At 35.9% G+C, this 144,179-nt stretch overlaps 3 protein-coding genes across 5 annotated transcripts in view; all 3 read right to left on the bottom strand.

The window, feature by feature from the left end:
* LOC306875372 (rho guanine nucleotide exchange factor 18-like) overlaps positions 1–26,886 on the bottom strand; it is a 50,996-nt gene extending 24,110 nt beyond the window's left edge. For both annotated transcript variants that reach the window (XM_079425881.1, XM_079425882.1), the window contains exons 1-12: positions 26,744–26,886; positions 21,955–22,076; positions 20,770–21,221; positions 20,459–20,609; positions 20,042–20,168; positions 19,703–19,754; positions 18,881–18,925; positions 17,851–17,928; positions 17,285–17,396; positions 16,055–16,268; positions 7,889–7,953; positions 7,645–7,699 (exon numbers count right to left, since the gene is read on the bottom strand). In XM_079425881.1, the coding sequence (XP_079282007.1) occupies positions 7,645–7,699; positions 7,889–7,953; positions 16,055–16,268; positions 17,285–17,396; positions 17,851–17,928; positions 18,881–18,925; positions 19,703–19,754; positions 20,042–20,168; positions 20,459–20,609; positions 20,770–20,945 (1,075 nt within the window). In that variant the 5' untranslated portion in view covers positions 20,946–21,221; positions 21,955–22,076; positions 26,744–26,886. The remainder of the gene's footprint in view (positions 1–7,644; positions 7,700–7,888; positions 7,954–16,054; positions 16,269–17,284; positions 17,397–17,850; positions 17,929–18,880; positions 18,926–19,702; positions 19,755–20,041; positions 20,169–20,458; positions 20,610–20,769; positions 21,222–21,954; positions 22,077–26,743) is intronic.
* A 6,221-nt stretch (positions 26,887–33,107) lies between these two features.
* Positions 33,108–117,115, bottom strand: insrb (insulin receptor b). The gene is made up of 21 exons (XM_079426003.1): positions 115,965–117,115; positions 90,123–90,671; positions 51,475–51,796; positions 47,131–47,270; positions 45,506–45,650; positions 45,222–45,430; positions 45,014–45,140; positions 43,665–43,915; positions 40,740–40,907; positions 40,456–40,654; positions 38,362–38,639; positions 38,133–38,281; positions 37,642–37,798; positions 37,474–37,567; positions 37,326–37,393; positions 36,889–37,118; positions 36,700–36,810; positions 36,293–36,452; positions 36,064–36,193; positions 35,608–35,742; positions 33,108–34,363 (listed from the first exon to the last, which is right to left on the bottom strand). Exons 1-21 carry the CDS (start codon positions 116,041–116,043, stop codon positions 34,009–34,011), a joined length of 4,056 nt encoding a protein of 1,351 aa, XP_079282129.1. The 5' UTR covers positions 116,044–117,115; the 3' UTR covers positions 33,108–34,008.
* Positions 117,116–123,137: 6,022 nt separating this feature from the next.
* use1 (unconventional SNARE in the ER 1 homolog) lies at positions 123,138–126,892 on the bottom strand. Of its 2 annotated transcripts, XM_079426260.1 has the most exons (8): positions 126,766–126,872; positions 126,443–126,492; positions 126,160–126,238; positions 125,922–126,074; positions 125,729–125,744; positions 125,624–125,654; positions 125,379–125,541; positions 123,138–124,201 (listed from the first exon to the last, which is right to left on the bottom strand). In XM_079426260.1, exons 1-8 carry the CDS (start codon positions 126,865–126,867, stop codon positions 124,019–124,021), a joined length of 777 nt encoding a protein of 258 aa, XP_079282386.1. In that variant the 5' UTR covers positions 126,868–126,872; the 3' UTR covers positions 123,138–124,018. The 2 variants fall into 2 exon arrangements, with proteins under 2 accessions (XP_079282386.1, XP_079282387.1); XM_079426261.1 differs by lacking the exon at positions 125,729–125,744 and having other exon boundaries at positions 125,990–126,074; positions 126,766–126,892.
* Positions 126,893–144,179: the final 17,287 nt, after the last annotated feature.

Here is a 144,179-nt window from a genome sequence, read left to right as displayed (position 1 = left end):
TAATCAATGCATGCTGATTAACCTTTATCATAGTTTATAGTTATTTGGTAACGAAAGTGTTCAACATTCAACTCGTTCTTTTTCATCGGTATTATTTGTGATTTAAATTTTGTGAACAGGAATTCCTTTTTTCGTGCACTTTCACTTTCAAATTTGCGATCTTGGTGTCACATTTTACAAGAAAAGATAATTGTCTGTTTTGCTTACATCTATACAGACTAAAACAAAAGATCGATTCATTGTTATTCTTAATTAAAAAGCACAACAACAACAATAAAACAGTACGTTGACAATGACAAACTAGCTTACATAACATTTACTAACAAAAACGAATAAGACGAGGCATAGGACAGGACACATCACATGCTGTCTTATATACCGAGTATATTACAGAATGTTTAGCAAACTCTGAGGAAGCAAATAAATTATTATTATTTTTTTTTAATTAAGGAAAGCCTCCATAGCATAACGTGAGGTAAACAGCAAAGATAACAAGCTTCTCAAAACGAAAACAAAAAGAAAAGTAAAACTAAACTGGCTGTCACTGACAGGACTTGCATGTTTTTTCTACAAGAACACCAGCATGTTCACCTTCTCTGGTTTAAGAAGCGGTCTTTTACTTTAGTTTGAAAACAAAATCCTCCATTGCGCTCGGTCCACGACACGCACCTTTGCACTCGTGCTGACGCAGAGTATAAACCAGGCTCTACCCTCGAAGCGCTCGCGCTGAAAGCACCTCTCTTCACGTGATCAGTGAAATCTGACTCCTGCTATAATGTGCTGCGGCTGGCAGCGCGCGCTGTATGAAGCAGACGCTTTGGAGCAGCGCAGACCATGCACAGATGCGAGCACGTCAAATTTTAACTCGCAAAAAATTCTCATTTTGGTCGCAGTCTAGAGCCCTGTCATGTTAAATTTAATCTTCCTATTACAACAATAAAAAACATTTTATTTATAAAAAGCTTTAGCAGCAACACTAATATTAGCAGTAAGCAAAATAAACATAGAATGTCTAATGTTTTCAAATGGAGAAAATAAATAAAGGACACGAGTCATATCAACTTCATTTTTAACTACAGTTTTAGTAGGTTTATAAGCTGTTTAATAGGCTAAAGAGTGAAGAATAATTCACTGGATAATGTTAATTCACGGAATAATATTCTCTGAAATATTGGAATATAACAACGATTGTATTTTATTGCATTTTATTGGCATGCTCTAAATTATGCTGCTGACAGCGTGGTTTATCTATGCATCTGCACAGAACTATAGGCTACTCAAACTGCGATCGATTGCAGAGAATTTCCATAGAGTTGTATTAATTTAGATGTTTATAAACAAAATAATGGTTCTATAGTAAGTGTTAATACAATTTAGGGTGCTTCAAAAAAGTGAATCTTGTTAAAAGTTACATGCAGTGGCCGTGCTGAGCATTGAGCATCAACCGCTGAGTGAACTGTAATATGAAAGCGGCTTCACGAGACTAATGATGAGCATATAGACAACAGAGAGAGAATTCAATTCAGTGCTTTTATTTCCAACATGCGCTGATTCATGGCTGTGTTATTTAATTCAGGCAAAGTTATATCTTTATAGGGACAGGGCTTGACAGAGTATCTTATTTATCATATTTCTTAGAGCCAAGTTGCATAAACTGTATATCAGGCATTTATGTAATACATCTAATTTGTGCATTAATGACTGTAATATTAAATAGTTTACTAACTACAGCAAATCAAGTACCTGCACGCCGTTGTTGTTGTCTCGTCTCCCCTCAGATGCGCTGCAATTGCGATCCTCTCAAAACGGCCACAAGATGGCGATGTTTATCGGTGAATCCGATATTACAAAACTGATATCCGATTATGGAAAAATTCTTAAATATCGGGAAAATATCGGCAAATCGATATATCGGTCGATCTCTAGTTAATTCTGACTAAAATAAGACTAAAATGCTCCGACTTTTAGTTGACTGAAACTTGACTAGACTAAAAAGAGTATGAACGTGACTAAAACTAATAAAAACTCAAATTAAAACAGGCCGCCAAAAACAACACTACACTTAATACGCTCTCTCACAAACAAAATATTTGGGAAATTCAGTTTACTAAATTGATTTGTTCGAGTGAATACTTCAAACGAGCCAATTCAAAAATGATTCACTAGCTTAAAAATGATTCACTGACTCAAAAATGCAAAAAACGATTTACCAATTCAACAACGATTCACTAATCCAAATATGATTTAGCCTTTCAAAAATGATTCACAAATTCATTTGACTCCCAATCCTGATGCCTGTGACAATTTACACTTAAATTACAATTTTATAGCATAAATAAATGTAAAACAATATGCTTTTTTCTTAAATATTTTAATTTATCATTCATTACCAAGTCTTCTGGATTTGTTGGTGATATTTAGTGTAAATAACTTGTTTTAATTGCTATGAAAACAATTCAGATAACATGATTTGAAATCACAGTGTCCCCTTAAATAAATGAATGCCCCATTAAACAAATCCAATATTAACCCCCGTTACCTTGTAGCGTTTTTCAACAGCGACTTGACTTCACACAGGGGCGTAGATTACGCGGGGGACGTGTCCCCCCCACTTTTTATAAAAAGTAAATTCGTCCCCGGATTTTTCATCGGACAGTTGTGTTCTCGACAAGTTGAGGTTTTAGTGGAGCAATGTATATAAATGCAGAATTATTTAAAATTCAAAGAGATAATTTATACATGACGTTTACGTTTCCATGGCAATCAGTCACTCAGTTTGTGACGTCACGACATGCCCAGGCTCGCGCCCGCGGTCCCGCGCTGTATCCATCATTCATTAGAGGTCGAGATGAGTTCAAAGCGGCAAGAAACTCTTCACTCCTTTTTTACGAAGAGGTCAAGAAGCGTAAGTTGGCATGTGGGATCCGAATAGTGTTGCACAATGTTGAGTTACTCTGCCTATTGCTCTTGCTGAATAATTAGCAAGTTTTGATGTTCATTATATGGAGAAATAAAAAGCTGCCTGGACAAACATGCACTTATTTATTTTCAGTGTATTTTTCCATAACTCTTTTGTAACGTCTTTTATTTTAACACGTATGCATGTTATCAGAACCCTTCAAATAAGAATAAAGATCATGTTGAACTGAGATTTTATAGCGTTTGCAGCATTGTGACATGTTTAACTCTGCCAATACCCTCCATGATGTATTTCAATCAAGTCTGCAAGCACTGATCTGATACAGGATCGATCTTCATTTAGGGGTGCTCTGTCATTATTGCACTAATTTTACGTTTTTATGTGTTGTCAAGAATGAACAAGAAACAGTCAGCCTAGGTTTATTAGAGCAGAATCAGGACGACACGCAAGAAATACAAACTTCACAACCGTATTTTTGTATTTCCGTATTTTTGTACGGTTGTATTTCGCAAGAAATACAACCTGGATTTTATGTTTCTAAATGAAACATGGTTAGAAGACAGCTGCAGTGCAACAGTCCTTAATGAAACAGCCCCTCCTAACTTTAATTTTATAAGTGTCTGCAGGACTGTTAGGAGAGGTGGAGGTGTAGCTGCTCTGTTTAAAGATGTTTATCAGTGCAAGCAAATGTCATTTGGTCAGTATTTGTCTTTTGAACACCTAGGTATTGTGCTGAAAGGTGCTCCACGCACCCTGTTTATCATTATTTACAGGCCTCCAAAATATTCTCCAGCCTTTGTTGATGAGTTCACTGAACTGTTATCAATGATTTCCTTAGAGTTTGACTGTTTTGCTATTGCAGGGGATTTTAATATTCACATAGATAATGCAGAAATCAAAACTACAAAAGAAATTATAACTATTTTAAACACTTTTGACCTGAGTCAGCATGTGCACGGACCCACACACAATCGTGGACACACTCTAGATTTACTCATCAGTAGAGGTCTAAACATTTCATCCATTGTAATTAAGGATGTAGCACTATCTGATCACTTCTGTATTTTCTTTGATATATTGATCTCAGTCACCACTGAATCTAGATCTGTCTCTATCAGTAAGAGATGCATTAATGAGAACACAAGTGCGCTATTTATGAAGGCAATATCATTAACACCAAGCATTTCTGCAGACCCTGTTGATCTTCTCCTGGAGTCATTTAACTCAAAAATTAAGAATGTTATTGATGATATTGCCCCGATAAAGGTCAGCAAGAAGACGGGGAAACAGAAATCAATTTGGAGAAAATCAACAGCAGTTCAGAGCATGAAAAGACAATGCAGAAAAGCGGAGCGGATGTGGCGGAAGACGAAACTTGAAGTTCACTATAGCATCTATAAAGACAGCCTTCATGCTTTCAATGTGGAACTAGCCACAGCTAGACAGACTTTCTTTTCAAACCATATAAACAGTAACTTAAACAACACTCACACTCTTTTTGCGACTGTTGAGAGACTGACAAACCCCCCCAAGTCAGATTCCCAGTGAAATGCTCTCCGACAGCAAATGCAATGAGTTTGCTTCCTTCTTTTCTTTAATATCAGAAAGGCGATTGGCACATCCTCAAGTTATGCAGAGGTCACACAGATTCGACCGCAATTTCAAAAAGAAGTGACTATGTGTGTTTTAAAAAAAAATTTATAACAAAATTTTGGAAGAAATAGTACAGCACCTTAAATCTTCAACCTGCTATCTTGACACACTTCCCACATCCTTTTTCAAAAATGTGCTTAACTGTTTAGAAGCTGATCTCTTAGACTCACTTCTTTCTGGGACTTTTCCAAACTCCCTTAAAACTGCAGTTGTTAAACCCTTTCTGAAAAAGCGCAATCTTGATAACACCATGTTGAGCAACTATAGACCCATATCAAATCTTCCTTTCATAGGTAAGATTATTGAAAAGGTAGTTTTTAATCAGCTGAACAACTACTTAAATTCAAATGGATATCTGGACAATTTTCAATCTGGTTTCCGAGCACATCACAGCATAGAGACAGCACTCATTAAGATAATAAATTATATTCGCCTCAATTCTGATTCTGGCAAAATATCAGTGCTGGTACTACTAGATCTTAGTGCTGCGTTTGACACTGTCGATCATAACATACTCTTAGAGAGACTGGAAAACTGGGTCGGGCTTTCTGGGATGGCACTCAAATGGTTCAGATCATACTTAGAAGGGAGAGGTTATTATGTGAGTATAGGAGAGCATACGTCTAAGTGGACGGCCATGACATGTGGAGTCCCACAAGGCTCAATTCTTGCACCGCTCTTGTTTAGCCTGTATATGCTCCCACTAAGTCAGATAATGATGAAGAACCAAATTGCCTATCACAGCTATGCTGATGATACCCAGATTTACCTAGCCTTATCTCCAAATGACTACAGCCCCATTGACTCCCTCTGCCAATGCATTGATGAAATTAACAGTTGGATGTGCCAGAACTTTCTTCAGTTAAACAAGGAGAAAACTGAAAACAAAGATGAAGTTCTCAAGGTGAATGCATACCTTGACTCTAGGGTCAAACAACTAAAAATCAAGTCAAGAATCTTGGCGTGATTCTGGAGACAGACCTTAGTTTCAGTAGTCATGTCAAAGCAGTAACTAAATCAGCATACTATCATCTCAAAAACATTGCAAGAATTAGATGTTTTGTTTCCAGTCAAGACTTGGAGAAACTTGTTCATGCCTTTATCACCAGCAGGGTGGATTACTGTAATGGTCTCCTCACCGGCCTTCCCAAGAAGACCATTAGACAGCTGCAGCTCATCCAGAATGCTGCTGCCAGGATTCTGACTAGAACCAGAAAATCTGAGCATATCACACCAGTCCTCAGGTCCTTACACTGGCTTCCAGTTACATTTAGGATTGATTTTAAAGTACTTTTACTTGTTTATAAGTCACTCAATGGCCCAGGACCTAAATATATTGCTGATATGCTCACTGAATATAAACCGAACAGACCACTCAGATCATTAGGATCGAGTCAGTTAGAAATACCAAGGGTTCACACAAAACAAGGGGAGTCTGCTTTTAGCTATTATGCGGCCTGCAGTTGGAACCAGCTTCCAGAAGAGATCAGATGTGCTAAAACATTAGCCACATTTAAATCAAGACTCAAAACTCATCTGTTTAACTGCATTTGAATGAGCACTGTGCTATATGTCCGAACTGACTGCAATGAATTTTATGTATAATCATTTTCTTTAAATTCATTTTAAATCAATTTCTATATCATCTTAAATTTCCTTGTTTTTATTATTTTTATTTCCATGTTTTTATTGATTTTTAATGTCTATTTCACTTTCTTTTATGTAAAGCACTTTGAATTACCACTGTGTATGAAATGTGCGCAATAAATAAACTTGCCTTGCCTTGCCTTCACAGCTGAGAAGAACTGATAGTGTTTTTTAACACCTGGCTGGTTTTACATTGTATAAAATATATTAATACACAATCGTTTGTAGGATTATATATGGACCAATCATAGAAAACACATAATTAGTCAAATATAGAAGAATAAAAAATAACATTAGTATGATGAACAACTTCTCAGCTATCATTTTTAACTACAGTATGTAATTATTAGCTTGCATATTGGTTCTTTATTAGTATTTAAGCACATATTAATTCTGTATTCTTCATGACCATTCTGCATCCCATAATCCTAAACTTAACAACTACAACGACTACCTTACAAGCTATTAATAAGCAGTAAATAAAGAGATTATTGAAGTAAAAGTCATAGTTAATAGTGAATGTGTTCCCCATTCTAAAGTGTTAAAAAATAATTTAGGATACAAATGATTGGTTATTGTCCAGCAGTGTATTTAATGTGTTATTTTCTTCTGTATGTCACTATTCCCTGTATGCACATGTTTCAAACACTACTTTATTTGCTGTAGACAGAGGCAAAAGTGAATTCAGAGATGAGAGTGAATGAGGCAGAGAGTTTCAGTGAGGCTTCAGAGGTAAAGATTATTTACAGCATTGTCTATGATAAGATACTTCTTTTAACATAGACTAATCAGACTAATGTATAATAGAACAGAACAGAATAAAGGAGTATGTGAATGTGCAAGTATCCATTACTGTGTGCCATGTACTCTACATACAACACACACAAAATACAATCTGAAATATGTCAACAATAGTACCCTTATAAGGACATCTTTGTAACTTATACTCAAAAAGGTGCATATTAGTGCATTAGAGTACCAATATGTACCGTAATGTACAACTATGAAACTTTTTGGGGTAAATAAGGTACAAAGATGTGCTTTTAAGGGTACTGTCCCAGTGACAAGCTGTTGTATTTCTTTCTTTTTCTTTTTTCTATCTTTCTTTCCTTCTATTTTATAATCATATATAATAATATAATCATAAAGCATATTAAGCAAAAAGGTATGATTAAAAATAAAACCTGTCAATTAGACAAGGGTTAACTGAAAACAAAACAACAACAAAAAAACAGGTATAACACTAGACATTCCGTCCCCCCCACTTTTGAAATGATGGCTACGCCCCTGACTTCACATACAAACATTTACTACAAAATTGTTTCACAAAGTCTTCGGCATCAACATGAGTAAACAAACTCTGATCATCTAATCAATGAACATCAAACACAACACACAAAAAATAAGTCGCTAAAACTGCTTACCTTGACTACGCGACTGAGCTGCAGCGTTTGATGTCCTCTGCGTCGAGTCTTTTGTCTGCGAATAACAAACATGTTTTTACAAACACAGTGACCAGCTTAGTTTATCATTTACAACAAAGCGCACCCTGCCACTCCTTTGAACAAAGATCAACACTTTTATTGTCTGTAAGAACATAATTCGTCTGATTCAAACAAACAGAGTGAAGTCTGTTCCACTAAAAGTCTAAATGTGAACGAATCTTACCTTGTTATTGCTGCTACACTCGGGCAGCAGGTTCTTGCAGCTCTTGTGGACGTTGACAGCGCAGTCTAATGTCCAAACACAGATCACAGCGGTGGCGAGAGGGAAAGGTTAGTGCTTTCCTTATCAAAACCAGTTTATCAGACTGTCCTGTAAACTGAATTTACATGTGAAGGGGAGGACTTGAAGAACAGGGGCGGCTGTCATAACATACTAACTACGGGACAGTTATGTTTCACAATGCGGCTTTCATTGTAAAAGAATATCAAAGAAGTAACAGTTGAAACACACTAATCAATCTGGGAGATATTTGTATTTAAAAAAAGCATAGTCGGATATGAAACGTTTTTCTCCATAACGTTGTTTTTGTTTTTTTTGCCAGCAAGCCAACTATCTGTGCAGGTTTATCGGGGGTAAAGAGCTTCAGAAGTGCTCATTATCCATTCAAAAGACCTCTGGTGCATCCCTGCGGGCCATTTTCCACTTTTCACCCCACAAAGTGAACAATTCCATCCATTTAGCTATGAACCTAAATAGAAACACAGCAAACTGAGGCTCTGATCAATGCCTGCTGCTTCACAGGACCTCCAGAGCAGAAAACACTGATAAACTTCATGTTATACAACATACCTTTAAGATACTTTATTCCATAGAAACATAAAAACGGACAAATTTGTGACATAAAATCCAATAGTCCGTGACTACTGGCTTTGATGACGTTTGCATGAAATGCTAGCATGAATGTTGAATTTCCAGTAGACATATTCATTTAAATATACTTTAATTCTTTCTCATCCAGTTTGCAAGGTATTTTTTTTTTTATCCAATACAATGCTCTAAAAAATTAAAATGTCCCTTCGGTTTATACTAACTGCTAGCATCTAGCCATAGCACGCTGCTTGGATAATTACTCAACAACCAAATAACAATCATTCATACTCGCGTAAGAAAAGTGTAGATTAATTAAAAAGCTCAAAACAAGGATGGAAATAAATTTGATCACTGCATTATTTAGATCATTAAACAACTCAGCATAAACCGTAGCATGAATAATAATAATTATAAAAAAATATATATATATTTGTTATTAAAATATTCATAATTCATTAATTAAATAGTTCATAAGTTGTTATTAATAAATAAATAATTCATAAGTCTTGTTTGTATAAAGAAGTTCTTGAATCAAAAATGTAAATAAATAAATACAGATAAATAATAATAATAATATAATAATAAATACAAACTAAATAAATAAAATACAGAGGTTAAAAAAAAATTAACTGAACCTCTTTTATCCATATAATTTAACGGATATAAACATAGCATTAATTATATTAGATAATACTATTTTTATATTAGAATATTAATAATGTACACAAATTAAAGGGTTAGTTCACACTTTAATACAAATAAAACAGAAGTAAATAAAAAACTATATCCATTCTCCATATCAGACATAAATATGGCATTAATTATATAAGCTTTATATAAGCTAAAAATATTATTATAGTAGAATTATTATATTTGAATATTCATAATGCATAATATTATTTAAAAAAAAAACAGAAGTAAAAACACTTCAATCTAACAGTTATCAGACACAAATGACCTAGTACTAATCATAAAATCGCCATATCAGTTATCAGACATAAACATGGCCTTAATTAGTTTAGATAATAATGTTATATTGGAATATTAATAATGCACACAAATGAATACAAATAAAACAGAATAAAAAAAAAAAACTATTCTCAATATCAGTTATCAGACACAAAAATGATCTATTAACAATCATTAAATTTAGTCGTAGTTGATCTCTATTCTTTAATAATCATCATGTTAATAAATAATTAAAAAATAATTATATACATATATATATATATATATCTATATTTCTTTTTTATTATTATTATTTTTTTTTTTTTTTCAAATTTAAAATCTTTAAAAAATGCTCTTTTTAAAATGTTTGAGAACCATAAATAATATATTATAAAATAAAACTAGCGGATCACATTTAAATAAGTTCAAGTAAACCCTTCAAATGTATCCAGTCCAGACCAGCATAAACTGTAAGAGGCAGAATTCCAAAATCCCATTTGTTTTAGCAGTTCAGCAAGCCTCTGTAATTCTTAGTCAGTAATAAACGGAAATAAAACACCTCTGCCTGTGACCAACATTAAGGAAGTCAAGAGACAGGCTGTGTTCAAAGCACATTTAGCTCAACGTCAAGATCAAACAAACGTCTAATGACTTTCTGGAACGTCAGATACAGCTGAATACGGAACAGGAACTAGAAAGTCGCTCGACAAGGATCATTAATAATCCTGTTATCACATCACATGGTCCACCCGCTGGAATGTGAACGTGAACCGAACGCAGGGTGTTAGGTATTTATCTCCCGCTCTGAGCCTGGGTCATTAAAGCACAGCTCCAGAGGAGCCGACGGGACGGTGTACCTGACCGCGCTCAGGCATGCGGAGGAGGAGAATCTGGACAAATGCAATTAACAGCATGTGACCATCCAGTTTAGGACAGCTCCATCAGGACAGGAGGATCTCAAACTCCACAATTCCTCCATAAACAGACCAAAAGTGCTTAGAAACGTCAACAAAACCACAAGAATTACACGGTCAACAGCAAGGAAACAAACTCTTCAGTATTAAATGAGTCATATTTGTTGTTTCCAGCTTCTGTATCACAAAATAACAATTTTCAGAACAATGCAAGACTGAATTAACCATTGATAAGATAGGATGAAATATTCAACACCTTGCTGTATTTAAACAAATTTAATGTTTAATCAACACCAAAATATTCTAATTAAATGTATAATTTTGTCAAACTTCTTATATTTATTTAGGCAAGCATCACTATTACTATTCCACTTTAGTAATTAGTTTACTTTTTTTTTTTTTTCAGATTTCAAAACAAATTTTTGGATTTTTTTTCCAGATTTGCATAAAAAATGGAATAAATAATGACAATAATTTTAAATATTCATGTCTATTGATATACTATAATAATAATTTTCTTAAAATCAGTTCTACATCTCTGTTAATTGCAGGAAACATTATCTGCATTGTAAATAAAAACTTAAATAATACAATAATTAAATAATATACTTAATATAATACAATATAACAATAAAATAATGAAAGTTTCATGAAAACTATAATGTAATGTTATATATTAATATATAATTCATTATTATTTTAAATAAAAATAAATGTAAATAAATAAAAATATAAAATAAATGCATTATTTTTGTGCAGTAACAAAACTAATTATTTAACTGTTTATTTATTTATTCTTTTTTTACTTTCGTCTTTACTTTTTTTACAATAACAATTATACTATGACAACAGACAGATGCATTGTGATTATTTTAATTATTATGCACTGCAAAATAGATAACAATAAACATTTTTCATGAACTGTTGTGTAATATAATATATCTTATTTTTATAGTCTAAATTATATTTTTAATAATACAATGAAAAATAAATGTATTATAAGCAAATTTATTGCTAAATCAGGAGCAAAATATATTTAAACAAATGCTACAACTTTATATTTCATCACTATTACTATTCACTTTTACTACTTTTTTATTTACTTATTGTTTTAGGTTTAAACATACTTTTATAACCTACTAGACTTACAGTTTTGTCTGGTGGACAATAAAACTAGCAAACAACAAGAGACAACACTGAGAACACCCTAGCAACCACATAACAACCAGCCAGAACACCCTAGCAACCACATAACAACCAGCCAGAACACCCTAGCAACCACATAACAACCAGCCAGAACACCCTAGCAACCACATAACAACTGCCAGAACACCTTAGCAACTCATTCTGGTGGCAACTTGACGTAATTATTGATCAGCTGGGTCTTACATTGTAATGTTTACATGTTAAATATTTGTGCTACTCAGTGTATTGCAATTAGCGAAATGAACGACTATGATAAATAAATGAAGGTGTGTGATAAATAAACCGTCTGTGAGTGTGACTGAAGTCCTGCATAACACTGACCTGGTTGACTAGCCAATGAAACCCAAAACAATGGCCAGCTGACCTCTGAGCCAGCAACTGAGCCAACCTTCAGTTATTTGAACGCAACTGTCAGTCATAAAGTTAAAAAGAGCCACCTGTAGCTGACCATTAACCTCCACGACGTAAAAGAGCCGCCGTTTGTAGAGAGTTTGAAGGTGTTTTAGCGGCTCAGTGTTTATTAGCTTTGTTAGCAAACACCTGTTGCTCTGAACAAACTCACCGCTTATGATGCCGTTGACGCGCGTTACGAGCTCACCATCTCAAACATCACTCTGGTTTCTATAACAGCCACTCAAAAACACACAACAAATCACCTGGCAACCTAAAAAAAAAAAAAAAAAAAAGCAGCGCCAATCGCGATTGCTGGATGTAGATGGACTGTCCCAGCTCCGCGCCGCGCGGGATTGTGGGACTGGAGGCGCATTCCACAGGCTGTGAGTCCCACATTTAAAGCGACAGGCGCGAATTTGGAGTGGGTTGGATGTTTTTGTGAGTCAATAAATAATAAAATAAATTATATATACATATATATATATATATATATTACAACATAACTAAATTTAATTTATATATACAAAATTTAAAGTAAGACTCAATATCCATATAAGGGTCACATTTATTTTACACACCAAAAATAAACAGTTTACAAAATCAAAACAAATAACAAAAACAAAAATATATTTTTAGATGTATTATATATATATATATATATATATATATATATATATATAATACATCTAAAAATATATTTTATAACTATAATAATATCTATTATTATAATATCTTCTATACATCTTCATATATTTTTATATAATCATGAATGAGAATCTGTTCACCCGTCCATCATTTTATCCATTCATTCACAAAAAGAAAACTGTAAAAAAGGGGAAAATATATACAAAGGAATTGTTTGTTTGTGTGTAACCAACGAATGAATGAATAAATAAACAAACAAACAAATAAATAAATGTGATCCATGCAGGATTTTTGGAATTTACTTTCCAGAATATATATATATTTATATATATCAACATGCATATATTTTCACATTTTTCCATGAATCATGATACTGGATAAGATTTTAAAAACAAGTTTCAGTTTAGTTTCAATAGTTTAAAAAAATACATATCTATTCAGCTCATTTTAGCAATTCACCAATGTAGATAAGTATAAAAAAATATAATTTTTTTATACTTATCTACATTGGTGAATAAAACTAACAAACAACAAGAGACAACACTGAGAACACCCTAGCAACCACACCCTAGCAACCATATATATATATATTTATTTTATTATAATTTTTTTTTTAAACAGAAATAGTTTTTTGGTGTGTAAAATAAATGTGACCCTTATATGGATATTGAGTCTTACTTTATATTTTTTTATGTTGTAATATAAATATTTAATACACCAATATAGATCACTAAATTATGGGGGGGGGGAGGGGGAGTATTAAAAATAAATAAATATATAATTTTTATTTAAGTGTAAGCAAACAAACAAACACATAAATGAACAAACAAACAAATAAACAACAAAGGTTTTTGGGATTTTCTTAAAGATATTTTATTTTTTCTGTTATATATAGTATATATATATATATATATATATATATATATATATATATAGATATAAAAATTGCGAAATATACATAATAGCTGCTATACGTTTCCACTGTTATAACGTCCATCAGAAGTCAGTTGATGGCATATGATGGCGCATTAGTGGTCTAGTGTAATATTTCAAGGTCACACCAGTGATTACTTTATGTCTCCTGTAATAAACTGAACTGGTGAATGATCATGACTGGTTAAAGAGAGAATTCCTCCTCTGAAGCCTGAAGTCTAAGGAAATACATCAGCATGACTTGTTTAATAAGCAGTGCCATGCAAGGAGTCATATATATAATATTTATATATATATATACAAATATAGTCGCCGCTAAATGGCTTTAAATTTACAGCTTGGACTTGATGAGTGTGCTTTTGTAACTCTGAATAAATGCATGAGTCACTCTTGAGACACGCAGTGTTGGGGAGTAACTAGTTACATGCAACAGAATTACGTAATTTAATTACAAAATAAAAGTAACTGTAATCAGTCACAGTTACTGAGAAAAAATATGTAATTAAATTACAGTTATTTATGAAAATGTTAAGGATTACAAAGGGGGTTGTATCTGATTTTTTTCACACACACTCCCATATACCGATTTCATTGATTTGATAACTGCAAATCGCAACCATCTGAAATAAAAGTTTTTGTTTATATAATTTGTGTGTGTGTGCTGTGTATATTTATTACGTATATATTAAGACACACACATACAGTATATATTTCGAAAATATTTACATATATTTATATATATTTTTATATATTTATATTTTTATATCATATATTTACATATAAATATATACATGCATGTGTGTGTACTTATATATACATAATAAATATACACAGTACACACACATATATATATATATAATTATAATTTTATATTTTTATAAATTTTAAATATTTGATTATATTATATATTAACACTGATTTTTATGAAATACAAATGAAACACTGATTCAAAGAATACAAATTAAGCTAGAAATAAGCAAAAATGAATGTCTATCTTTTGAGTTAATGTACTCTAAATGAATGTACTCTAAAAAAATCAAATTTTAAAGTTGTTATTTGAAAGAATAGAATATGAGGGGATTTCCCACAGCATTAAGGGCCTTAAAGTAACGGAGCATAACAAACAAATGAACTACAGCAACACTTTTGTTTCTCCTTTTCTGTAAAGTCTCGCACCCAGCCGACATTGACAAAGCACTGCATATAAAAAGAAGGTTTCCTAAAATAGGGAAATAAATAGTCAACAAATGAACTCATAGTTTCTAAATAAGCATCTTCAGGGACTTACTGAGACAACTTGTGACTTGACTTGAAGTGACACTAATGGTAAACTCCAATGTAGTGCTGAATAAATACTTTAACAAATAAACAAGCAAATCTAAATAAATAAACCGATAAATATATAAACATATATTTTATATATGTTTATACATATAAACATAACATATTTTTCTTAATATATACATGCATGTGTTTGTATTTATATATACTAGTGCTGTCGAACCATTAATCTCATCCAAAATAAAAGTTTTTGTTTACATAATATATGTGTGTGTACTGTATATATATATTTCAGAAAAATGTTATGTTTATATATTAAATATATTTATATATAATTTAAATGATATGAATATAAATATATACATGTAAATAAATGTACATATTTTCAAAATATATACTGTATGTGTGTATATTTATATTTACATAAAAAATTGACAAAGTATACACATTTATTATGTAAACAAAAACGTTTATTTTGGATGCAATTAATCGTGATTAATCGCTTGACAGCACTAATATATACATAATAAATATACACAGTATGTAAACAAAAACTTTTATTATGGATGGGATAAATCGCGATTGATCGTTTGACAGCACTAATTAGAAATAAAAAATAAAAAATAAACAATTCTAATAACGACCATCTGAATTTTGGGTGAACTGTCCCTTTAAGTCTCAAGTGTGTGCTCTTGTAAACTCCCTCAGTCACTAGAACCCTGATAAAATCAAACTAGCTCATCTGTACGCAGACCCGCAGTTCCCCGCAGAGCAAAGCAGGTTGCAAAACAGCCAAAGCTCGAGCTACGCTGTGTCACGTGACAGTTTGAGTCAGTGGGTCAATCGCCTGATGGTTTATCACAGATCACAATCTAGAGCAGGGGTCACCAAGTTCAGTCCTGGAGGGCCGGTGTCCTGCAGAGTTTAGCTCCAACCCTAATAAACACACCTGAACCTGCTAATCAAGGTCTTATACTTGAAACTTCCAGGCAGGTGTGTTGAGGCAAGTTGGAGCTAAACTATGCAGGACACCGGCCCTCCAGGACCAAGTTTGATGACCTCTGATCTAGAGAAACCCCATGAAAGATGCAAGAGCCCCGTGAAAACTGCGAGCAGCGTGGGGTTGAATGTGACATGCGCTGTGGTGGAAGCGGAGCGCCGCGTGGAGCAGGTGTGTTTGTGGTCGTGTGTTACTCACTCAAACACTGCAGGCCATGCTTCCTCTGCAGGGTCTTGCTGCACAGTGAACATGTCGCCCAGGTGGAGAACGAGCCAGGCACGAGCTGGTGGCCGCTCACACTACGCCGCCGCACTTTCTCACGCTCGCGCATCTCTTTCTCTTTCTCTTTCTCTTTGTCCTTCTCTCTCTCTCTGCTTTTCTCTTTCTGCTGCTCTTTGTCTCTGGGCTTACCCTGAAAACAGAGGAATCAAGAGACGTGTAGCGTTACCTTGTGACAGTTAGCAAAAATACAGAAAAAAACTATTTTACAAAACAGGTCCAGGTTGTATTTCACCTAAAAGTAAAGTTAAAAAAACAAACAAACAAACAAATAAATAAATAAAATTATATATAATTTTGTAGATATATATAATTCTCTGTATAATTAGATTTTATTTACAAAAATAATAAAAATAAATAAATTTTTATTAAATATGAATTGCGACTGGATAAATTTAGGGATATAATTTATGGTTTTTCTTTATTATTATTATTATCATGAAAAAGTCACTTTTCCAACAAATCTATTAATTCGATCAATACTGTGATGCAAAATAAATAAACTACTGCTGTCAAACAATTAATCGCGATTAATCGCATGTAAAATAAAGGTTTTTGTTTACATCAAATTATTATTACTATGATGAAAAAATGAATAAATAAATATATGTAATATATATTATTATTATTATTATTTTTAACATTTAATTTAATTATAGGGAAGAGTGAGGATTTAAAATGGATTTAAACTTTTTTATTATCCATTTCCCAGCAAATGTACTTTTTTGTGTGCATTTCATAAATATTTTACTCTTGTTTTGCAGAACTAATATAGGAAAAGCATATAAATAAGTCCTAAAAATAGACTAACCCTAACATTTTACAATATATCAGCTATATAACCAAAATAATTAGATATATCTGCATCAGCTGATCAGTGTTTTAAAAAAAAAAATTGATTAATTAACTTATTGTGTGTTTTATTTTTTAAAATACAGTATACAATTGGAACATTGTCTAGTTCAAAGATCAGGTCAGAACTTCCCCAATTGTCTGCATGGGTGAGTTCAGTGTCTCTCTACATTCAAGAAAAGGAGGAAGTTGCAGAGACGCAGAAGTTGCTGCGAAGTTCAACAGAAATGGACATTATTTTTATTTTTCACATGGTCCGAGCGAGCATGAGTGATGACAGCATGTGTGTGTAACTACTTTGTCTTTGTTGAAGGATCCGGTCATGCGGTTCTTCAGTGAGCTCAGAGTCCGCTTGACTTTGGTGCCTTTTTCCGGACGCTCTGGTCTTTCCTCCTCTTCCTCATCATTACTACAAAAACCAACATCAAACCAATTTAAAATTCAAAAGATTTCCAGAGAACAAGAGTATATCCAAGTGATTATTATATGTGACCCTGAAGCACAAAACCAGTCTTAAGTCGCTGGGGTATATTTGTAGCAGTAGCCAAAAATACATTGTATGGGTCAAAATTATCCTTTTTTTTTATGCCAAAAATCATTAGGATATTAAGTAAAGATCATGTTCCATGAAGCTATTTTGTACATTTCTTACCGTAATATGCATTGATAAGAACTTCATTTGGACAACTTTAAAGGCGATTTTCTCAGTTTTTAGATTTTTTTGCACCCTCAGATTCCAGATTTTCATATAGTTGTATCTCGGCCAAATATTGTCCGAGATGTTGTATAAATTTGACATTTAATACTGGTTTTGTGGTCCAGGGTCACATATAAAGAACAGCATAAAAAGGTCAATGACTTACTCAATGGCGAGAAACTCGTACCACGTGAAATTCCCTGCCACCACCTTTCTTTCTGTGCTTGAAGTTCTGCATTTAGCTCTGAGGAAAATCCAAGATAATCACGATCAGATTAGAATAAATTCAGTATAAGACTCTCCACTTGCAATTTATGTATGCTTACTACATAATTATGCTGGATATGTTCAGAATGGCAAACTAGCATACTAGCCTAATTGTTTTTACAGTATGCAGTATCTGGATAATGTACTACTTTGCCAAATTTCATAGACCTTTCATACTACCGATTGATTCTAAAATGCATTTTTACCTCTTTACTGCATACTTGACCTATCTGATTGAACTAGCAAAAGTTTTAATGCAATTTAAAATAATAATACAAAAACTTTCAGCAAAAAACATTTAAAAAGTACACGCAACATGTTGAGGTGATGTGACAATGTGCATACTACTGCTTAAACATAATATGTTGTATACATTAGTACATAGTGCTCAGTATGCAGTATGCAGCATGCTAGTATCCATTTTTATGTCCGGAACCGAATACTACCATACTATTCTGCAGTATGCAAATGTTCTGCAACCCACAATGCAACATGCTTGAATAAACCTTCCATTTTTAACATCTATTGTCTCTCTAGTGTACAAGAGAGTATACTACTTTTTAATGTAGCTACTAAAGGAAGTATGCACTCTAGTTTTCCATTCCGAACATACCCTCTTGCTAGTCTGCTGTTGGAAGCGTCAGTTACTGTGCAGACTGCTTCATGACCTTGTTAAAAGCACACTCTAGTTTCTCATGCAGGTTTTGAGGTTAAACAAGGACGTCCTAACCAGGAAAAGCCCCACCAGGTTTAAAAATACAGGTAGAATGGAAGATAAAATGCGACATAAACATACACAAACATACACAACATGTTCCAGACAGCCAAGTGACAAACAATGCTTTCTATTTCAGGCCTGCAAACCAAACGTGGGCCACTCTATTAGTCTGTAGGAGGGCATGATAGGCTCCTTCACACTATTTACTTACCCATGATACTGCTTAAGCTCCTGCAGAACGTTCTGTACCATCAGCCTGAGACAAACAAGACACTCAGGCTAAGTATTTGTAGCAGCGGCAGAGTACACAGTTGGCCGCAGTCCAAATAAAACCATCAGTACAAAATCTACTGCCTAGCTTACACATACAGGGGCAAACCACACCCACGGTGGGATACAATCAAATCACCAGTGTTTTATAGACAAAAAGCTTTTTTTAGATTAGTTCATCTATTCTAGATTTTTCCCTTTAGTTCCTGTCTATTAGCTTTTTAGGCTAAGCTATATGCTAGCATGCTATGAAAGTCGATCAATTAAAATTTAGGTCTCTTTCAAGAAAACGGACCTAAAATCTTGATGACATCATCCTGCACTACATGGCTTTCTAGAATGAGAATGCCCCTCCCCCAATACTAGCTGCAGCTAAATTGCAAATAGCAAGTGCGATTTAGCTAACAGCTATTGGCTAATTAAGAAAAGGAAGAAGTCTTTCGATATCTCCCACCCTGCAACAGTAAATACATCAATAGGACTGAAATCTATGCTTGTCTATGTTTGTTATTAGAATAATTAACATATACTCATTTTGAGGAGTAATAGTTTTATGCAAATAAAACAGGACCCCGAACCAGCTATTTGGTCTCACTAATCCACCTATATGCTAAATACATTCTAGGAAGCCATCATGGAAGCACCTTGATCGTCTTGACAGATTCCAAGGTCCTTCAGTAATCCTTCAGAATTATGTAACTTTACTGACTCAAAATAACCTTGCCATGGTGCTCTTAAACAAAACAAAGATGTGAAAACTTACACATGACTCCGTTCTTCCACTGACTGCCGCCCCTCTTCCGACTCCTGCTCTTCTGGAATTCCAAAGCAACACAAGTCAGGATTACATGTATTCTGTTGTTCTTTGCAAAAAATTCAGTTTCTGGGTTTTTGAAAGTACCAGAACATGGTTTGTTTCTAGAACTACCGAATAAAGAAGGTCTCCTTGGAAGACTTTAAATGGTAAAATGTGTTTTGCTGCTTTTGATCCAAGAATTCCTCCTGACAGAATTAGTATTGGATTTATCTGATTGCTTCTGACCTAGAGCCCATGTGAACCTGACTGGAGTTTTCTGCCTAATTGGAGAATCATTTCACTTACCTCCAGCCTCTCTGGCAGCCTGCTTAGAAGTCTCCAGTATGCGGGAGACTCTGTCAGCTTGGGAATTTTCATCAGTTACGAGGATCTCAGATCTGGAATATACTGTTTTTGCTGGTGTGGTTGGCTTCTGTCGTTAAAACCAAGTCATGGGAAAACATTATCAACACGGCATTAGTGAGTTACGGCATAGGAAGCCAATCCCGGGCCTTGAGGGCTACCTTCTGGCTAGAATTCCACTCCAACACACCTGTCTGTTATTTTCAAGTAATATTTTACACTTTGATTTGCTGTTTCAAGTTTGTTTAATTAGGGTTGGAGTTCAACTCTGCAGTATGGCAGCCCTCCAGGAGCAGGAGTATGGTTTATAGAGTCTTGTTCTGGTCATACTAAGACAGAGATTGCAATAATGACAGTTACTGGTGTTTGGGAGCTTTCACTTTCCACAGTGCCGGTGGTTTCTTCCACTGAGCTTTCGGAGAAGGAGGAAGATGGTAGATGGGGACTTTTGCCCAAACAGTGGACTTCTCTTTCCCCATCACTGTCAATGCCATTAGTGTCTAGACTGAACCTACACAACATAACCATACAATGTTTACATACACACATACATCAGTGTGACTCTGTTACCAGACAGAATTCATGCACTGCTCAAAGAGTTTCTAACATCACAGTTAGTTATGGCAATGACATTTATTTTTATTTGGGACCACTAAAAAAGTGAGTCTTACCTTCTTCCCAGGTCAATCGGTGACACTGGCACTTCCCAGCTGTGTCTACGTGATGTGGACATGGATCTAACCAATATAGGAAAGTTATCCGTGTCCGAGTCCTCATCTTGATCGGATTCTGGATAATCCTGGAATTCCTTCTCTTCTGTGTTTCTGATAGCAACCAAGCGATCCATAGCTTCCCCTCCAGTGGAAATCACAGTGTCGTCTATCTGGAAAAGTTGATGGCTGTTGTACTCTGTGGAATTCTGCCTAGATCCACTTTCTGGTGTGGATGTAGGAGGTACCAAAGGAGCAGAAACAGGTGCAGTTAAAACCAGAAGTCGTGTGTCTGGTGGTTCAGTAGATCCGAGTTGCAGGTCTCTGAAGTATTCTGAATCTCTCAGAGAAGAGCAGAGGTCTAAAAGGTCCTCCTCACTGCTGCACTCGTTGCTCTCAGTCAAGAAATTTCTCTGAATGCAAAAAACCCCCATAGACAGCTGATTTATCAAAACAAAAGGGTCACATGACACATGAGTAATAATGTGAAGTCTAAGTAAGTCTCACGCTAGTGTCATTCATGGACTGAAAGAGGATGCAATAAACTTCTTGTGTGATGCAAGAGCCACTGGCTAAGCACATAGTCATCGAGCAGACAAATCTATCCAGTACAGTACACCAGGAGTCACCAGACTCGGTCCTGGAGGGCCGGGGTCCTGCAGAGTTTAGCGCCAACCCTACACACCTGAACCTGCTAATCAAGGTATTACTAGGTATACTTTAAACTTCCAGGCAGGTGTGTTGAGGCAAGTTGGAGCTAAACTCTGCAGGACACCGGCCCTCCAGGACCGAGTTTGGTAATCCCTGCAGTACACCGTCAAGGACAATCCCAATAGAGGAACCAGTGGTACAGTGCCTTGATCAAGGTCTTGAGATATTACACAACTATTTTAAATTCATTTTCAGTTTGTTCCTCACACAAAGCTATGATACAAGAAGTTATATGGACTGATTTTGCCGAGTTCCATATATTCCTAGGTCAACATCCTTGACGGTTCTAGAACAACATTCCTGGCAAGCAATCAGTTTGAGGGTTTAGGGCTAATGTTGGGGCTTCGTTTAGGACTCGATTATGACCTTGAGCATCCTTCTTCTCAAACAATCATTCACCCTAGTTTAAGAGTAAGGTTATGGTTAGGGTCTTACCTTGTCCTCAGGTGAACTGCTAAAGAAAACGTCTTCAGGGATGGAGGTAGGGGACAAGGATGAGGAGGAGCTGGGTGATGAGACCGGGGCTTGAAGTTGAGAGCATGGTTTGCAATCAGAGGCTGAAACACAAAATGATCCACCATGAATTTATCTAGGAATATTATGCACAATTGACCTTTCAGTAAGCCCCGCCCCCCTTAGTTACTGTTGCTCCCTCGGACAAGTTGCTCACTGTCTTACAATGACAGCTGCAGTGTGAAAACCTTGTCCCACAATGTTTTTGCACAATTTTGGACACAGAAGGCCACCAAATGGGAATTAAATATTTCGTGGAGGCATTTATAAAATATTTAAAAATAATTATGGTGGGTAACTCGAAGCGAGGGTTTACAGATCACAACGTAAGCCTCACATTACGGTCGGCCATCACAATTGTGGATGACAACATGCAGGATCAACACTGTTCATGTATCGCAGGGTACGATTAAATTAATGTACATTTAACCAGTTTAATATGGAGAGGCACTGAAATGTAGACCTTCGTTTATGTGTTTTGACCTACACTGTACAAGATGTGAGAATAGTCCGCTATATAGGTTTGTACATTAGCATGGACTCACTAACTTTAACCTTAGCTAGTTTTAGCCAGAGATACCTTGCTGAAGCACAAGATAACTTTAACGTTCTGCTTGAGCAGATGAAAATTTTAACTTATTGAGTGTATGACAACCAGAAAGTTTTTGTCCTCATTTGGATTGGGGTTGAATGCTTAGGGACATTTTGCTCTGTTTTGTTTGGATTCAGGAAATGTAATAAAATAAATTATATTGCTTATCCTCTCAGGATACCTGGAATCAGTGTTACAAGTACCACAGGCACATCGTTTTTACATTTTTTGTAGCATAATCACCATCAAACCGATGAGAGCTTCAGATCTTACAATGTTTCTCTATGGCGCTGAAACCTAAAGATGCCCGAGTTCTGCTCCCCGTGCAACTGATACTCGACTGCCATTGGCTGGTCTCCGTTCGAGGGGAGGGGCTTAGCGATAGATCAATTGTGAACTCTTGATCTAAGACCTGAAGTGTTGCTTTTGGTCAGGTGCCTTGTCAAACATATTGTTGCTGTGGACCAGACAAAACAAATTAGGAGTGGTGTGACATTTTGGATATCTAATTACATCATATCTATTGAGTTTATTCCTGTGACCTAGCAATAACAGAGATACGGGTCTGGAGAGCCAGTATGATGATGCACCCTAAATAAAATACTCTAAATAGCTACTGCCAGAATTTATCAGTGACTTCCATTAACTTCGGCATATTACATCAACACACAGCTGGAGTCAGTTGAAGCAGGAAACGTTTCCCTGTAAACAGATCTTAATCTGATGTAAGATGGAAGCACTAGTTTACAGAAGCAAAACTTTGGGTTGTGTTTGATAGGGGTAAATAATGGCCTCCAGCCTGATGCTATAGGAGAACCCAAGGTTCTTCAGAAAGCCATCTAAGTACTTACGCTTCAAAAGAACCAAGAAATGCTTGTCGTTTCCTCTACCTGGAACCAATTCGCCGACCTGAAGAACATATGAACCTGACAATAAACTTGTTTCATCTCCAAAAGAACCATATAACCAACTGTAGAACCCCAAAAGAACCATTTCAGAACCTGTATTTTTAAAAATGTAGACTCTATGTTCTCCATCTTTTGAGATTTGCAAAAGTTGCCATCAACTCTCAAGAACCGTCCTTTGGAGTTAAATTAAGACCCACCGGTATTGCAGTATTGCTTAAATGACCTTTAGAAAACTCAGAGTACCTGAGTGACTAGGTGATTATGACAATAATATATAGACTATGACAAAACCCAGACACCAAAGTCCAATCCAGAACCATTCTCCTTCGCTGACCGCCTGTCCTTAAACGATGGACGAATGAACTGTACATAAAACATAAACTGTACTTTTTGGCGTAAATCATCTCGGCCCCAGACAAATGATAGAGTCTGAGAGCAGTGAGGTTGTTTGTATCCGAATTAGACAAGTGATATGTAAACTATAAGAGCGCCATGATGCTTGTCATGTTCAAATATCCTTTTATGGCTGCTGCTTCTTACCATATGCTCCAACATAAATACTTAAAGGGGCCTCCGAGCTTTTACAAGGGTTACTGTAGGTCTACCGCAGAAAACATTAGTTTTTTCATACACTCTGAAGTTGGCACACACACACTATTAAGATGCAAAGTTTTATTTTGGTCTAAGTAAAAGGAAACAGGCTCGAAATAGCCTAAACCGTGCCATGCACTTGAGGAGCCGAATCCCTGGAGGAAGTTAAAGATTTGCCAATTGCAATTTGCAGAATTATGTTATGTGAGTCTTGAGCTTTTCCAAGAGGATTACAGGGGCAACCCTAAAGCTGTAAAGCAATTCAGAGCTCCATCAGAGAAGGTAATCTCTGAAAATGCACGCAATATTTGGAGCTTCTTTAACAGATGCTTTTAAAAACAACTCAAGTACATTAATTGTGACTTCTGCTGTGATCAATCTATAAATCTATCTATAATACATCTGTTATTTATAATAGACATACAACTAAATTAATGAGAGAAAGATGGGGAATAGGATCAGGAAATGTCAGAAGCTCAATGTTTTAGAGCAAATGTGCTAATGGCTAAATACTAAAAGCACACGTTTTTTATCTTGTTTTTTCTTTAAAGAATAGTAGAGGAAAGAGAGGAAATGACATAGGATCAGGAAATTGCACATCAGAATCAAACTTACATCACTTGTTTAAACACCATGTTTCAGAGTATAACACTCTAACCGCCAGGGTTCAGTATTTAAATACATATCCAAAATTCCTTTTTGGAATCTGGTGGTTTCCAGTTATTCTGTCTTTTATCTAAAAAAAAAAAAACAGTAATTACATAATCGCACACTACTGTTAAGTGTGAAAATGTGTTTTTGTATGTGCTAACAGATAGTCTGGTCATGAGAGCTGCATGCACAAGCTCATTCTATCAGCAGTGTGACCAGACCTCTTGAACACCGGTGGTCTGACAGACCGCAACTGCATGTACCATAACATCAGTGCCACTCTCAACCACAAGCAAACAAAACACCTCTTCACCTATTTATAGTTTAAGATGGAAAAGGTGGGAAAAACTATTCCAGAAACACATGGCCAATTCAGAAAGCCAAAATAAAATACTCAACATTCTTTAAGAGCTGAAATATTCTACTGAGAAACGTATATAATAAATGTTTATCATAATATATAAGTACATTTATATATAAAATAAAAAAGTACCAAAATATTACGTTACTGCCATTTATTTAATATATATATTAGGTTAGAGGTGCACAGAAAACTGTAAAAAAGAAAAGATGCTTGAGTTCCAGAAAGACGCAATCATAGCCCTCTACCTCTTTTGAAGGACCATCGTTTCATCCATGAGAACGAGGGCCAGGAGTTGTGGAGAGGTGCATCTGCCATGTGGACGGTGTGAGTTTCTCCCAGAGGAGTTAGTGAACGAGATATCAGGAAACTAGAGTCCCACAGCTAGGGATTATCTAACATATGATTCAAAGTCAAGAGGCAAAGCGGTGGGAGCTCACAGTGAGAGAGAGTGTGTGTGAGAGAGAGAGAGAGAGAGAGAGAGAGAGAGAGAGAGAGAGAGAGAGAGAGAGAGAGGGAGAGAGAGGGAGGGAGAGGGAGGGAGGGAGAGTTAAAATAGAAAAAAGGAAGCACCGTGTTTTGTTGCTAACATCATCAAGGCCACTTATCTTTTAAGACTCCTCCCTTCAATAACCTGCCATATAGAGATACTTTTCACCTCCTATCAATCCCTAATAATTGCGCTATATAATTTTTTAGTTACGCTTTGTTTTAAGGTGTAGGTGCTAGTTTAATTATACAAATAAGTGCTGACTAATATTACTTAACTACAGTACATGTATTACTAAGTTTAGGGTTGACTTTTTGTAATTTTGCATAATTTACTGTTATTACTAAAGCAAGTACATGCAACATGTAACTGTCACATTAAAATAAACTGTTAGTTATTTGAAATATCTCAGATTATGTCAATAAAATGTAAAACTGTTGATTTTAAGTGTGGCTCAAACACCCAATTACTTTTGGGGCTAACATACTGTATAAACCATGTTATTACGTTACTGACATTCATGCAACCACCATAGTATTTCTGTCAAAAATATCCTGGTATTCTTGGAAGTAGCATTTACTATTGTACATGGTATTATACCATCTCATGCCCCAAAAATCACAGTAAAACTATGGTATGTTTTGCAAGATGTACTACAATGAAATGTATAACGGTGTGCGTGATCTGGTGTATAATAGTGGAAGTGGAAAACAACATCTGTGAAGAGCAAAAACAAGCGTTATAACGGTTGCTCTTGAAAAACAACAGGTTTAAGAAGACACAACCAACACCAAGTATGATTTTCTACACTTAGTCATTGAGTTGCACCACAGTGAACTGCATTTCTGCTTAGGCAGTTCCTTAAACTGGTGAAGCAATAATGGCTGAAAGCACCAGTGAAAATCCATCAAGTAGAGCTCAAGTTGGGTTCTCATAGCCCAAAACACCCAACCTTCATTCAAAACTCAAGATTAAACACATTCAAGTTTGCATGATAGCTTACCTGGAGCTGCTTAAGATAATGCCTTACCAAAACAATGGCACATATTCAGTTCAATTCATCCAAAGTTAGCATTTTTAATGTGTATTAACTAAAACAAACTGTTTTACGTACTCACCCCAATCCAGAAGTACAAACAACAATCCACAGCTAACAAAAACGTCCGCCTCTGAATCTAACACACGACTTTCTGCCAGCTGAAGCAGCTGAAAAGAGCAGAGTGCTGCGTTAACCACAGCCTAAAACACACAACACTGCTACGACTTCCTCTTCTGACTGACACTCAGTGAAAACACATGGCCTTTACACGAACACACACACATACGAGGCCCTTCTTTCAGAGGTGGCACGACCAAAACGTGTCGATGGTGGACGTTTTCACTCAAACTGTAGAAAAAACCCCCAGCCTTTTTGTGCATATGACTGCTTACTTCCCACACTAATGAGTGCACTTGTTCAGGGGTTTGGAGGAGATGAGCAGAAACGCTGGTGGTTAACGTGGTGAACAAACCCCTTCGAAGAGCTTGTTTTGCTTAAACTACTAGAGATAAAAACGTGCCATTTCCTGGAATCTAACTGTACTATTGCACTTATGACAACCCAATGTAGAGAAATTGTGAGTCTCTACATAATTGAATTTTTTTTATGGTTTTAAAAAACATATTATAACATTTACATTATTAATACGTTATTAAAATCAAGTTAATAGACCTGAGCTGACTTGAACTGCAAATGATTTAAAAAAAAAATTGTATTAGCCTATATTAACAATGGTTAATAAACACTGGAGCAAATATATTGATCTTTCTTTAACAAAAGCGTTACTGTTTAATACGATAAACAGGAAAATTCTGTAATTTCTCTGAAAATCATCAACATTTCCACCAGTGTCATTTTTACAACATTTCAGATCGTATCTTCTGATATGGAAACGATGATGGAAATGGCATTTTATGATTGCACAAACAAAAGGGCCGATTTCTTTGTCTTTCTAATGCTAATTTTAAAGCCTTGCATCCCAAATGCACACAATTAAAGAATCTTTTCAGTGTTAATTCAACAAAATTACAGTTTGATTGGAAATGACACTATCAAAATATTGCCCACAAATTCTATGTACTTAGTTTTTTCTTCATCATCTCCAGCCATTTACCGATGCGCTGTCTTCAATACACTGGGGGTGGGGGGGATTTTTTTGTGGAAATTTTTTTAAATGAAGGCAAAAATTAGGAACTCTTAATTAGTAATTTTTATAACAGATTTTCATAGTTTCAGATGTAAGTATAGAGTATACAGAAAATCTATTCATTAAAGGCATCTCAGAACTTTCCAAAATATTTTAATATAAAATATTTACGTTTTAGAAGGAAAAGTGCTTTTTGTTTGAGATATTCATATTGTATCTAAATTTCGAATAAAATCGACAAGTATTTCTCGATCTGTGGTGCAAGAAAATAAAACATTTCTAATAACTTTACAATGTTTTTAAATAACAGCTAAAAACTTTAACTAAATGACTTTTAAATCATTTCCTCACCTGTATGTCTTTTGATGAATTTCTGTTTTCTTTGGAAAATTAAATGTCAATTTTTTATATTAGTTGTTCTTTTCCATTTAAGGACTGTTGCCTTTCTCACTCTTCAACATGTACAAATAAAACCATTTATTATCTTGGGAACAGACACAACGGCAAGTAATTTTCCCCAAATAATTTTTAATTCATAAATTTCATATAAACAGTTAATCGTTGAATAATTTACACACAGCAAGATTAATTTTCATTCCATTCCAACATTTACTGTACATGTCACTGCTTGGCTTTTCTTGAAAAACTAAAACTGTCTATTCATACTAGTTAATCATGGCACAGTTTGATCCTGGTCTGATGGATTTGTTGGTTTGTTTAAATAAGAGACGGTGATTTCCACACGCAACGTAAATGGCACAAATTCAACCATCGAGGGGAAAGTTTCGATGGGAAAGTGTGTGTTGGTGATTAAATAACATTTTCTACAACAGCTGTGGGGATCATCTATGTGCACAGAGGAAAAGCAAAACAGAAAAACAAAACAAAACAGCAGGGATAAACGAAACAAACAAAATGATCAAACGTTCAACTTAACAGAAAATTGTACAGGACAACAGTTGAAAAAAAAATACACAAGGGCACTGATTATTTAATGTTGAAACAGGCCGGACAACCTGAAACATGTCCATCATATACAAGACCCCAAAATGTCAGATTTACATAAGAAATAAACATTTAACAAATAATAATAATAATAAAAAAAAAAAATTTAATTGATGCTGTATCTGGGGCTGACGTGATGCTTTTTTTAATCAAAGTTGTTCTCTGTAACCTATGGAAGCTCGTTTCCATTTAAAAAACAAGAACAAACACTTTATCAACTCAAATATCAACTCACATTGCAAGATATAAATTCTCAATTCTAAGGAAAAAATTCAGAACTACGAGATATAAATTCAGAATTCTGACTTTTTTTTGGAAATTCCGATTTATATCTCACAATTTTTACTTTTCTCTCTGAATTCTAAGTTCATGCCTCAATTCTTTTGATTGTATATCTTTATAATTTGTAATTTGTATTTCGTAATTCTGACTTCTCAATTCTGAATTTTGTCTCACAATTGGGAGTTTATAATGCTACAAATTGTTTTTTTCAACAGATTGTGGAATTTTTTCCTCAGATTTGCGAGTTTACATCTCAAAAATGTACTTCTCAAAATTGCGAGTATATATATCTATCTATCTAACAATTCCGATTTGTTTTTCTCAGAATTGAGAGTTTATATCGGAGAATCTCAGAAATGTGATAAAAAAAAAATAAAAAACGTAAATTAAAAAAAAAAAAATTTGTGGGGTAAACAAGCTTCCATAGTAACCTGTTTGGGTAAGTTCTCAATCATTTCAGATGTCAACTATACCTTTATTTTTGCGTGATTGTAGCTTATAATAAAGTCTGCAGTGGTCTTTTCCAGTTTTTCACATTGAAAAACAATTGTTTATTCAAACGGTCACCTTTATGAACGTAGAGGAATTGTCTGTATCGTACAAAGAAAAGGGTAACAATTTACAAATACAAAATGCTGACAAAGGATATGCAATTATTTCTTGGATGGCAAACAAGTAGTTGTACATGAAAAGGAAAAAAATAAAATAAAATTCAAATAACAATGCAACGTCATACAAATAACATCATTGTAGGCCAAACCTCCGAACGGTTCGTCATCCGATCAGTTTGGAGAGTAAAATCGATGTCGTTTATATATCTGAATCACAGTGTAATGCCATGAACAAAAGACATCACACTTTTATCGAAAAGAAATCTATATACATTGATACGTTAATTCCGTAATGTACATGAATAGTAAAAGTTTACAGTCAAAAAAGTAATTGAATTTTCCCTCCCTATTTTGACTAAAAAAATAGAAATTAATATCTCTAAGTGTAATACTTTTTCCTTTTAAAAACAATAAAATACATACAATGCCTTGCGCTCAACCTGCTCTGCTTTTCTAGCTTGCTGTAGAAAACCGCATTTGGGTTTTTGTTACTAGGTTATTTAAGGTCATTTATCAAAATTATATTCTCTCAATTTAGACTATTATACTGGGAGCTGCCGAAGTTGTTGTTTGGGTAACAGTGAATCAATCGTACGACGTTGGGCGGTTTGTCAAGCGCACAAAGCAAGCCTTCGCATATCCAAGAAGAGACAAGTTCAGCTCAATTAAAAATAAAAGAATATCATTCACATATACCAATACAGTAAAACCGAGCCAAGCATTGAGCCAAAGATGTGCTAACCTGTAGAGAAATCTGTACAATAGGCTCCAGTATTTTGAGGAAGTTGGGTGAAAAACAATCCGGTCCAGGGAGTTTGTTGGCCAGGTTTGGCTTGGAGGATACTTAGGTTTGTGCAAGGCACTACGGATCCACCAGGGACGCTCAATTTATTCCCCGAAACACATTGGAGAGGCAACGAAAGATGCAAAATACTTTAGAGATGCACGACTGGCACCCAAAGGCATCGTTTTTGCAGTTGTCCATCCATTTTTTCCGTACGATTAAGCGAGCAGTGGATAAAATTGATGTTCCTCCGATAAACAAAACCCAACGCTCACATCTCCCTGAGGAAAATAAAACGTTTCTATGGCACATAGGATTGTCCGCAAGAGTATTTATGAACACGTGTAAGGAGAGGCAGGTGAAGTCTGTGTTTACTATAAACTATGGCATTGATAGAAATTTTCACAGTAGAAAACACATGGAACAAAAAGAGACATTGACAAATCATTTGGTGCAAACAAACCAAAAAAACAAAAAACAGTGAACAAGATTTTGTAGGTGAAACTACTTAACTCGGGGCATCAGAAAGTTTGTTCGATAAGATACTGCAGTGAGCGAAGAAAAGCCGTTTCACCTAGTGAATGACAGATGGTTGTATGCCCACTGTAACTACATAGCCAATAATAAAAAAAAAAAAACATTCGCAAAATGTTTTGTGGGCGTTTTTGCGCAACAAACTGTGATTCAGTAGTCTCTCCGGAAGTGACTTGAAAGGTTAAATTGAGCTTAAAATCACAGAAAACTAAAATGTTTGCGAATTGACAAGTGGCTTTACGAAAAATGTTTTATTATTCAAATAAGTGCTTCATGTAATAGACAAAGAAATAAAACTGTATAATACCTCATTCAGATTAGCAGAGCCAAGCAATGTACCGTAAATAAAAAAAAACAGTTTTTCCCGCCCACTTAAGGTTAGTGATACTCTTTCTCGTTTGGATAAACTTTCGTTTTATCTAATTTTTCACAACTACACTGCTCTGCGGATTTCAAACGAGTCGAAAGAAAGACATCACCCGTTAAAGTGAATCTTTGGGTTCTAAGCTTTCTCTAAAATGAAAATCAAATAAAAGGGAACAAGGGAAGTGATCCGTAATCATAATTGCGAGAGAGAACCTCTAGTGGCCGAATTTGGGATTGCAGACATGGTTTTTGCTGCCCCGAAACAAGCCTGTTAAAGAAATTCAAACAACTAAAGAGATGCACTTGGCTCTAAAACATTTCTAACAACATACTGAGGTAGACTGTGTCCAAACAACCAACAGAAAGACATTAGCGCTAATAAACCAACTGCGTTCGTGACCTCGCCAGCTCTTACTCTTTAAACAAACAATAAACAACTAAAAGACTAGTTTTACCCGCCTTAGAGTATTGTAATAAAAGCTAGCAGGGATTTACATAATTATGAGGATCATAAAATAAATAAAATATCAATATTTGCCTTTTCAAAGATATGATAACCATGTTATATTTAGGGAAAAAAGTCTGCTCATTGCTACAGGAAAAAATATTTTCTTTGTAATAGTGTAAGAAAAGCTACAAGCAAATTTGATTTCTTCGATTCTGCTATGTACATTTAAAATTAAGCCAATGGGACCAAGAAAGGGAACATTTACGGTAAAAGGCTATGGTGTAAAAAAAAAAAAAAAAAAGAGCAAGGTGAGGAAAAAAACAAAACATGAAATGGCAAAAACGCTTACTAAAGCTTACGTGTGAATTTCAGCCTCGTTCTGTCGTTCCCTCCCAAACTACCCACAAATAAATATACATACACACAAATATACACGCACACACAGAAACTGTGCACATTTTTGATGATGACAAGCAAGATCCAGTAAAAGCGCCATCTCTCTTGCCTCTGGTGATTGGAGAAGGCACAAAATTGAGGAATTGAGCATCTGCCTACGAAGCGGTCTGCTTTTTTCTTTAAAAGATTATTTGGGAAAAAGCGGCGTCATTCTGACAGAGAGGGAAGTTTACTTTCCCTGTGGTCTTCTAAGACTTCCCTTTCTCAGAACTAGAGCGTAAACATCGTTATTATGCGAAGCCGTGCAAGAACTACACTCACTTTTGATACTTTAACAGGTACCAGAGCCTGATCGGGGATAAAATACAGGAATGTTTTAATGATCCAATTCAAATATTACCAGGTCGAATATTTCTGCTGTCGAAAAACAAAAAACCTAGAATCCCTCGGTAAAGCATATCTTTCACAATAACATCCTAAATCCACCTGAAAAATAAGGTAAATAGTAAATCGAGCCAAAAACAACCTCTCATATCCCACAGAAAAAAAAAAACGAAAAAAAACGCTCCGAAACATTCCCAAAACATTCTCGACAACAGCTTTGGAATCCCAAAAATGTCATTCAGGAACATCCTACAATTTATGAAAGAAAATTTTAATGTTTATTCCCTTGAATTGAGCAATTAAATATGTGTTTTTAAACAACAACAATAATAATAATAATAATATTTAATCATTATTATTATTATTATTATTATTCCGAAATGAAATCACTTGAATTTAGGCCAAACCAAAAACGCTCTCCCCGTTATACGCTGGAACATCACTGTTTGTCAACTTGCACGTTAATTAATGCGATGTTTTTTTTTTGGTTAGACATAAAAAACAGCTCATAAAAAGAGACAGTTGCAAAAAATATTGTATAAGCAAAGCTGATGAAGACATTAGAAAAAGACATTAGAATTATGTACAAAAGTTCACAACATCTGAACTCAGTATTTTAAAAATATAATCAAATACCCACTATATATCAGAGCAGCAGCTATTGGTCAGTCTGAGGAACCTCTTTTATCCAATTCACTGTCCCAAGTGTTAAATATCCTTCAGCCGGTAAAAAGGATACAGGAGTAAAAAGCTCAGAGAAAAAAATTAAAGCAAATAAATTAAACCTCATTCACCAGAACACCGTGAGAATATCTGTGAATTCAGGAATTCTCCAGGACAAAATAAGTCATTCCTCTACAATAAGTTTGTTCTAAAAGAATATAAGCCATCCCATAGTTCCTCACCGCAAAGTCATTGTTTTAAAGAAATTAACACAAGCATTGATAGACACTTCTCTTTTTATAGGCCACTTAATAAAAGGCCACTATCTTAAAAGATTTCCACTAAAAAAAACTAAACAAAAAAATAGAGAAAGAGAGAGGAAATAAGCATCCAAGGGAGAAGGAAGTGGACTTTGAGGTGACGTAGCTGAAGCAGCTTTTCTGGTTGATTTAGTCATGTTCACAGTTTGCTTTTCTCCACCGCCCAACCAAACTGTCTAGGAAACTTGGCAAAAGTGTCAGAAAGCGAATGGTGCGTCGGATGATGGGCGAAATAACGTCCGTTTTCGTTGTAACCATACTAGTGTAGCCGTGAGATGGAAACAACAACAACAACGACAACAACAACAACAAAAAAAGACCTGAGATCTGTTTCTTTAAGGGCCTCTGCAAAAATAACGCATTTAAAAACTTTTCTTAAAAAACAAAAAAACAAAAAGCAAATGTTAGGACGAACTAGATCTGGGTAGAGACAGAATTCGGCCGTTTTTCTTTCCACCGTTCATATGCGTATAGGGCACGTGCTCCTCGTAATTGCCCCGTAGGCCCACCGGGGGGCCGTTGTCTCTACAGAGGCTCTCCTCGCGTTGGGAATAGGATGCGGGGTCCAGTGGTATGCTCTCCATGTTCTCGAAGTCCATGTCAAACTCCTCGCTCTCAGGAGGTTTGTTCTCCTCGCTGTAGAAGAAGGAGACCTCTTGGAAAGTAGGATGCAGGTCCTCCTTGATCATCTCGATGATCTCGAGGAAGGTGGGCCGCATCTTTGGGTTGTACTGCCAACACATCTGCATGAGGTTGTGCCTGAGTAAAGAGTTAGAGCGAGAGAAGACAATCTTAAACCACCTAAACCTCACTCTCCATGATGGGTACAGAAACATGTTTTTTTTTCAATTATTAGACTGTTACATTTAATCAATAAATTCAATTAGAATAATAAGATACTGTTATAAGAAGCTGCATCTTAAGCGGCAATATATCATATCCTGATATGTTGTGAGGAACTGCTGTGGGGCATGGACTCTTTTTGGGTTCTTTTTAGGACTGCTGCTCTCTCTCTCCCTGTCAGTGTCCTCATCTGATGTCATGCTTTTTTTTTTTTTTTTTTTTTAGCTGCAAGGCATGAACACGCACACACTTTTCTGTCACCGAGCACATAACTTTACACTACTTTGCCAACTTAAATGCCTGGTGAATAGGCAAACTAGCTTGAAAATTATGTAGTGTTAGGATAACGTTATTCATGTTAAATATTTCCCAAAGGCCTGCACTCAATCACATACTACAGCTGCACGATTCTGGATAAATTGAAAACAGAGATCACGATTCTCCCACGAAACAAAATAATGTGCGACAAAATATCATTGCTGCAGTCTATTTAAAAGTGTTCAATTTGAACGAATTATTAAACATTTAAATTAATATGTATTTATAATATATTTAGTTCATATTAAAATTATGAAAAAGTGGTTTGAATGAATGATTTAATGTCTCACTCATAAATACTTCACTTGTTTCTTTACACACACACACACACACACAGTACACTTGTTTTTGATACTGGATGCCAACAAGGAACGTCAACAGCAAAACTTAACTTATGCAACCAAGAATGGACTGACATGCTTTCTTGCTGAAAATATCAGGATACATTGCGTTTTGGCTAGTGATGCACTAAATTTCACAAACTAGAAATATTTGGTTGAAAAGGCAAAAAATAATGTCATTTTCACTTTCAGCCGAAATTGTTTTGGAGACCGAAATCATTAACTAAAATAATGCTAAATAACTTTACTACTTCTGGTTTATCATCTAAAAACACTGAATAGCATGTTTTCAATTACCTAAATTTAATTATAATTTTTTAAAAAGTTTATTTTTACCTAAATGAAAACCTTAATTATTCACTAAATTTGGATACTGGAAACCAAAAAGGGACATCGACAGGTTTCTTAACTTGCTAAGCCAGCCACACTTACTTGGTCAACCAGCTACAAACGATGGTCTAATATGGTCTTAGAAAGGTTTCTCTCTACATCGGTACTTACATTCTTTCTGGACAGTTCTCCGGTCTGTCCAGGTAGCCTCCGTCCATAACAAACTTGAGCACTTGCTCGTTGGACAGTCCCTGGTAAGGCTGCTCGGCAAGCGTGCTGATCTCCCATAATACCACTCCGAAAGACCTGAGAGTCAACAAAAAATTTTTATTACAGCACTGCCAGCTCATTAGTATTTATAACCCAAGAATGTCCAATCCTGCTCTTAGAGGGCCAGTGTCAACCAGCTTCAATACAGTTGCTTGGAAGTTTATAATAATCCTGAAAACCTTGATTAGCTGGTTCACTTGTGTTTAACTCTGCAAGATAACGGCCCTCCAAGAACAGGATTGGACACCCAAAAGGACTAGCAAAGCACTTCTTGACTAGCTTCTTATAGGGGATCTGAATGTTCTTCTAGACACCTGGTTAGCAAAAAATTACAAAGAAACTCCAAGATATACCCACCAGCAGTCTGAGTGAGCGGTAAAAACGCCATCTTTTAGGGACTCTGGCGCCATCCATCTAACAGGCAATAAGCCCTTTCCGCCCTTGCGATAGTAATCCGTCTCGTAGATGTCTCGCGTCATACCGAAATCTGCAACAAAAAAACAAAAATTTGTTTTCATGATGAAAGATTTTTCATCCTTCTAATCCTGAGTTTCACACTAAATATGCTTGATTCTGGTCTTCTTACCTCCAATTTTCACAGTGAAATCTTCACCCACCATGCAGTTTCTGGCAGCAAGGTCTCTGTGGACGAACTTCTTAGCGTTGAGGTACGCCATGCCATCTGCTATCTCAGCTGACATCTGGATCATCTCCTTCAGGGTTGGCGGTGGACGACCTGGGTTATTCTGTTAAAAAAACCCCATTGAAATCAATGGTCACAGCTACAGGCTACTGCTAATGATTGTGATGTTTCATAGACTCATACAGCCCTTGAAGATGAAGGGAAACTGGAATATTTAGCATCAAATGACAGCATTTGGTCCATTTTACTGTTATGACATTCTCAAGAGAGGTGCAATGAAATTGGGGGCTCGTCCGGGATACAACGAATGGGGATCGGGCTCATTCTACATCAGGAATATGAAGACTTACCTCAGAATCAGGTCTCAGGCTACGTAGGTAGCTTTTCAGATCACCATGTGTCATCAGTTCCATGACGACCAATGACGGTTGCCCCTTAGATACCACACCGAGCAAGCGGACCTAGACAAACATGTTGAACATTTAGACAAGGTTGTTTTTGCCTTGATTATTTTGGTTCTCCAGGTTATCCACACTCACCACGTGATGGCAGCTAAAGGCTTTCATGACCGAAGCCTCGTTGAGGAACTCAATCCTCTCGCGCAGGCTCGCCGACTCGTTGACAGTTTTAACGGCCACTCGCGTATCCGGTTCCCCCTTTACAATGTCTTTAGCGATGCCTTCGTAAACCATTCCAAATGATCCTTGACCGAGCTCTCTCAAAACGTTGATCTTCTCCCGAGGCACCTCCCATTCGTCTGGGATGTACACTACAAACACACAAATTCTAATTTTCAAATGTACTAATTATTTATTTTTTGCCTTTCAAATAAGAAAAATTCAAATTGAAAGCTATAAAATAAAACAAAAAGAGTAAATATTTGCACATCTTCAAGGGCTGTATTGATGATGACATTAGTTCACAATCTTTCATTATTAATTAAATTAAGTGGATTACATCTAAAATTATATCTTACCATCATTTGCACTAATATATTCTGGGTTCGAGGAAGCAATCAGTGGACCAGTCGGTCCTTCAGTTTGTCTGAGGGAAAAGATATTTAGAAATAAGAGCATTGTCTAGATAATAAATAAGGACTTTATTTAAAAGTGTCAAACACATACTTCTTCTTAAGGACAATGAAGACTGCACTGGCCAGAAACAGCAGCACAATGAAGCAGATAAGCGGGCCGATGATGACTTTCATGTTCATATCCTCTGTAAAACATGCACATTAGAGACCATAGAGGCCAAAATAACAGTAAAAAAGTAATAAATACAGTGAAGCTTACTGTCTTGAAGAAAGAAGTATGCAGGCTCCGTCCAGGAGCCATTGCTGGCCAGCGAAGTGGCTCGTATTCTCACACTGTAATTCCCAGGATGCCCTACTCGTAATCGATAGCCGTTAATTTTTTCATAAGTGATTCTGGACACACAGATTTGATCCTCCTGAAGAAAAAATAAAGGAAAATATATACTCCTTCTTGAACAAATAAATTTACAAATACTTTAAAATATGTACATTTTACATTAAGTATTAAATATATTTTACATTTTTAAATATCTAAAAATATTTATTAATATATTTTCAAAAAATTACTAAATATTTAATTATTGTATACGTTTCGGTCTATTTTTTAATATCTAAAAATATAAATGTTTAAATATATAAAAAATATTTATTCAACAACATTTAGATAAAATACTGAAAAAAATGATAATATTAAAGCTAAAATATACACATTGATATGTGTGAATTTCTTATAATGAACTGAACACCTACATAGTTATCGGACATCCTCACGTATTTGATTTCATACAGTATGATCATGCCATTTGGTGCTTTTGGCTCCTGCCATTTGATGTAGACAAATTCCGGTTCATCAGGAAAAAATTCGTGAGTCACATGCCCAACGATTTTGTCAGCTTTTACTAAGAACACAAATGGAAGACGACACATTAGAATGTGAATCCAAACCAAAACAATAGAAAAGAGTGGTGTGGCCTCTTACGTTCGGGCAGGGTGCGGGCGTTGACGTATGTTGGCATGCTGCAGCGGTTCAGATCTGTGGGATGGTTGCAGGCCTGGATCTCGATCTGGTAGCTGGTGAAGTGGACCAGGTTGGAGATGACCATGAACTCTTTGGAGCTGGCTTTGAACACCATCTTCTTACTCTTGTCCTTCTCTGGTCTTGAAGTGGTGAAAAAGTTGGGCAGGCTGGATGATGTGCTTGCAAAATTAGGCAAAGTAGCATTGGCCACGCCAACTGAGCGCCGCCGTCTGTGGGGTCTGCGGGTTAACAGTGAAGACTGAGTTTCAGTCGGAGCCAATGGATCAAAATAAACACCCAGCGATTTTAGTTCTAATGCCACATAATGAAGAGTAGATGCTTTATTGTGCATTATTTTATCACTTTTGTCACAGAGAATGATGGAAAATTTTGAAACTGGAGAATATAAAACATTAGTAAAAAAAATAAAAAAAATCATGTAAATGTCTTATACATTTGATTCCAGTGTTTTGAACATTTTGGTCATCTGACTTTTTTTTGATGAATTGGATAAAGATGCCGCCTTTTCTTTCCAGAATTTTACTTAAATTACAACGATTTCAATTATACTTTAACTTTTTCATTAACTATAATACATATTAACAAAATACAATATGAATAAAAAGTAATACCAAACCAAAACTGAACCATAAACAAAACATAAAAATAAAATATAAACAATCTTGGACAGATTAAGCTGCAGTGTGGCTGATGCATAGCAATTAACCAGAAGATGGCGCTATAGATCCTTGATGTTCAACAGCTCAGTAAGAACCCATTTAATTTTAGAGGATCTATTGACTGGAGATATATATAACTAATCGCATTAAAATAAAAACTAAACTAAATTAAACCTAAATAGTAATATAAAAAAATGATAAAAACAACAAAATGACTAAAAATGTAGCTAAAATGTACTGAAATAAAAAAAAAAAGAATAAAATAAATAACTTAATACTTTCACATTGAAATCTAAAATATAGGGATGTAACAATATGATTCGATTCACAATTTTGATGTCACGATACGATTTTCTCATAATTTGTTTTTTTTTAATTAGATCCGAAGACAAATTATACAATAGAAGAAAAGGTGTCCTTTTATGCTGCACATTTCTTTGTGAAATTTAAATCTAAAATGAAATTTTAAAAACCCCAAATCAAATAAATAAGTTACACAAATAAAATAAATGTCTTCATATAAACAAGCTAAGGCTTGGTCTGTGCTCTTTCCATTTAAAATGAGAGGCAACCAATGCATTTTAATCGTGATCCAAACAAAGCATATATGCAGCATGAACAGTTTTTAATCTAAATTAGTATAATTTCCGTAAACCGTATAATTTCGAAATTTGAAGCAAAAACAAAACGGTCTGAGTTTAGTTTTGTGAAAAAAAAAAAAAAAATCTGAACGAAACAGCAGGATGAGTGAATGAGACGCAAATTCACTCTCTGCCAGCAGGTAGCGCTAATGAACAGCAAGTGTTGCCAAGTTCACGGGAATGGGGCTACTTTAACACTGTCGCCGCAGGTTGTTTTCATGTCCGTGGATTGAAGCGCCCCCAATAACGTGATATTTAGCCCCTGGAATGCAAATTTTACCGGTGGAACCCCGCCGAAAAACATGTATTTTACCACCCCCGGAATTTTTACCGGGGAACCCCCTCAAACAGCGATTTGGCTAATTTTGAGTAGAAATTGGGCAGGTTTTGTTGTGAAAACCTGGCAACCCTGGATATAGTGATTCCTGGGTTACCGCTGTAAACAAAGCAGAGCTGCACTTAAGAACACTACTTTAATATGCATCTTTCAGAGGCAAGATAAAAAGAAAATGCCATCTAAACTTTCCTAAAGACAGTCAGTTCCCCTCAGAGATACATTCATATAAACTCCTACCCTGCGATTTGTTTAGTATCTCAAACAATTTGAATCATCACATTTGAATCGAATTTCAACCGGCTCGCGGTTCATCATTTCATACCTACTACATTATTTATCATCTATCAGTATTCTAGTGTGTCGTGATGACATTCGTCTTCACATAAGCGTTGTGTACCTGGGTTCAAACACTTCATTATGTAGGTAATTCTCAAAGGTCTTGCGGAACTCAGTCTCTTCGACCTCCTTCTTCAGCTGCGTCTCTGTTTTGGGACAGGAGCAGCAGCGGCCCTTCTGGTCGGGCACCTCTGTTTGGTTCCACTTCTGGTCATCTTCGATGTCATGGTGCGTCGGCGTATGGGACGGCACTTTCATCCCTGTTTGGAGAGAAAGAGGACATAAAGGTAATAAGTAGTTGTGCTGTGGATGTCTGGGCCTACAGAGGCTTTGATTGATCAGGACCTTGCTGGCAGTAGTCGAACTTGTAGTGTGTGATGTCCTCATCCTGCTTCTGGCAGTAGACGATGTAGTGGGTGATGTTGCCGTTGGGGTCGGAGGGCGGTTTCCACTTGAGAATGATCTCGGAGGAGGAGTTAGACCAGGAAATGGGGTCCAGTGGTACCGAGGGTCCTGTTAAAAGTCAGAAACAGAGCAGGACAACGTCGCTTCAGCTTTCTGTTCTCAGATAACAAGCTTTCACGACTCATTTCATTTACAGCACGTTACGGGGCTGATGGACTGACAACACTGTGGCGGCCCGCCTCAGTCTAATCTGTCCCGCCAGAATTTCATAATAAACCCAAATTATATTTATACTTCTCATTGTTACATACAAGGTTTTTAATGTTTTTTTTACGCCATTGCTTTGGCAAAGTATGTCAAACGAACTAAAACCGAAAGCGCAATATAGATTTATCAAGTCTGTTTGCACTGTGTTACATATATGTACACATATACATATATACATATATAAATAAATAATATTCAGACCCCATTTCCTGGTCTGAATACTTTACGTACCCACTGTATGTATGTATATATTTCAGCCAAAAAATTTCATTTTTTTTCCTCAATGTACACACAGCAGCCCATATTGACAGAAAAACACAGAATTGTTCACATTTTTGCAGATTTATTAAAAAAGAAAAACTGAAATATCACATGGTCCTAAGTATTCAGACCCTTTGCTGTGACACTCATATATTTAACTCAGGTGCTGTCCAGTTCTTCGGATCATCCTTGAGATGGTTCTACACCTTCATTTGAGTCCAGCTGTGTTTGATTATACTGACTGGACTTGATTAGGAAAGCCACACACCTGTCTATATAAGACCTTACAGCTCACAGTGCATGTCAGAGCAAATGAGAATCATGAGGTCAAAGGAACTGCCTGAAGAGCTCAGAGACAGAATTGTGGCAAGGCACAGATCTGGCCAAGGTTACAAAAAAAATTCTGCTGCACTTAAGGTTCCTAAGAGCACAGTGGCCTCCATAATCCTTAAATGGATGACGTTTGGGACGACCAGAACCCTTCTTAGAGCTGGCCGTCCGGCCAAACTGAGCTATCGGGGGAGAAGAGCCTTGGTGAGAGAGGTAAAGAAGAACCCAAAGATCACTGTGGCTGACCTCCAGAGATGCAGTCGGGAGATGGGAGAAAGTTGTAGAAAGTCAACCATCACTGCAGCCCTCCACCAGTCGGGGCTTTATGGCAGAGTGGCCCGACGGAAGCCTCTCCTCAGTGCAAGACACAAAAAAACACCTGAAGGACTCCAAGATGGTGAGAAATAAGATTCTCTGGTCTGATGAGACCAAGATAGAACTTTTTGGCCTTAATTCTAAGCGGTATGTGTGGAGAAAACCAGGCACTGCTCATCACCTGTCCAATACAGTCCCAACAGTGAAGCATGGTGGTGGCAGCATCATGCTGTGGGGGTGTTTTTCAGCTGCAGGGACAGGTCGACTGGTTGCAATCGAGGGAAAGATGACTGCGGCCAAGTACAGGGATATCCTGGACGAAAACCTTCTCCAGAGTGCTCAGGACCTCAGACTGGGCCGAAGGTTTACCTTCCAACAAGACAATGACCCTAAGCACACAGCTAAAATAATGAAGGAGTGGCTTCACAACAACTCCCTGACTGTTCTTGAATGGCCCAGCCAGAGCCCTGACTTAAACCCAATTGAGCATCTCTGGAGAGACCTAAAAATGGCTGTCCACCAACGTTTACCATCCAACCTGACAGAACTGGAGAGGATCTGCAAGGAGGAATGGCAGAGGATCCCCAAATCCAGGTGTGAAAAACTTGTTGCATCTTTCCCAAAAAGACTCATGGCTGTATTAGATCAAAAGGGTGCTTCTACTAAATACTGAGAACAGGGTCTGAATACTTAGGACCATGTGATATTTCAGTTTTTCTTTTTTAATAAATCTGCAAAAATGTCAACAATTCTGTGTTTTTCTGTGTACATTAATGAGGAAAAAAATTAACAAATGATTTTAGCAAATGGCTGCAATATAACAAAGAGTGGAAAATTTAAGGGGGTCTGAATACTTTCCGTACCCACTGTATGTGTGTGTGTATGTATGTATGTATGTATGTATGTATGTATGTGTATATATATATATATATATATATATATATATATATATACACACACACACACATACATATATACACGTACACACACACACAATAATATAATATCATATATTACATGGGTTATGCTTATATATTTTACGCATATGTATATTTTATATATTTATAAAATTTTCAAAATGTTAAGTTTTATTATAATTGCATAATTGACCATTTTATAAATAAATGTACATGAAAATATAATATAATTATATATAGAAAAGTAATATGCGCTGTTATGCATTTAAATATATATACATTTTATGCATGTATATGCATGCTTGTTCATATATATCTATATTATTTATATTATCAAATTTACAATAAATTCTATTATATTGTAATAAAATTATAGACATTATATATTTTATTTTAACCTGTATTATATGTATGATAATATATATGTATAATATACACACACTCAAATATACATTTACAGTTTTTAGGTGAGAATGTACTTGTTTAAACTTAAAATATGCAGTTTATTTATAATGATTTGAAAATCAGCTTTGAAGACAGATAAATGTTTTTTATTTTCCATACTATGGAAGTCAATAGGGACCATTAACTGTTTGGTTACCAACATTCTTCAAAATATCTTCTTTTGTGTCAAACAAAATAAAGAAACTCCGGTTTGGAACAACATGAAGAGTAAATGATAACATGATTTTTATTTTTGGGTGAACTGTCCCTTTAAGAACCTACTTAATGAAAAGAAGCTGCTGCTGTACGTTTGTGAACGGCTGTGACTTACGGGTGGCATTAGTGCGGACGTAGATGATCTCGCTCTTGGCCCCGCGGACAAGGTGGTCGTCAGAGGCGGCGAGTTGGGTTTTGACCATGATGGCGTACTGGGTCCAGGGCTTCAGAGGCATGATGAGGAGACCCGGTTCGCTCTGGGCTTTGCCCTCGGAGCTGCGTTCAGGAGGCTCCACGTCTGCGATCGCCCAGCTGTTAGAGCCACAGGCATCCTGGCCGTCGTATTCAGTCACGTTCTTATAAGGACTGAACAGAAAGAGACAATGTTACAATGCTTTCATAGATGATCTAATTTACACACGTTGGTTTTTAACTAATCATATTAATGTTACAGCAAATTAGTAATAAATTAAAAAGCTGAGAAAAATTGTATTAATATTTTAAACAATTAACAATTTTTATACTCCATCTATATGTGCTAGAAATTATAAAATTCAAAATTTTTAGGTAATTTTATTAAATTACATTTATTATGTTAAATAAATTAATTGTTCAGGTTATAAATTACATTCAATGTTTGAAGCAATTATATATATATATATATATATATATATATATATATATATATATATATATATATATATATATATATATATATATATATATATATATATATATATATATATAAAAATATATATGAATGATAGTTTTACTGACCAATCATAATTATAATCAAAAGTGTGTTTTAATTATTTCAAGTTTAACAATTGCAAAAATGACTAGGATGAACAAGTTGAACTAATTCTCATTAAATATAATATATAATCTACTTTTACTATTATAATAATTATATATATATATATATATATATATATATATATATATATATATATATATATATATATATATATATATATATCAATATATCAAATATCACATTTTACTATTAACTAAAATATTTTTAGATATAATTAAAATGGTATTTTATTACTTTTAAGTTCTAAGTAAATAAAAATAAAAACAAGCAAGACAGAACAAGGCTTATATTACTTAATATGTTAATAGCAATAAAAAAGTAAAGAAAAATAAAACTAACAAGTCATAACTAACTAGTCCAAATATACAAACAAAATAATGCTAAACAAGCAAGACATAGAACAACATTTATATTAAGTAGTTAAATAAATAACAAATAATTTTTCAATATTATTATTAAAATACAAGTGAAAACAAAAATAAAACTAATAATTACACGCACAAAATAATACTAAGAAAAAAATTACAATTAAATTGAAAAATCTGAAATTGAAATCTGAAAAATCAAAATACCTCAATTAAAAATAAAAATGTGAAAATAAATAAAATGTGATTTTGGGAAAATATTCAAGTATTCGTAACACTCACGCTTCCTTGTAGAAGACCATGAATCCCAGCAGGTCTCTGAAGTCCGAGGGCCAGAATGCTTGCCACTTAATGAGGATTTTGTCGGACATTGTGCGGATTTGCGTAAAATTAAGAACGTGGTTTTCACCTGGAAGAGAGGATTGATAATCAGATCTGGTTTGACGTAAAACTTAAGCTGCGCTGAAACCAAAAGTGCGGAATTTCTTACAGAAGGCCAGGTCCGCATACGCCGGGATGTTGATGTCGTTCTTCCTGTCCTTGGTCCCGGTCACTTCTTCCATCCGGAGGATCTCAGACTTACAGAGTTTGGAGTTGTAGCCGAAGTACATCCTGCCGTGGAGGATGGTGAGGTTGTGTTTGTTCCAGTCCCACAGCTGTCGCAGGTTCTGGTTGTCAAAGGCGTTGAAAGAAAAGTTCCTGCCAAGATCAAAAATGACAAAGTAAGCAAGCTGTAAGCTCAGTGCTAGAGCTCGGCGGCGGCGTCTTACATACTCGTTCTCCAGCGTTTCTCCGCGAATGACGCGCAGCTTGCGGAGGAAGGAGAGCGAGACGAGAGCGTAGGCTCTGCGGATGCTCAGATAGCCTGTGATCTCCTCCAGCTGACCCAGACTAGACTCCAACTCGGCGGCGATATTGTCTGAGGAACACAAGATGTGTTTTCATATGCGCCAGTGTCTTCACATAACTTAATTTTATGCATACACATACTGATACTTAGATACATATGTGCTAAAAAAATATTACATGACTATTTGAAATACTGATTGGTCAAGCATAGCACTTAGATATTTCAAATAGTTTTATATAATGATGCTCAAAGGAATAATTGACTTATTCAACACTTTTTATTTTATTTTCAACAATATATCATAGTAAATATTTTATAGCTATTTGTATGTATTTGGGTTGATTCGACATTTAATTTGTATAATTATCAAGATTTCATTCATTTAAAATGTTATAAATATAAATGTGTTTTTTGTTCAAATGAATAATTGACTCATGCATTTATGATGGTTTACTATTTTTATAAATACAGAAAACAACATTTATACTTGTATATTTATAAAAAATAATATTATTTATTTACATAATTTATACAGTAAACAATAATTAATTAATAACATAATACATGTTAAAAGTTGATAAAAATGTTTATTAAAAATGTCATATTTCAAATACTTTTCATTATATGCATATGTATATACATAAAATAAATATTTTATTTTATAGCTGTTATGTATTTGGGTTCATATTTTGTTGTCTACTAATTAGTTTCGATTTATTTAATATATATTATATTAAATTTATAAAATGACAATTTTAAATATATAATAAATCTGATTAATAAATTGCTTTTTTAATAATAAACGTTTAGTTCAAAAAGTTTGCACAGTAAACATTTTTTATGGTTTGTTAAATAAAACATTACATTCCTATAACAACATTCTTAGTATTTTGAAAACTAACAAAAAATTTAAGGCAAAATAAATATTAAATAGAAGTGTTTTAAATATTATAAAATATGAAAAATGACTATGCAAGTAATTTCAATTTATCTATAGTTTATAATCTGTAATTTAACACTTTAATCATTTTGATATATTTCTAAACATTTATTAATTTTAAATATAAATTTTTCTAAAAATGTAAAATATTTTTAATGTTTATTAAAATAAAATTAATTGTATGTGTTTAATTGTTGGACCTATTTAATTTTAAATATTTAATTTATTTAAAATGCTATATGTTATTAATATAAATGTGTTTTTTTTTAAATGGCGTTCACCTAATTAACATATGTATTTATAATTTTTATAAATATATAAAAGTATACATTTTATTTTCCATTTATAATACATTTTTGTCTTTTATTTAAAATATTATATTATTTGCTATTTTGCATTGTAATAACATAAGCAAAGCTTACAGAAAGTAAGTCCACATAACTTGCACAATAACCATTTTATGCATCTATATAAATAAAAAAATGCCAATTCTTAACATTTTGAAATAATATTACTTAATATTAATATTTAAAGTAATACTAAAACAAAAAAGACAACATGCATGTAAATACAATCAATATGCCTGCATTTCGAATGCACAATACTCACTTCCTTTGCTGATCTTGATGGTCAGACTGCCGTTGAGCACCGTACAGCCGCGCAGAGCTTGAGCGGCGGTGACCGAGTCCACTGTCTTTACCCCCGTACACAGTTTGGGACACCGACCGGTGCACGGCGCGCAGTTCAACCTGAATAAACAACAGAGACGGGTTTGAATCCAGACCGAAGCCTGAAGATGCTCAAAGCCAATAACCGTTGCTTTACACATGCATTTGCCATGAAGTCAGCAGCTGGCAGCGCTTTTTGAGATTGTGACTGCCTCGGGACAAACATATTGTTCCCAGCCCACTAAAGTCTCATGCCACCTGCGAGGTTGTCGTTGTTGTGTTTGGAACGAGCCCAAACGCGCTAGAATAGATTGTGTTGCTGCAATGCAGCAGTGCATCTGAATAGAAAGGGTAAGCGAGGGCACAATCCCGCAGAGACGCCACTAAATACCACAGATAGTTGCTGTACACGACCTCCGCATGCGTACCGTACTCTGCCGATTCTTGCATCAAAAGTCCTTGTCTCCAATTGTGCTGAAAGATGCTGTGGAAAGATCTAATGGTGGAACGGGAACTTAATGAATCCCTGCGGCGCAGAGCATTTGTATAATTCTGTTGCTTAATTTGATCACTTTTTAACAAAACGAGGGAGCAACGTTACTTAATCGTGCTCAAATCTTGCTGAAATCTTGCAGGAGTGGGTGGGAGGGGAATACACAGCTATTTTTCTAAATTCATTTAGAGTTTCAACATTGATATTTCAGCTTGCTTTCTTTTCTGATTCCACTAAAAGTCAAAAACTTTAAAGAAAGAAAGAAAACAAGCGTCTTAAACAACACAATGTCATTTGATTATTAGGTCAGTAAATAATCAGGGGACAATTCATTTCCAGCGATATCGTCGACCTGATTGCAATTATTTTATTTTTTTTCATTTTACACTATTGACACACTATTTCCTTTTTTTTTGGATATTGTGCAGTTGCTTTGACACAATTTACATTGTTAAAAGCGCTATATAAATAAAGATTAACTGTATATGTTTGATTCACTCACATTCATAAGAATTATGTTTGTTTGGGAATTTGATTCAGTGGTCGCGCTGTATGTTTTTGATCGACTACAAAGAATCAGCTGTTGATTCACTTGTTTGAATCATATTAAACTCTATGCTTTTCATTAGCTATGTTTCCATCCAAAGATTCGAGTTAAACTTATGTGCAAAACTGGAATATCGCATAAAACCTTTGTTTCCATCCAATGAGTCAAAGAGAACAGTCACTTCCTGGTAAAGTGGTACTAAATATCACTAAGAAAACTAGGAGAAGCCACTGAATATAGTCATTTTCGTATATGATAAATGACTTGCGCCCAAAATGCAGTCATTGCTTTCGGAGTTGTTTGGGAAGGCAGTCGTGTAAGACAATTATACAGAAATACTTTGACGACAGACTTTGCTCAGGCATTTCAGAACGACCATAAAAACATATAGATGCTGTGAACAAGATTGGTCCGCTGCTAGGCAAGTTATCCCGTCTCATAGTGCAAACTCGCATTTCAATGCGCATGGAGGAATTCATTCGTAGATTATGTGCTTTTTTTTATTTTTTTTAAATAAAATGTTTATCCTACTTAAATGTGTGCAATGTTTTTTCATTAATTTTTAGAATTCATGGCCATCTTGGCGTTTCCATCCAACGTTTTTTATACGATATTCCAAAATACGCATAAAATTAGGTGGAAGGAAACATAACTATTGACTTAAGAGTCAGTTGTTCACGATCATTTGATTTTTCGTGTACGAATCATTTAATTGGGAATCAGATGTTTTGAGTCACTTAAAAGAACAGATTCCGAGTCATTCATTCAGGAATCGGATTACACTGGTTGCACTGAATGCTTTGATGTACTAAAAATAAATGATTCATAGGAGTCATTTGTTTGGGAGTATGTCTAAACTGGCTGCATGATATGTTTTTTATTCACTGAATAGAATCAGCTCTTAAGAGTTATGCTTTCAAATCATTAAAGGAATAGTCTCATACGAGTCATTAATTTGGAAACTGTATTACACCGGTTGCAGTGTATGTTTTTGGTTCACTAAAAAGAAATCGTCTCATAAGACTCGTTTATTCAGGAGTCTGATAACGGAGATTGTGCTGAACATTATTGATTGAACCCTTTTCAACTGCAACTACAAAAAACACTTCACAGCATCACACATTTCAGGAATTAAATTAATTGAAAACCCAAACAACCCACAGAAATGCACAGCAGTTCATTCACAAATGAGCATTTCCTCTCTTAAGCTCATAAACCCACTCTTAAACTCCCCAACCAGTTTTGGAGATCAATGCCACACGGATTCGTTTCAAATGCACACCGATGCCATGAACCCACGTTTTATATTTTAACCCCTTCGAAAAACATTCACATGCCGCTGAATTTTCGTTCACACTGCTTTGTCTTCTCCTTCGGACAATAACAGGGAGGGAAGGATGGGGCGCGCCGTTACGAAATGGGACTTACTGCCACATGACTGCTTTCCACAAAGGCGAAAGGTGGCCGGATGAGAAAAACAAGCCAATGACGTCACTTCAAAACAAAATTCCTGGAAAATTGAGATCCCATCAAGCTTCCACAACTGCAGCGCTCCGACATGGAGACAAAGGAATCAAAAGGCCAGTGAAACAGCCACTTTTTTAACCCCCGAGACCCCAGCGATCGCAAACAAAGGCTGCCATTGTTCCCGCGAGGATTCGTTTTACTCTCGTTCGCAGTGTTAATTCTCTGTTTATTTATGCGTTAATAATTCCCACACATGAAGCTGGACGTGCAAACCAGCATGTGCGCAAGCTTCTGGACATTCCCGGGCAGCCAAACAGACTCGGGCTCAAAAAAAGTGTCGCTTTCCGACACACAATTTTGTTTTGGTTTGGCTCATTATACTTCCGCTTAGCTTGACAAATCTAGCCCGACTGCAAATGACTCGCTTGGAATAATCAGGGTGGCATTTTATCACGCTCTTAACACTTGACACTGGCCATTATAATCTGCTCATTTTCAATTTGCCGTGACTGACGAAAAGACTAAACGATGTTATGATACTTGCAGAAGAGTTTTATCTTCTCCCAGGTCAAGTTGAGCATGACAACTGGTTCGTTAATTTTCTAAATGACCAAAACAAAATCACAGCGTTAACCAGAAACTGCTACCTCATGCCTGCGGCACATAATTCACTCTTTAAATAGTAATTTATATAGAAGGGGAAAAACGTCCCACAAAACCTGTCAAAAACAGTGTCAAAAGAGAAATTGTATTTTTAATAAATTATATAAAATTATATTTTAATAATTATATTAAAATAATTTAATACATTTATAACAATTTAACTTACATTTTTTATTTTGGATTTATAATTTCTAAATTAATAAATATATATTTGTTAATGTAATACAGTAATGCAAAAATTCAAAGTCTTGATTTTCTTTAAGATTATTTTATACAACAATTAATCATTTTTTTACGCATTTAAAAATATTCAAGTAAACCATATTATATTTAGATATCATATTTAATTTTAATTTATAATGCTAAAAGCAATTTAAATGCGTTTAATTTATTAAAATAATTCAAATTAGCACAAAAAACTAAAATATTGCATAAACTTAAATTTTTCTTTAATATTAGTTTTGTATAGTGAAATTTTCATAATTATATGTGATCTGTCACGATAGTTGACTAGCCATCCTATTTTCCCCCTAATTTATACTATCATTACCATAAAACTTAATTTTAATTTTATTTAAATAATTGAATATTTTAATTCAATCATTTAAATGTTAAATTATTGAATTGTTTACTGCTAGAAATTCAGAAATTTATGTAGTGTGATTCACCACTGAAAATAATTATTAAAAAAGAACCCTATAAAATAAAATGTGTTGTGCAAATAAGAATTGAGAGATGATGAAAATCTCAATGCAAAAAACTAAAATGTTCCTTTAAAAGAACATTTATTTATTTTTCAATTTTTTCTTTGGTGAAATGTGGCCTGTGACCTTTTGAGACTCACTTCCAAATGTTAGACAGATTTTCATTAACATACTGTGATGCAGTATATTCCCTGTCATGAAAAAAACTAAACAAACTAGCATAAACCTTTTGGCCCTTTAATTCAACTTTGTGATTTGTCATCTAACTCATTCTGCCACTGTTTTTCGTCAACTCATGTTTAACGTGGAGCAAAATCCGATTAGATTTGATTGGAAAGTATAATACTGTTTAATGGCAGCAGTCTGGCTCCTGTAGTTGCATTTATTTAAATAACAAAATGTTGTACGTACGAGGTGGAGTTCATGGTGGTGTATCCAGATGGGCATTCTGGGATACAGGCTCCGTTGTGGATGACGTATTCGTGGCAGTCACCGCTCTTGCCCTTGCACTGGTTGTGGAGGTCCTGGCAGAATTTAAAGGACACGCAGCGCCATGCCTTGAAGGTGTAGTAGCCCGGCGGGCAGCGCTCCACGCATGTGTCGCCGAACAGGAAGTTGCGACAAGCCACGCATTTGGTCGAGTTCCCTGGCATGGAGCAGCCGCCCAGACACTGGTCGTGACAGCACTCCTTATGGGGGGTACAAGCACCGTGGATGCATTCGGAAGGGCAAACTGTGAGGGAAAGAGAGTGAGAAAAGAACTTGTTAGATTCATTTTCTTTAATGCAACAAACTACAGGTAAAAACATAGTTTTTTAACATACTGGTAAACTTTATTTGATTTTTCATAACGTGTTTCAGACTAGTGGAAGGAGAACATCTAAAATGCCCTTTTGTGTGTTTATTTATTTTACCGTTTATCTGTACATTTCAATTAAACTTTTATATTTTTTCTAAATACAAAAGTTTTCTCTCCACTTCAGCAGCACTCACGTACACAAAGACTTACAGTTTTATTCTTGTTTATATTCTGAAGGATTTTACTGAGGGGTTTGTTCATATAACATTCGCCTGGTTTTTCAGAACATTTTATTCCTAAAACATGGTTAAAATGCATTGTTTTTGGGCTGTTGACAGTATTTTCTGATTTATGGAGAGATAAAAATAGATATCCAAAATCCCCTCTATAAAAATTTTCGACTCTAATATGTTAAAAGAATTAAACAAGAATTTTAAACCTAGCTTTATCCAATGTTCTGGAAAATTCTGGAAGAGTACGTTTTGAGACTCTGAGAACTAGAGAACGCTGTGCTTGTATATTTAAACATAAAAGAAATCTTGTAAAACCAAAAAAATATTTGCAATTCTTAATGTATTCAATCGACTGAGGAAGCACGCAAAATACAAAAAATTGGTGTAGAAACAATTTTTACTCAGAAATCGAGAGTAAATTTCACAATTACAAAGAAACGACAAGTAACATTGAAATTTTTAAGTAGAAAGACCAAAATACAATTTTCTTGTAATCTTTTTTCATTTTATTTACAACTTTAAAAAAGAGAGAATATAATTAAAATATAGCAGGTGCTATGCTGTGCCAAATGTGACTATATTCACATTAATTTTCATAGTGCTGAAAAAAATTTTTTTTAAAAAGAGTGATAAAGCATCACAAAGTGTGTGTGTTATTTTTACATTTTATTTTAATATAAAAATGACACTTTTAATTGATAGTTTATTAAAGAAATTGTATATTTGGGCAATAATATTTAACATTAGTAGACAAAATTAGTACATTTAAATGAACATGTTATTCAATTCAACATTAATTTCTGAATATTACTAAGAATCACTACATAGCTGCCAAAAAATAATGAAAAATATATATTTTTTAACAGTGTGGTGATATCTATTAGTTAAATTTTTTACTCTATTCAACTGGGGAGTTAACATTATTTCTTGTTTTTCAGTTGAAACAAACATTTCAAGTTGCAACCACATCAAATGGGACAAAATCACGCATTAGATAAATGAAAAGGCGATCTGAGGTCAGCAGCATCGTTCTACGCCTTTCGTCAGGCAGAAAAGAAGTGATTCAGAGTTGTGTTTGGCCGCAGGGCCATCTGGAAGTGAAGCTTGTGCATGGCAGGGTGCGAGAACTAATAAATACAGCGGTCTGTAAGTCATCTTCCTCGTCTCGCACTAGCTGTCTGATAGACCACAACAAAGATGCTCCGGGACAAACGTGTTCCAGAGACATGTAAAGAACAGCACTCTTTACATACATAGTATACATAATACAATCAAAGGTTTAAAAATAAATGTTAACAGTAAAAAAAAATTGAAAATTATGGTAATACAACTGTTTCATTTCAAGTTTTCCTAAGCAACTACACACTACAAAGGAGCACACATGTACTTATATAAAGAGCCATCTAAGCATGTTAACGCGCAGCACAGTGTGTGTCAATGCAACCGAGCATTAAATTCAGCCTGAGCAGAAATGCCGCCTCCTGAGACTATTTCATAGTTGTCGGACGCGGCCGGCCTTCCAGGTTACAGTGGAGAAGCAAATCTGTTGGACTTCATTAGTGCCATAAAACCCTCCATCATGTGACACTGGGCCGCCCCACAGGAGCAAAACAACATGGACCCTTCTGCCTGTCAGCGACGAGGCGGACCATACCACTGCCTGACTGAAATAAAAAAGGGCAAATGGGGCCGATAGGTGACGGGGATTATGGGGGAGAAGATCCTGAATGCTTTCAAAACAGACAAGAATCAGAAAAAGGCATAAAGCCAAGGAAAAAAAATCCTAAAATTGTGCAAAACGTATCAATTTGAAGTGTTTTTATACTTCTAAACAAGCATATATTTGAACACTGTCAGCCTCAGTTGCAAGGCCCAACCACGTTTATACACGCCACAATTTTTCACCAAATCCCGATCCACTCAAAACTCCAGGCCGGGTTTCCGCAGCAGCCTCAGATCCGCCCTCACCCTTAACCAATGTTTTTGCTGTCCGTGGAAGGTAGCCATTCAACGGCCTCTTCCAACAGAGAGAGCTATCCGCCCAGCGTTAACCCCCGACGCGCCAGGAGACAGGCAGCAGACGGATGCAGCGGGAATGGCAGAATACAGGCAGGAGCGAGCATGCAGACGGGCGCAGCCTACTCTCTCGCAGCATTCCTCACATACGCCAGCGATTGCAGGACGGCGTAACCCTGCACAAAACACCCCACCCCTCTGCGGCGTCTCCCCAAGGATGATCCCTTTGTAAACACACACATCATCTCTCTGCAGCCTTTGTAGTCCCTCCTGCTTTCATTCATGAGCATTGTGTGGGTTTTGATGTCTGATTTGTAGTTCTTTTATGGATATCAAATTTACTGCACTTTACACTATTAAAAATAATTTTTTTAAAAATGTATTTATTCAATTTAGCATTATAATTTAATACTACAACCTGAATCTTATAAACTTGATGTCAACACACTTGGGATGTGTATGAATAATCGATTGCAATACCTTGTCTGATGAATTTTATTTTTATTTATTTTTTTATGACAAACTCTTAAATCAGGTGCTACGCTGGGTGAAAAATTAATACTCACAAAAATGTTGCTAACAGTATAAAATTTAAATCTGATTTAAAAAAGGATAAATAAAAAGGAGTTTGATTATTAATTGTATGAATCAATGTATGCTGTTTTAATGTATTCAGTTTTACGTTCTGTGTATTACCAAGTATCGTTGTATTGTAGCCTATATATAAATTGAAAAATTGAAGTAAAATATAATAAAATTATAGCAGGTGCTATACTGTGCCAAATGTGAATCTCATATAAAACAAAGAATGATACATTTAAAAAAAAGGTCTCGGTATCAGTTTTAAATTGCATTTTAATATAAAAATAATACTTTTAATTAATAGTTTATTAAAGATATTGTATATTTGGGCAATAATATTTAATATTAGTAAATAAAGTTATATATAATTAGTAACAAATGAATACGATATTCAATTCAACATTAACTTCTGAGTATATAGTTGCCTATAAATTAAAATGCAAGTCAATAAATAAATAATACTTAATTTATTAATTATAGCAGGTGTTATGCTGTGAATATCCCCAATAATTTTAGTAGCGATATAAAATTTGAATCACATCTAAAAAAGAATGAATAAATAAATAAAAGCAGTCTTAATGTAATACATTATATAATAACTTAAAATATACTAATATAAATAATATAAACTTTATATTATTGCTGGTTAATAATATGCAATATTAGTAAAAAAATACATATTTACAAAAATTATGCGTTTTATAATTATAAATAAATATTGTCATACTAATAACAAAACTACATTTATTTGGTCAAAAACCTCTTTAAAAGGCAGTGCAAATACATTTATATCAAGACTGATTATAATCAAAAGGCTTAAAAAGCATTGAAACATAATTGTTTTTGCCATATCGCAGAGCCCTAGTGACATGTGAGCACGACATGGCCCATAAACACGCTTCCCTATATTCACTTTGAGGTCACGGGTCAGCAGCATTCACAGAAAACTCATGCAGATTCCCCATAAAAACACGCTAATGCATTCACACGTGCGCACTGGAGCGCTTGGATGGCGTTTTACTATATTTGGCAGCATTCGCATGTCTCAGGCATCAAAAGATTTACTGTAAATTCTACTGATCATTTGTTCAGAGGCGTGTGGCTTATGAGAGCGGAGGCAGAGCGAGGAATTCGGGGGAGGGGAGGATAGAAATGTAAACAAAACAAACCCGTAAATAGGGGAGGGAAGAAAGCCTCGAGGGGCTCGCTTAGGAGGAAAGGAAAGCAAGCACTGGAACGCGGCCGAAGGCATGAAAGCACCTAGTTTATGTAACCTTGCCCTGGAAAACACAGAAATGTGACAAACACACTGGCCGGGTGACCCGTCATTCAAGGTTCATTAGTCCAAGAACTCGACCAACAAAAACAAGCTTCAGAAGTGTCAGCCAGGCTGCTGATATGACCAGATCACGCAACGCAGATGAACAGGAAGTGCAAAGGTGATTCGCTATCAGGCCGTTGTAAATTCCAAGGAGTTGAGACAAGCAAAAACGAATGCTAGTTTCACGCTCGCTAATTTCATAGGGAAGCCTTTGAAGAATCAGCCTCTAAAAGAACATTTAAAACACAAAAAACTACATTTTCCAAATGATTAAACTAATTATTTTAAGGGTTCAAGTGTGCGCACTTCACCACAGGAGTGAGCCGTGGACTTGCTTGGGCAAGTTGTGGGAGTGTCTGTCATGAACACACATCCCACAACACCTGAACAGCAAAACACATGAGCACAGGTAGAACGTCCATGTCACTTAGTCAATAGTGAAATGCCCCAACATTCCTAGTCTTTTTTTGGAACAAAATTGGGGAAAGGAATTCACATGGATTATTATTCATTGGGCAGCAAGTTTTGCATATTGTAAAAATACAGGATGAGCAAATTTCACATTTGCATTATGCAATCTTCAAAAGTTGGTACTTCTAAAGGTAAAAACTAAGCAGTTTGTGTTGAAAATGTTGGTTACCACAAAAATTCAGTTCCACTCGTCACTCATTTTTATTTATTTCGGCCTATTTATTTATAATTAACAATGGAAGTGAATGGGGCCAAGATATAACCAACGTGTTAACATTATTTTTCATTAAAAAACAAAAACATCAAATATGGAGATTACGATGAGAAATTAACAATGGAAGCGAATGGGGCCAAGATATAACCAATGAGTTAACATGGTTTCAGCAAAAAACAAACACTCTTGTAGCAGGTGTTTAATTGGGCCAAATTAATATTCACAATCATTTTGCTCAAATTTGAAAACGCAATAAAAAAAATTAAACAAGGAGTTCTCTGTGGCATTTTTATTAATTTTATTAATATAGTATAAAATATTGTCATATTATTTTTGGTCAATAATATTTAATATTAGTAATGAATAACATCAATATAATGAAATTAAATATAAATAAGTATATATTTTTATCAATTATGTCAAAGTCCAAAACATATAATTTATACAGTTTTATGGCTCAAAAAGTACACTATTTTAACAGAAAAATAAATTAAGTGCTTTCATGAAATAATAAACTTCACGTTAGTTATATCCTCCAAAATTCTCCTTTGAGAGTAATTTTACCCAAGGAGCCTACATGCTGCATATAATGCACAAGGAAGTGTTTTGAGATACATTTCTTGAAATTACAATTGGGTTTTCCCCTCCATATTTGGTACAAACAAACACTAACCAAATGCGTGACTGTTACAAAATGGACTCAAAGAGAAGATTAGCATGTCTACACACCCAAAGTGGCATCATTTGATTAGGCCAATTAAAAACAAAACAAAACAAAACAAAAAAAAACATCAGTATAATAACGGTTGACACCTGCTAAACACATTCAAGGGTCATTCTTGGTCCTAAGCTTCCAGTCAATGACACAAATGTGATTACGGCACCGTTGGAAGGGGAAAAACAGACCATCAAGGCCATGCAGGGTGTTCTGTGGCTGAGACAGTGATTCAATTAAAGGTTCCTGCAAAAGAACAGTGAGTCACCTGTTATCTAGATGGTTCCACAGTGAGGGCATCTGTCTGGAAGGAGTTACTCACAGCAGCTGTTCTTACAGTGACTCACAGTGTCTCTCTGCCTCTGCTTGCCCTTCTATCTCTTTCAGGTAGTTTGCATATTGTGCCCACAAGCTGTAGCCAAATTATTGCCAAATTATTTTTTTCTCCAAGTTGGGAGTCTAAACTGAGAGCGATAAGATCAAATGGTTGTGTATCACGGGCTGCACACAAAAACATCCTGCGTGACCAATGCAGTACGAATCATGAACATACGACGGTCACAATTATTTTTGACGATTTACTAAAACAAACTGGTTCATATGAATCTTTTGTTCATGAATTGGACTTCATTGACCGTGCTCTATGTTTTTGACTAACTAAAAAGAACCAGTTCATAAGAGTCATTCAGTTGTAAACCAGACTTTACTGGTTGTGCTGAATGTTTTTGATTATCTAAAAAGGAACCGTTTATTTGTTTGTGAATCGTATGAACCAGCTCTCTTCATGAACCATTCAAAAAGACTCACAAACTAACAAGTTACTATTCGAATCCCTCAATTTTAGTAACTTATTGTTCTAATCTGGGGTCGACAATATAATTGGCCCGGTGGCCCGGACGTGCTTTTAAAACCGTCAGGGCCACCAGATCGCTCCAACCACTAGCCCGGTGGGCCAGTAAAAATAATGCCTCGATTAAAAAAAGTCTAATTTCACATTAATTACCTGTGGTTCTGTGTTTTGATTTCTGTTAAATCGTCTCGGTAACCACCGCTAACACGTTACGTGATCCCGACAGTTACAGATGCAGCGGTTTATGCGCTCCGTGACGTCTGCTCTGCACCGCCTTGCTCGCTCCCGCGGTTACGCGCGCAAACTGCACACTGCTGCTCAGCACCTACCTATAGCTACTATTAAGCTAGGCTACATGTTTCTGAAACCCCCATCACCCGGCCAAACGCCGGGTAAAAAAAAGAGAAGGCAAGGAAGAGAATCACCAGAGGAATTGAGGGAAAGCGAAAGGGAATACGAAAAGAAAAGGCAGAGAAAGTTTCAGCCCCAGTGGCGAGACCGCTGGAATTGGCTGGGCTTAGGGGTGTGCGATATGACGATTTTTGATCGTGGACGATAAAAATGTCTCCACGATCTGCTTTTGAAGAAATATCGTAGTATCGTGCTACAGCACACATTGTCAAATACAGTTCTGACGCTTCCGTCTCTATTTACTGTACAACACGACATACAGCAGTAGAGTTACTCTGACAGGACACTTCACTTATTCCCGATCGCAAAAGTACATTATTTGCACACAAGCCTTGCTGGTTAAATGTTTCATTCGCGCGCTGGTCTGACGTGCGCTTGTTCTGAGCGGATACACCTGAAGCACGCGCACTAAAAAGCCTGTCTTTACGCTTGCAGTGTGAAACCGGCGTAACAGCGCCTGATTACTCAACTAACTTATCTTTTGCGCTAATACTGTCAAAACACACAAGGTTTACATACAGACTCAGTTGGTTATCTCTAAAATGAAAGTAAATAGTTAAGAGAGAAACGGATGCGTGTCTGTATATTAGATGCGTGCAGGTCTTAAAGGGACAGGACACTAAACATGCTGTCGACTGTCATTAAAGGGATAGTTCACCCTAAAATTTAATTTCTGTCATTATTTACTCACTCAGATGTTGTCCCAAACCTCTATTAATTTCTTGTGCTGAACACAAAAGAAGATATTTTGAAGAATGAGGGTAACCAAACAGTTGCTGGTCCACATTGACCTGATAGCAGGAAAGAAAAATCCCATGGAAATCACTGAGGACCAGCAACTGTTTGGTTTTCCACCTTCTTCAAAATAGCATTTATGTTCAGCAGAAGAAAGAAACTTATTCAGAACAACTTTTGAGAAAATGATGGTATAAAAATAAAACATCATGACAGAATTGACAGACAGATGACAGAATATTTATTTTTGGGGGAACTACTCATGTAACGTTAACAAAACAACAAAACACAGAGAAAAATCACTCACTATTCTTGACTGAAAAACTTTAATACAGTTGCTTTAGGAATCAGTCTATCTAGTGTTTTATTTTTATATTTGTTCATTCAATTTCATTGAATGCTCTGCTAAATACACCTATTGTACCTGAAAATAAAGCACTGTTTGTTTTATTTGTATATTATGTGTATTTGTAATGTGTATCTTTGTTCTTATTTTTTAATAAGAAAGATAGAATGAACAAAGATTTTTATCTTCGCCCACTTTGGCCAAAATATCTGCCATGTCTTTTTTTTTGTTACCTTGAAAGGCTTTGTCTTTCTAGTTTGGCTGTAATGCTCAGACAACTTGTAAAACCAACATGACAAAGAATTGTGATAAAACCGTGAATTGTGATATTTAAAAAAAAAAAAATCGTGATATGATATTTTTCCCATATCGCCCACCCCTAGCTGGGCTACGATCAAGAAAAAAAGAGGTTTACTGTGAGCTCTGCAGATCAATGCCCACATATGCAGACAAGTAAGTTAGAGAAAAGTTAACGTGTATGAAACCTATGGTATGAACATAATATAATGAATTGCTGTGTGACTACGGAGAATGAATCCTATGCAATAGGTTTATTTGCACTTGTTTCATGTTTTTGCACAGTTTTGCTGCACTTTGCACTAAACCTACCTTAAAAAAAATAAATGCTATTCATGTTGTTCAAGCAAACTGTTCTTTTTCGTGATTATTGGGATCAATACCCGACGCGTTGACCTGGGCCAGTGAACTTCAAAAGACACAGTGGCAAATTTCCCTTATTGTCTACCCCTGCTAATAAAAATATTAGGGTACACATGAAATGCAACATCGATCAGGACTAATGGTTATCCCTCCCTCAATTGACAAAAACTGGGTTCCAGCTTCTCCTTTAGGTCCAGAATGGGGCAAGCCAGACTGGACACTCAGATGACAGACACAACCGGCCAATGAATATTATCAGGGGGAAGTGGAAATGATTACAATTCAACCTGCACAGAGACGCTCTTCATCAGGAACAGCAGACGTGAACGTTACAACAGACGGAAAAAAGCAAGCGAAATGTGAAATACAAGAAACAGAAAGTCCATTTATCTCTTTGGGTTGCCAACCTTTTGTTAACGAAACCAATACACTCGCTAGAAATAGTTTAGCCTCTTAACCCACCATAATGCCGTAGGAATTGGACTTTGGTGGAAAATATATATTAGCTTAATCCATGTAACTAGATCACCACAGTTTAAAAGAGCTAGTCATGAGCGGGGCATATTTTTCAGCCTCAAAGCAAAGTGAATAGGCCATTATCTTCTCGAATGAACAAACAAAGAGTATCCGAACTCATGGAATGTCTTGGATTTGGGGTGGCCTTTTTGCAGGTGGAATTGCACCGTTCCAAGTCGCTGTGCCAAATGAGGACAGCGGGGAAAACAAATCTTGAGCCTCGTCTTAGCCTTTTTTTTGGCCCGACTGCTCTAGTGGTTTCTATGGTGGGAAGGCAAACAGAAAACAGAGATAAAATAAATCCAAAGATCGCATCCGATTGGATTGGAGGCAGTGCAGTAAGGAGACTCCGGAGAGGTTGTGCATGTGCAGACAGGGCTGATGGGACGGGATGGGTTGGGCTGACCCTGCTCTAGAAACCTGCGGCACTGCAGCGGCTGCAGTGCAGATACGGAGCTGCTTCATATTCACCACGCAGCACACCGAGCCAGACACAGCCCTCGGTCTGGGATCGCCTGGCTTTCTCTCCCGCGAGCGCTCGTCCCAGTCAAAGAGAGCGCGACTGTTTCCAGGGTTACGGTGATATCCGAATAATCTGGTTTCCTTGTCAATGACCTCCGGGTGAGCAGGGGAAAGGGTTATGCATTGATTGCACAGGTGCCGCCGTTTCCAGACGAAGTGGAGAGCGTGAACTTTTCCCCTCGAGGTTGTACATTTTTTCCTTGCGTCGTTTATAAATCTCAGCCCAGCTGCTCATACCAACTTGGAAAACATTCATTTCCAACACTACATTAACAATCCAACACAGCTCAGTGTATTTTATCGTATATAAGAAATTACTAATGAAAATGTTTGGTTTTGTCATTGATAAAAAAAAAATATAGATGACAATGATGAATACTGAATTGTAATTAAGTGTTGAGGAAAATATGACGACATTAAACACCACAAAATATTAGCAACGCAAGGTTTTTTTAATTGTCATTGATAATGAAAAAAGTGCATTACGGTGATCAAAAGATATTTAATTGTCACAAAATTGAATAAAAAAACGCATTACAATTGAAACAGTGCATTTCTAATATTTTGCAATGTTTTTGTAGTCAATTTCATCAACACTAAGTTTTTTGTCATCACTAATGAAATTAGTAAACATACGATTTTAATTGAAACATAATGCTAACGAAAATGACAAATTATCAGTGCACAAAGTTTTTTAAAATTGTCATCGATAATGAAAATGCGCGTCACAATGTTTTAATTAAGATTCATCATAGCGCATTGCTAATATTGTCATTTTTTCTCATCAACGCTACATTTTTTGTTATCAATAATGATTTCACGCATCACAATGATAAATGATTTCAATTCAAATGCAGTGAAAATGAACATGTTTTTTGGAAAAGAAATATCCAGAGAGAATACGATTGTCTCAAATAATCCAATAAAGTCAATAATAACAGGTTTTCTAGCCAAGTTTACTCTGACTAAAGTATATGAATGACGTCAAAAAGATTTGAATCAAAAGGCTGGCTAAAACAAACAAACAAAAACCCTGTAAAATTTGAACAATGTATATTGAACCCATTATTATTCTGTTGTTAGCGCCATGCTCTACGAGTTTAACTGCACATCTTCAAAGTAAATTTCCTGGAATATGTATTAATAAGAGCTGCTTCGAGACTGTCAGATAATGAAAGTACAGCTCAGTTGGTGAGCAATGCCAATGGAGACTATGACTCACTGAGAGAAGACAATAGGACAGCAAATGCAGGGAGCCAAGGACAAACAGGGAGCAATTTTGTTACTAGTTCATGACAGAAAAATTGAAAAAACACGTCCTTGTAAAGTCTTGATACTGTATATTTAGATTGTGTACACCTTCAGCATCTGTGACCTTGTTTTTGGATCACAGTCTAAATATAATGCAACTTAAGATGAGGAAAGTTTTATGCTCTATGTAGAGTACTTGGAGTGCACCTAATGAAACAGGTGCTGAATCAGAAATAATTCAAACAGGAAATGTCCTTTATACACCAGGACATTTACAGCACCCGTCTCACCCGCAAAGCCCTCCGCATTGCAGGCGATCCCACCCACCCGACACACAGCTTCTTCAGTCTGCTGCCATCAGGGAGGAGACTGCGGAGTCTCCAGGCGAGGACCAGCAGACTGAAGGACAGCTTCATACATCAGGCTGTCAGGAAGCTGAACTCCCTCCCGTCCTTGCCCCCCCTCCCCTCTTTCACCCCCATTTAACACAGCAACACACTAGGAACTCTGACTCTGTGACCCCCCCCCCCCCCCCCCCCACTGACCAACAAACTGTGACCGGCACCTGTCACTTGTGCAGCATTGGCTGATCACTACCCATCCAACATTGACTGCAAATTACCTCTTCGGATAGTCTGACAAAAACTATCCGAACAGTCACTTCGACTTGTCACTTTAACAGATAAGCTCTTCTTGCACTACACTCATAACAAAACAAAACATCTGCACAGTCTTGTTTTTGTCTTTGTACATTCAACTGGTTTGCACTCCATCTATTCTGCCATGTGCCTTATGCACTTTATCTATCTCTATTGTTTTTATTTTCTACAATGTCCTCAGACTGATAAGCTCTTTTGCACTACAAATATATCTACACAGTTTTGTTTTATTTAACTGGTTTTGCACTCTATCTGCCAGGCGCCTTATGCCACTTTATCGATCTAATTCTTTTTTTTTTTTCTACAATATCCTCATTTGCATAATTGTATAGTTGTATGTACATATGTTTAAACTGTATTTATCTGTATCTGAACGTGTTTAATGTTAACTGTATGCACCAAGGGTCTGAGAGTAATGCAATTTCAATTCTCTGTATGTATGTACTGTACATGTGGAAGAATTGACAATAAAGCTGACTTGACTTGACTTGACTTGATACACCCTCTATATACGGAATACTGGGATATGAAACGCATCTACAATTGAGGAAATGGGGAAGTCTATAATATTAGTCTATAATGTGCAACATATGAAAAGGTATTGCAACTACCCCAGAGAATGGCTGTAAATACAGTTTCTGCCTTATGACTTGGTTAAATTATTCCAGAACCTAAAATGATGTGGGGAATTTTTTTTTTATTTTTTATAATGGCCATCTAATGCAACGCTTTACAATTTCCATACTTCACACATTTTCTTTTATAAATGATGTCTTAAAGACTATTTTTAGGGCCAAATGATTTTTTGGCAGACCCATACATTGGAAAATAGGCTTCACTTTCTTTATGCAATACATTATTTCCAAGACATTATTTATATCCTTATTTCTATAATTAAGATGATTAAGCACAATTTCCATTACAACAAATTAATAAAAAATCAATTATATATTTAAATCGTTATTTACTCACACGTAATGGTAGTATTCGTTAAAGCAATTTTATTAAAGTGTAAAATAAATTTTTTATTGTTAAAAAAGCATTATAAAGAGACAAACAAATTATTTATAAAAAATGCAAATGCATTTATAAATCAAGCATTTTTTACAAATCAGTTCAGAAACACTTAAAAATGTGCTTAATTATGAAAAGTTGCAATGCAAAAATAATGTTACTAGAATTATGCAAAATATAATTAAAAACTTAATATTTGAACATATATACTACATGAAATATAAAAACTAATATTTATGCAACAATCCAAATAAATCGTGTCCCTTTTTGTTTAAGATTTTAGCGTTTAAAAACATTTAAATACAATTTTCTTAATTATGAAGTCAAAATGCAAAAAATTAATGGTACTAGAATTGTGCAAAATATAGTTAGAACCTTTTATTTGAACAAACAGAATATATATATATATATATATATATATATATATATATATATATATATATATATATATATATATATATATATATATATATATATATATATATATATATATATATATATATATATATATATATATATATATAAATAAATAAAACTAATATTCTTTAGGCAAAACAGTTTCTTCTAAATAGATTTCAAATGAATTATTTCCTTTCTTTAAGATTTCTGAACAAAAAAATATAAAAGCTAATATTCTTAAGGCAATTTTCTTTTCTTGAATTGATTCCAAATTAATAATTTTCTTTATTTCTTTTATTATTATTTAATTTTTTTAGATTTTGGGATAAAAACAGGACATGTAATTCACCCACTAATAATTCCACCCAATAAGTCTGCTTGTAAGAGCACAACTGGCTAGTCGTCTGCTTAAATAAACTGTTAAATGTGAAGCGAGGACGATGGTCAGTGCCCAGCATGCCGTGCCGCGTGTTCAGATAGAGGCCAGCGGGCAGCATTCAATGTTAAAGATTAACAGCCGCCCCGCCGACCCACAGCAAAGTGATAAACAAGAGCTCCATATAGGTCACCTGACCAGCCCGGCCCAGCCCTTCACACAAACACACAGACCAACGGATGAGGAGGAGGAGGAGGAGGAGGAGGAGGAGGAGGGGGCCGCGCAGAAGAAAAGGCCACAGCGCAGCAGCCATGATAAAGCTATAAACAGTCATGGTGTGAGACGAGCACATGGCCTCACGAACCAAAACAATTAGCAAAACAATCTGCATAGCAGCCGATTATCAAAACAACAGCATTGCAATGACTAACCTACTAACAACTTGCATGTCGATATACTTGCATGCCAATTTCTTCAACAAAAGAAAAGCATTCCAGTCCAAAACCGCTAATGCTAAAGCTCTGTACAAAGCTGTCTTGCTCCCTACTGCCTACACAGGCAGCTGACTTCAGTCAGCATCCTAACTGAAACAAAACCTCATGTGTGACTGATCTGGAAGGCAAAAACATTTGCGAATCGAATTATGACTCCGTTTCAATAGTGTTTCCAGCTACATTAAACTAATATGCACAAATCATTATTTTTATGTAACTATTCTATATTAATCTATACTTCAGAATAAAATACAAGTTATAAGCTAATAATGTGAGCCATCGTTTGTTTTGCTGTAATATTTTAGATTTGAATAATATATTAGTTTTAATATAACATCATCTACATGGTTTACAATAAAATCTATATAGCTATAATTTAAATTATTTTTATATTTGAATTTGTATACACTAATAAGCATAATTTGTTGTTTATACAAATATTTCATCATATGTATTACATTATGTATGTACACATATATACACTATATTTCCAAAAGTATAGGGTCACCCCCTTCTAATGAACAGGTTTGACTACTTTAATAATTTCTATGAGTACAAATCTTAATGTTTAAGCATATAATGATATTCTAGGGAACTGTGTGCTTCTAATGTTATAGCAACAGTTTGGACAGGACCCTTTTCTATTCTAACATGACAGTGCCTCTGTGTATAAGACACGGTTCAAAAAGACGTGATTGATTCAGTCAGTGTGGAAGAACTTGACTGGTCTGCAGAAACCAAGTCCTGATCCCAGCTGAACACCTCTGGTGTGACTTTAAATGCAGACCTTGAGCCAAAAACTCATCACCAAACACCAATGACTTGTACAGACACTATAAGGACAAAAGTGTTGGGACACCCCCTTCTTTGGAACAGAAAAAGGCACTAACAAAACTGTGGCAACAAAGATGGAAACATAGTTCATGTATTTAAAAATTGTATTTCCATCTCTGTTGCAACAGTTTTGGACGTGTCTAAAATGACAGTACCCTTATGTACAAGTCATTGGTGTTTGGTGACGAGTTTTTGGCTCAAGATCTGCATATAAAGTCACACCAGAGGTGTTCAGCTGGGATCTCCCTGTTATAATGACTGTCCGTTCAGTGCTGGACAATAACAGCCGTGAGGATCCCGCCATGCCTGGCATTGTGTGCTCTCTATTTACACCAATTAGTCTACTGGCAGGACAGCTCGTTGGGTCACGCTGGCAGGCCATTAATGAAAACACGCTCGTTCCCAATTAAAGAAGGTCTGTTTTATTCCTGGGGCCAGAGGAAGCAGGTCCCACACGGGCAAAAACAGGAAAACTCACTGGGAAAGGTTTGTGGTGAATTGAAATAGACAAAATCAAGTACTGATCAATGAAATTTCTTCCTGAACAATCAGAAAAACTCATACTGTAGAAGTCAAATGCATTGTGAATGTTAAGATTATTATACATGGCATTGGAATTTCGCGTTTCATGGTGCTGTATTCAAACCTGGACGCAATTAGGACTGCGCGTTCTCTTTCAAACATGAAAACAAGCAAAGTTAAACCGAAGACGTGCAGCACATCAGATCGGCCCCATTAGCGAGATCTGGCTTATTTCCTAGGTTTCCTTATGTCTCTTTTGTGCCCCTTTAAAACACCATGTGCTGTTGATCTTGCGGACCTCCATCTGATATGACAAGACATTTTCAGCCTAATGACAGGACCCACACGGAGCGCTTTCTGCTTCTCCTGCGCGGATTGTGAGGAGAAATCTGCAGAATTATGTGAAATAGATTAAATATGGGAAAATGCGATGCAGATGAGAGCTCTGCATTCTAATAGCGGTCAAAGTCAAAATGAAAATAATTCACATATTGAGAAGGTTTATTAATAAAAAGACAACAAAATAGATTGCAGAAATTTACAGTTACAGCTGGAGCAGAAAAACATTTTAAATAAATAAGTATTATTACTAAACTTTTCTGGTGAAGTTTTTATCATGAAAATGTAAGAAAAAAAAAAAAAAAATCAATGAATCAATGAAACGTATATGTTTTAATATTAACCTTTTCTGGGAAAGTTACTATAAAAATGCATGTAAGTGAGTTTAATAATAATAAAGTATAATAATAATTTGCACACATATATAATTTATTATACATGTGTGTGTGTGTGTGTATATGTATAATTGAATAAAAAAAAATTATACAAATGTATAATTTTTATGTGTATAGAATTAATTAAATTATACATATATACACACATATACATACACACACGCACACACACACATAACATATATATATATGTATATATATATATATATATATATACACACACATACATCAGACCTGCAAACTCATCAGAGAAAAAAAGGTGACAGTGTTGGGGGGGGGGGGGGGGGGGGTGCAGAATGGGCGACGCCGACACTGTGAACGCATTAGCCTTGCACGTTCGCCAGATTCTAAATAGACATTGTTTACAAGTAATGCGGCGCATCCAATGCAACAAGACGTCAAATTGCTTTGTTACACTGTATTACTCTCGCATCAGCTGTTGTCTAAACAGTCACATCTACCCACATCAACACGTCAAAAACGCTTTAAAAGTAGGGCTACATCCAGCTGACTTGAATGACTGCTGCGCACACGACAACCTCCATAACGTGTCGTTAATCAGGGTAGCTCAGAATTGGAGTAGTAGCCAGAACTCAGGGCAGAGCACCTGGCTTAAATTAGGGGCTAATGATAAGGTTGCAACCTAAGTTGGCTATCTGAAATACTATATACTTACGTAGCAAGCTAAATGGTTAACTTTAGTTAGCAAGACGGTCAATGCAGGAATTAACATTACAACTAGCTAACAATGTTAGATGGCTAGAAAATTTGCTATCTTGCTAACGGAAATTCCAGCATTGGATCCGCTTGTATTGCTTGCTATTAAGCATTTTGCTCGAAGCATAGGCTAACTGTATGAAACAAAAACGCTAACTTAGCTGACGTTAGTAATAATTAATTATTATTATTATAGTTAAACTTTTACAATGAAAATGTGTCTAAATAAAATAAATATTTGCTCATTTTTATTGGCAGCACAGTTATAATAATTAAATATAATAATAGTTATAATTAAGTCAGTTAAAGTAACACAAAGTTTTGATGGTAATATCTCTGCAAAGTGAGAGAGATGCATACAATAAAATAAACTAAAACAACAACTGATTTAAGGTAACCCATCCATATTAACAAGCGTTACCATACTTAAAACGGTTCACTTATAAGATCACAGTATAAACAACAGGGAAAAAATAAATAATACACTGCCCATTATGAGCAAATTCCTCTTGGAAGTATGTCCGAATACGAAGGCTGAAAAGATGTACGAACACATTGAGTACAACATCATGAGGAAAATGCATTAGAACAAGACCATCAAATCAACAAAGACCTGTTCAAATTAACACCAACGCTAATCTCACACGATGCACAAAATTTGTCGGTCTCATTTACATAAACTTAATTTACACCAAAGGTAAGGGAATCCTGACGTGCAGATGCTACATGCAGCAGCGTTAATGATAGCGCAAGTGCTCTTTTTTTTTTTAACGAGATATGATAACCCAAAAATACTCTGCTGTGAACCGCATGGCCCCCGTTTCAAGAGATCTAAAAATAATTATCCCCCTAACAGCTCCGCCAAGCGCTTCTGCACTCATCCCGCCTATAGGGCTAGCGATTGGGATGTTTACATGTTTTCTTGGAACAACTGTGAACTGGCAAGCGTCTGGAGGCTTAAATTGGATCAGAAGAGCATGTTTTTTTGGGGGTCTGACTCACAGTCCAGAGTGGAGTATGGCGCGGTGACAGAATCCGGAGCTTCGCTTTGCTTTCCCTTCCCAAACTTGGCTGATTTAGGAGGGAATTCCCCCAGACTCGCTGCAAGGTGACTCTCCACAGCTGTACGAGTCGCGGCCAAACTTGCGCACCTCACGCGGGCCAGGTGTTTGGGGCCGGCTGGCTCCATAATTACAGGAGCGCTCTTAAATGGAGTGAGGGAGCCATAAAACTAGCCATCGTTTAGGCGATGGCCAAATAAGAGTAAACAAAGGAACATCCTGATACGCTACAAATCAAGATTTCAACAAGTCCCAGACGAGTCTTAGAACACAGGAATTTGGGCTTTTAGGTTAACGCTCGAAACGAACTCAGTCCCCTCTAAAGAGGACTGAACTTAAATGATAGTTCACACAAAACTTTTTTTTTAATTTTAACTGCTTTTGCCCATAAAGTTAGGGTCAATGGGTACCAACAAAGACTTCCCTTGTATGACCAAAAAGAAATAACCAAAACAAAACAAAAATTAAACAAAGCAATACAAAACAAAAAAGAAAGCAAAGCCAAACAAAAAAACAAAAAACTAAACATGAATTTTCGATGTCAAAATATTTTTGGATAGTCGAAATGTTTGATCAAAACAGGTGACATTTAATGTATACTTTTTGCCAAAACAAAACATAAGTTTTCAATGTCATGGTTTTGGATGGCCAAAATCTTTGATCAAAACAAGTGACACATAAATGAATGCTTTTTTGACGTTTCTTGCCCACAGCACGGATAAGCTGTGTGCAGTTAGCTTATGACTTTACTCATAAACGCAAAATTTTAGGTGTTTCTTGAAGAGAATAAAGCTACAAATTAAGAATTTTACTTCTTTAAGCTTTTCGTGACCAATTTGGAAAAACTTTTACGAAAAGTTTTTTTTGATACATATGATTACATTTTTTAATATCAATATCTAAAGTTTATAAATATTATTGACCAAAATACTATTAAAATATCACTCAAATACTGGCAAATAAATGTAATGATATAATTTTTTTAAATAAAATTACACTGTTTTATATTTTTTGCCATTCAAATTTTAAATAAATTACAGTATATATTATTTTTATATTATTATTATATACAAATGCATATAATTAGAACACAAGAAATATTTCATAGAAACATTTTGGCATATATATACACACATATACATCTCAAATTTTGGCAAACAATAAAACTATATATATATATATATATATATATATATATATATATATATATATATATATATATATATATATATATATATATATATATATATATATATATATATATATATATATATATATATATATATATATTAGTGCTGTCAATCGATTAAAAAAATTAACTAATTAATCACACATTTTTCTAAAATTAATCGTGATTAATCACGCTTAACCCCACCTAACATTCAAGTTTTTAAATAAACAATCTTCAAATGTACACTGTACAAACAACATAAAGACAGTATATTTTTTATATTTCTTTAATGGTATCTTTTTCATGATTGAAGGCCAGCATCACTGATATCAATACTACTGATGTCTCTATAAAAAAAATTTTTTGCCCCCTGAATATTTAACCATTGACTGTAGCCATTCAGCATTACAGTATAATTGAGAGCTATCAATTTTAACATTTATTAGACTTAACGTCTAATTTAAAGGTGCCATAGAATGCATTGATACAGTATTTTAAATTGTTCTCTGATATCTACACAGAAGGTATGTGGCTTAGGTAAGGGCAAAAAATCTCCAGAAACGATTTTACATGTCCATTTACAACCCTAGGATTTCTCCCTAGAATGAAACGGTCTGTTATTGGCTTATTTGGCAGGGTCATGAATAATAATGAGCTCTGCTCTGATTGGCTGTTTCACAATGCTGCTCAATGTTGAGCCTTGCTCTGATTGGCTGTTTCACAGTACGGCTCATCAGCAAGAAGGAAGCACAGGGAGGAAAATATGTATTTAAATACTTTCTCTCGCAGTTATATCGTCGGGTAATTATACTGTATATAAAACGCGGGCATCAGGGAGCCGTTATTAATATGAGAGGCATTGAAACTGCTTTTGAACGATCCATCGATCGCGTTATAGTTTCACTTTCAAGAGACGCGATCACACAAACTATGTTTACATTATGGAGCAACAGTACTTACCACACATTTCACAAGATCAGATGCTTGTCAGTGGTGCTCAGGATCTGTAAGTCATTCGCCATCATCCTCATCTCTCCTTACTGAGAGTGAAATCTTATGTACTGTAACAGGCTACCGCTAGCAAGGAGCTAACCATGTCCCTTTAGTGGCTCGCGTTATTTGCTTTCTGTGCCTGTCTGAATACAGACACCAACCCATCCCTGCACTTCACACCCCCTGCACGGCCTGGAACATAACATTTATTTTGTTATTTTCGCTGTTGTCCGCGCTTGTTTATTTACAATACCTGCAGAGCTTCTGATGGTTCGGCCGGCTTAGAACAAGGGCGGGTTTATGCAAATGTTGGGGGCGTAGTGATCCCGACTGTTGCGTCACAGTCGGTGTTATGTTCTGATTCGCCTGTTTTTCAGTGGTCTTTTTTAATCACGAGATTTACATATGAAGGAGGAAACTATGGTGTTTGAGGCTCACTGTATGTCATTTCCATGTACAGAACTGTTATTATTTAAATATGCCAGGGTAAAGACAGTTTTTCATTCTATGGCACCTTTAAGTGAACTTAAAACAATCTTCACATGAACCCATTATAATAAATGACATATTTAGCTACCTGTGCCCTTCAGCAGAAATATACAGAAAATGAATACTTACCAAACACTAAATTCTAAATTAAATATAGATGAACCCCTTAAAACTATAAAAGTTATTGATTTCCTCTTTTTTTCTTTTGTTCTTGGATTAATAGACATCACAGCAGCTGGTTATTAACTTATTTGCCTGCTATTGCTTTAAAAGCTGCTGCTGCTGAAGGTGATGGGGATCTGACATGCATCTTATTTTCTCACAAATCTCTTTACATTTTCTGACTCACTTCAGGTCTGAAAGTCTCAACTAATGAGCGGATGAGTTGAATTGGGTATTTTAGATGAGGGAGACAGTGCTAGGGTGCCTCAGGACTAGGGCTGGGTATCGTTCAAAAAGTTTCGATATCGATACCGATACCTTGAGTTCGATACCGGTTCCTGAACGATACTTTTTTCGATACCAGTTTTATGAAATCAGTTTTAATAAAATTACATTATCTCAAAAAACTATTTTTTAATGTTGATATTTATAAAGACTCAAAGCCTCATCTCCTGAGCCACTGCACAAAGGAACAAAATATATCCAACACAATAAATAAATAAATAATTTTAATAAAGTTCAAATTGTTTTCAGTTTGCACATCTGTTAGGCTACGTTTACATTAGTGCGTGTTCATTTTAAAACACATAGCTCAGACAGAATCATCATTTCTAGGTTGTTAAAGACTTCAAGAAATTTTAAATCTTCATCCACTTTCATAAGTGGGTGTTTTATTTTCTTTCACCACATGTTTTATTGTTATTAAATTCTGGTGTAGTACGTCTAATTATTTGAATGCATAACAAATTAGTTTATTTAAATTTATTCTTAAAATAGCCTTATGAAATGCTTTATTTTTCCTCAGAAATTCTGTGTTCTGTATCTGGTTTTCAAATGAAGACATAAAACATTAATTTAATTTATCTTTAAATTATTGAAAATCAAAGTTTATTTATTTTGGCAAACAAAGGGGGGTTACTATTAAAATTAAAACATGGAATAACTGTTGTGTGATCATTACTAAAAAAAAAAAATAAAGTTTTAATAATTTTAATAGTAGCCTAGTAGTAGCAGTATGCACTGTCCGCTGAACAATATTAATATATTTCTGCCGCAGTGTCTTCCAATTTAATCCGAACTTTTATTTTGACGGGTTTCCGGGAATACCTTTACAGTTCTGTGTGTATATGATATGACGCAAGTTTTACTCGAATCAAACGGTAAAATGCTCATTAATTGACTCTCACAGCAGTTCTGGAGATGTTGTTCATGTGTTTATGCACCGGCACCTTTGTGCGTGTATTTAAAGAGTGCGCTCTACGAGCACAGTATCTTTTACGCGCTTGTTTGACTCGCGTCTGGCGTGGAGGCGACGTATAGAGCACGTGTCTGAAACTTCTCCCGTTTGATGTGGTCATAAAGACATTCTGCATCTAAATAAACGCAATCCTTTGCAAGAAAAAAAAGAGACAGAGGCAGCAGTTGCGAATGGGGTGGCCAACCCTAGCCCCGCCCCTGCGTTAATTGCGTTAAATATTTTTAACGCATTAATCTGAAAATAATTAATAGCATGCGTTAACGTGCTAATTTTGACACCACAAATAAATAAATAAATATATATATATATATATATATATATATATATATATATATATATATATATATATATATATATATATATATATATATATATACATACACACACACATATATACACACTATATATATATATATATATACACACTATATATATATATATATATACATATATATATATATATATATATATATATATATATATATATATATATATATATATATATATATATATATATATATATATATATATATATATATATATATATATATATATTTATTTATATATAGTTTTATTGTTTGCCAAAATTTGAGATGTTTATTATTTGAATATAACTTTGACTTGAATACATATTAATTGATATTTTGTTTACAAATAATTATGTTATTATTTACTATTATCTATTTTTATTGCTGATTATTTAATTATATTGCTGTGTTCTGGCTGTTAGATTCATTTTCATAATAAAACCTCTTTGAAATATGACAAATATGTGATACCAAAAGTACATAAATAATGACAGTATTTAAATTTTTGGGTGTTGTCCACATATTACGTTCTTCATAAGCAAACTTTTAGGTCCAAACAGAATAAAGCTCAAGAGTTTGAGCTTTCTCAAAGCAGTTTGCAATTCGGTTTAAATGTGAATGCGACAAACAAACTCTTCGAACTCAGCAGGTCGTACAAGTTCTTGGTAAGGTTGACCTTGTTTTTTAGGCGTCACCCAAATGCAGCAGACACTGCTATGGGTACAGCTAGACATCACGAGTCTGTCATGTTTCGGGGAGCAGGACGCTGGAAAGTTTGTGGTGACTGCTTAGCTCAGATCCTTCGACCTAAACCTTCTGAGCTGAGTCAGTGCTCGGTGTGGGAGCGCCCACAGCTGGTTGGTACTCTCGGGGAAGCCTCACGCTTTGATCAAAGGCCCGTAATCAAAAACTACCCACCGTCCGAGGCCCAACATTGGGGGGGATGAGCGTTCGGGCGAAGCCGGGGCTCTGGGTTCTTCCATTCGTCACTCTCCAGCTGTGGGGTTTTATGATGGAGGCACCAGGCGTCCAGATGTACGGCAAAGTGGAAACGACAACAACAACAGCCTGGGAAAAACAAGCTAGAGGGGAATCTCTGACAGCAACACGTTGCATTCATTTACCATTGCCTAATTATGAACGGACAAGCAATATATTCGCAGTAATGGCTGTGTCAACATGTTTCTGGCTTAGAGTACAAACACGTTGCATCATGTGGCACAACGACCGCCGGTAACCCAAGAGCCACGGCCTTGGCAAACATGGAAACGCCCTTGTAAATGATCTCAGGGTTAAACAATAGGTAAGTTATGACAGATCACATGACCTCTATAAATGGTTTGATGCTTTTGCTTTTGTGTCGGAGCATCGATCAAACTTTGGCCATGACTTCAACAATTCATAACTGATTGAGTCATTGGTTTGAAAGAGGAGCAGCGGACTCATTAGTCAAATGGTTCGAGAGCGTTCCCACATCGTTTGTCAAGCAAACAAGACACCCCTGCTAAACCGGGACACCGCATTTGTTTGGTCCACCAATGACTACTAGTCTGATGGGGAAGATGGCGGTTATGACACTTCCAAGGGTTGAAAACAATCCTCTCCATTACCTGTGAGGAGGGAGGGCTTGTTTTGCTCACAAACAAGTTATGCAACGCCTCCTCCTCTCCTCAAATCATTAAACTCTTCCCTTTGAGGAGCTTGAGGCTACTTATTTTGCTCTCTGGTCTACACGTGCTGACGCTCATTAACAATTACAAACGCCCCAATACGCTCATTAAGAGACGTTTTTTGTTTCAATTCTTATTTTTGGAAAGCCGTCGAGCCTATTTGGGCTTTTTAATGCCTGATGCCAGTGGCGAGAATTACACACAAAGTTGGTGAAATAAAATGCATTCTTATTTTATACAATATTTAACATTAAAAAAAAAACTGCTCAAATATTGGACAAATTTATATAATTACAATGCAAAGGACCCAAAATAGTGAAATAAATATTTTTGGCCTCTCTTTCTCATCTATATATTTTTTCTATTTATTTGTGATGCTTATCATCTGCATATTGACTTTAAAATATAATTAATTGCCATTCATTTTATTTGTATAACATGCTATGTTATTTATTATTAATAAATATTGATCAAAAATACTAAGAAAACATTGCTCAAATCTTAGCGAAAAATAAACATCTTTTAATTATAAATGGCCAAATATAGGAAGTTTTGGACAAGAAATCGCCAAGAAAGGTCAAAAACGTCTGCAAAATGCTGAAATCCATATTTAAATCCACAATGGACAAAACTGTGAAGAATTCTTTGGAAAATACTTTAAATGTACATACTTTTGTTTTGGTTGCTCAAATTAGTCAAATTAGACAAAATATAATAAAATTTGTGGATGACAACCGTCCCATTTTAGCACAGATTCTGGTAAACCAGCTAATTATGTACTGTACCTAATAACCATCTCCAATCCAGTCCAACCATGTCACTTCCACAGCTCCCCTGAGACTCTAATAGGTGTGGAAATGCGAGACGCCGCACAAAGATAGGAAACAATTCCAAGAATTTTCTGTAAACTTCACAAAGATGCCGGATTCCCTGTCATTTGGAACAGTTTCTCTTCACGTTAACACATGCCTTCACACTCTCTCTTCATCACAGCCGCTTCACTGTTGCCTGGAAACCCTGAAAACAGGAGCAACCACTTTTCTTCGACCCTTCTCAGTTATTAATACAACTAATACAACGTCTGAGAGCAGACGCTCAACTCTTCTGAAGAAACAGTTTTGTGCGCTCGAGGCGCTAAGAGAGGAACATTAATTCGGAAACAGTCTTCACCTGAAACTTTCTCAGGTTCTGAGCTGTTAAAAAACTTTTTAAATACAGATTCACGGGAAAAAAAACACTGTGTAATATGGCAATAACATTGCATTAAAACTTGTGTGAAATCTATTTAGTTAATGTGCTAAACAAATGTGACCCTGGAGCACAAAACCAGTCTTAAGTCACCTGGGTATATTTGTTGCAGTAGCCAAAAACACATTGCATGGGTCAAAATTATAGATTTTTCTTTTATGCCAAAAATCATTAGGATATTAAGTAAAGATCATGTTCCATGAAGATATTTTGTACATTTCCTACCGTAAATAAGAACTTAATTTTGACAAATTTAAAGGCGATTTTCTCAGTATTTAGATTTTTTTGCACCCTCAGATTCCAGATTTTCAAATAGTTGTATCTCAGCCAAATATTGTCCTTGCATAACAACCCATACATCAGTGGAAAGCTTATTTATTCAGCTCTCAAGATGAAGAAATCTTACAAATCTGACCCTTATGACTGGTTTTATGGTCCAGGGTCACATATAAAAACAACAAATTCAATGATATCACTGACTATTATTAAATATTGCCAAAAAATATAAAAATGAGCTAAAATATCAATTGTATATTATAATTATTAGGAAATAAATGAATAAATAAATAAAATGGCAGTAGTATTGCATTAAAACTGCTAAATCTATTCAGTTAATATGCAAAACCAAATAAAAAAATTCAATGATTAGTATTATTAAACATTATTGACATTAGCTATAAATTATACACACACACATATATACATATATATAAAATGTAATGCTTCTATCTAGCAAGGATACATTAAAGTGACATCTATCAGTAATAATTACCATTAAATATGGTAAAATAATATAGAATTATAATGTTACAAAAGATTTTAATTATTTCAAATAAAGTCACAGTATTACTGTTTTTAACAGTATTTTAGATTAAACTAATTTATGAATTAAAACAGAATAAAATAAAATAAATTAATTTCCACCCCAACTGTATTATCAAAATGCATATGAAAAAACAAAATCTATATTGCGATATAAAAACTCTGCTGTATAAGATTGATCATACCACCCAACCCAGTAATGAGCTGAGATTTTTTTGCGTTTAACTGTCATTAGCCACATGCAAATACGTTCCCTCTGTTACTTCCCATGTTTACATGTGTGTCAGAAAGATCTAGTTTCTGAGACTGTCCCCGCGGCTCTTCCTTTCCTTTCTCCGAAGGGCATGAAGCAGCAGGAACGCACGAGCACTAGACGAGAGAGGGGCTGTGAGAACAGCGTATCAGTGGCGCGATGCAAATGTGGGGTGTAGAAACGCTGCCATTGATAACAGCGAGGACACCATCTCCCTCAGGGCTTCCTGTTCAGCTAATGAATGGAAGTTGGCGTAGTCGCCTGCAGTCGTGCTCTCACACACACACACACACACACAAAATCACGGTGGAAGTGCAGCTGCTAATATGATTCTTCCGAAACGGCTAATCCAACACAATCTGCACTTCCTAATCCAAACACAAACCACCGGTTCGTCTCTAATCAAAATATTAATACAATTAAAAAAAGTATACATAAAAATACAAGGCATAAATAGTTATATTTATTTTATTTATATTATTGTTGTAATGTAATGATTGTAGACTCGTAGGAAAAAATATATTATTTATAGATTATGCTATGTTAATATCATCATAAGCTATATTAAAATCATGTAACAATGTATACTGTAATCATGTAAATGTAACTTTTTAGGAAACATTCTACATAAAAATACACACACACACACACAATCAATACTGTTCATTTATTATTTATATTGTTATTTAATAAATATAATTTTTTTGTACTCGCATCTGATGCTTCAGAGTTCACATAAGTTGTTAGTTTTAAATAAGTAAATAATAGGTTGGTGTTGTTTTCATGAGGAATATACTAAAATATATGTAGGCTCAATCTAACAGTGTGTGTGTGTATATATATGTGTGTATATATATATATTTTTTTTTTATATTTATAATCTAATATTACTTATATTGTATATAACTAGTATTACATATATTTAAATAATATTTAAACATTTAAATAAATAAATAAATAATGTTGGCCTAACACTTTTTTTACTCACATTTGATGCTTGCCGTGAGTTAATTTTCGACCTATGCATGCATAGCATAATACATTTATGCCTCGTGCAGCAGTTCGTTGCTTCACCGTCTGTGAGAATCTGGAAGAGGGCCTCATGCTTCCTGTGCGGACACAACATACACTCTTTACCTATAGGAACACGCATACACAAACGGAAAAACCTACCAAAACAGTTCACACATTCACTTCCCCTTTACATACACAAACGGTCACAAACACTCGAGGGTGTTGCACAAGCCAGCGTTTCAGTGGTGCTGATGGGTCGGGCGACCAAAGGAGCCTATACGATGAGAAAGTATCCGTGTCAGAGTTCAAGCACATAGGGAAATTAAAACCCCCGTGTTCACGTGCAAACTGATCTCTGAGCAAGGGGATCATGCTTCGCCTCCTCGGCTCCTCGATCAAGGAGGCTTTGTGCAAAAACCACAGATTTTACCTTCATAACTGTAAGATTAAAGGTAAAAAGTGGAGGAAAATCACTGCTGGATCACAAAATGCAAAGAATGTGATTTTAGTGAGGGTTATTGCCAAATAAAGCTAAAGTTAAAGAAACTATTTTTTAATATGTATAATGTAATGCTAAATAATTGAATAAACAAAAAATAAGGAATATAAATAGAAATGGTCAATGTATTTCAATACAAGTGAAACAATCCTCAACAAAAAAGCGGCAACGACAAAAAGAGCAAAAGGCGGGACTTGATGTAACTCATTACGAAAGGTATTCGATGAAAGGAAAGTCATTTCAGAGATAAGGAAAGCTGATAAAATACAAACTTTTTTTTTTTTTTTTTAAGACGACAAAACTGCATAGTAAACATTCCATTATTCGTGATCACATGTTGGTGTGAATACAGTTATTGCTCTTAGTGTGAATGTGCATCAAGACCAAAGAATAAACTAGGGCTGCACGATATATTGCATGCGATTTTCACACGCATCTCGTCAGTAACGGCAGTTCTGTGATTAGTAATAAATCTCCATCATCTGTTTTCAAATGGAGCGCCGTTTGAAAACAGAAATAGCTCACACATTTAAAGCAGCAGAAAACAAAAATGCAAAATAAACGTCACAATCATGTAAATATAGCTATTGTTAGTTATCTTTCTTGGTGTGAAGAAAACTTAAGACTGGGGTATAAAAAAAAAAAAAAAAAAGAGTTAACATTAAATTAACGAATAATTGATAGCAAAGTTTTTAAATTTAATCGGAAAAAAGAATTAGAACGCTTAGGAGTCGTGAAAAGTCTACAAATTTGCAGTACTTTTACCAAGTTTAAACTCAATGGACAAAGTCACTGGACAGAAAGTGTCATATTTCAATGTTCACTACTTAACTTTTGTAAACTTGCGACACATTTGAGTTAAACAACATTGCAATGGATTGTATTAAAAAAACAACAACAACATGATAATAAAAGAACAATCAAATGTGTCAACGACAACTATGGCAGCTACTAGGGCTGCAACTAACGATTATTTTGATAATCGATTAGTTGGCCGATTATTCTTTCGATTAATCCATTAATCGGATTAAAAAAATATTGACCAAAAAAAACACTATTCCACATTCTGCCCAATGTCCTTCAAACAAACGTGACAACTGAATGCTATGAAAACATACAGTGCTTAATTTATTAGACCACTTATCATAATAAAGAGAAAACATATTTTAGAAATTTGTCAAAAATTTGTTTAAATTTAAAAATGTTATTGTCATTTATTGGACATAATAATAAAAAATGTCCTCATAACAGCTTGCATTCTTGCTGGTATTGTTTATGTACTTTTTGACTGCAATTGGGTATCGCGAAAAAAAAATACTCAAATAAAAAGTAAAAAAAAAAAATAAGTGCTCTGGTTTTCTTTCATAGATAACAGCAATAATGATATTATAGCATTAAAAATAGCCTACTACTGTTACTAAAGAGCTTACACATATTGGAGTACTAACCAGTACAGAAAGCCGAAAAATGATTTTGGTTATCACCAATACTGTTACTTTAGAGCAGCAGTGGCACAAACCTTACATAAACACATTGTTAAACTTACATAAATTTGTTAAGCATTGTAAAAATTGAATATAGTTTAAACCTCTATTAAAAATTAAAATAATAAAGATAATAATAAAGACGAATAAAAACACAAACTCAGTGTTAACCAACAGGTAAGAGTAATGTTCTGCAGGAACTACTTTGATCACAGTCACCTCGTCATTTCTTTATCCTGTAAAAGGCCGTTATGGAGCGTCTCATGTTTATATTCAGACAGACAATTACACGCTGTTATCCCTTTAAAGTTCCTACTCTCATAAAATATTTTTATTTATTTTAAACCTTAAATTAACTTTCAACAACAGATAATTCAGCACAGTGGATATGTTTGCGCTGAAAAGCCTATTAATTGTATTAATGCTTATGCATTAACTTAAAGCTTAAAATAAAGAATTATCATGTTTTGGGCAGCTTGGATCATTTGCTTCTCCGGCAGAATCTCATTCTGTTTCCGCCACTATTTTTAGATGCATTTTGTCCATAGAAATGCGTTATTCAGTGCCGTAATTTGACTAACCAGCTGAAGTTGGACGTGCACTGTGGGCAGACCCGATTAATCGATAATGAGAATCGTTGTCGATGATTTTCATAATCGATAATAATCGATTTTATCGATTAGTTGTTGCAGCCCTAGCAGCTACCACATTCTTTTAAAATTTGAAAATAAATGTTACATTGAATTGGAATACAAACAATCGGAAGAATAATCGTAAAAATTCTAGATTGAGTCTTTGTTTGTTCTAGGCTAATTTAGGCAAATTTGATGACACTAACAAAAGCGCGGTACTTTCAACTCTTACCACATTCTTTCATAACTTCAAAAGAAATTTTACATTTAATTATAAAACAAATAGATGGAGAATTTGAGATGGGTTAAATGGTAAAAAATCTGCAAATTCTTTGCATTCGTTTGTTAAATATTTAGGCTAATCTGACAATACCAATAAGAAAAGCTGTATTTTCTGCATTTAAACTCCTTTAAGCACAATCCCATAGGTTTGTTCCCAAAAATGGAGCAAAAAACTAGATTTCATCTGGGCCTTGATATAAGGCTCTCAGACTGGCAGCAACCATCGAGTTCGCCTGCTAAAGAAAATCAAATCAAGTGCTACAAGCGACTCCCCATTCTGTCAGAAGAGGAGCCTGGAGATTTTTTTCTTCAAAAATCTGAAGCACTACAAAAAAAGCTTGCTCAAGCTGTGCAGACGATCCCCAGCTATTCCACTGTGAAACGAGTGTTGGATACAGTGGGGAAAAGAGCAGTAAAGTGGGAGAAAGAGAATCCTCACGGCTCCTTATATGTCTTGTTAAGGCCCTCTTTACTCCGAGAAGGGAAGTGAATGACCCACTCTTAGATGGTTAGGAAAAGCACACTTACCCTCCGGCACTTCCGAGGTGCTGATACTCGGAAAACCGCTTCGCCTAACAGCAGACGGAAGCTAAAGCGTCCACCTGTCCGCAGGCATCACACGACACTTCAGCTGCTCGACCCACGCACGGATTTAGGCACCACAGTTATGAATTCAAATGGATAAAACAAGAAAAATCATGAAAATCATTATCTGGCATTAAATGCCAGGAAAAATAAAATAAGTATACAAACAACTGTTATGGGTCCCTCAGTCAATGTCAGCCTGAAGATCAGGAGATTCGATATCAAGCACCTTCCAGAATCTTTTACCTGGACCATGAAAACAAGAACATCAGCTTCCTTGAACTCAATAAACCCTGTTATCTTTGCAGAGGCGAATGTGTTGGAGATTTATGACTGGACATCAGCGCTTGTAGAGCGCCACATTTTTCCTTCTGTTTTTCCGACTAGTTTTTTCCGCCTCCTTTTCTAAGAAACCGAAACAGTTAAAACTCAGGAACATACCAGTGATTGTTCTACGTCCTTGGTACAAATATACACATATATATATATGTGTGTGTGTGTGTGTGTGTGTGTATGTATATACATACATATAAACACACATACATATATATATATACATATATATATACATATATACATATATATATACACACATACATATATATACATACATATATATACATACATATACATACATACATACATATATATATATATATATACACACATATACACATATACACACACACACACACACACATATATATATATATACATATATGTATACATAACACATTGTTATTATATACTACTATTAATAATATTAATAACTATTAATAACAATGATTCCAGTTATTATTTTAATAAAGTATTATTGTATGAAAAAAATATACTACTAGTAAAAACAAGAAAATAATAAGTTTACATTATTTTTTACTTTAAATTAATCATTATTAATTGTAGCAGTTATTATTAGTAGTAGTGCTTATATTATTATTATTATTATTATTATTATTATTATCATCATCATCATCATCATCATCATCATCATCATCATCATCATAACATGTTAAATTAATAATAATCTATATTACTAATATTCTTTAGTAATTTCATTTTACACTATTGACACTATTGACACTATTTCCTTTTTTGGGGGGGGGGATATTGTGCAGTTGCTTTGACACAATTTACATTGTTAAAAGCGCTATATAAAAGGTGACTAATAAAAATAAAATACTACTACTACTACTACTATTAATAATAATAATAATAAGTGTCTACAACTCACCAAACTAAAAAAGCAAACTAAGATGTATGATATTATTAGCTTCTGTTTATTATTGTTCTAATAGTACGTTTAACAAACTGTTTCAAATCCCAATTATCATGATGTTAAAGCAGCAAATGTAAGTTTAGATGAAAAACTAGCAAACCAAAAAAAGTAATTCTTGTCAAGTTAATTCAAAGCGAATGATCCAGACAAAAACCGACCTCAAGTCCACAACGCTCTGACGTCACCACAGGAGAACAAAATGGTTATGACAACAAAAAAGCGTAAATCCGCGGCTGCTGAACTTTGACCTGATAACATCCCGGTTGTGCAAGAGCCGCTGTCGGCGCAACAGAACAACGCACACAATAACAGAACACGCTGTGCCAGAGAAGATATGACTTATCTGAACAGCACATCTCCTGTTTGTCTTCTGTTGGACGCTTCCACTGTTTGCATTTGTGACGTTTTTATAGAGAAAAAGGACGAATTTGAATACCGTTGCTACAAGAACCAAGCTATTTACCTAGAAGTATTAAAACACATGACAGATTTATTTTGTTGAAAGGAAAATAAACGTTCCCTGGGCAACAAATGAAGCAAACACTAAACATTTGCTTTATACTTCAAGCATGTTGAGTTTTTTTCTTCGTCGAGCTAAGAATGGAAAGCGGCGCTTACAGAAGCACCTGCACAGATTTTATCTTTGCGCTCAAGCTCATGTCTGCATCCACTGGCTCAACTTAAAATGCTTCCTGACACCGAACGCCTGCTTACACACAAAACACTCACTGCATTCATGAATGAATCAAGGGCTTGCGCTTTTTAATTCATTTGCTGGACATTTTTACTGTTGATTCAATGCAGTTTTATGCATTTAAGAGGCAATGTAAAACAGAATTTGCAATTATGTTTCCTTGTTTTTATCATAAATAAGAGTTTGCAAAAATAATTAACATTATTATAAAGAATGATTTAGCTATTTGTTAGAATTATCTAACAGACTGAAAGACGTCAGTAAAAAACAACAAAAAAAAAAAGCTGGAAAAAGTAAAAAAACAAAACAAATTACAAGGTAAAATGACATTAATAAAAATATTACAAATATTAAATTTTACACAGCTGCACAGAACATATCATCTTTTAAAATAATATAATACTACTACTAATAAAAACATTTAAATATAGACCACTTTACAATTAATCCTTGTAATAATAATAATAAAATAATAATAATAATAGATTATTAATTAATAAAAATCAAAGAAATTAATATCACAACTTATAATGACAATATATAAATACTATGAATAAATTACACAAATACATTACAAGCATAAATACTTTTAAATATACTTTTACTACTATTACTAAAACATTTTAATATTGTCCAATGTCCACAATATTTTTAGTCCCTGTAATAATTAATAGTCATCATTATTATTAAATAAATAAAGTAAATAAATAAACAAAAGGTAGCCCTCAGATGACATTGCATAAGAAACCGTTATGTTTCAGTGTTAAATATAGCCACATGGGCTCAGGAGTACTTCAGAAAACCACTGCCATTTACCGCTGTCTGCTGCTGCATCAAGAAATGCAACTTGAATATCGGTTACTCTAGAAGAAAGCTATATATCAATTCTATGCAGCGATGCTGCCGGGTTCTCTGGGCCAAGGCTCATCTCAGATAGTCAAATAGACCGTGGAAATGTGTGCTGTACTCAGATGAGCCCACATTTGCCCAAGTTGAATCTAATCTAATCTAATCTAATTTCAATTAGTTTCCGGAAAAAATGGTTTTTGAGTTCTCAGTACCAAAGACCAGACCTGCAAACTCATCAGAGAAAAAAAGGTGACAGTGTTGGGGGGTGGGTGCAGAATGGGCGACGCCGACACTGTGAACGCATTAGCCTCGCACGTTCGCCAGATTCTAAATAGACATTGTTTACAAGTAATGCGGCGCATCCAATGCAACAAGACGTCAAATTGCTTTGTTACACTGTATTACTCTCGCATCAGCTGTTGTCTAAACAGTCACACCTACCCACATCAACACATCAAAAACGCTTTAAAAGTAGGGCTACATCCAGCTGACTTGAATGACTGCTGCGCACACGACAACCTCCATAACGTGTCGTTAATCAGGGTAGCTCAGAATTGGAGTAGTAGCCAGAACTCAGGGCAGAGCACCTGGCTTAAGTTAGGGGCTAATGATAAGGTTGCAACCTAAGTTGGCTATCTGAAATACTATATACTTACGTAGCAAGCTAAATGGTTAACTTTAGTTAGCAAGACGGTCAGACAATGCAGGAATTAACATTACAACTAGCTAACAATGTTAGATGGCTAGAAAATTTGCTATCTTGCTAACGGAAATTCCAGCATTGGATCCACTTGTATTGCTTGCTATTAAGCATTTTGCTCGAAGCATAGGCTAACTGTATGAAAAAAAAAACGCTAACTTAGCTGACGTTATTTGACTTAAGCAAACAAATATCTGTTGTTTAGCTCCAAAAAGACTGATTTACCTTGAATTCAATTTCCATCAGAGTTTACACATTAGGTCAGGTGTCTCTTGACAGGCGCGAACACAGATGGCAGTGTGTTTCAAGATCCTGAACCAAGCGCTGAGATTCCGATTGGTCCAGAAAAAATGTCATTTATAAGAATTGTCCAATAATGGCCTACATGGCACGCAAGCCCACCCCCACCTCCCTCTCTTGACAGGCGCGAGCTCAGTAGAGATTCCGATCGGCCCAGATGTCAATTAACGCAAGAGCGCCCCCCCCCCAAAAAAACTCTCCGGTTCTACACGATTCACGTGAATGACCCGATTGACAATAAAAGCGGCGATTGTCGCCGAAAAGCGACAAGTTTGCAGGTATGAAAGACCAAAGGAACCATCCAGACTTTCATTAGCGACAGAAGCAAAAGCAAACATCTGTCATGGTATGGGAGTGCAGCAGAGCAAACAGCATGGGTGACTGGCATATGTGCGAAAGTACTACTGACATGGAGGCATATACTGGGATTGTACAGAGACATATACTGCCATCATGATTATGTCTTTCATGGGAAGTCCATGGTTATTAGATCAAGACAATGCCAGCTCTCATTCTGCATGTGCTTCAACAGCGTGGTTTAGACAGAGTGAATGTGCTAGACTGGACAGCAGATCTGTCTCCTATTGAAAATGTATGGCTCATCATGAAAAGGAGAATCAGACAACAACAATCACAGACTGCTGAGCATCTGAAGTCTTGTATCAAGCGAGACTGGACAAAAATTGAGAGATCTTTTCTTTGTACATTTGTCTATTAAATAAAAGTTAAAGAGAATGAACAAATCACAGATTCTTGACTTTATTGCCTTTTACAAAATGTCCCAACTTCTCTGGAATTGGGGTTGTATTTCATGATCATGGTATCTTGAGTAACTCTTATCAGGAGACGCAATCATGCCACACCTAAAAGAGGGTTAAATTTGCCTTCATCTCGGTTTGAAATAAAAATGGAAGAACACACCTATGTAGTAAAGTTCCTTCTGGAATCAAGTGCAAAAGAAAGTAAAAAACCTTCCATCTGGAATATGAACTGTTTCCCCTTATTATTATCTGCAGAGAAACAATTCCTTGGAGGAGCAAGAAAACATGAACGTCAGGCTAAACAAACAAGCACACACAGGTTGTGTTGATTTGGCATGGCGGAGAGTGCCTGTTTCTTTCGGGATCTGGAATCTTGCTGTAGTGTTATACACTCGCTCACCCCAGCGCCTGCCCAAATACAACAGCATTGCATCACACTCCAGAAATGGGGTCTCGCTTTGACATTACAGCCGACTAAACTTTCACCTCTCTCACATGACAAAAAGTGTGTGCATGCTTACCAACGTGGACCTTTATTTGGGCCGGACGCTACTGGTCTTATTGCAGAGCCTGACCTCATCCATAGGAATGCAGTTGTGATTTTACTCATAAGGATTGTACAAACTATATACTTGCAAAACCAGACGGTCTCTAGGTAATCTGAACATCAGTCTTAAAATAATAGACCATCCAAAGAAGACATCTGAGATGTAGATGAGTGCGTTTCTTCATGGGAAAAGATTTGGAGAAATGTAGCATTACATCACTTGCTCACCAAGAGATCCTCTGCAGTGAATGGGTGCCCTCAGAGTGAGAGTCCAAACAGCTGATAAAAACATCACAGTAATCCACAATACTCCAGTCTAATAATTAATGTCTTGAGAAGTGAGATCTGTTTTTTTTGTAAGAAACAAATCCATCACTGAGATGTTTTTTTCATTTCAAACCGTTGCTTCTTTGCTGAGTCCAGCGGTACCAAACTTGCCAGGTTTTGCCTTATGGTTTGTGCAACGTTGCATACACCATTAATTTTTGGGTGAAATATTCCTATAAGGAAATAAACTAGGTTTTGATTTTTGCTGCATAAAATTACACCTTTTAACTAATTATGGATTGATTCCTGGATTGTTTAAGGCTGAACAGATGCCTCGAGCACTTCCATATCATTCCCCTCCAAAAAAGGTGGAAGTAAACAAGGCACTTGAGATGAATCAGGTTGAACGGGGTGTGAGGTGAATAGCGAGCCGGCGCTGTACACGCTAAACCGCCGGACGAGATTTGTATTGGCACAGACTGTCCTGTAATGTACTAGAACGGCTTCCTCCAGCCAAACACCAGCTCCGTCTCACTCATATAGTTCGTATAGTTTGTATTTTTTATCCTTTATTCTTTTAGTTTGATAAATACTTATATATAGTATACTTATAGTTAAATCTGTCAGTAGGTTAGTTGTGTATAGGTTTATAGTGTTTTTTTACTTCATTGTTGTATGTCTGTATTTATGTAGCACCGTGGTCCTGCGAGACACGACATTTCGTTCCACTGTATGTCCCCACATGTAGCGGAATGACAATAAAGCTCAACTTGACTTGACTTCATATATACACATTGTTCATCTCAGTTATTGCAAGTCAAAGCTGCCTACAAATCAATCCAACCTATGTTTACTACAGAAACTTTCTCCTGCATATTTCTCAGACAATATGCAATATATATCTGCTCTGAATCTGATATGGTTGAAAAAAGGTTATTTTTAATCAAGGGAACCTTAATTTCTACCAAAAAAGCCACTGTAGCCAAATAGATACAGAAGTTTTAAAGCAATAGTTCACCGAATAATAAATTTGTCATCATTACTCACCCTCAAGTTATTCCAAACCTGCATGAGTTTCTTATTTTCTGACAGTAGCCATTGACTTCCATAGTATTTTTTTCTCCATACTAGCGTCAGCTGTTTGGTTGCCAACATTCTTCAAAATATCTTCTTTTGTGTTCAACAGCATTTTTGCTTCTTACGTTTATAATAAGAGATGCTACAAAAATATCTAGTCTCAAGACAATGAAGTATTGCTGGAAAGTTTAACAACCAGATAAATTTACACTTGTCCAGTTTCATCTGGAATGCGGCCCAGACCACCTCCTGAAGTGGTTTGAGCAATCGAATTCAAATCCTTCTCGAAAGCGTTGGGAGGTCATTTACACCTTGTCTTTTCATGATTGGATAGCAAACCAATCAGAGAAAATGCATGAAGTGACCAGGTGTAAACAGGCCCATAAAGAGTATAATTGGCACACAGTTTATTGGAGCTGACAAGCTGATGATCAGGAGAGAGAGGGAGAGAGGGAGAGAGAGAGAGAGAGAGAGAGAGAGAGGAGAGAGAGAGAGAGAGAGAGAGAGAGAGAGAGAGAGAGGGAGAGAGGGAGAGAGGGAGAGAGGGAGAGAGGGAGAGAGGGAGAGAGAGAGAGAGAGAGAGAGAGAGAGAGAGAGAGAGAGAGAGAGAGAGAGAGAGAGATGCAGAGTGTGTGCAGAGCAGGGGGACGCGAGGGACAGTACCTTTACTTTACAGTCCTTTACAGTACCTTTACAGGAACCGCTGCTTTAGAACATTGATTTTGAAACTTGTGAATCCATTAGAATCGTTAGAAGACAGAATCGCGATTCATATATTAATAGATTTTTCCGTGCACCTCTTGTTTTGACGGCATGGCTACAACTCTTCCTCTTCTCTAAAGCAGCGTAACATGGCCTCGCCCCCTTCGCTGCAAGTTCTCGGGGGCGGGGTTTATCAGGGTTTGTGACATCACAAACCCGGGAAGTAGCTTCCCTACGAGACGTTTTTGTAGGCATTAAACTGCCATAAGTTTAAAATACAATATCTCGGTTTGCATTGAACTTTCAGCACCGCAACTTTGCAGATATTGTTTATGCTCAAACAGCAACAATACACTCAAACTAATGTTAAAAAAGTGAAAAGTGTAAAGTATGTTCAAGAGCCCAACATGGGCTTTTGGTTCCTTTTAATCAAAAACATACACTATTTCCCAAGAAAGTTGAAAAAAATGTTACGCCAATGCCTAATTTTTAAAGTAAATAAAAACTGAGGATGACTTATCCAAAAAAAACAGCAGCATGGTAAATAGAACAACCGCGACTTACTTCTTTGGCAATGGTTCTGGTTCCAGCAACGCTCGCCAAAATTCCCATTGATGGTGGTCTGTTTGCAGGTTGTCGTCCCCGTGATGGTACCCGGGCAAATGTCTCCGCACTCCCGCTCGTCCTTGTTATCCACAATGTAGTTGTCCTCCATCGAGTCGGAGATCTTGGACCAGTCGAGAGTGGACAAATAGCAGATGTTGGGGTTCTTCTCAATGCGTACTGCTCCTCGTGTGATATTGGTCAGGCTGTGGAGGCCGATTTCCTTTAGCTGGATCATTTCGAACATGACCAGGGCATAGTTGAAGAAGAGGTTGTTGCCGCGGATGACGGTGAGGTTTGGGAAGAGATTGCCCAGACTCTCCAGGCCGTAAACGCGGAAGAGGAGCAGGTAATCTGTGATCACAACCAGCTTCGGGAAGCTCAAGCCCCGGAAGTCCTCCAGTCTGGGCTTGAACATGAGCAGGATTTTCAGGTGGCCCTCGATCACTGTGCAGTTCTCCAGAAGGCGCAGGTGGGTCGCATTATTGCGGATATCTGTGCTAGGGCAAACTGCAACAAAAATACAAAGTTATTAGCATCTGAAAAAAAAGAAAAGTAATTGTTACATTTTCATTGGATTACATTTTTTAAAGATTCAACCAAAATTGAAAATCGCCATTGTTCCAAATCTGAATGAGTTTCTTTCTTCAAAATATCTTTTGTGTTCAACAGAAGAATGTGTGCAAACAAACACTTGCCAGTAGCCACTGACTGCTATAGTATGGAAAAAAAATACTATGGAAGTCAATGGCTACCGTCAACTATTTGGTCACCAACATTCTTCAAAATATCTTCTTTTGTGTTCAACAGAAGATGGAAATTCATACAGATTTGGAGTAAAGTGAGGATAATAGAGGACGACCGATTGATCGGGACGGGTTTTGTCATTTTTTAATTAAATCGGCATCGGCCGATTGTGCTGCAAATTAGGGCAATTTATAGGCAGGCGCATCTGTGGGCAGCTAAGTGTTTTTGCGTGATAAAACAAATGTGTATTCAGCTGCACTTGATAAGAACAAAAATGATGCCCGCAATTATTTGTACAGCAGCTGAACTCCCGCCACAATTTGATGACGGAGCCCTAGCATAAACGTAGAGCGCGTAAAAGCGCGCGTGAAGGCCGTCCTAACAGGAGCATGAAAGATTATCAACACTGAATAATGCATAAAGCATGTCTCCACGTGGCTGCTTTTCGAAGTTCATTCATAATCCAAACCCGCACACGCTGAGACAAGGCAGAGAGAATTCATTAGCAAAGCGCTTCACAACGAGAGCATCTGCTAATGGATAACATCAAGAAATCCTTTCAGAGCTATTCCATTGATTCACCATCAAAAGAAATCTCTCAGGCCTTTTTCAAGGGGCAGGGGGTTTCCTCTGATTTCGCGCTGGAAATTATTACCAAATATTCATCCGAAACACCTAAGTCTACAGAATCACCCATTTTAAGACATGACCAGACTAAATCATTAAAAAGGACAGTGGAACGTGTAATTTAGAGATTATGACGAATTCTCAGGGGAGGGGTGAAATCTCAACTCAAAGGACAACAAAGAGCTTTTCTGTCGAATAGGTTTCTCAAGGAGACACAGAGAGCATGTGATTTGTGGTGTGAGCAGGTGTCAAAGTCTTTGAGACACTGCTGATCTCAACGGACTCTGTTTTTGAGACATTCGGACATGTCAGCTTGAAATGGCAGTTTTACCTCATCATATCATGATATGCATAAAACCTAAATAAAACCGATGACGACGAACATATGACAAATTCACTGAACCAAACTCAAGCTCACTAAGATTCAGGTGCTTCCTTCAAATACAGAATGAAAACTATTTGGGTGAATTTCACACACCCAAAAAAAAAAAAAAATCATGTCCAGGTCATGTTATGCTCCAAAAACAAAACATAAGAAATCATATTTTGCATGAAGAAAATGAAGACAAAAATACACCTTAAAAAATTTTTTTTTTTTTATATTTATTTAAAAAAAATCTGTATATTTTAAAAGGCAGTACACCTAATAGTACAATTATATAAAATCAAATGATACAGCACTGAATAGTTGACAAAACGAAAAAACAAACAAAAAATATTTGCAGGTCATTTTACACTCTAAATTGTATTTTTTTTTTAAAGCTTTTTAAAAATAAAATCCCGTTTAATTTTTATTATATATATATATATATATATATTTTAGAATGGTTAATTTAGTATTCATTCATTCCAGGCCATATTATACTCCTAAAGCAAAATAATAATAAATTACAATAAAAATAATTTATAAAAACTCGTTTTCTTTAAGTTAAAATTATATATAGGGCAGTACAAATTAATAATACCATTAAAAATAAATGAATATACAATTTGTTTCACATTACAGTAATGAGAATAAGAATAGTTCACAAAACTCAAATCTAACAATCCTAAAAATGGTCCTTCATTTCTTTAAAATGTAAAAAATATAAATCCATATTGTCCTTCAATTATGAGGCTTAATATGGTCTGGATATCTTCTTTACATGTTCCATGAGATCACCGTTTTAACAATTGTGCAAACCTGATTTCCCTAAAATAACCGACTGACGTAGACAGCAGATAAATCTGATTGCGTTTCAGACTGACACACAGATCATTGATCTTGTAAAGGTCAGAAAAGCAACATTTGTACATCGGGACAAACTGAAGACCCCTCACCCTACAAGAGCCTGGGTTTCTTAGCTAAACTCTAATATTACCACACACATACATACACGAGAAACAGTTACATCAGGTCCCTAAAGCTAATTGAGCAAACATCATAAAACGGCAACATCTCTCCATAGCAACACGTCTCAGCATGCAGCAACACAGAGCACTTGCCAGACAAAAACGCACTTTAGCCTGTTTACCTCTTGAGGAAAAGTCTGGAGGGGAAAATCAAAATATAACCAGATATATAACTGTGTAATTAAGGGTAATTAATAAAGGATGCACGATATGAATTGGCCGGTAATGGCTTTAAATGTAAATATCGACATTTGCCCAATATGAAAAATGATGCCGATATTATGTTTCCCTGATAAGAGGAATACATTAACTCACGTGCTCAGGGTGTGCTAGTGATTAGATCACATCAGCAGTGTGGCACATTCTTGGAGCAAAGTTTTGTCTGAATGATGATTATATTGAGTGTTTTGGATGGCTGTATTTAATCTGTGAAAGCACATACAGAATGCGTCTGGTTTGTGATAGAGTAAAGAGTAATAGCACGTGTAGTGGCAGCAGCAGCAGCCTCCCCCGGGTCCTAACAATCTTAAAGCAAAATGTTAGGGTTTTCTGGGGACAAAAATACAGCGATTGATATATAGTTTATTTATAGTTATTTTTAAAGCTCCAATGTACCGTCAAAAAAACCCTTCATTATTGTTTACTTAATTCTAACAAATAAGTTCTTGTTAAAAACTAACAAAAATTTAAAAATATTTTACTTATAATTTCTGCACAGGAGAGACTTGGTGTTGGAAATATATCGGCCAAAATAAGTTGAGAAATATCGGCATAAATTCAATATCGTGATCCCCTAATAAAGGGTAACTAAAGGTAATTGTTTTATTTTTTAACAAACTATGTTAGTACGTTAACCTTACTACGTTTCTGTGCCTTGATTGTGGTAGTGCTGTCTATGGAGGGTCAGAAAGCTCTTGGATTTCATCAAAATATCTTAATTTGTGTTCCGAAGATGAATGAAGGTCTTACGGGTTAGGAGGGCGAGTAAATAATGGCGGAATTTTCATTTTTGGGTGAACTCTCTCTTTAATATTCCAGGGGCCCATTCTTCATACGTCGCTCATTACATCCGAGATCAAATTACACATCCAAGATGATATAATCACGCTAATCATGATCTGGCTAATTCGGTTCTTCGAACGCACCTGTTGTTGTTGATTAGTACGGCTGGATTTAGTTATCTGAAATAATTGCATGTTCATAGGTTGGTTTAAAAGGGGCTATGCATCGATACTCGAAACCACGATCAGCAATGCGGTGATTGGCTGGCGGCAAGACAGCAATGTAATGACATCATATAATTAAAGAAAGACACCTAACGAAAAACTTGACAAATTTCAAAACTACATGCTATAATAAATAAATTAAGTGTGGACTGTTTTTTTTTTTTATTTTATTCCCAATTACTTATATTCACGATTTCTAATATTTGTACAGGCTTTATATTTATTTAAGTGTAGTAACTAGCAATTCATTTAATTGTTTCGTGACAGCATTAATTAAAGTTTCTTAAGGGTCAAGATCATGTTCTGCATCTCATGCGCTCCATCAAGCCACTCCCATAATAGCTGTCATCACTCAAATTAATGCACGACTCTACACTAGCTGTATAGCATGTGTGTAAGACTCTAATACAATTATGAAGTAATTATTTTATGACGAATAAATCTTTCATTGAGTACACCTGACTATGTCTATTAGCCTATTGTCAGTCCTTGTCTTGTGTATCCCCTCCTCTCGTGTCCCTATTTGGCCATCCTCGTCCCTTTAATTAATAGTTAATGTGTCCCCAGCCCTGCATGTGATTGCCCCACACCTGTTTCTGTTCTTCCTTGCTAATTTCCCAGTGTTTATAGTCCCTGTGTTTCCTAGCCCCTGTGTCCGGTCTTAAACGTCATTGATGTTCGTCTCTCCCCAAGCTCCTCGTCTCCTTGTGTGTGTGTCTCTCCAATAAATGTGCTAGTTGGAACTCCTACGTCTCCTCGCTCCTTGTGTCCCGAGAGGGAACGTGACAGAAGACCGGAACTACAAAGTAAGCGGCGCTCCTTTTCCCCCGTTTTGTTTTCCGTTTTTGAAAGTTTTTTGTTTTCTCCTTTTTTCCCGCTCCCTCCATGGCGATGGAGTTCGCCGCCCGCCTCCGCGCCCTGATACTCCGCGAGCTTCCCTTCGTGGAGTACGCAGAGGAGTTCTGCGGGCTCGCGCAGAGTTCGGATCTGCACGACGCGGCCATCCTCCATCTGTTCCGGCTCGGAGCCTGTTACAACTACCCCATGGACCTCCCAGACACCACAGGATTGACCTGGAGGGTAGGAATATACCGGTGTCTGGGAGACTTCCGGGTCCGAGTCGGAGCTAGCCCGCCGTCGTCCGCGGCTCTCCCGAGCCCGCCGCCGCTCGCGCTTCCAGAGCGCCCCCGCGAACTCGCGCTTCCAGAGCGCCCTCCAGTGCCTGCTCCTCGCAGGTGGACTCCCGCGTCTCCGCTGATCCCGCCCAGCTCTCCTGCATCTCCGCTGGTCCCGTCCAGCTCAGCTCTTCCCGAGCGCCCCCAAGTGTCCGCGCTTCCAGAGCGCCCTCCAGTGCCGGCTCCACGCACGTGCCCTCCAGTGCCGGCTCCACGCACGTGCCCTCCAGTGCCGGCTCCACGCACGTGCCCTCCAGTGCCGGCTCCACGCACGTGCCCTCCAGTGCCGGCTCCACGCACGTGCCCTCCAGTGCCGGCTCCACGCACGTGCCCTCCAGTGCCGGCTCCACGCACGTGCCCTCCAGTGCCGGCTCCACGCTCGTGCCCTCCTGAGTTCCCGCTGGTTCCGTCCAGCCCTCCTGAGTTCCCGCTGGTTCCGTCCAGCCCTCCTGAGTTCCCGCTGGTTCCGTCCAGCCCTCCTGAGTTCCCGCTGGTTCCGTCCAGCCCTCCTGAGTTCCCGCTGGTTCCGTCCAGCCCTCCTGAGTTCCCGCTGGTTCCGTCCAGCCCTCCTGAGTTCCCGCTGGTTCCGTCCAGCCCTCCTGAGTTCCCGCTGGTTCCGTCCAGCCCTCCTGAGTTCCCGCTGGTTCCGTCCAGCCCTCCTGAGTTCCCGCTGGTTCCGTCCAGCCCTCCTGAGTTCCCGCTGGTTCCGTCCAGCCCTCCTGAGTTCCCGCTGGTTCCGTCCAGCCCTCCTGAGTTCCCGCTGGTTCCGTCCAGCCCTCCTGAGTTCCCGCTGGTTCCGTCCAGCCCTCCTGAGTTCCCGCTGGTTCCGTCCAGCCCTCCTGAGTTCCCGCTGGTTCCGTCCAGCCCTCCTGAGTTCCCGCTGGTTCCGTCCAGCCCTCCTGAGTTCCCGCTGGTTCCGTCCAGCCCTCCGCTGCAAGAGCGCCCCCAAGTGTCCGCGCTTCCCGAGCGCCCCCACGTGCCGGCTCCACGCACGTGCCCCCACGTGCCGGCTCCACGCACGTGCCCTCCTGAGTTCCCGCTGGTCCCGTCCAGCCCTCCGCTGCAAGAGCGCCCCCAAGTGTCCGCGCTTCCCGAGCGCCCCCACGTGCCGGCTCCACGCACGTGCCCTCCTGAGTTCCCGCTGGTCCCGTCCAGCCCTCCTGAGTTCCCGCTGGTCCCGTCCAGCCCTCCTGAGTTCCCGCTGGTCCCGTCCAGCCCTCCTGAGTTCCCGCTGGTCCCGTCCAGCCCTCCTGAGTTCCCGCTGGTCCCGTCCAGCCCTCCTGAGTTCCCGCTGGTCCCGTCCAGCCCCGCGCTGCAAGAGCGCCCCCAAGTGCCGGCTCCACGCACGTGCCCTCCCGTGCCGGCTCCACGCAGGTTCCGTCCATCCCCGCGCTGCAAGAGCGCCCGACAGAGTCCGCGCTGCAAAAGCGCCCGACAGAGCCCGCTCCTCTGTGGCTCCCAGGGGGGAGCTTCCCCAAGAAAATTTTGGGGGGGGGTAAGAGGGTCACAGCCTGTGTGGCCGGGCCAAGGGCCAAGGCCACAGAACCCCTCAGGCCCGAAAAAAAATAGGCCGTGGCCTCCCGAGTCCCCTGACCCGCCCTGGCCTCCCGAGTCTCCAGACCCGCCCTGGCCTCCCGAGTCTCCAGACCCGCCCTGGCCTCCCGAGTCTCCAGATCCGCCCTGGCCTCCCGAGTCTCCAGATCCGCCCTGGCCTCCCGAGTCCCCTGACCCGCCATGGCCCCTGGAACGGGCACCGCCCTGGAGGCCTCCAGAGCGCCCACCCCCCCTCCCCATTGGATGGTGTTAGGCGTGAGGACACGCCTTCCGGAGGGGGGCGTAATGTCAGTCCTTGTCTTGTGTATCCCCTCCTCTCGTGTCCCTATTTGGCCATCCTCGTCCCTTTAATTAATAGTTAATGTGTCCCCAGCCCTGCATGTGATTGCCCCACACCTGTTTCTGTTCTTCCTTGCTAATTTCCCAGTGTTTATAGTCCCTGTGTTTCCTAGCCCCTGTGTCCGGTCTTAAACGTCATTGATGTTCGTCTCTCCCCAAGCTCCTCGTCTCCTTGTGTGTGTGTCTCTCCAATAAATGTGCTAGTTGGAACTCCTACGTCTCCTCGCTCCTTGTGTCCCGAGAGGGAACGTGACACCTATAGACTACACAACATAATTATATTGTTTTCAAATAAATTTTTTAATTATTATTATTTAAAATAGCAGTGGCTGGGACAGATTTTATGTATTAATTCTGCTTAAAAAGATGCAATTTTATTCTGTTTACATGAAATGAGCCTGCTCCCGAGCAGGTTTAATCTTACGGTCCTGTTGCTATGACAGCAACTCTGGGATGAGCTTCGAAGAACCAAACAATCCAAGATAAAGCGAAATCGTCAACAACCAAATCCAGCGAACTGAGTTAGCGATGTACGTAGAACAGACTGCTGGTGTAAACAGGGCCTAACAGAGATCAGTAAATTACATCAGCACTTCAAGTTTCAGGATTCTGGTTGGTTAAAGCGTAGATAAACTTGGAACATCTCCAAACATGGACATCAGGTCAATAGCAGATCTTCACTGATTATCAGTATGACAGCAGGGGGTCCGAGTTTAGGAACAACGTGACCCTCATAGGTCACAGAGCAGCATTTCGATATGTCTGGTGTCTTGCTACGGTCCTTCCAACACCCCGGGATGCCAGTTGTTCACCTTACACGTACACACTCATCTTCTTCAAGGCTGACGCCTGTTTCACACATACTCCGTTTGCGGTGCGTGTTTTTTTCCGCACCCATGTTAACGGATTAAAGCGTTCAAACTGCACGTGGTTCCGGTCCGGCAGTGTGTTCATGGTAAAAATCAACATGGATTGACATGGAAATGTATAATTTCACAATAAATAGGTATAGTTAAAGTCTAATGATAACAAGAAAATCTAATAACAAAGAAAAGTTAACTTTTAGATAAACAAGGCAACATATGCATATTGTGGAGGTAGAAAAAAGTTTTTTAAGACCAGCGGGACTGACAGTGGCAAGTTTTAATTTCAAATATTTGTGATAGCCTATGAGAAAAATAGGCTATATGCGGTGTTTAAATGTGTTTCCACTTGCTTGAGCAACTTAATATACAAATCTAGAAGCCAAATGCATTTAATACGTTGTTTATATTAATTGAGTTTAAATGTAAATGTCTATGAAAGACAGTGTAACTGTACTGTGATAAAAGAGGATCATGATGCTGAAAAAGCACTTAGGCTAACAACTTTTGGATTTGAAATCAAGATAATAGATAAATGTGTTTATGGTAAACAGCCATGGATCGCATACACACTGCAAACGGAGTATGTGTGAAACAGGCATGAAGTGTTAAGATACACTTTCTCACAGTCAAAGATTCAAACAATGCATGAGAAGTGAGTGAATTATGTGTAAAGTGTAAAAGTGTATTATGTGTAAAGTATTATGGAGAAGAAGCTCCAGAATTTACTCCTTCAGTTTGTCTTCTAATAACGTTGGTAACAGGGTCGAATTGTTAAGCTTTACGAATACGATATTTAGCTTTACAAATATTTTTTGTAAAAATATAGAAAATAAAATACACATTCTCTTGTTTTCCTGTCATGCTTTAGAAATTTCCCTTGTTAGGTGTCATAATTTAATGGTATATTTTTGAAATGAGAGAAAATCATGCGGTAACAGGGTTGCACGTAAAATGTGGCAATTATTTTTTTTTTAAATAACATAACAACAACTACCTTAAAACAGAAAATAACAAAACTGTGGCCAAACTGCAGCCTAACTGTAAAATGTTAATAAACATTGTTACAGTCCCCGCCAATTGAATGCTAAATGTGGGACATTAATTTTAATATTTAAACTAGGTTTTGTTACTACAAACACACTCACAAAACATACAATAAAAAAATTAATAAATAAAAACTGTAGCCGAATTGTGGAAATTCTACATTTTTGCAGCTGCCGCAAAATGCATGCAAGATGTGGGATATTAACATAATTTTAATATTTAAACCAGGTGTTTTTATTTTTACAACAACAGGAATATTTTTCTTTTTAAAAACAAAAACATAATAAAAAGCAACAAATTTGTAGCCTAATCACTTAAAGTACCTCTCAATTTTTACAGCCACTAAAAACAAAAAAAAACTTATTGTAGTAAAAATTAAATACAATTAAAGTTTTTTTTATGCAATTAAAAAAAAAAAAAAAAAAAGTTAAAAAGACTAATTGTAGCCTAATCATGGAAGGTGGTGTTCAACATTTTTACATGTACAATGTGGGACATTAAAATAAAATTTAATATTGAAATATTTAGGTTTTTTTCTACAACAAAATGGAAGGTTTTTTTTTTTTTTATAAACAAACAAAATAAAATTCAACACATTTTTAGCCTAATTGTTGAAAGTACAATTTTAGTTTACTACAACAACTGGTTTGTTTGTTTTTTTACAAGAAAAAAAATACAATAAAGAGTTACAAAATTGTAACCAAATTGTGAAAAAAATAAAAATAATTACAGCCCCCATAAATTCCTGTTATGCCACAATGCAACAACTCAATCTCTATTGCAGCACAGTGCTCAGATCTGAATGAGGACAAGGTTACATTTTATTGTGTTGGTCAACATTCCCAAGGTCGGCTGTAAACAGATCCGGAGCTTGTTTGTGTGATCGTATGAGACCTCACGTGCTCATCTGTTCACACACTTCACAAACCTACTCCTCACCCGTACGCCGTTTGGGACACGTCCTGCCTCGGGCTGACTGAAAGCAGACACCCAGCCATCATTTAGGAGCCTGATTTATAGGTGTCACTGCGGTGACGTCAGGTTTTAGGTTGCTGCCTGTTTACGCCGTGCTCTGGGAATGAACATGGGGGGCTTCGGAGATGCCGAAAAGAAGCTGCAGCTGGTGCAACAAAACGACAAACTCTTGATGGAGCCGATCGACAACAACTCTGAACAACGAAACCATTCAACAGTGGTACAAAAACTATGAGATCTGCAGTGCAAACAGGTCATCAACTTCAAAACTTTGACAACAGCTGCAGAGTCGTAGAAAGCGAGAGAGAACTAGTGCATGAAGATCTAGAAAGATCTAGAGATAAACAACAGGTAGCGTGTCTGAAACTCCACGCTGCTGCTTATCATGCAAACCCATCAACCAGAGTGCAGACGAGTGTCAAAGTAACAGCTTTGCATTCAAACATATGCCGAAACGTCGAAACGGCACCTGACCGCAACTGTGAGGGTCAGTCGGCGCTACCGAACTACAGAAAATAGACCAGGGCACATTTTTTAAATTTCTAGAGGTTCTAGAGGTGGAATAAATTCACATAACAGCAGTAACAAATGGCGTTTATAAAATTGTTAATGGGTAAAGAAAATTAAGAACAGACTGTCATTAAAAAAGGCAACTTGCCCTTGTGTTAAAAAAAACGAAAATATTTTAACCAAATATATAAAACAAAAAACGGTAAACTTCTGAAACTACAGTAAAATACGATTTCATGACTACAAAAACTAACTAAAATAAAAATGGCAACAAATTATTTATTGTTTTAGTTTTAGGTGTGTAGATATACATGGAATTTAGTAAAAACAATAAAAATAAATAAATAAATAACCTGTGTTAAACATGAAAATGCCACTAAATCACTTTAATTAGAATTTTTATTTATTATTCTTTTAATTTAGACTTTTTAGAACATTTTTGGAATTTCAGAACCTTTTTAATTGAAACATTTAGCGCATTAATTTGGCAGGCCTAAAATAATGAAAACTAAAATAAGAATCTTACACACTGAAACGAGAACTCAAAACAATAAATAAAAATCTGAAAGACTAAACCAAAAACATTCATTAACAAACTTAACGAACACAGTCAACACTAAAATTCCTGTAAAAATTTTGAAAAATGTCATTATACTTTCTTTTCTTTCTGTCATGCTGTAAAATAATTAAATAAATCCCAAATGTGGGACTATAAAATAATCGTAATAAAAATACCAACACAAAGTTAAAATAACTAACCCAAAGAAGAAAACTAGTTTAGTTAAAAAAGTAAAACTATATTAAAAATACAATTAAAAACTACATTTACAATTAGAAACATAATAACCATAACAATAATATTAACACTGTTCTGATAGAAGAAATAGATTTTAGCATAACTATTGTTGTATTGATCAATTGCAGGATAATTAAAAGTTTTAATTGTCATGCAAATATTTCACATTTAGTTTATTTGATATGTACTAAAATAACTAGCACTAAAACAGAACTCAAAATGAATTAAAATGATAAAAGGCATTAAAGTAAAAAAAACTTTTAAAAATGACAAACACAAAATTAACTTTATTTTCAAATTTTAACTTAAAATTTCAATGGAAAACAAAAACTAAAATCAAAATTTGAATAAAAACTAATAGTATCTCAATGACACCAAAACAACACTGGCCAATCGGCATCTAGGACTGTTTTATAACTGCTCATCTGAAGGTTGATTCATTCTGCGAAGCTTCTTTGGTTTAAACCAAAAGGTCATCTTTCCAAAAGCTCTCAACAGATCTGGGCCAGCGGTTTGTGAGACACTACAGCAGGGCCGTTAGTGAGTTTACATAAGGTTTACAACAGAGAGACGAGGGGCCTGCCGAAGGGGCGCTGCAGGTTAAAACCATTTCTCTTCCCCATCGGCACACATCGGGCCGGATAAAAGGGCGACACTTAAGCTGTAACATGAGCCTCGCTATCCATGACGTAAGGCGAGCGGTACGGTTAGCGATCACATGCATGAATGGATGTGCCAATAGCCTCTTCTATGAACACAAACACACGGCGGACAATGCCGCTGGAAATCTGACTTCCATAACAGGCCTGGAAATGAGGCTCGAGGGAGGAATCCTCAGCCCTCAACAGCCACTCCAGGACTTGGTTTCACACTCCGTGCAAGCAGCCAAACCTTGGCGCTTCGGCCTTATTCGATGAGAAAACGCAGCAGCCGTGTGACGATCACAATAAACAAGACGTCAGGAATGACTATCAAGGCCACAATATCCCACTGTTTACATGATGAGACGCTTCCTTCTTTTTAGCCTCACATTCCCAATGGAGAATTTAATATGCTGCTAGCAATAGTAACTAGCGCTTGGAAATTAGAGCATGATGGTCCTTACGCCACATGTCAGGAAGATCATGGCCGTTTGGAAAAGCCTTTGCTGATGCAGCTAAACTTGCATTGGTTTCCACAAAATTAAAGTTTATAAAGTAATAAAGTTTCAAAGTTTACCACTGCGGATTGTACTGTTAAAATTAATCTAATTGAAGAAAAACAAGTTTAAATTCTCAATACTGTTATGGAGTAAACAAATGTATGCTGTCTGGACAAGGTACAACTCGTAAATAAATTTAATGCAGCAATCAATCTTATATCACAAATGCAAAATAAAAAATAATAAATAAATAAAATAAAAAAGCTTAATTTCCGGACAAAATATATTTTATTTTATTCATTTTTAAATAAATAAATAAATATTCTCGATACTTCAATAGAGTGATGAAATTCATACTTTCTGAACAGGATACATTTTAGTAATTAATATTAGTAGAAATTCAAAAATATAACATATTGACTAACTGTAGTTGACAAGACAAAATCTGCATCAGTTATCAGTATTTTTTTTTGGAAAGTTTATACTAACTTAAGGTTTATCCATAGTATAACCTTACAGTAGCACAACCACAGTATGACCTTATAGTAATGAAAATGTAGCATGAATATAATGAGAAATTGGGAGACAAATGTGCTACATTTACATTAAAAAAATCTTAAAATTACTAAAATAAGCCTAATTTATTGCTAAATAGGATATATTATTTTCATTAGTCTATAAGTATTGAAATATGAGCCCAAATGACAGTTTTCATAAAATGAAGCAACAGCTTTAAAAAGACATGCCTCCCACAACGCAATGAGTCTATTTCCAAACATCTCCTTTGGTTTACATAAGCGATTACAGAGAATGGTCTGTTCGTTTGAGCAAAACTCTGACAAACTGAAATCTTGTCAAGTCATCCTTTAGTAGAACTACTGAGATATCCAAATAACACAAAAACCAAATCACAATCCCCAACATAACAAATAAAACTGCAAAAAGATGTCCTAAAACTTAAGCTCAAGAACATCCTAATTTTCTGCATCATGCAAATGTGTCGTCAGCAGAAGCAATGGAATGAAAGGCTTTTTATTTAGGCTAGCTTTTGGCCAGCAGAAAATGCTTTTAGCCTAAACACAGGAAAAAAAACAGTCTAGGTCTAAAAAAGCCGAAGGATTCATCCATCAGGAGGCCGAGTCGCTACGAACAACACATGAATTCTGTCCAAAACACATTGCTTTTTGAGCAAAGAAAAAAATTGCGAAACGACGAGCGCATCAAATATCGATAGCTGTGGGGTAATTACGCTCTCTCTCTCTGAAAGGCTTCTGCCCCCATTAATGCTGAAGAGACGCTAGAACACATTTCCTTGTGCTTCTAAAAGCAGTGCCGAGGCCCGCGGGTCATTGGGGACACGGCATCCGACAGCAGAGGTATGTTCCTCATTGCACGCCGCACCAAAACCAGAAGGGATCTGGCATTCTGACTATTTGGCTATTTCTTTCAAATACGCAGCCTTGCCAGAGCAGGCAGCCACGTTTCTAACAGGCCTGGAAGAGCAATGCTTTCCCTAATAACCACCAACAAGGACTCACAGTTCATTAGCGAGGTCTAGATCGGGGTTTTTTAACTTTTCGGAGAAAATGTTGGGCCAGAAATATTTTACATAAAATTCTAATTCTAACCCTGTGTAACAAACGAGTTATATTATGAATTGCGCTCTGACACATTTCAGAATGTAAAACTGCATGAAAACCATCTCAAAACATACATATTTGAGTATTTTTACATTATATGCTGCCAACATGCTAAACTCACTCCAAAAAGTTTTTGCCTCCAGCAATAAATTTCATGAAAATTACAGTCAGACTCCAAAGATTTAGACTGATCTGCAAAGTTAAGATAGTGTAGTTTAAAAAAAGGGAATTTATTAATTTATGATTGAAGCAATGCAGAAAATATAGATGGGATCACAAAATCCATTCATAAGTGGAATTTACTGTATAACGCAAAATGTTCCAGAATTTGACTGTAGACTCACCACTGTATGAGATACAAATTGTATTAAAACAAATCCAGAACAATTAATATTAGCAATAATAATAATAATAATAATAATAAACAACAATACTAAATATAATAGCAAAACAATAAAAATAAATAAAAGTTGTATTCAATTGTTTAGATATTGTTGATATTATTAAAACATCATTATACCTTACAATTTTATTTAGAAATAAATTAAACTTGGGAAAAAAAACATTCAAAATTGTATTAACTTTTAATAAATAATTGTTAAATTGTCCAAGTTTCATGGTTTTGATTAATACGACATGCTTTTTGATTACTAAAATTTAATTTAACCATACAGAAAAATGAAAAAGGCAACTCAGAATTTCTTAAAGGAACACTCCACTCATTTTACAACTCCCCTAAACAGTTGAGTTTTACCGTTCAGCCGATCTCCGGGTCTGGCGGTAGCACTTTTAGCTTAGCATAAATCATTGAATCGTATTAGACCGTTAACATCTCGCTCAAAAATGACCAAAGAGTTTCGATAATTTTCCTATTTAAAGCTTGACTCTTCTGTAGTTATATCGTGTACTAAGAACAACGGAAAATAAAAAGTTGCAATTTTCTAGACCGATATGGCTAGGAACTATACTCTTGTTCCGGCGTAATAATCAAGGAACTTTGTTGCCGTACCATCGGTGCAGCAGGCGCAATGATATTACGCAGCACATGAAAGTAGTCCCCAACTATATCATAACTAGTTACCTAGCTCAGGACTACTTTCAGGAGCTGCGTAATATCATTGCGCCTGCTGCACCCATTAACCATTAAAACGGGAACACATTTCATAGCGCCCTGGTAACTGCATAACATCATAAAATATGTCTGGGGAATTAGTTGCTGTTCGCATGCTAAACGTCTCTTAATTCAAACCTTTGGTAGCAAATCTACCACTTTCAACAAATTTTCAATGCAATTACTGCCAGACTTTAGAATTATTTCAACGGTTCATCAGGAATAATGACTTTGCTCATTACGTCACAAACCATGTGTATTGTATTGATTAAACATGTTTTGCAGTGTTTGAGCACACAAACGTGTTTTGCATCAACGCCCCATAAGAAACATTTCTACAAGCTACTGTCCCTTTTGCAGTGTTGCACATTAACCTCTTACGAGGACAAATGCAACTCACTCTATATGGCGTAGTGTGTGTGGCGGGGCAAGGATTATTACGATGTTTTGCTACGTCAAACGCTAAGTTCCTCACCGCCACCCCGTGCTAAACGCGCAATCCTATCAGCATTTGCTGCAAACGTGGTCGCAACACAGCATCTTAAAAGCAGAAATATTGATGAGTTCCACACAGTGTGTCTGGGTGAGAGCGTGCGAGATGAATATGGCCATTGCAGTGCCGCCCCTCCCCTGTAGCCGCCGCTGGAATCAATCCATGCAGTCACCGCAGGGAGAGGAGCGGCCCGGCGGCTGCAGGGAGACATAGGTCACTTTAAATGGACTGTTTGTCTGTTCTGTAGACCACCGGCTCAGACTGACTGCTGATGGGTAAGACCACGTCTACCTATAAACCCACACGCTCTGTCAGACTCTATGGCTCATCGAGAAGCTGCTTCGAGAGGCGTGTGTTTATCAGGGGTGAGCGAGGACTCTAGTGAACCCAGAGTCGAACAAAATCGAACAAAACTGACTTCAATGTTTAAAGAGAAAAGAATTCAATAAAACCATTCTGGACAGAATAGAAAAGTACAGCAGAGCCAAACTGAACAGAAAAGAACCAAACTAAAAAGTAGAACCAAACCCAAGAGAATCAAAGTACTTACTGAGGCGTAAACAAACAAAACCAAAAGGAACCAAAAAGAGTCAAATAAAATGAAACTAAAGAATAGAGGAGAACCAAAAAGAACAGAATCCAATAGAGAAAAAAAGAACTGGAATGAACCAAACAGAAACCAAATAAAACACACATAGAAATAAACAGAATCCAACTGAATAGGCAGAACCAAACAGAACTGGAAAGTATTTGCTAAAAAAAAATCAAATACAAACAAAGACTGACATAAAAAAGAAAAAGGAACATAAGAGAACCAAAAATAAACAGAATCCAACAGGCACAAACAGAACTGGAAAGAACCAAATGGAAATCAAATCCAAAATATAGAACTAAATGAAATCCAACTGAATAGAATAAGGAAGAATCGAGTAGAACCGTAAAGAACCATATTTGAATTATTTTATAAAGAAACTAACAAAACCGACTAGAGCAAACCAAAAAAAAGAACCAAATTGATTAAAAAAAGAACAGTAAAGAAACGAAAAGAGCAGAACAGAATCTAAGAAATTAGAATGAACCAAATAGAAACAAACAGAACAGAACAAACTCAAAACTAATTGGCAAGCACCACTGAAAATAAATTAATACAAACAAACAGATTCAAACAGAACCCAACTGAATAGAATCAGGTAGAACCAAATAGAACTGGAAAGGACAGGAAACAAAAACAAATGTAGAACTGAAAAGAACAGAACACAAGTAGAAACAAACAGCAAGAACCAAATAGAACTAAATAGATAAAAAAATAAAAAATAAATGAAAGAACAGAATCCAATAGACACAGAACTGGAATGAACCAAATAGAACTAAATTCAACTAAAACCAATAGACCTGCCTCGCACCAAATGAAAATCAAATAAAAAAAAAAAACAGAGAACCAAATGAAACCCAAATGAATAGAATCAGGAAGAACCAAATAGAACTGGAAAGTATTTGGAATTATTTTCAAGGAAACTAAAAGAACTGAACAGAACAGAATCCAAAAGACACTGAATCATTTAGAAACAAACATAATTAAACTGAATGGAATCAAACAGAAACAGAAGGAAAAAAATTAAAAATGAACAGAATGAAACAAACTTGTAGAGCCAACCAAAAAAATAAAAAAATTAAACTAAGTTAAACTACCTTAAAAATAAATATAAAGAAACAGAAGCTCATCTCCAAGTGTAAATGTCAAATGTTATTTATTTTGTGGCACAATCCTTAAGCACAAACCTCTCCACTGCAGACTATTTCATAGCATAAAGGAGCCCCTTCATAAACAACATTCAATATTCATGCATTTGTGAATATTTGAGCATGTACCTGCAGCATTACACAGCAATGAAATATCAATTCATTACACCACGTCTACCAGCTCAACTAATATTTCCACTATTTGTTTTTCCGTTAGACTGCCCTGGACACTAAACAGTTTTCGATTTTCAAACACACGAGAGCATGTTGGTTTTTCCATTCTGAATATCCTTAACCCAAGCAAGGTGGGACACGTACAGAACCTGCAAACCCACAAATCGCTCACTGTCGTCTCAGTGGAGCTAACAGATCCAAAACCCAACTCCGGATAGACCAAATGGTGCATATTTGGATTTATTTACCAACAAAAGTAGCATTTGCTCCACAATAAACGTCCAATTTGTAGAACATCTCTGCAATACAACGTTAAAAAAATGACAGGTTTGTATGTGACGCCAACTTCTAAGCATCCCGCCGTCTACACAGTCTCTCATGGGCAGTTGGGCACTTGACGGACAGCTCAAAGTTTGCTGCTTTTAAACATGTAACATGGCAAACGAAAAGGACTAAGCAAAGCAAATAAATAAAGCTGGGCTGAGTATGCTTTACTTTATTAACAATAGTTACTCTGTTTCCCTCACCGCTGTAGTAAACCATGGTTAATTTCTCGCCCTGGTTGGCTGCCAAGTGCAGTATGAGCCATCGCCTCGGCGCTTAGCTTGCTGTAGTGTTTGGACACATTTCTGAAGTTTTCCTCTCACGTTGAAGCATCTGACACAACGAAAGACTAAAACATTGGGAGAAAAATTGCGTCACGAAACAGTTCTGTCCAAAATGATGCATTATGGCGGGGAACAGGTAATGAATGGCTGAATGTAAAGATATAAACCTTACGAAAATGAACTATGGTTTTACTACAAATAAAAATAAAACAAACAAAAACTACAGTTAAACCATGGCAACCACAAATTAACCATGGTTTTGCTACACTATTTGCTACACTATTCCAAAAAATCCTGGGAAGTTTCCAAAATTTCTGAAATATTTCCGAAATTTACTGGAACTTTTCCACATTTTTACAACTCTACGTTCATCGCATCTGACTGGATAAACAAATTTAGTTGTATTTTACATGTCTTCGTTTCAAAACAATCACATTTTTAATGAGCTCATATTTCTGTCCAAACCTGCGCACATTGTAAAAAATAATTTCGAAGTTGTGAATAAAACGAATATTAGAGTACGATTTCAGTTTTTCTACTGCAAAATTTCAAGTTTCATTGAAAGTACTCGCTGTTTCTTTGTAATTATTAGTGAATTTTACTAGCAATTTTAAGTTTAATTGCAGCAATAATTTTTAATGATCAATTTAAAGCAAAGTTTGAAAAAGTCTACATTCCTTTTTTTTGTAATTTGCTAAAGATTACATTTAATTTAATGAATTAATAAATTACTAGTACTTGTAAAGATTACTTTTAAGTAAGAATTTGACGACGGCAAAGGTAATCTAAACATAAGAGGAAATTGTGATGCAAAATTAATAAAATACTGGTCCAAAATCAAAGTTTGGTAAATTTAATGTGTCTTTGATGATTAGAGGTATTCATTTCTTCTTGTTTTTATTCTTACTGACCCCAAACTTTTGAGTTGTACTGTATCATGTTTTCCATTAAAAAAAATTAAGTAGCACAACTGTTTTCAACATTGATATTAATAATAAATGTGTCTGAAGCAGCAAATCATCATGTTCGATTGATTTCTGAGGAATCATGTGACACTGAAGACTGGAGTAACTATGCTGAAAATTCAGCTTTGCATCACAGAAATAAATTACATTTTAAAATACATTAAAAAAGAAAACAGCTATGTTAAACTAATCGTACTTCACAATGTTACTGTATTTTTGATCAAAGAAATGCAGCCTTGGTTTGCATGAGACGTCTTTCAAAAACCTTTTTTTTTTAATCATTTCAAACTTTTAACTTAGTTTTTCATTTTATGCTGATTTTGAAACTGTAGTCTCAATATAATCAAAAACTGAGCTTGCTAAACCAAGTTTACAGACCAAACATAACTGGACTGGTGGAAAACAAGCAGGCGTTGTAGGTGAATGAGCTTGTGTTCACACTTACAAAGTGTCCAGGGCCGGATTATTGTAGCCGCTCATTGTTTGTACGTGTTATCCAGGCAGGACAGCTGCAAATACGTGTTGTATGAGGGGAAAAACAAAATGGTGAATGACAGTGAACTCTCTCACCTCCCTTTAAATGAGAAAAACTCTGGGACGACGTGCTGCCTGACAGCAGCACTCGGGCACCAGGCCATAAACTCACAAAGACTGCCTCGGGTGGGGAACGCGGCCCAGTGACGGGAACACTCACTTTTGTAACGTAGTCTATGGAATTAGAGGCAGAATAGAACTAAAAATAAAGCAAATAACCTCTGATTTCTCATTTCACGCCTCTACGAGGAGAGTAAAACAGGTGGAGCCATCCAGTATAAAGACTCTAAACTCAATCCAGTTAGAGAGGAAAGACCTACGCTTCCACGCGAGATTACGAGAGCAACAAAAACTTGGACGGCGTCCTGCTTGAGCGTGATCTAATTCTTCATCTGCAGCGACGACTCCTAATGCGGACAGGCTCAAGGCAATGAGATTTCAAGCTGAGAACAGAGCAGAATGTAATATGACAGTTCATTTCATGTAAAATTACTTGACGGGATTGGAGTTCGCCTTTAAAGTCTAGATCAAACAAAAACAAATCAAACCAAACACTCTCAATTGCTTTTCACTCTTAAACTTCTTGCTAAATGCCTCCAAAATCAAAGATGTTATCGAAGGGAAAATTAAACACGCCATATTTCTGTGTGAAGACTCAGAGATATGAGGAAAAACTTTAACAAAACAAAACGCGCATTCAATTAATAATTTACAGGTCCAAAACATTAAGCAAACGCAGTAAATTTTGAATTCATGTAGACTTAAATGCAATTTTGCTTATAATTTCATAAAATACAAATTTCTTAAGCAAACTATGGTACTTACTCAATGACTGCTAACTTTTGTTTTGTTGCTCATACAATTGATTGATGCAATTAAGTTATAATTTTAACAACAGTGCTTATATCTAAATTGAGACATTTCTGAATTTAGACCCCTTTTTTTGCTCACACTTTTAAAAATAACATAAAATGGAGGGTTCTCTCATGACTGATTTGACAATCAGATCAAAGAGAAAATAAAAGCTTCATGTTTGTAATAAACAAATCCATCATTAAAATATTTTTAACTTTAAACCGCTGCTTCTGGCCAAAATGTGCGTCCATAATCCATAACAACACTTACTTCCAAAAAAAAAAAAAAAATCCTATGTTGTCCTTTCACATCAAAATCTACCAACATATTTGTTTGAACTGTTTTGGAACATTTTGTAAACAGTGTTTGATCTGTGCTTATTTCTCTCCCGATTCAGAAAAGAGAACTTTTTCACGTCACATGATATTATTGATGGACTGGAGTCATGTGGATTATTATGATGTTTTTATCAGCTGTTTGGACTCTCATTCTGACGGCACCCATTCAGTTAAATGGATCTATTGGTGAGGAATTGATGTAATGCTACATTTCACCATATCTGTTCCCTTGAAGAAACACTCATCTACAGCTTGAATAGCCTGAGGGCGAGTAAATTTTCACCAAATGTTTATTTTGGTGAACTACTCCCCTAAAACTCGCTTTCATTCATTGCCTCAGAATGTTTTCCTCCTAAGCTATCTTATACTATTTACTTGCAGTGGGCGAAGTGAGAAAATCCTAATTTCATTTACCCGCAAAGTAAAACAAATTAATGTCAACCCTTAACCTTGTTGAAAGGTTTATTGGCAGAATAAAGATGAGTATCGCTCACATTTACGGCTGTAATTGAGGGAACAGCCGCGTGTTTCACCACACACATCAAGATATACCCGTTCAGTACAGAAAAAGCAGCCTGTCTTAACCTATTAAATTATTTTATACAATACTTCCTCTAAAAACAGCACTAACCAATGAAGAAAAACAAAGTTTCCTGCAGCTCAACTTGCAAAATACATCATTTAGCTTTAATATTTAACCCATTTATATTTCAGGTCCTGTATGTCAACTTAATTATGAATTAAAACGACAACATTAAATTAATATTGAACCGTTCACTCAAAATGAAATTTTCAATCAGATTTAGAGAAATTTAGCATTACATCACTTGCTCACCAATGGATCCTCTGCAGTGAATGGGTGCCGTCAGTAAACATTAAGTCATTTTAGGTAAGTACTACTGATAACTAATGCCAACCAATGGAACTTTATAATAAAGTGTTACCACATTGTTTAGTCCAGTTTTATATTAAATGCAACAATGGAATGTTGCTTTAAAAAAAGCCTCAAAACAAACCATAGAACTTCAATTTCTATTTCTCCCTTGGGATCTGATTAAAAATTTAGGATTTAGGTCAAAAGAACCGGTTTCAGCCATATGACAGCTCTCAAAATACATGTAAGGGTATCCCCAGCTCAACGCTTGCTGATCCCCGCATTACTAGCATGGTTTGACACAGACATTATGGCATGAGATCATTGACAGTTAAAGCCGGACGGATACAAACAGCAACCAGCTCATCAGATCAGATTTTTCAGGCATGTTGTAAGAGGCATCGACCTCATTTGTGGCCCACAACCCAACATGGAGAACGGTGTCAATAAAAGAAACAAGCCGCCATGAATCTTAAGTCAATGAATATTTAGCAGAGGCGGGACTACGTTAAGACTGAACGAGTCAGACAAATACGTTGATGTGGAAATGGCCCCTGAGAGGAGGAATAAGGGCAGGTTGCTCGGTTCATGCCCTGGAACGTCTTGACACGGTAAAGCGAGGATGTAGAGTTAAAACTGATGTGTTGGTAAAAAGATCACAAACAGAAAGAGTGGTTTAAAACGGTCTATAAACCATTGCTTTATAATTATTTTAAACATTATGCACTTTTTTCAAAGGTAGTTGTGTTATTTTATTGCTTTGAAGAAACGTGCATTAGCAATATTTTGCTCAATGCGCCCATTCGGTTTATTATAAGCGCGCACTGCAGTTTTGTTGCCCATCACTTTTAAATGATCAAGCTTTTTAAAGCAGGATGGATTCTGATTGGCTGTCAATGTTTTCATTGTTCATCAGTTAGAAAACGTGGTTCTGAAATTAATTCCAATTATTTCGTTTTTCTGTCGTTATCGTTACAGTTTTGATGTGGACTATGCTGTTATTTTAATTTTAGACCAATTTTTTAAAACCTTATCTTTATCATAACAGTTATCGTCCTTCTCGTGCTGATTTTTCCTATTTTGCTATTAATTTAAAAGAAACAGCAATAAGGCTTTTCCCCATCTAATAAACAGCAATTTGTAAAACGTGCAAAGTTTACAAAAGGAAAAATGATTGTTACTTTGTACTGATTTTTTTCTCACAAAAACGTTTTGCATGTTAATCAAGTTATCATTCCTCAGCTGGATAAAAACGGTGTGAAAGTGATTCCAACAACATCATCCCTCTTTGCCATTATAGTTATAGTTGTGAAATGGACAATGCTCTTCTTGTAAATTCAGAGAACGATTTTTAAAACTACATCATTCAAGTTATCATCCTTAGTGTGAACTGGCCTTAGGGGTTATTTTTTGCAATTAACGGTTTTTGTTTTTAAGGAAAATAAACAGCAATTGTGCTTTCCAAAACATGCAAAACATTTTTACAACAGAAAAAGCGATTGTTACTTTGCAATGTTTCTTTCGCAAAAATGTTTTGCGAAGCATTAAACAACTGGGTTAAGCTCTACTTTTTTAAATAAAAAAGCAACATCTGTGTATTATTTTTATATTAAATGATTCATGAAATGTCCATTATACATTTAAAAAAAATAGTCTGAAGCATTTTAATACAAGCATTTTAATAATATAAAATAAATGCATAAAAATAATAAAATTTAAAAATAATGCATGCCTTTTATGCATGCATTTAAAGTTTCAAAATTCTTATATGTGAACAAGCATATGAAAAATAAGTTTTGTAGTAAGAACTTCTTTAGTTTATTAATCATCTCTGGTCTTATTTTGCGCGCAAATTGTCACTTTATATTATATTAAACAATTTTTATTTTCATATTCAGTCATCAAAACATAACTTTCTGCATCTGAATTTACATTTCCAATGAAAAAAAATAGTTCAAACTCTAAATTCTGATTGGATGAGCCACATTCGAAGTCATTGTAAAATCTCTTTTAACATTTTTAATAAATACATATTCTAAATTAATTGTTTTTTTTTTTAATGCATGCATTTTAAGATTTTTTTTGTATGTCAATGTATGACAAATCGGTTTTGAAATAGGAACCTCCGAGAAAATGGCCACACAGCAACGAACAGAAGCCTGCAAAAATGCTCGTTTCCTGGGAAAAGCCCACCCTGGAGATTCGGAGAGCTGAACATAGAGCTCACATGCTACATGGCAAATGTTCAGATACATGACCTGGAAGACAAGAGGTCAGCAGGCAGCAGACGACGAAATGAGTCCCGAAACCCTCAACGGCAAGAGTACATACAGGGTGGGCCACTTCAAAGACATTCCACACGCTAGGAATTCTGGGAGACATACCAAGGCAAACTACAGAGTGTCAGAAGATCCCAAACAGGTCCATGGAGTCAGGTAGGCCAACGGTAATGTTAAAACTATTCCAGCGTATTTTGACATCCTAATATTTGAGAGTACAATCGTAGACGTTTTCCAAAAGAGTAACAACGAAAAACTCATATTTGGAACCAATCTTGGGACAACTGTTTGAAATAAAGCAACAACAAAAAAAATCCCAAATGTGCTCATTTTGCCAAGTTTCTTTACATGAAAAACATTGCATGAACATTTATCAAGTTTCTGATCGAGAGATCACACCACCTGCAAACGCCTCATGTTTTCCCAATCTACATTTCAAATGGCTCGCTGGGATGCAACGGTTACCTATAATAAGGAAGATCTAATTATCTCCAGACCATTATTTATAACACCGTGTTACTATTGCAGGCATCTGTCCAGCACTTTCTTAAGACAGCAGCTCTAAAAAAAACAAAAAAAACAAACATTAACAGCCCACTATTCTAAGTGTGCCCATAAAAGTGCCTATCCTAAATTTAAAATGATGTTCAGAAATGGAAAAGCTGAAGGGGTTTAGATACAGTAGCTATAAATTTCACAGTAATCAAGGATCTAAATGTGTGCTAGAGCTTCTCCATTTAACATGGATAGAATGAATTTAATGAACGAATTAAACTTTGCTTAATAAAAATGCAATTTAGCATAAACCTGGAAACACTTCATTTATATCTAAATACACACACAAGTGTGTGTGTGTGTGTGTATATATATATAAAAAAATAGCATACTGATTAAAATATACACAAACCACTGTTCTGTTGATGACATAATTTAAGGAGTAATTCAAACTAATTATCATTGCTATTATGAAAATTAACCATGGTTTTATTGTAGTAAAATAGCAGTAAACTTTTTTTTTTTTTGATTACCATTTGTATAACCACAGTTTTACCACAAATACCATGGTTAAACTATGGTTAGTGTAGCAAAACCACGGTTACTTTGTGGTTACCATGTTTTAATTATTTTTGTTGTTGTTGGTGTAATTTATAGTAAAACCATGCTTAATTTTCGTAAGAGAGAATTAAACATTCTAAAATGTTCCACAAACTCCGAGCTTCAAATAAGGGAATTCCATAATTGATATCACACCGAAGTCGACCTGGATGTATCGATAGATGTAGGCTAATCTCCCTCACTTATGGGATCTGAGAATCTTCTTAGGGCCTCGTCTTGTTTACAAGCTTCCAAATCGAACGTGCGTGTGCGCCTCTGAGACTGGCGTGCGCGCGCGCGCGCGAATCCCGCCGAGTCGAGTCACGAGCACTACTCTGGCCTAGAACACTAGGCCTTGAGGAGCGGCCCATTTTGATAGGAAGCGGGGGGAACTACATACAAAGACATACGTTTAACTACAAAACAATAAGCTTTCATTCCAACAAATGACCTAAATTGTACCTTTACGAGATATGTTTAACACTTAAAAAATGTTTCCGAATGATCAAATTTCAACACACAAGCTATTTTAAAACAATTATATAGGTGGGACATCCCTCAACAACATGTCGGAGCGGCCCGAAGTCTACATGGAGTGAATTCCACAACTCCCTTCAGTTGTAAACTATAATAGTACGCACACATAGCACAATAACACATCAATATTTTGTGAATTAAAACGTTAGAGAGTGTGTCACGACTTACTTTCTCCATGTAGCGATCCGCAGAGGCACAAGATGTAGGCGAAAGTGACCAAAACAACCAGAGTTGTGTCCAGCCGCATTATGCTTCGCGACACGTTTTAGTTTTCTTGGAAAATTAAATCCACCTCTGGTGTGTCCAAAAAACGGTTATGGAGCAATGAAAGAAAATAAAACCTTAATTATCTTATATCCAGGCCCTCCCCCCCCAAAAAAAAAAACTTAAATGAGACCCCCCAAGAAGGGGACCCAGGGGTCCAGCGTGCTTCAGTTGAAGATAATGTTCAAATTAAGTAGTTGTTGCCTACACAGCATGAGCATTAAATAACATTATCTTGCACCCTAGTGAAAAATAAATGAATAAAAATCATTTTGAACGATTCATATTTGCTTTCAGTAGATCAAGCATGAAAAACATCCATGCATTCAATCCCAGACTTCTAGGAACAAGGTACCCTTAATGGTACAGTACATTGCTACTTTTTCATACCCCTGTTTTGGCTTGAAAATTTGTGTAATATTATTAATAATAATAACAGCAATAATGGTACCCCAGGCTGCTTAACAAAAATAAAAATATTCCAAACGTTCACATAAAAGCTTCCCAACAGGAAAAAACAAAAACAAATAATATGCCTGATTTGAACGTTTCTGAGGGAAGGAGCAAAAACACAGGCGTTATTCCACAGGTCGGTTCATGCACTGCCAAATGTTCCTATCAACAACAAAAAAGGGCATCTCTTGAGATCCATATACACATGCATACACACAAAAAATTATTGTTTTGCTCTGCTAGTGACAAAGCAAGCCACCGTCCCCTGATATTAAACATCCACACACGTCTGTGTAAATTCAAATCTGTTGAATTCAAAATTCAAATAATAAAAATCTAGATATTCCCCAAAAGCCTTTGCTTCCAGCACAATGCTCCAGAAGTGTGTGACCGTACGCGCGTCGCGTTTTAATCTTCCACGTTAATCAACAGAGCAGCGTCCAACGCGTGTCCGGCCTGCGCACAAAAGCACTCAAATCCGTCCTCGAGACCCCTGTGAGCGGTTTCGATGAACTCATTGGCGTGGGAATGGGCTGAAAGTGGGAAAAACTTCTCTCGTGTTGTCGGCGGTATGGTTCTCCCCCTCTCGTCTCTCCCTGTGTACCTCCACCAGTAAACAAGTACTGCCAGTCAGCTGGGGCAGAGCGGCGGCGCGGCGCGGCGCAAAACACGGAGCGGAGTCCGGCGCGGAGACTCTGAGTGAGTGACGCCCACAGAAAGAGAAAGCAGGAGTCGTGAATGAAATATAACGACGCCCTTCCATTGTACTCGAGGGTTAGTGTTAAAACTGAGAATTTTTGGTGGTTGGAATCTGAATCCATGCAATAATTTACATGTAAACTCAACAATTGGATTTAATTGTAAATATTTAGCATTTTTAATTTTGTGAATTTAATTATCCTATTAAAAAAAATAATAAAATATATGTTTTTGGTTGTTTCTATTTTCCTCATTTGTAAGCCACTTTGGATAAAAGCGTTTGGTAAATGACTAAATGTAAATATATATTTATTGTTAGTTGACCAAAAGCACACTTTTAAAAATAAAGGTGCTTCAAAAGGTTCTTCACAGCGATGCCATAGCAGAACCATTTTTGGTTCCACAAAGAACCATTCAGTCAAAGGTTCTTTAAAGAACCATCTCTTCCTTAACTTTTTAAAATCTGAAGAACCTTCTTTCACCACAAAGAACCTTTAGGTTCTTCAGATATTAAAGGTTCTTTATGGAACCATTTAGACAAAAGGGTTCTTCTATGGCCTCGTGAAGCACCTTTATTTTTAAGAGTGTATGGACAACATTTTAAAGTTTTTTTTTTTGTTTAGTACATTAATATTATATTATATTGAGAACTGAGAACTTTGGTGGTTGGAATTTAAATCCATGCAATATTTAATTATAAAATATATGGTATTTAATATTAGTTGATAAATGACATGGACAACTTTTAATGACATTTTGGTTTTAAAAGTATATTTATTATATTATATTTTCAGCTTTCCGTTGCATTTAAGACTTTACATTAAGACTATTCATTTTGATGCTCAGAATCTGAATCCATGCAATATTTTACAGGTAAAAATTATAAATGAGTAATGTAGGATTTGATTTAGGCCTATGCATTTAATATCAGTCGACAAATAATATGGAAGACATTTTTAAAGACGTTTTGGTTTAAAAATCATGTATTATATTATATGTGACCCTGGACCACAAAACCAGTCTTAAGTCACCTGGGTATATTTGTAGCAATAGCCAAAAATACATTGTATGGGTCAAACTTATAGATTTTTCTTTTATGCCAAAAATCATTAGGATATTAAGTAAAGATCATGTTCCATGAAGATATTTTGTACATTTCCTACCGTAAATATGTCAAAACTTCTGAGTATTAATCTCATGAATTGTCTTATGTAGCATGATGCTAATGTTAATGATGCTAATGTTAACATTAGCATGATGATAATGTTAGCTCTAATGCACCTGCAGAACAGGTCCAATTCTTCTTCATAATGCATTTTATCATAATACTTCATGTAAGGTCGCAAGAAAATGTTTTGTTGTATTTATTTAGAAATAGTTTTGATAATAGTTGGGTAAATGTGTACTGGGACTGAAGCGATGTGGCTTGGTAAACGTTTTATTGCCAGTATAAAGGCTGATAATGGCTGAATTAAAGCAAAAGAATAATAAGGATTATGCCTCATACCTGGCGGAGGTGTGAAACGTTCTGTTTCCTTAAACTAGTTTGTCACGCATTCCTTTATTTCAACACATTTACAGGTAAGTCCTAGTATTTTAAATGTGCGATTAATTGTGATTAATCACAGTCCAGGACTGTGATTAATCAATTGACAGCACTAATTATATTATATTATCATTACACCTTTCTATTGTATTTAAGGCTTAACATTAAAACTGAGAATTTGAAATCTGAATCCATGCAATATTTACACGTAAATATTAGAAATTGTAATTAATTGTGAATATTTAGCTCTTTTTAATGATACGTAATTTAAATATGTTTGCAGACCAATAACATGGACAACCTTTTAAAGATTTAAAAAGTATATTTATTACATTGTGTTATGTAATATTATATTTCTTAATATATAGCCCAAGCTAGATGAGATGCCTGAAATGCAAAGTTTATGATGGTGATTTCAATGTGAATTGTTTGTACATATGATGATTATTAATTATTAACAACTGTGCATTGAAGTCAATGATTTGCCATTGATCACTACTGAAGTCAGCATTGCACGAAGGTGTCTATTTAAGACACAACTGTAATATAATTGGACAATTTAATCTGTGAAAGCACACAGGAGTGGAACATCTCACTTGTTTTAAAGCTGTGATTAATCTATCTGTTATAAAAGAGCTCATATACTGACAGTGCAGCATCAGTAATCCAAAATGATTTCTGTGATCAGATTACTGCCGCCCCCCTTTATCAACCCAGCCACATGCACACCTGTCAGACGCTGAACGCACATGTCATTTCCTGTGCAAAATGTAAATGCATTTTAAAAAAATAAATGTGTATATATGTACAGATGAGAAGGAAAACTACTGTTGATTTACACGACCACACCTGCACAGGACATTTAAGACATAATTTAACCAAAGGGAAACACACAAGCAAATGTCAAATGACTATTAATAAACATTGATGGAGCAAATATTGATTTGCCATTTCATCACAAACACCCCTTTGTCAATAACGAGAGATTTTTGCCGGTGGGAAATTGACATTGTATTAGAAGAATAAATGGATCTGATGTCCACTTGATACGGTAATGTTTGATTAGACACTCCTAGTAAAGTGTATTTGAATACTAACCACGTCAAATTATGAGTGCTTTCACTCTTGCATATAAAAGAGCAATAGTTATTTGGTATCAAGTGAGTTTTTTTTAGGTTCTTTGGTTAGCTGAACCACGTTAAAGGAACAGTTCACCCAAAAATGAGAATTTGCTGAAAATTTACTCACCCTCAGGCCATCCGAGATGTAGTTTGTTTCTTCATCAGAACAGATTTGGAGAAATATACGATTACATTACTTGCTGATTCACTATCATTGTAGTGAATGGGTGCCGTCAGAATGAGAGTCCAAACAGCTGATTAAAAACATTACAATAATCCACAAGTAATCCATACCACTCCAATCCATCAATTAATGTCTAGTAAAGTGAAAAGCTGCTTTTTTTTTGTAAGAAACAAATCCATAAATATGTTTTTAACTTGCCTCTGGCTAAAGTCCAGTGAAGCAGTATTATGGGTTATGGACTTCTCCTGTTGTCGTCTTACATCAAAATCCGATTACTTTTCTGTTTAGAATTTTTTTGACCGTTTTTGCTTGTACATAGAGTTTGATCTGTGCATATTTCTCTCCTGATTCAGATGAGACAGCTTTTTCTTTGGAGAAAGCAATATTATGGATAGAGGACTTGCATTTTAGCTGGAAGCAATGTTTGAAGTTAAAAGCATCTTAATCTTAATGGATTTGTTTCTTACAAATTATGATTTTAAAAGATTCGCAAACAGCTGTTGCCAATATAGAAACACAGCTGCTAGTTTTTTTTTTGCGGCTTGATTCATGGGGAGCTGTGTATATAAATATAAACATGTTGGCAGCACATGCCAGCAGGTTTTAGCAACTCATTTCAGTTTTCTATATCTGGTGTTTATCTATCTATCTAGTCACCTAAACATTACCATAAACAAAACGGTCTCAAGATATACCTTGATGAGATGAGTACACTTGGCCACCTCAGTCTCAAAACAAGAAGAGGTTATTTACCACAACACCAGGGAGGAAAGATTGAGAAACCAGGTAACCAAACAGCTTCCTGAACAACTTCCTGCACATTGCTCACCATTAGTGTTTACAGCAGGGCAGATCCCCCATACCACCCATCCTAGAGGACCAACGGCGTAATTATACTGGCTCCTTCTGCGAAGAGCAGCCGAGGATCAAAGCAGAAGAGCCTTTCCCACACTGCTCTTCCTGCTGGGGCATGTTGCAACAACTTTGTTTAAAACAAGCCCTCCGCCTCCCGCACACCACAGTACTGTCTTTACTTATTCACCGACTTCAAAACTTTAAATAAACTCGACATAAAAATGTCTTGACTCAGTACATGACTCATAAGCGAGTCAAAAATCATGCAGAATTGTGAAATATGAGCATAAACTTGTCTGTTTCCATTCGTAGGACACATTTGACCTTCATTTCTTCATGTGGAACAAAACCTTTGACGTTAGAAGCGACCTTGAGAAGATACAAGCAGCTGCTTTCTGAATTCAAACATCGGTTTTGGCAGGGTCTCGATCGTGACCAGAAATGACACAGGTTTTTTGTTTGAATTAATAAAGTAAAAGCTTTTCCAGTTTACGGTTAAAGATCTCCTGAGAAGGCTGGTTTATTGTGTCTTAATCTCTGTGAACTTGAGCGGTTTCCAGGAACTTTGCAGCACCTGCTGGGTTCCCCAGGGTTTGAGCGAAGGCCCGCAGCCGGGCGGAGGTGTCGCTTCAATCCCTTCACCCCAGCTAACCTGCCACCTTCCAGCCAGATCACAGCTTTCCCTGTCAGGAACCGCGAAATTAAAACTCACAGCTGCTTTATCTGCTCGCTTTACTTCAAAGGTGGGTCGACCTGGTTTGGAAAATTAGGCCTTTGGGTCCACAGGAGTCTTGTGTCAGGGTGACCATGATTTATGATGCATTAGGGGACTGCTAAGCTAACAGCGACAGGGGTCATAAAGAACATTATTCCAAAGTACATAAATTTCCATGTACATCAGCATTTTTTCCAAACATAAAATATTTTGTGAAAGACGTAATGTTGCCTCATGAAGTGCAGTTGGGTCACTCCCACCATGTGAATACTTCTCATGACAGGTTCTTGAAGCTACAAGATTCAGTTCATCTACTCAGGGTTCCTATATATTTTCCATTTCAAAATTCTATACTTTTCCATGGAAAATGGAAAGACTGCAGACTCAAATTTCCAAACCTCTCGGTAGTTTTTCAGACCATATTTAACATCAGTGGTTCATAGAGCATTATTTTCAGCATTATATTTAGTATATAGTACAGTCATCTGTAAATATTTTTTTTTTCATTGATTTTCTCAAAGTGACAACATACAGAGTACCTAAAATAAAAAATAATTAATAAAAAATACAGACTTTAACACGCACACAAAACTTTTTTTGTGGCCTTTTGCATGTTTACACATTACAATTTCTAGTTTTATATAACCCATTTCCTTTGTGCATCACTGCCATCTTGCTGAATAAAGCAATGGCATGGATGCACATGAATTAACAGAGATCTACCTGCTCAGATTTTTGCTTTTTTTATGGTAGTAGGCTACCTCTAATATCAAGCCTAATGTCCAATTTAACACATCGTCTATGGTGGCGGAGAAACCATGACACGAAATGGGCTGATACCATAAAATTTGCCAAGTTGAAGGGTCTATAAAAAAGACTGGTAGGCCTACTGTAAAAAAGTGTTTAAGATTTGGCTTAAAGAAAAAGTGCACCTTGAACTCATTCAGTCATATTTGACCATCACTAAAGAATCACTAAACAGCTGCCATGAAACCTCGCTTCTTGTATGATAAATTTATTTTCATTAAATTCTTAATTTTCTATTATAAAAAAGTTAATAGGGGCAAAAGTCTGGAAACACAATTATTTTTTTCCATACTTTTCCAGACCTGGAAAATACTCAGGCTAAATCAAATTCCTTACTTTTCCAAACCCCGTCTAGGAACCCCGTTTACTATAGTGGGACCTGTTGACAACGCTATTCAGCAAAGTTTAATGTATGAAAACATTTAAAGGTGACATAGGACAAGGCCAAAAAATTATTAATTCAATTAAATTTAGATTATTACAAGTGAAAACATCTTCAAGATGTAATAGACGTCAGAGGGGAAAAAGCCACATTTGCGAGATGTAAACTCAGAATTGCGAGGAACGTATTTTATTACCATTCAGTTACCTTAATTTTTTCATTTTCCGTACAATGACTGGATTTCGCCTGCGAAAATTCGCCATATGACCGCACCTTCTTTGCAAATAGGATTAAAACAAGACAACAAGTAGGCGGATTGCAAAGTATTTTACTAAAATACACCCTCATGGTTTTCTTCACAGATAACTTTGAACACATCTGATCGAAAAGAAGAGTAGCCTATGACCACCTGTGTTCATGTGAATGAATTACAGGAGCTGAACTAAGCACACGGACAAATAAACGATCATTGACAGGCCACTTCAGATGAACATTAAGATCCATCAATAGAGCTGCACAGTGGAACAAACACGCTAACCATATCTGAGCAATACCTAATAGTCCGTCCATGTGCTATATAGGGAACAAGCACAAATAGATCATTAGCAGCTAAATATGGGCCATTTACTCTCAGGGTGGAGAAGGCAGTATCCTTCTGTTCTTCCGACGGGCAAAAATACTTCCTGCTGTTTGCCAGAACATTTCCTGATCGACGCGGCGAGTCTGGACAAGTCGACCGGACCTTAAAACAGCTCGGTCCGTTTTTATAGCAACAGTACGTGAGAAAGTTACTAACAGATACTCCGATAAAGCTGGATGAAACTGTCAGTCATTTTAAGCGTCTCAAAACGCTCATATGTAGGCTAGTATAAAATGCATTATATTAAGCAATATTATACGAGCCTATTGGAAATGAAAACAATTCAGGGAAAACTTCGAACGCGTCTTTAAAAAGACGAGAATGTCGGTCTCGGAATTCGTATTAAGAACGTTTGTCATCAGATTATGTATTGAAATGACTGACGAACAGTTTGTAGTTATCAAATTCTTACCGAACCAAATTATTCATTTAAGACGTTCTTCACGAAGCTGACTGATTGATTGAGGCTGTCAATCAAATTTATGACTCGTAGCTAGTGTCTGTAAATCTGTTGTAATAGATTAATTAAATCTAGTGGTTCTAATTATGATTAACATCATCTGAGTCGCGGGAACAGTCTTATGAAGAGGATCATGCTGATAAACGTGAAGGAGACGACGATTAGCATCAGCCACAGGAACCAGTTGACGGATTTCTTGGTGTGCTGTTCCAGACGCTCCGATTCCGTCTTCAGCTTCTCGAAGTTCATGTCGGCCTGACGCATAGACTGAGTGAGTGTCTGAGGAGGAGGAAGAGGAATGTTTACAGTCTTGTCACTGCCATTCAGTTTAACTTGAAATTATTCAGAGTAGGCTGTGTCAAATGTTTGAGTTTAATGGCACTGTTTGGTAACAAAGGCATTCAAAAAAGATCATATTAGTTAATATACAAATATATGCCGTGTTGCTGTAGTAACAGCACACTTTGGTTTGAAAGCTCAATAATTGTTGTAACACTAATATACTGCTGCCCTCTAGTGGTCACACAACAACAAAAAAATGTCACAAATTCATTTGAATAAACCACTCTTTTTCAAGTTGCTACTTTACATTTTTAAATGCTCATTATTGTGGTGACTTTCACTCAAAAAATATATATATATATTAATATTACAAAATAATATTACGTAATATAAGATGCAATTATTTAATAATAATAATAATAATAATAATAATAACTTTTATAATTAAAAGCTTGAATATGTTGACTTAAAAATACTCCCCAAAATTAGGAACTGAAAGGCATGAAGCTGGTGCAAATATAATTTTAAAATATATAAAATATATTTTTAGAATATATACAGAACATACAGTCAATATTTATTTTGTTCTTTTAAATTTAATTATTTAAAAAGAGCTGGCAATAATTAATTTGAGGCAGATAATTGGTGCAAAAAAAACCTATATTACGTAATATAAGTATTTAATAATATTATTAATAAATTAATTATATTATTATAATATAATTTATAATAATACAAATACAATTATAATATATTTAATAATATTAACAGTATTGTTTTAATCGAATACATCTCATTATCAGAAACAACAAAGTAAAAATATTAATATTAATAATAATTATTACCATAAGAACATTCAAAAAATTTAATTTGGTTTTATCATTTTAAATTATTACTACCATTAGTTATATTCTTTCCACTGCCAATAATTAATTTGAAGTAGTAGATAACTGGTCACCTTTGTTTTGCTAGATGAAATATATTACAGTAACAAGGAATTGAATGTCATTGGAGAAGAACAATAATTATAAAAATATGTGGCTGATTAAAAGATGTACACACTTTCTTCCTCTCAGAGGATGGGCATTATGGTCCTAAATATGCATATATATAAATATGCATATTATATAAACACCAGATTAACTACAGCCGTGTAGAGAGAAAAACATGAGACCTGGTTGTCCTGCTTGATGATGTTCTGAGCCGCGAGTGTGTTGTTCTTCAGGTTGCGAGCGAGATTCAGCATGTCATCGGCCAGTTTCTCCTGCAGGTTGTTATGATGCTGTAGAATAGCATCCAGCTCTGCCGCAGACTGTCGCTCGTCTACAGGAATACTCCTGACAAACCAGCAGAAAAACTGAACACTGTAGATACCAGCGACACATTCACATACAAAATCAATGAGAGAGCGCCACCTACTTTCGGTGTCTGAGATCCGTATCCAATGAACCTAACCATGAAGACACAATTCATATCTGTTTTTAAAAGTGTAGCATTTAAATTAAAATAGAAAATACAGCTTACCAGAACTTGACACAGCCTGTTAAGAAAAGGACAGATAAGAGTCAATAAAAATGTAAATTTTTACAATGTAAAAAGTTAGATTTATTTAACCAGCATATAGGATTTATGAAGGTACAACTCTAAGCTGTTTCACATCATATTTCCCTGAAAACATAAAAAGCACATTAGTAGCTGAAAGAGGAAAGTGTCGTACAGCACTCATCAGTTCCTTCCTCATTTCTCCAGCACATCGTGCTTTACTCTGAATGTGCACCGTCTTACTGGCCGGCGTTCTCTCGCTGGATATCGTCGGCGTCCGTCCAGGAGCCAGAAACTGATTGGCTAAAGACTTCTCTGCTGGAGACGGCTAGACACAAACAAAGCGTTTCCAGTTACAATCACAGAATGATAACTCATCTTACGGTCTCTGAGCAAACAGCAGAATTACTGACCAGTTTGTCTGCTTCTAAGAGACCCTTGAGGAAGTCCACCTTGCGGTTGTAGTCTGTCAGTATTTCCGGTGATGGTTTGCTGAGGGAATAAATCAGATATTAATCATGACTCTACATCAGTATCTGTTTATATCACAGCTGTAGGAGAAACACGACAAGCCGTTTTATCTGTTTGACGAGAATATATATCATTTTCATACAATAAATGTTGAAATGGTTTATTAGGTTTACACTTTCTTAAAATAAGTGGTTAATTAATGCCTGCAATCTCATATAAAATTACCTGGGACTCTTTTTAAGGGCAACAAGCATCTCGTCAAGAGCACCAACGTACTTCAAAAGACAAAAGTAAATTATTAAATATGATTTTCAGCTAAAAAGAAGATATTATAATGAAAAATGTACAAATATCCACAGCGAAGACAGAAAGCAAATAAGACATTAATTAATTCCAGCGCATTACGCATAAATATAAACGCATGTTTTGTTTTTGACACGGAATTCATGTAGAAATGGCAAATATTGCTTTGTTGTATCAAGCAGAAAATCTATCATTTACTTCAGTAGCACAGAAGTACACGCAAATGCAGTGTTGTTATGAATTACCTTCTCTAGTCTCCATTCGGTCTCGTTTCTTTTCTCTGAAGCCAGAGATTCACAGCGCGATAATAACCTGATAAAATTGATCTCTAGTCTGGACGTCGCCATATTTGACGCTCAAAGCGGAAGTCGCGTGAGTTTGACATTCAACAAGGCGGAAGAGAGCGACAAATGAAGAGTCCTCGCTGGTTACACAGGAGCGGTTGGTAATAACTTATGCGAATGTAATTTAAAAACAAACATACAAAACACGTGTACTTGTAACTTACGTTCATATCCATAGCTTAAAAAATAGGTCATGCAATCTGAGTAAATGTCCCAATATCTCTTACCTTACAAACATTAACCATGGTTTTACTACAAATAAAACCTATTTGTAATAAAAAAAAGCCCTGTAGTTAAATGTCAATAAAGCTTTATATTAACTAAAAAAATATTTTTTAAATTTTTTAATGTCTTTGTTTATTTATGTCCTATGGAAGCAAAATAATGACTATAGTTTTTGAAACACAAAGCATGCTGAATTCCACAAATCGAAAAAAAGATGCATTGCAATTAACAGTGCTTGAATTTTAATGCCTTGTATTTCCAGGGCTTGCATTTTTAGGTCCTGCAATTTAACATGGTTGTTTATTTAAGCTGTGAATATTTACATTCAAAATATTTCACACACATTTTCATAATTAAAAATTCACAAATTCATATTGACCTTATTCTGCTTCCATATATGGCTCTCTCTGAGCTTCTAGCTAAAATTAGGCTTTACAAAATGAGATGTAGTGACATCGGCTCTCCTGATTGGTCGTGGTAGAAAATAATATCATGAGTTCAACAAGGTGGAGCAGAGTGACAAATGAAGAGAATGTCTAGGTTACGCATAGCGGATGTTCTGAAAATGGATTTAAAAAAGGCAAAGAACCTGCAGGTTTCAGAGAAAGAAGAATGTTTTAGAACAGCCAAGTAGTCCAGTGCTAATATAAATGGGAAAAACTGGTGGACTGGACTTGAAACTGGTCTTCAAGCTGCACACAGAAGATCAGCCTGATCGATCTGAAGACTTTTTGCAAGGAAGAGTTGGATAAAATAAAATAAAATAAAAAAGATCTAAGCTGAATGACTTTTTCATGATATTGCTGTATTAAAAGCAAAAAGTGCTTCAATCAAATATTAGTTGAGAGCAGTTGGGAAATCAGGTTATTTTAAAGGAATACTTCCCCCAAAAAAGAAAATCTGCTGAAAACTGACTGACGATGTAGATGAGTTTGTTTCTTCATTCAACCAGATTTGGATAAATTTGTCATTACATCACTTGCTCACCAATGGATCCATTGAAGTGAATGGGTGCCGTCAGAATGAGATTCCAATCAGCTGATAAAAACTTCACAATAATCCACAAGTAATCATCACAACTTCATCATTAAGATGCTTTTAACTTCAAACTGTTTCTTCTGGCCAGAATACAAGTCCATAATCCGTAATAACACATTAAAATTGATCTCGTCTGAATCAGGAGAGAACATTATTTACAAGTGAAAACTGTCCTAAACAGTATAAACACATGTCAGTGGATTTTGATGAGAGGACAACAGGGGACGGAAGTGTTATTATGGATTATATTTGTCCAGATGTGATGGTTTAAAGTTAAAAGTGTCTAAATGATAGATGTTTTTCTTATAAACACAGAAACAAATCTGGCATGATTTATGATATATTTTCAAAAACCTGCCATTTTAACAAGAGTGTGTAGTGTGTAGCGTGTAGTGTTTTTGTTTTTTTATGAAGTATCTCTTTATTTCGTCGGAAATATGTAAAGACAGCAACCATAACTGGAAAGTTATTTTTAACATATATATACTAAGAACTTGACGAATCTTCTGAATATGATGCAACCCCACACCCATTCCTAAAGACAAAAGTATATTTAGGCAAGTTCCTTTATTCTGTATTAGATTCATTCAAACTAAAATAACATTTGATTTAGCATATTTGGGCCTGACTTTTTCAAAATGAGTTATTATTTACACTTCAACCAGCAGAAGTAAATAAACAACAAGTGCCAGCAGGGTCAGTATAAGTTGAACTTACATCACTTCATCTGATTTACTGGTATGCTCTGCAGCTCAGCAGTAGCACTTCCTCCTTCCTATGAAATGTAATGAAAGTCACCCACAAACCTGCATACCATTGATCAACCTGAACACATTCAACAAGCTCAAGAATGAAGACGCTGCTGCTTTCACTGCTCTGTAAGTTTATTTCTGTGTGATTGAGTGTGATTCTGTCATGATCAGATGATCTCAATGATCTGTTTTCTGTTTCTTCAGGTCTGTTTGTGTGGAATCAGTCCACAGAAGCTTTAACTGATCAGCAGGTGGTTTTAGGACAGAGTGTGACTTTAGCCTGCGAGTACAGATTAAAAGCTGTCATTTGGTTTGTGATGAAACTACCAGCTCGTCCAGAGATGATACTGAGAACTTTTGGAACAGAAAAGGCTGAATATTATGATGAAAAATTCCATGAGAAATATTCAGAAGGAGACAGAAGCCACTTAGAAATCAATAATGTCAGTGTTGATGATTTAGGGATTTATTACTGTATAAAACCAGGCTTTGCTCTACAGATCAGTGACGGTATCAGACTGCACACCACTGGTAAGTGACAAACTGCAATAACTAAGATTATCATTATTTATGTTGTATATTTATGATTTTGCATTACAGTTATCCAAACTAATTATTTTGTAAAGAAATGATGACAGTTATGGTCCAGACTTTACACTGCCTGGGTGTGTTTCCCAAAAGCAATGTTAACCATCTATGGCTGCAAAATTCAAGGTGTTTCCGGTGTCCATAGTTTCTGTTCACAAACAGCATTGCAAACTTAATTGTGTGGTTGGATCTACAGCTCTTGACCTGTGGTTAGAATTGTACTAACTATCCAAACAATACATTAATACTTTTAATGCTTTTCTAAAATAAATGTATCTCAGCAACCGTAACGGACTGCACAACACTGGAAAGTCACTGGCAATATATGTATTCTTCTGAGATACTACTTGATCTTTGATATTTGAATAAATATTTGTATATGTTATTATTATTATTATTATTATTAATGCTTTAAGAGCTTTCGACCTGGGGTTAGGAGCATAGTTTCTTGTTAGTATGTGGATAAATCAAGAACTTGAGCAAATTAAGCAAACTAACATCTAGTACAATCTGTACCTTTCATTCCATTCATTCTACGTCTTTTAGTTTGTTAGGAGAATTAAAGCAGCATTTCTGAAGAGTGCGCATGTGCATACTTGCTCAGCGGGGAACAACGTAGAATGAAAATAGCAAAGTAGTCATCAGACTCCATGTTCGTTATTTACAGCAAAACCTGAGATTAATTTGACCTCAAACTGGATAATTAGCAGAATTTATCACTCCACCACCTGCTTGATGTCATTAACGTGAATGTCAATAAATGAATTACACATCTGATTATTATTGTTAGTAGAAGCAGTAGTAGTATATCGTAATTATTAGGGGCCAAGCACCGAAGGTGCGTACCTATTTTATCCGTTGGCATTCTTATTATTCTTATATTTTTTTCCTCCGATTCCTTGGCTCAAGTCGATTCGATTGCACTATACGATGTCATGTTCCATCGTTAAAATATTTCCACCATTTTGAATTTTATGAAAAACTTTTTTGAACTCCTCCTAGGCTGTTGCTCTGATTTTCACGAAAATTGAACCAGATCATCTTCAGACCATGTCGACAAAAAGTTATAGAATTCAAGTCGATTTGCCTAACCATTTTCAAAAAATGTGTGATCAAATTTGAAGTAGTTCTTGTGAAAACAGATATAAGTCTGTATCTCCTCAACGCCTTATCATATTGAGACCAAACTTGGTTCATGCCATTACAACAATGACCTGAGATTACATGCTGCATTTCAGTGCAGCACCACCTAGTGGTCAGAAGATATGAAAAATGGCTATTTTTGCTCATAACGTCTGAATGATTTGGCCAAAACTGAAAACCATACCCAATTTTCCCATGTCAGCCATTTTGGGCATCAAGCATTTTGAATTTTGTCATAAAAAGCTATATTTTAACAAACACATTGGCGTATCGTTATGAAACTCTGTGTGCATCTTCGGCACCATGCTCTGATGTACTCAAAAAGTTTGGTGGCAGCGCCACCTTGTGGTCAAACTGTTTCTGAGGCTGTATCTCTGCAAAGCTAAACTTTGTATGTGCCATTGTCACCTCACACTGACCAGGCCACATCAATTTGGTAACAGTGTCACCTATTGGTCAAAAGTGATAAACCATTCATTAACCATTAATAATGAAATTTCTAAAAATGCTAATAACATTTCAATACATTTGCATATTGTTGCATATTGCAACTGGTCTCAAAATATTCCTTGGGTCATGCCAAGAAAAGTTACTAATTATGCCAATTTTTCTAACAATTATACAAACATTATAGAAGTTACTTTACCTGGCTGTAGACGATAAAACGTGGTATTTTTCTAAAAAACACAGATAACACAAGTCACAATGAACCAGAGCCAAAAAATCCAGCACAAGATCAGACAACACATCAGATTCCTATCATCGTGTTCAGCCTGTTGACTGTTGTGCTGCTTGCTGCAGTAATAGGTGAGTAAAAAAGTCAAAGACCATGATATATTTAAACCATGGAATAAAAATGATCACTAAGCTTTAGTAGAATTTTGTAACATTTATTATAGATTATAGACATTATAAATGATATTAAATAATTAATTTTTTTAATAATAATTATATTATAAATTATATATAAAATAATCATTAATTATAAATAAATATAATATTTAAGTACAGTTTCTTTTGTATTACATTTATCAATGAATTTAGCAGCATTTAATCAAATATTATTGTGCTATTTTAGGTTTATTAATGCTGAACCATAAACTGTCTAAGAAAATTCCTAAATATGTCAATTTTCCTCGGGTAAGATGCCTCTTATTTCTGTTTATGTTAACAATTTGGTTATTATGACTGCTTTTACAAACTTTTTATATTAAAATGTTTAATTAAACAATGAATGTTAAACATGAAGAGCTGTATTGTTAAATGGAAATAAGCATCTAATGTATGTTTTTTTGTCATTTGTTTAGATTTCTACTATGAAGTTTCGTGAGAGTAACAGAGCACAAACAGAGCCTGCATATGTAGAGGTGCTGCCAAATATCTAGAGGTCCTATATGCAACAGTGTTGATTTATTGGTGTTTGCTTCAAATGAGCAGAATTCTGCGCTGCTTGAACATGCAATGAAATTCATAATAAAACATGACTAAAATCTGTCTGCAATGAAAATGTCCAAGTTTTATCATAATGTTTGCTTTTAGAATAAATAAACTTGTTTTTGAATGTTTTATGTCTCTTTCTGAGTTGCTAAAATCTGATTGTAATGGGATGCAGTAACAGTGATTAGTCCATTTGCTCTCCTGGTTGATCATGTGATAGTGTGGATATCATATGTAGATGTAACAAACTAATACACGCACACACAACTTGTCATTTCACAAGACATTAACTGATGGACTGGAGTGGTGTGGATTTCTTGTGGATTACTGTGGTGTTTTTATCAGCTGTTTGGACTCTCATTCTGACGGCACGGATTCATGGGTGAGCAAGTGATATGGTGCTACATTTCTCCAAATCTGTTCTCATGAAGAAACAAACTCATCTACATCTTGGATGGCCCGAGCATACGTTTTCAACAAATGTTCTTTTTTGGGTGAACTACTACTTGGGTGACAGTAAGTTGTCCAGTCATTTCACGTTCAACCACATCTTCTGATGAAGGGAGTGGTTTCCTTTTATTTCTTAAGTTCTGCAACACTTCAGCTCAGATTCACAATTTTGCCATCTTATTGTACATAAATTAAACAACCACAGAATGAGGACGGTGCAGGTTTTACTCTTCTGAAAGTTTAAGATCATGCTTGATTTTCCTGTGAACTTCTGAATAAACCTGAACATTGTGTTTAATTTTTGTCTAATAGAAATAATTATGATATGTGTGTTTTTGTACAGATCTGCTGCTGTGTGATAAACAGGTGAATTTAGGGCAAAATGTGACTTTAGACCAGGGCTAGGCAACATCGGTCCTGGAGTGTCGCTGTCCTGTAGAGTTTAGCTCAAACACACCTGAGCAAGCTAATCAAGGCCTTCAGGATTACTAGGGCTACAGGCAGGTGAGGTTTTGTTCAGGGTTGGAGCTAAACTCTGCAGGACATCGGCACTCCAGGACCAACGTTATCTTTGTTTTTGTTATGATAAAGTGTTATAAATGCGCCTATACAGCTTGCTTGACTCATGAATCATGTATATAATTATGTAAAATGGCAATAAATAAATAAACCACCCTTGTGCTGATACAAAACCACACGACTTTCTTCTGTTAAACACAAAAGGAGAACTGAATGGCCACTGGGGATGAAAATCTGCTTCTGTGTTCCTCAAAAGAAAGAAATATTTATAAGCCAAGGGAAATCTCTTGTAAACAGACTTTTGTAAATGCCATGGCCGGGTAGCGTTTCCTCTTAAATAATGATCAGTGAAACAATGACCCGACTCTTCTTAAAGGAGCTAAAAATAGATTCTCGCAAGGACCGCTGACAGGAGCAGACACAAACAAAAGAACCAGTCATTTACATAAAGTTGATTTTCAGTGTTAGTGAATGAATTCATTTTATGTTTTGATAGGGTTGACACTTTTTTATGTGAATTAAGGTATAGCCTACATGACTTGATGACAGCGTAAAGTCTTTTAAGAAGAAAGTATGTTATTAGTAAAACATCACCTTTACATGGGAAAGGTGCTATCTATCTGCTGGTATAAGCACTGATGAGCCTCACTGAGGTAAACGGGACAATCCGAGTGGAAATTTATCAATAAAAATGTTAAAAGTAAACATGTTTCTTGAGCTGAAGACTAGAGTAATAATGCTGAAAATTCAGGTTTGCCATCACAGGAATACAATAAAATATAGGCTATAAAATAAAATATATCTAAATAGAAAAGAGTTATTTAAAACTGTAATAATATTAATATTTTTTTACTGTATTTTTGATCAAATAAATGCAGTCTGGGTGAGCATAAGAGAGCAAAAATCCCAGATTTTGTAACTTTTTTCCATTTTACATCATTGTGTTCATATAAAAACCCAAAATCAAAGATTGAAGCCACTCAAAATCAATATAGAGCTTGTATTTATATTTAATTCATGAGAGCTATCAAGACAAACGTGAAAAGTCATGCTGAAAAAAATATTGAGAATTTTGCATTATACATGTTTAGGTAACAAACATCAGTCAATCTTAAACAACAGTCAAGCTAACCGTGTTTTACTCTCATTATTCAGCAGAATCTCCGTCTCTAGACTGTATGAGACGATTTACTCTTGGTTATATTTGTCTAGGTTTTGTCTTTGGATTTTGAAAAGGAGCAAAAGTGTTGTTGTTTGGGCAGAACAGACGAAACTCCACTTCAGAAAACTACAAAACACATCAATTAGATAAATTAGCTTCTAATGTCTAAGTGTTCCTGTATTCTAAGATAGTTCGAGGCTGCTTCTCTTACTCATTTTGGAAGTGTGAAGAATCCTGTCTTCAGTTCTCTCTGGCGTTTAACTGTAATTCCCCTAAATCCCTTAAATACTCTTATGATAGTAAGTTGTGGGCAGTTCAAGTTCAACCATATTTTCTTTGTGGGAGTGGTTCCCTTTTATTTCTTAAGTTCTGCAGCACTTCCGCTCACATTCATAGTAAAGTTAACCACCTTACTGCATATGAATGAAACAACCAGAGAATGAGGACGGTGCAGCTTTTACTCTTCTGTAAGTTTAAGCTCATGCAAGATTTTGTTGTTTTTATTATGGCCGTAATGTGTTTAATTGAAATAATCTGAATGATCTGTGTTTTTCTGTGCAGATCTGCTGATGGCATGTCAAACTATAGAGAGTTTAATCAATAAACAGGCGAAATTAGGGCAAAATGTGACTTTAGACTGTCCGATTGGTGTAAGAGACATTTACTGGGTTTTCCTGAAACCACCAGACTCTCCAGTGCTGATACTGCGAACTTTTACAGCAGAATCTACATCATCTCTTTCATACGATAAAAGACTGCAAGACAGATATTCAACATTAACTTTGAGCCGTTTATTTATTAGTAATGTAACTATTGATGAATTAGGAATATATTATTGTGTAAAAACAGGCAAGACTCTACAGCTCAGTGATGGCATTAGACTTGACATCACAGGTAAGTGAATATAACATTATCTTGATAAAGTTTGATTTGTTGTTATGATCCAAAAGCAGTTACCATGTACATAATGCATAATAACATTTGTATTTATCTATTATTATTATTTCTATAAGGGTTCTGTGTAACACTGATGCATATTTGTAATTTCTAAACACAAAACCCTTGTATTTGTTGTTCTTAAGCTGCTGAAGATCAGAATGAGACAGAAGTGAAGAATCAAACCCAGCAGGCTCTGATTGTGTTATATGTTATATTGAGCATTGTGATGCTTTCTGCAGTAATAGGTGAGAATTCAGGACACTACATATCAAATCAAATAATGATATAAAGGATGTCCTTTAAATGCCTGTACATTACTTGATACTTTTTGCTACATTCCTTTAGTGATGAATTTTATAGAATTTAATCATAAATGTTGCTATTTTAGGCCTATTCCAGTTTAAACTTAAATCGTGTAAAAAAAGACACCAACAATGTCAAGATGAGGAACTGGAGCATCTTTACAGCACAAATGATGAAGAGGTACGACACTTTTATTCAGCATTCAATGTGTTTAGTGAATATAATCTTTCTACATGGACATTAGAAGCTAATTTGTGTTTTGTTTTGTAGTTTTCTGAAGTGGAGTTTCGTCTGTTTCACCCGACCAACAACACTTTTGTTCCTTTTTGAAAGCCAAAGACAAGACTTAGACAAATATAATCAAGACTAAATCATCTCATACAGTCTAACAGAAGTATATTTTGATAAATAATCACAGAAAAAAATTTTTTTTTAGCTTGATTGTTGTATAAGATTGACTGATGTGTATTACCTTAACATGAAATTAAATATTATCATTATATTTTTTTCAGAATTACTTATTTTTACTTTTCAGTAGCAATATATTCAAGTAATGTGAGGTGCCATGTAATGTTTCCTGTGTCCTGATTGGTTGGACTGGATGTGGAAACCATCTTTGGGAAAAATCAATTTGATTTTCTTTTTTTTTTTTATAGTTTGGCTCACAGTCTTTTACAAGGTGGGTGGGGTTTATGATCTGTAATGCAGTCAGCCACCAGATGGAGATGGAAATGTTTTGGCTTCACATTTCAGGATGTGTAAAGATGCTTTGTACAGGTAAAATAACTGGAAGCGAATGACAATCGGAAGGCTTGCACGTGGCCCACAAATGGCCGTGCCCACTATTAAGCTAAAAATAAGGTGGATAAATACTCATTTGTAAATTGCGTGTGCTTGTACACCTACTTAACCATATTTTGGGGACAATTTTGAACCTTTAAGTGAGCTAAATCTGATGAATCTCACAAAATCTTATATCATCAACTGTAAAAATGATTTAAAAACAAAGTAGGCTAAATTACATATTTTAACAACTGCAAAAATACTGAAGATTTTCTGCTAGGGTGTAGTTAGGTTAGTTATAACTAGCTGTATATATAAAACAATGAAACTCTATGCAATGTCTAAGAAAATGTTAGCATGTTAATATGTTAATATGCAGATTGTATGTTTATGAACTGTGTAAATAACTAACGCATTTCATTGTCAATCAATAGGCTGTGTTGCACATTTGATGAATAAAACTTGACTTACTCTTACGAAAATGTGCTATTAGTATACTTCTTTTAAGCTAAAAATAGGAAAGTATACTTTTAGTCTACTTTTTATGTACTTCTCAGAAATATACTTAAAATTATATTTAATTATACTTGATTTATAGTTTTTAATGTTTTGTATGTTCAGATTTTCATATGACAAAATATATACAAATTTATACCTAAATAGGGACGTAGTAGTATACTTAAAGTATGATGTAAAGTTCACTTAAAGAAAACTTACGAGTATACTTGCAGTATAAAACTACTAAACTGAGACTATAATTCAAAGTGTATTAAAAATGCTACTACAAGTATTTAATTAGTAAACTATCAGTATCCCTATAAGTTCACTTTTAGTATAGGGTTAAAAACTTTGATGTAAACTAGCGGTGTACTTAAAGTTTACTACTGTTATACTTAAAGGGGTCAAAATTCACTTTTCAAGTTGTTTGAACACAAATGTGTGTTGGAAGTGTGTGTACACATCCATCCTATAATAATAAAAATTCACAGTGTTTTTTTTTTAAATCCCCTTTCTCAAATCAGGCTGTTCTGAGATTCCTGTCAGAATGACGTAGTTCTGCACAGACCCCTCCCACGAGAGTTGATTGATAAGGCAGTCTTACCTTAGACCCGCCCTGAGTGAGCTGAGTGAACTGGAAACTGTCCGACTGCCATTGTGTCAACTCCGGTGCCGGTGAAAACAACAATGTCTCCAATTAAACGTTTCAAGTATTTAGTTGTTGGATGTAATAATGAATATAGCAGTAGTCGTTTACTCCCTGAATCTTTGCAAATCGCCTTTCCTAATAATTTACTAGTTAGCCAGTTTTGGGGCTAAAGAGGGGCGGAGTCAGCAGAGCTCATTAGCATTTAAAGGGTCATGGATTATAATGGCTTGCTAAAAACAGAGCTGATTTTGACAGGTTTAAAACTGTGTTTTTTACACTACCATTGAGAAATTTTAACCAAAGTATGTTATAGACTTTTATTTAAGACCCTAAAGAATCATATCAACTTGCGCAAAATGGGCATCCGATGACTCCTTTAAAGTATACTTTTATATACTAGAAAGTGGGCCAATTTAGTCCCAAGGAGTATTGAAGGAGTATACTACAAGTACACTGACATTTGTATACTTACAACATAATGCATACTTACAAATATACTTTACTTAAGTATACTTAATAAAATAAACTTGAAATATACTACCTTTTGGTAAGGGGAGTGCAGTAGTCAGTCTTTTTATGTGTGTTTAATATATCTTTATTGTCTTGCTGCAGTCATCTGCTCTGAGTCTTTTTTTCACATTTGTGGGTTAGTTGGCTTCAACTCTGGTCTGGTTCATATGTCAAGTTTGTGTACAAAGTCACACATTGTGGAAAATACCAGCGCATAGGCCTGGTATCTTCATCTTCATATGTATTCGATTTCATCACTATTAAGCGTGTTTGCAGGTTTCCTCTTTCATTCTGCAGAAGCAGTTTTGCTCAGATTGGTGTGAACTATTTACTGTATATCCTTTAAACAACCACAGAATGAGGACCGTGCAGCTTTTAGTCTTCGGTAAGTTACTCAGTTTTTATGATTTCATTGGTTTTGTAAGGATTGAATAGTTTAAAAAAGTGAATTTGTTCACAGTGTTAAATTATACAGAATAATCTGATCTGTGTTTCTTCACAGGTCTGCTGGTGTGTCAAACTACAGAGAGTTTAACTGATAAACGGGTGAATTTAGGGCAAATGTGACTTTAGACTGTCCCATTGATGTAAAAGAGATTTATTGGGTTTTTCAGAAACAGTCAGACTCTCCAGTGCTGATACTGCGAACTTTCACATCAGAATATACATCATCTCATGTACAAGACCAAAGACTGAAACACAAATATTTAACATTAACTTTGAGCCGTTTATTTATTAGTAATGTAACTATTAATTAATTAGGAATATATTATTGTACAAAACTAAGCAAAACTCTGCAGATCAGCGATGGCACCAGACTTCACATCACTGGTAAGTGTGTATAAAATTATCTTGATAAATCAGTTTGATCTGTTGTTATATCTATGAATGATCTAAAACAGTTATAGTGCACATAATGCATTACATTTGTATTCAGCAGGACACACTTCTCTAGACTATATGAGATGATTTACTCTTATGTAAGAAGTAAAAGTGTTGTTTTTCGTGCAGAACAGACAAAACTCCACTTCAGAAAACTACAAAACACATCAATTAGATAAATTAGCTTCTAATGCCCATGTAGAAAGATTTTTCCTTATATGTTCATTTGATTGAAACATAAATGTGTTGTACCTCTTCACCATTTCTGCAGAAAAACTGCTGCAGTTCCTCATTTTTGACCCTGGACCACAAAACCAGTCTTAAGTCGCTGGGGTATATTTGTAGCAATAGCCAAAAATACATTGTATGAGTCAAAATTATCAATTTTTCTTTAATGCCAAAAATCATTAGGATATTAAGTAAAGATATCTGATCATGAAATAATCACAATAAAATTCATATACTATAAGATGGTTAACTTTACTATGAGTCTGAGCGGAAGTGCTGCAGAACGTAAGAAATAAAAAGAAACCACTCCCTTGAAAGGAAGATATGGCTGAACTTGAACTGACAACACATGTCATTAAAGCATTTCAGGAGCCTTTAAGTATTTAGAATCAGAATCAGAATCAGAAAGAGCTTTATTGCCAAGTGTGTTTGCACACACAAGGAATTTGTCTTGGTGTTATGAGCTACCAGTACAGAAAGCACAAACATAGTGCAGACAACATATAATTAAGGTGATAAAGAACACTAATGAAGAGAATATACAATAATTAAGAATAACAATAGTAATAAAAATAAAAATATACAGAAAAGAGACTTGACCATAGACAGAACTGTAAGTGTGCATGTGTCCTATGTACAGATGAAGGTTTGATGAGTTATTTACAGATGTACAGTACCGGGGTGTGTTATGTGTTGTTCAGGTGGGATACGGCCTGGGGGAAAAAACTGTTCTTGTTCCTGGCTGTTCTGGTGCTCAGTGATCTGTAGCGCCGGCCAGAGGGCAACAGTACAAAGAGAGAGTGAGCTGGGTGTGAGGGGTCCAGAGTGACTTTCTTAGCCCTTTTCCTCACTCTGGAGGTGTAAAGTTCTTGGAGGCTGGGCAGAGGGGCACCGATAATTCTCTCAGCAGTCCTAACTGTCCGTTGTAGTCTTCTGATGTCTGTTTTGGTAGCGGAACCAAACCAAACAGTTATAGAAGAACATAGGACAGACTCGATGATTGCAGAGTAGAACTGTTTCAGCAGCTCCTGAGGCAGGTTGAACTTCCTTAGCTTGCGGAGGAAATACAGCCTCTGCTGGGCCTTTTTCGCAATAGAGTCAATGTGATTGTCCCACTCCAGGTCCTGGGAGATGGTGGTGCCCAGGAATCTGAATGACTCTACTGAAGTCACAGTGCTGTTCATGATGGTGAGTGGGGGGAGAGCAGGGGGGTTTCTCCTGAAGTCCACTATCATCTCCACAGTTTTGAGCGTGTTCAGCTCCAGGTTGTTAAGACTGCACCAGACAGCCAGCTGCTCAACTTCCTGTCTGTAAGCAGACTCGTCACCATCCTTGATGAGGCCTATGACTGTAGTGTCGTCCGCAAACTTCAGGAGCTTGACAGAGGGGTCCTTTGATGTGCAGTCATTCGTGTAGAATCAGTCCACAGAGAATCATTTAAGATCCATGAAGGTGAAATTGCATTCGCAAAGTGAACCCATAAATGCACAAATACTCAAATCAGCTCATTGAGGAATCAGAAAGAGAAAGAATAAACAATCTAAAGCATTACAAATTTGATTTATTCGAAACTTGATTGACATTTGAATTGCAGACAGATTTTAGTCATGTTTTATTATGAACAGACAAGAGCAAATCATGTTTTAAAGTCTTTGGGAATCATAATTTCATTACATGTTCAAGTAGCTCTCGATTCTGATCATTTGAAGCAAACAGCAATAAATCAACACAATCTTATGAAGCTGTTTCATATCCAGAGTTTAGCTGAACTTGTAGATAGTCAGGATCTGTCAGTGCCGCTGATCTGAATGGATGCTATTCCTCTGTCACCCTCACCAAACGTCCTGTCAGACTTCTAAATGAATGATAAAAAAAATCATACATTTATAAAGACATTTCTGTAGGAAAGCACAGGTAAAGTGACTTATTTAATGCATTGCTTGAATTACAAAACTTTTTAAACTAAAGACATTTATTCTTGCCATTTAGATCGCAGTAATATTTGTATAAATGTATTGCAGTTTGTCACTTACCAGTGGTGTGCAGTCTGATACCGTCACTGATCTTTAAAGCCCAGCCTGCTTTTATGCAGTAATACATTCCTAAATCATCAACAGTGACATTGTTGATTACTATTTCGCTCCTATTTCCCTCTAAATATTTGTTGCGGAATTTTTCGTCATAATAATCAGTCTCAGTATCATCATTGGATGCAAATGTTCGCAGTATCATCTCTGGACGAGCTGGTAGTTTCAACAAAAACCATATAGCGGCCTTACATTTAAACTCGCAGGCTAAAGTCACATTCTGTCCTAAAACCACCTGCTGATCAGTTAAAGCTTCTGTGGACTGATTCCACACAAACAGACCTGAAGAAACAGAAAACAGATCATTGAGATCATCTGATCATGACAGAATCACACTCAATCACACAGAAATAAACTTACAGAGCAGTGAAAGCAGCAGCGTCTTCATTCTTGAGCTTGTTGAATGTGTTCAGGTTGATCTTGTGTTCAGGTTGAAGTTTATAGTGTCTTTTAGAGGAAGTGCTACTGCTGAGCTGCAGAAAATATCAAATTAACCAAATGACTCACTGAAATGAAGCAAGTTCAGCCTGATCTGTTTACTGTAAGTGATGCCTCATTTAAAAAAATAAAAATAAGGCCCAAATATGCATCTTACCTTCCATTCAAAATCAGTTCAAAATTGCTATTATATTTAAAAATCTAATACAAAAAAGTTTCTAAAATATTCTTTTGGAAATGGTTGTATATCATGTCATATGCTGCAGATTAATCAAAATGAGAGATACAACTGATACGCATGAGAGATACAACTGATCAAGAACAGCAATCATCTACAGGCTACAGATAGATTATACTGACTGAGTAAAACCTTTTACTTCAGTAAAATTTAGAAAGTCAAAATGGAAGCGTTATGGAAACGGTAATTCGTTTTTTTTTTTTATTATTATAGAAAATTGAATTAACCCCTTCTTGATGCACTTGATAAATAAACCAGAGGCTTAAAAGAGAACATTTATTAAGAGATATTTAATTTTAATCATTCAGTCGAAGACAAATGTCCTTTCAGGAAAAGTTACGCAATTCAGTTCTATCATGTATGTCTGAAAATAAAGGATCTGGATGATTCACAATCGTATGAACAACTGTGCAACCTCCAGATGAGCCTGATTTGAAATTTAGACACAATTTTCACTTCCATTTTTTGGTTGATCTTGTGTTCAGGTTGAAGTTTATAGTGTCTTTTAGAGCTGCAGAAAATATCAAATTAACCAAAGACTCCCTGAAATGAAGCAAGTTCAACCTGATCTGTTTGCATCTTACCTTCCATTCAAAATCAGTTTATCATTGCTATTTTAATTTTAAAAAATCTAATACAGTACAAAATAAGTTTGGAGAAGCAGGTGTATAAGATGCATCATTTTCTGCAGCTTCATCAAATTCTTGTTAAAGGTTTTAAAAATAACTTTCTGGTAGCGATTTCTACTCATTCCAGACCAAATGAACAGATACATGAGGGACAAAACTATAATAAAAAATAAAAGTAATCATCTATAGGCAGAGCTGGGTAGATTACTTACAAATTGTAATCCGTTACTGATTCCAGATTACATGCCAAAAATTGTAGTCAGTAACGTAATCCATTACATTACACATTTTAGGTAATATAATCAGATTACTTTTAGATTACTTTTGATTTAACTCGTTAATCACATTGATTTAAATAGCATTATCTTGTACCATAATGATGTAAAAAATGCGAAGAGTAAGAAAACTTGTTCCATTCATTGTAATTTACAACATAAAGTGCATGAAATATTATATTACATCAAGGTTTCCCAAACTAGGGTTCGTAAAGGAACTGCAGGGGGGTTGTGTTTAATGAAAAGCTGACAATTAATTAAATTATAAAAAAATAAAATAAATCATTTTAAAACAAACTCCCTTTCGAGGAAAGTTTCTTCACTCTGCGGCCATATTTGCAACGCCTTCTAAATCTTAATGAATGGGGGAATCCTGAAATCTCAAAAACTGCTGACTGAACTCACAATTAAATTACATATGTCAAATCAGCAACAAACATCTGAAATTAATGGCCCAGTGCTTTCTTATGCTCAAACAGCATTTAAAAAGCTTATTTTTCAGGCTAGACCAGCCAATGCGCATGCAGAATCATAACCTGCTTATACTGTGCATGTGCATTAGCTGGTCTAGTCAGGTTTCTATGGGAAATTCGGCCCGTTCATTTAGAAGGTGGGACTATTCCTCCATAAAAAAAGATGAAATATTTGTATTTACCTGCATGCCATGTGATCATTAATCAACATCAAAGAAACCGTGAAGATGCAAATGTGATACTTAATTATAGAAATATTTATTTTAAAATCTCAGGGGTACAGCAAATATATTTGGTGAATAAGGTTTAGATGACAAAAAGTTTTGGAATGCCTGCATTACATGTATCTAAGAAATAACGTGAATATGTGCATTTTAATTCATTAATAATATATGGTCAAAAAAAACCTAGTAATAATTCAAATAAAAATGAATGTGTTCATCAATAGTTGATGCAATATTGAAACCCTTCTTAAACTTGAAATAATTTTTGTAAATCCAGTGGTCAAATGCTGTCGTCACCTGAATAATGACTGATCTTTGTGTGAATGTCCACAAAAATGGAGTATAAATACATATATAATATGTATATAATCGCTAGGCTATTTTAGAAAGGAAAATACAAAGGATGAAAAAGAGAAATTAGTGAGAATCAATCATTTATGAATAATTTATTGCTATTGTGTGAATAATATGTAATCATGTAACTGTAGTCTGATTACGAGTACTTTAAAATGTAATTTACTCTAATTACAAGTACTTCATTTTTGGAATCTGATTACGTAATCCAGATTACATGTAATCAGTTACTTCCCAGCTCTGTCTATAGGCTGCAGATATTGACTGAGAGGAACGTTTTACTTCAGTAAAAGTGGAAATGCTCAAATATTATAAAACGTAAAAGTCATATATAACTTTTATTCTACTATGTGTTGTTTTTTTGTTGTTACTATGTGTAAATGATGATGATGTGTTTAGTTTAGTCAAAGACAAGATTTGGGTGATTCATTTACCCTAAACAGTTGTGTAAGCTCCAGATGTGGACACACAGTGTTCACTTCTTGTTTGGT

This window comes from Barbus barbus (genome assembly GCF_936440315.1).
Source record: "Barbus barbus genome assembly, chromosome: 9".
NCBI classification, from domain to species: Eukaryota; Metazoa; Chordata; class Actinopteri; order Cypriniformes; family Cyprinidae; genus Barbus; species Barbus barbus.
Note: the sequence above shows the minus strand (reverse complement) of the source record. Positions and strands in the feature narration are given on the sequence as shown.

Excerpts from the sequence above, each read along its gene's own strand:
- insrb (XM_079426003.1), bottom strand. The coding sequence starts at position 116,043 with ATGCGGCTGGACACAACTCTGGTTGTTTTGGTCACTTTCGCCTACATC. Across the intron at positions 51,797-90,122 it reads CCAGAACCATTGCCAAAGAA|TTTGCCCTTCCGAATGCATC; the intron begins GTAAGTCGCGGT and ends TTTCCCTCACAG. Across the intron at positions 40,655-40,739 it reads GTTCGACTACTGCCAGCAAG|GGATGAAAGTGCCGTCCCAT; the intron begins GTCCTGATCAAT and ends CTCTCCAAACAG.
- use1 (XM_079426260.1), bottom strand. The coding sequence starts at position 126,867 with ATGGCGACGTCCAGACTAGAGATCAATTTTATCAGGTTATTATCGCGC. Across the intron at positions 126,493-126,765 it reads CCGAATGGAGACTAGAGAAG|TACGTTGGTGCTCTTGACGA; the intron begins GTAATTCATAAC and ends TGTCTTTTGAAG. Across the intron at positions 125,542-125,623 it reads ACGGATCTCAGACACCGAAA|GAGTATTCCTGTAGACGAGC; the intron begins GTAGGTGGCGCT and ends CTGGTTTGTCAG.